General features: G+C 37.1%; 6 protein-coding genes and 1 long non-coding RNA gene across 8 annotated transcripts; 4 read left to right on the forward strand and 3 right to left on the reverse strand.

Moving 5' to 3' along the window:
- Nucleotides 1-15,514: 15,514 nt before the first annotated feature.
- On the forward strand, nt 15,515-16,557 carry LOC110883379. Its single transcript, XR_002560449.2, has 3 exons — nt 15,515-15,736; nt 16,205-16,278; nt 16,447-16,557. It is a non-coding gene; the product is annotated as an uncharacterized LOC110883379 (long non-coding RNA).
- Nucleotides 16,558-20,940: 4,383 nt separating this feature from the next.
- On the forward strand, nt 20,941-23,089 carry LOC110886447 (exocyst complex component EXO70A1). The gene has a single exon (XM_022134240.2). The coding sequence runs from the start codon at nt 21,079-21,081 to the stop codon at nt 22,915-22,917; it is 1,839 nt and encodes a 612-aa protein (XP_021989932.1). The 5' UTR covers nt 20,941-21,078; the 3' UTR covers nt 22,918-23,089.
- Nucleotides 23,090-23,277: 188 nt separating this feature from the next.
- Nucleotides 23,278-29,803, reverse strand: LOC110886448. The gene is made up of 13 exons (XM_022134241.2): nt 29,369-29,803; nt 28,346-28,501; nt 27,967-28,179; nt 26,982-27,071; nt 26,602-26,718; nt 26,235-26,504; nt 25,139-25,295; nt 24,979-25,056; nt 24,798-24,898; nt 24,544-24,714; nt 24,323-24,397; nt 23,775-23,882; nt 23,278-23,676 (listed from the first exon to the last, which is right to left on the reverse strand). The coding sequence occupies exons 1-13, from the start codon at nt 29,801-29,803 to the stop codon at nt 23,344-23,346; spliced, it is 2,304 nt and encodes a 767-aa protein (XP_021989933.2). The 3' UTR covers nt 23,278-23,343.
- Nucleotides 29,804-40,463: 10,660 nt separating this feature from the next.
- Nucleotides 40,464-42,523, forward strand: LOC110886446 (exocyst complex component EXO70B1-like). Its single transcript, XM_022134239.2, has one exon. It carries the CDS (start codon nt 40,741-40,743, stop codon nt 42,364-42,366), a length of 1,626 nt encoding a protein of 541 aa, XP_021989931.1. The 5' UTR covers nt 40,464-40,740; the 3' UTR covers nt 42,367-42,523.
- A 7,537-nt stretch (nt 42,524-50,060) lies between these two features.
- LOC110883237 (exocyst complex component EXO70B1) lies at nt 50,061-50,729 on the forward strand. The gene has a single exon (XM_022131045.1). It carries the CDS (start codon nt 50,061-50,063, stop codon nt 50,727-50,729), a length of 669 nt encoding a protein of 222 aa, XP_021986737.1.
- A 4,397-nt stretch (nt 50,730-55,126) lies between these two features.
- On the reverse strand, nt 55,127-62,369 carry LOC110886445. 2 transcript variants are annotated; one of them, XM_022134238.2, is made up of 9 exons: nt 62,121-62,369; nt 61,883-62,015; nt 59,827-60,004; nt 59,003-59,100; nt 57,615-58,394; nt 56,525-56,653; nt 56,167-56,457; nt 55,496-55,552; nt 55,127-55,410 (listed from the first exon to the last, which is right to left on the reverse strand). In XM_022134238.2, exons 2-9 carry the CDS (start codon nt 61,979-61,981, stop codon nt 55,243-55,245), a joined length of 1,800 nt encoding a protein of 599 aa, XP_021989930.1. In that variant the 5' UTR covers nt 61,982-62,015; nt 62,121-62,369; the 3' UTR covers nt 55,127-55,242. The 2 variants fall into 2 exon arrangements, with proteins under 2 accessions (XP_021989930.1, XP_021989929.1); XM_022134237.2 differs by having other exon boundaries at nt 56,525-56,662; nt 62,121-62,367.
- Nucleotides 62,370-73,000: 10,631 nt separating this feature from the next.
- LOC110883374 (transcription factor MYB3) lies at nt 73,001-74,073 on the reverse strand. Its single transcript, XM_022131147.2, has 3 exons — nt 73,760-74,073; nt 73,553-73,682; nt 73,001-73,471 (listed from the first exon to the last, which is right to left on the reverse strand). The coding sequence occupies exons 1-3, from the start codon at nt 73,920-73,922 to the stop codon at nt 73,135-73,137; spliced, it is 630 nt and encodes a 209-aa protein (XP_021986839.1). The 5' UTR covers nt 73,923-74,073; the 3' UTR covers nt 73,001-73,134.
- Between the last annotated feature and the right edge of the window lie 65,311 nt (nt 74,074-139,384).

Below are 139,384 nucleotides of genomic sequence, written 5' to 3' on the forward strand. Positions count from 1 at the left end.
AAGGGCTTTCCTCGTATATCTCTGGTCAACCTTTACATTTTTGCTCATTGTTTGATTATAGATACAGCTCGATATCCTGAGCCGTATCCTGATAACGGTTTTTGCAAACAACTTAATCAGCATATTTTCAACACATTCTTTAGCACACTACCTCACAAAACTAATATGATCACTTAATTGCTTTGGTAATTTTTTACCAAAACGGTAATTTTTGACCAAAACAACAACCACACTCTAATATTAGACACAAAAAAGTTAATAAATTATAAAACAAATACATTTAGAAGTGAATTCTTTTTTAGTTTTAGCAACAACATTACCACCACAATCATAAACCGACCTTCTAGAATTATTATAAGAGGATACCCAAATTCTTGGCCTTCTCTTTCAGCACTTTCTTGGCCTGCTCAATTTCAACCGTCAATATAAAAAATAAGAAAAGAATATAACAAAATCAGAATCATGTCCAGACTTTTCACCAATAATACGATTTCATATAAACCTAAAAGAACCCTAAATCATGTCCAGACCTTTCACCAATGATATGATTTCATGAAGTTAACCTGACTAACTCACTAAAGCTCTGCTGATATGTATAAGGATTAACCAATATGATCAATAACAATATAAACTCATTAACAAACCAAAACTGAACAATCGGAATCACTGAAACCGATGAAGTAATTTTTCGAATCCTAAAAAAACTTATTGATTTTGATAAATCCCAATAATTCTATCATAATCAAACCTGGAGATTCACAATCGAGCAATTGATTACTCAGATCCTTTAATTATTGAAGATGCATCCTCAGATCCATTGAAGAGAAGATCGAAAAGAAACTTAAGAGAGCATCAAAAACATTTGTTTCTTGAAATCGTGAGAAGCTGAATCGGCGAATGGATTTTTTGAACAGATTAAAAAGAAATATACCTGATTGAATCACCAAAAAAATATACTTGATCCATTGAACGGGGATTTGAACAAAAAGAAGCGATCTGAAAGAAGAAGATATCGGCGATGGTATTGAGAGAGAGAGAAAGGCAGAGGAATATTTTGTTTAGGGTATGTTGAGAGGAACGGTTATGAGAGAATGAGAGAGAGAGAGAGTATAGAAGAAGCTTACACAAGAAGCTAATTCAATCCAGCCTATGAGCTATGCCACATGTCCCCTATGATCTATGCCACATGTCTGCTTAGATGTATGCTGATTTGGCTTAAACCAATGGGTGACATGTGTCCCCCATGGTTTCTTTTATTAGAGATATAGATAGATATAGATTTATGAGGTTGAAGGAGAGAATGACATGTGACATTCTTTGGAGTCTTTTATAAGTTAGATTATTCATCATTAAATTTGTTAGGTACTTTCTAGTTGCTTTATAATCCTCTTTCGTGTTCTTTTTCCCTTCTTATCTTAGGTACTTTCTAGTTGCTTTATAGTCCTTTTTCGTGTTCTTTTTTCCCTTCATATATTACTATCATACACTTTTAAGTTATTTGTATTTATATTGTAGAAAACATAAAAGGCTTGCTAAGCCGATGGTATCGTTAGAAGCAACATTTTTATCCATAAATGTAGATGTAAGGTTTACTTGTAAAACTTGGTGTAATACCAACATCAAGGTTCCAAACGGTTAATCTTGAAAATATAAGGGTGGTCCAATTTGGTCTGATAGGGTGACTTGAGGGAGGACATGGATATTAATAATAATTTATTATTATTATTATTATTATTATTATTATTATTATTATTATTATTATTATTATTAATTTAAAGTTTATATTTATCTTTTAGTGATTTATTTACTTGTTTTGTTATGTTTATTTATAAGTTGAGTCCGCCGAAGCATTGAATTAGTTGCTTAAAATCATGTCTCGTTTTTTATTGTATTGGTTCTCCTCATTTATTAATTAAACGTGTCAGCATAGTTTATGCAACAAATTTGTGTTTGTTTTGATGGTGTCGAGTTGGGAGTTTTTGTTTTCGTCATTTCACGCATCAATTTAGTTAACAACAAAAAGAAGTTGTTTTAAGGTTTAAAAGCAAATTAACAACAAAAAGAAGTTGTTTTAAGGTTTAAAAGCAAATATAGGGTTTAAAAGCTGTTCACATAGGTTAAGTTTAAATTGTGTGTTGCTGTATACCCTATCCTTGATTCATTTGTGTAAACCAAGTTTAATATTTGCACCTCACGCTTCATAGTCCCTACCTCCCGAGTGGGATATTACTACATACATTGGTTTGGTTTACACACATATGTTCCAATCATGCTAAAAAGCCTTTAATGTGAAAAGCTACCAAAAGGTGACAAATAGGGGTGTTAATCGGTTCGGTTTATGGTTTATTTGGTTTATTCGGTTCGGTTTTTTCGGTTTTCAAAATTTTTTACCCCAAACCAAAAACCAAACCAAACCAAACTAAATAAGGAATATGCAAACCAATCCAAACCAAACCAAATTCAATTCGGTTTGGTTTCGGTTAGAAACCAAATCTAACCAAATTGTACCTAAGTACTTTTTTTCCTAATTTATATTTATGTTTGTGTTCCAACTTCCGAACATCGCAACTAATTTACACCTAACAACATATGAATACAAGAAAGTTTCATTGCGAAATAAAAAACACATCCATAAAGTAGTCGTAGACACAACCGCAAAGTTAAAGCTTCAAAACATCATAGAAACTATAAATAAGTTTAATGACACAAAATATAAATAATCTTCAAACATGTAGTAACCCTAATTTCTATTATGAAGGTTTGAAGAAGTTCTATTATTTTAGAAATGAGTGTGTTTGAGTTAGGCTTTTAGATTTACATTTGGTATTTTGGGCTGCATAAAAAATAACTATTTTTGGGCTAATAAATTGTATAAGATTTATAAAATATTATTATTTTTGTTTAATAATTAATAATTTAAATGGTTTATTCGGTTATCCAAATAAACCGAATAGACCAAATAAATTAAAATGTGGATCCATAAACCGAACCAAAAACCATATTCACAATTCGGTTTCGGTTAGAAACCAAACCAAAAACCGAATTCGTTATTCGAATCGGTTTACTTGGTTACAGTTACAATTCAGTTTACAATTTTTATTTGGTTACGGTTTTTTCTTAATACCCCTAGTGACAAACATCCTACGAGGGGAGGGGGCACAAAAATAAAATTATAGATGAGAAGAACACATAATCTTGACTTGACAGTTGATACACCAATTGAAAATTTTGTGTTGCTCCAACGAAAGATTAAAAATGTTCGGTTGTATAGTAGAACTTTTTAAAAATGTATGTATTGTTTTAAATTAAGTTGAGTTGTAATCGTTTTTATTTTACTTTAATAAAGCATTTTATTTTTAAATATTGATATTTATTTTTTTATATAATGTTTATTAATTTAAAAATCTAAATTACAATAAAACAGTAATAATAATTAAGTAATGAAGAGAGAAGCTTTTATATCATTATATGGCTTTATCCCACTATAGGTAAATTAACAATGAAGTCCCCTATCCAGTTGCCATTGACGTGAAACCTACATGACCTAATAAAGCCTTAGGGGTTTTATCTAGGGTTGTAATCGAATCGAACGAACACGAACAAGGCCATGTTCGTGTTCGTGTTCGTTCGTTAAGGAAATTAACATGTTCGCGAACTGTTCACGAACACATACCGAACATAAGTTTATGTTCGTGTTCGTTCTTTAAGGAATTCAATTGTTCGTGAACTATTCGTGAACATTGGCCTCGAACGCAGACGAATAAAAACAAACATAAACAAATCACTTGAAAATAAAAAATAAAAACATTCTTAACCTTAAATATTGGACTTAAGTAGTTAAATACAACCATCAAATGATATATCAAAACAGAAGAAGTCTACTACAACCAACAAACGATGAATCAAGTTTAACTAACTTAGATATACTTAAACATAATTATTGAAAGTTTAACTAACTTAGACATAATTATCTCAAAAACTGTCTTGAATGTCCAAATTTTAGCTTACTTAGAAAAAATAGTGGTTCAAGTTTTCAATATGTTTAGATAAAAGGTTTATTATTTATTATTTTTTTAATATAACCGAACAAACATGAACGAACGTAACCGAACATATTACCAAACGTTCATGAACGCAGTCGAACGAACGAAACCTTTGTTCGTGTTCGTTCGCTAAGTTAACCGAACGAAATTTTTTGTTCGTGTTCGTTCGTTAAGCTAATCGAACGAACATAAACAAACTTCCCGCCAAACGATTCACGAACTGTTCGCTGAACGTTTGGTTTGTTTACATCCCTAGTTTTATCACATATCATTTAGCCTAAGAATTAAATGAAACAATACCCTTAATTAATTTGAACAATTGATCAAGAATGATCTATGGTTGATAAATGTTTTTGAACTTTTTTTTTTTTCATATAAGTGAGTTTTCGAAAAGAATCTTACTATATACATAGATATATACACACATAACAAATTTAAATCATACGCAACTAAAATGAGTATTACGCTTTATTCGGAAAACTCTTCAAAAGGAATAATAAAAGTTTATATTCTTAAGTAGATAAGTCACGTGCTTTAAAACACATCCAAATAATCAAATGCTTACAATTATTGTTGAAACAATCATGAGATACCGGATACACTTTATGCTTTTCGAGATGTTATCAAATACTCGAATGGTCCAAACAATCGTTCTTTTTTCATATGGAAAACCCAGAACTAAGTGTTTTGTTAAATAAAAACGTCTCGATTGCATGATTGTTCGAAGAGATTAAGGGGGTGTTTGGGATTACTTATTAGCTTATTGACTGTTTGAAAAATAAAAATGTTTTGCATGAAATAATTATGTGAGGGGAAAAGTCAATAAGTCAGTCCATTGTGACTTATTAACTTTTACAAAAAGTCATAAGTTGTTTTAAAAAGCTAAGCAAAACATGGTTTAAGAATATTGTTTTTTTTTTTTTTTTGTTAAAAAATTGATCCAAAGTTCAATCACTAAAATGGTCTAAGTGGGTTAGTTTTGATTTTTAATATATAATTTTCTTTTCTTTCTTTTTAAAAAAAAATAGTAGTCGGGCTTTAGTTTATTCAAGTTAAACTTTTATCGAGTTTAGGCTAACCTCGAGCATATTTTAAGCTTGAAATATATGAAATAAGTTGAGTTCAAACTCGTATCAAACTTTTGTGTAATAAATATAAGTGTATATAAATGGAAATACCAATGATGTTATTAACGGATTTTTGTTATTACCGTTAGATATAAAAGGTAAGGTATTCACTTCCCTTGAACTATTCAATTATTCTAAGAGTATCTCCATCAAGAAGTCCGGTGAGCTGGTTTGGATTTCGAGTTTGGATTTCGGATTAGCACAAACGGACCAAGAAGCAATGGAGATGGTGAGATGGCGTGGTTCGGCCATCCCAGGGATAGCCTGAGTCCATTTCAACTGATTTTGAGAACTCGAGCGGACTAATCCGGTGATGGATTGGTGGCCCCCTTAGGTGGGGTATAGGTTAAATAAATAAAAAAACCTTTTCTTTATGCTAAAAAAAGAGTTCTTATGTTTTTTTAAATAAACTAATTCTTATGTTAAAAAAAACCTAATAAATTATCGATAAAAAATATTAAACAAATTACATAAACTTAATTAAATTATTAAACAAACCTAAATTATTAATATTACACACATCAAAACCCTAATACATGTCATCCCAATCAAATAAGCCGGTCTTTAGAGATAACACGCTACGAGCGCTATCACAATCGTCTGAACTCGCATCTTGATGTAAGCGTCCGAAGTCAGGAGTTGAAGGGGATGGTTTATCGTGCACTGGTGATAGGTATTCCTCACCCGGTTTGGTATCGTACCCTTCAGCCCAGCTGGGTACGACTTATGTTGGACGGAGGTTTGTGGGTGGAGGATTTGTGTTGAAGTTTGTTTGAAATCCCCTAAGTCGTAAACAGTCAAATTGCAATCGAGCCATGGTCTAGTCATACATCCAGTTCAACTCCTCATATGTTAGAGGATTTGGATCATCAAACTCCTCGGGAGGTGGTGAGTTAGAAGGTCAATGAGGGTAGATTGCAACAGGTGGAGGGTTTGCGGGATAAGGATTTAAACGGAGTGATCGCCTAGGTCTTTGTGCCTGTGGTTGGTAGACTCTTATAAGTGGAGGGTAGATTGCTGCATGCAGAAGCTTTGAGTTTGACGGAGCAGTGTTAGAACGTCGACGAGACGATTGGCTGATGTTCGACGGTTCGGCTGCACCACTTTGATTAAAACCGCCACCCATAACTTTGAATTAGTTTGGTATTTACAGTGAATTGTGAAGTGAGATATTCAAATATGAGAAAGAGATGTATTTATAGGGAGTGGAAAATAGCCGTTGGAAAAAAGTCGTTGGAACAATAACCATTTGAAAATATAGCCGTTGGAACAGCAATCGTTTGAAATATAGTCATTGGAATAGTAACTGTTTGAAAATATAGTCGTTGAAACAATAACCGTATGAGAATAATAATTATTATTTTTTATTATCAATATTTAAACTTTAATAAATAGTTAATATATTTATATAATTTGTAAATGATAAAAATATTTTATTAATATAAAGAACTCCACTACTTTTAAATATGATTTATAAATTAAACATATAAATTATAAATAGTTTAAATAAAAGGAAAAGTAGATGATGATATAGATAATGAGGTTGTGGTTTGAAATGATTTATTGTTGTGGGAAAGAATGGGGTTTGAAATGGTGATGGTTTAGAATGATATGACATGCTGAGTAGGTAGTCTGAATTTTGAATCAAGTTCATTGTCGTTAATGCTCTAAAGAGTGTTCGAGTGTACTAAAGACTACCTTCATCAAATTGGTGAGGGTTCAAATATTGAGAGCCCAATTCAAAAAGAAAAAAAAAAGAAAAAAAACTAATTGTTTAGTAAGTTTTATTTTGGGTTATTAAATTTTAATAATCCTAAGTTTCACATGTTGGTCGATAATAATCTCAACTTTATAAATTCTCTCAAATGATTCCAACTTGTAAGAATTTGGCCCTCATTGATCATTTTCCAACATAAGTGCACTTAAATCATTTAAGGAGTCTGTAGGTGCATTTAAATCTATTGAGGAGACCGAATTCTTATATGTTAGAAAATGTTTAATGGGGGGCTAAATTCTTACAAATTAAGATCATTAGAGGAAATATTTAAAGTTGTGATTATTATGGGACAACATTTGAAATTTAGGATTATTAAAATCCAATTACCTTTTTATTTTTTTACTTACCAATAGTTTTGTTTTTATCTATAATCTTTAACCCATGACTTACCAATAGTTTTGTTTTTATGTATAATCTTTAACCCATGATCTAGTAGTTGAGTGCTTGTCATTCTCAGACCATCTCCATTCACAACCTTCTTTAACTCAACCTTTTAATAAAAAACTAATTTCTCTCTTTTCCACCTACATAACCCAACCTACCTCAACCTTTTACTCACATTCACAACCCAACCTTTAAAACGTTTTTTATTAAATATATATTTTTATGCTGATTATTTATTCATAAATGTGTTAAAAATAATTACAATTAATATTTTCATTTGAAACCGATTTTTTTAAAGCAAAATAAATAACAACAATATAAGAATTTTTTTAATAAAAAAATACATACATTCATCAAACACAGTTAATAAAAATGACACTGTGTTTTTTATAAAAAAATAATTAAAAATATATTTTTTAATGAACTCGGTTTTTGATAAAATTTATATCGATATGTACACAAAAAAAAAGTTAAACAACACTGTGTTTTCAATTTTTTTTAATAATTAAATACTAAAAAGTTATTAAAGAAAATCATGTTTTAGCTAGAATTAATTGTTATAAAACTAAAATGAAAAACATAATTATAAAAGAACCAATCATAAGCCAACATGTGGCATTGTTAAAATAATAAAAAAATCAACAACCAAGGTTGTTGGCTCAACTTGGTCGTGGCTGAATATGCTTTTTTTTTATTTATTTTTTTCACTTTTTGGCAACCAACCCATCTTAAAAGTCACCAATGGGTGTAGCCTTAGCGGTGTGACTTTAAACTTTTCAAAATGCAAAATTACGCGGTATAAAACTATTGTTAAAAAATATTGTCTTTGAAATATTCCTGATATTTAAAATAACTGTTACATGAGTGTTACAGAATGTAATGGATTCTTAATGAAATTAGAACGTAGTATTCGTTTAACATAATGAAATTAATTTTTAATGAAATTGAAATGTAGATTTCATTCATTATGTTTTACATTTCAACAAAAGAACGAATTTGAATTGAATCTAAACTGTTTTTTTCTCCTTCAACTTTTTGGATACAAGGTAGATATGTCATTTTACATATTTTACATTTCGATATATTGATAATTATATCAACCAAACATATTATGACATGTTAAAAGAATTCTTTAAAATTCAATTTCAATTCCATTTCTAATTTAAGTTACATTATATAACATAAAATGAACACTACTTTAGTATCGACTCAATGTATCAGTTGTAACCATAATCTTCCACTGAAGGTTTTTTTTTCTTCTTTATTTTTATAAAGTTCGTGTATTCACAAACCAAAAATGAAAAGATTTATGTGAAACTAATTAAAAAAATATCCACTGAATTTGCAATGTTCTTTCTAATCACCCCTCAAATGCTTTTTGTATAAAAGTTGACCAAAATGGTCGTATTTTCATAGAAACTCCAGTTAAGGTATAGAAGCATTTATTCACTCGGGACCAAAGTTTCAAAACTTTTTTCATATGGGGTAATGTGACTCGATTAGTAGCTATATCAATTATATTCATATGGGGTAATGTGACTCGATTAGTAGCTATATCAATTATAAGGTTCATATGGATGTGATGTAATGCTAACGTAGCAATTACATAACATAATGATTTTGATTTAGAAAAAAAAAAAACACGGCGGTTTTCGCCATATAGTGGAAACATATAGTGTCAAAACAATGAAACCAAAGACCATAAAAATAAATACAGGTAATGATTGTTCGATCCGTCTATCTCTCTATAATCTTTGGTTTGTTGATAACCCGTTACAATATATCATGTAAAGACATGTAGCATACATTCAAATGTTTTTGAGTAACGACCATGATCCATCGTTGTCAACCAACAATAATCTTAAAATCATTTTCATCCCACCACCATTCATCCTAGAGATGAATACCGAACCGGTTTTTAAAACCCGAAATGAAATCGGTTGGAACCAAAAATCTCCGAACTGGTTCAGTTTAGTATCCAAACCAGCGTTCCCCATTGGTTCTACCTCCTCGTATCAAAAAACTGACCCAAATTGATTTGGAGAGAAACCAGTGGCCAAACTGACCTGAAAAAAACTGGTTCCAAACCGGTTTGTGCCGTTGGAACGTTTATGACTGCTGGACCAGTTTTTGAGTTTTTGGAACCAGTTTATGACTGGTTCCAAACCGGTTTGAGTTTTTTTACATTTCAACAAAAGAACGAATTTGAATTGAATCTAAACTGTTTTTTTCTCCTTCAACTTTTTGGATACAAGGTAGATATGTCATTTTACATATTTTACATTTCGATATATTGATAATTATATCAACCAAACATATTATGACATGTTAAAAGAATTCTTTAAAATTCAATTTCAATTCCATTTCTAATTTAAGTTACATTATATAACATAAAATGAACACTACCTTAGTATCGACTCAATGTATCAGTTGTAACCATAATCTTCCACTGAAGGTTTTTTTTTTCTTCTTTATTTTTATAAAGTTCGTGTATTCACAAACCAAAAATGAAAAGATTTATGTGAAACTAATTAAAAAAATATCCACTGAATTTGCAATGTTCTTTCTAATCACCCCTCAAATGCTTTTTGTATAAAAGTTGACCAAAATGGTCGTATTTTCATAGAAACTCCAGTTAAGGTATAGAAGCATTTATTCACTCGGGACCAAAGTTTCAAAACTTTTTTCATATGGGGTAATGTGACTCGATTAGTAGCTATATCAATTATATTCATATGAGGTAATGTGACTCGATTAGTAGCTATATCAATTATAAGGTTCATATGGATGTGATGTAATGCTAACGTAGCAATTACATAACATAATGATTTTGATTTAGAAAAAAAAAAACACGGCGGTTTTCGCCATATAGTGGAAACATATAGTGTCAAAACAATGAAACCAAAGACCATAAAAATAAATACAGGTAATGATTGTTCGATCCGTCTATCTCTCTATAATCTTTGGTTTGTTGATAACCCGTTACAATATATCATGTAAAGACATGTAGCATACATTCAAATGTTTTTGAGTAACGACCATGATCCATCGTTGTCAACCAACAATAATCTTAAAATCATTTTCATCCCACCACCATTCATCCTAGAGATGAATACCGAACCGGTTTTTAAAACCCGAAATGAAATCGGTTGGAACCAAAAATCTCCGAACTGGTTCAGTTTAGTATCCAAACCAGCGTTCCCCATTGGTTCTACCTCCTCGTATCAAAAAACTGACCCAAATTGATTTGGAGAGAAACCAGTGGCCAAACTGACCTGAAAAAAACTGGTTCCAAACCGGTTTGTGCCGTTGGAACGTTTATGACTGCTGGACCAGTTTTTGAGTTTTTTTTCACACCTAATTCATCCCCCCCCCCCCCCCCCCGCGGTTAGTGTAAATAGGTATTTGATGTTTTGGGTTTATCACGACACTCGGAAATGCAAAAAGCAAACCGAAAACACAAAAACTGCTCACCTATACACTCATTTTTTCTTGTCCGCTTTACTTGTTTACTAGTTCTTTAGTTCACTCACTACTTCACTTTATGGCTTCATCCTAACCATCCGTTAATGCCCTAGGTTCCACAAGCGAACCAGTAATTTCGAAATTCTCGAAACAACACGAAACAAAGAGCTTTTTGGTGAAGAAAATGGGTGGTGCGACTTATGTCTACTACGAATAGTCATCAAAAGGCACATTGTAGTAGTGTGGTGGTTTTCTTCAACCAAACTCAAATTCCACCATGAGAAATCATATGACGAAGTATTGTAAGTCGATAAAAGACAATAAAAGTCGTATTTTTTGTATTTTTTTGGTAGTCAAAATTTTTTTTTAAACGTGTGCACAAAAACCGGTTTAGAACGGAAACCCAAACCGTCCAAACTAGGGTAGAACCAAACCAAAACCGGTTTGACCAAAACCCGATTTGGAACCAGTTTTGGTTCCTAAAAAAACCGATATGTTCATCTCCAAATTTGATCCACTTCAATCAACCATCAACAATAAAATCACCACTTTTTGGTCGAAGGATCATGGAACTTGGGCCCAAACCGTGAATGAAGCTAAAGCCCATCATCAAGATCCATGAATCTTAGCCCGCTAAATGATGATTCAATCAATTATTGGATAAAGGTTTGGGTTTAATTTCGAGAGTTAAAAAGTATTGCGTAACAAATCATAAAATACGGATTTCTAATTTTTTTTATATGTTTTTCTGTTACATAAAATAAGATACATTTTCTGTTACTGATAATGTGATAGGATATTTGGATACAATTTAATTACCCGAACCCGTTTACCTAAAGTCCTAAACTGTAACTAATATATCACTATATATTAGATATTAAAAGTATAATAAGTGGGGATCTAGAAAATCCTTATAGGGGCAATGTTTAAAACAAGGAGTAATGAAACAAAAAAAAAAAGGTCAAATTTTTCCAAAATTTATACTACCGCCAGAGCGTCCAGGGTAGCGGAGGCTACCCCTATTTACAAGCTATATCCGCCCCTGAGTATAATGCATATATGTTGAAGTTGTAAGAAATAAAAAGATATTATTAGTCATTATTAATTTTTAGAAGTTAGTTGAGAATTTTATATATCAAGTCGTTTTTTATGTGAATTTAAGCTCGGAATTCATGTAAAGGACATAAAAGAGCATAAATGGTTATAGAACTTACCACTCGATGGATAATATGTAACGGGTAGCCGATAAGTATTGAGACACACTAAGATTACCAAAGTTGACCCCTCTTATCCAACCCATTACCATCATAACATTGTTATGAGAAATTAATGATCATTCAATTATAAAACTTAATTTTTATATAGTTACGAACTTATTTAAATTTATTTTTTGATTTGAGTGATATATAAAATTGAAATTTGCAGCTGTACATCACACGTGCACAGCGGATTGAGAGAGATATAAAGGCTCGTGGAGGAGGAGTAGCAGAATCTAAACTGCACCCTAATTAATTTGACAACTAATCCACTCGTTACTCCCCATAAACCTATGTTTACATTCATTTGGGACCACTATTATACTATCAATACAATTTTTTTTATGATAAACTAATGATGAATTTTATCACAATTATACACATACACATAGGATTTTTTAAAAGGTAAATGTTGGTGTTGACTTATTAAAACTGATTTTATTTTAGCTGCCATGTCAGTTTAAATATGAATTTTGATCATTTTTAACAAACTAGTAACTATTTTTAATTTGTTATAAAGTTTTCACTGATAAAATCTTGGAAACAAACTTGATCAAGATAATTATTACCAATATTAAAAAGTTATTTAGTATAATACGCCTCTCGAATCATGTCAGTAATTAGTGTAATCCACTTTAAACTGTGTAATTGTGTATCCCTTTTTTATACGTGAAACTCTTGCTTAACATCCCATCGTACGTAAAACGACTGTTGTGTATCATCTTCCCATCGCGTATCAACAATAATTGTACTTTTGGATAATGAAATTAATTCAAACACGAATTTGACTCGCATTTTCAATGTAATATTTATGCACGTTATAAGTATTCTCATTGAATATATGAAGCTCCGACACATCTATGAACCGATTCTATAAATTATATAAACCATACAAGCATAGAGATCAATATGAATACGTGGTATTTTTATACACGACGATGATCCAAGCATATCATATATCTTCAAAGTCACAAGACCAATCGTTGCTTGTAGATGGCTTGTAAGCTCAATCGTGCGAGTGGTGGTGTGCACGTTGTAAAGTTATAAAAACGCCAGAGCATGAGTGATAGCACTTCATGCTCGCTTTCATAACCACTTTGCGGTAGAGAGTGGCTTTAGTGAAGGAGATCAAAAGTAATAAGTTTACAATGGGATTGTACATTGTCAACTTATGCTAGTACAAACCCCTAGTAAATTATTACATGGTCTTCTTCTCTTAAAAAAAAATCTTGCTTTTAGTATAACTTGCAATATATTTGAGCCATCACATTATTTTATTAATACTTGTCATATTTTAATAAAATGAGAACAACTTATAGGTGTTATCGACCTAATATAAGACGGATTTTGCTAGTTATACATGACCCCAAAGTTGATACGTGAATGGTGGTGCGGTGGATGGTGGAAAAGTGACAATGGTGGTGGAGGCACAACAATAGTAGTGTGGGTGGTGGTTGCGGTGATAAATTCTATTTCCTTCGTAATTGTTAAATACATCAAAGATTATAATTCCTACCATATATTTTAGCTCCTTTAAATTCATAAACATTTGACAAATTTGACAAATCTCCATTTCATATCCATATATTTAAAATCTAAGTTCATTGGACACATTCAAATTTATTTAAAATCATATAAACCAAAACACACAAGAAATGAAGATATTCTTGAGCTAATGGCCAGTGAATGTTAATAACTATAACAAGTATAGAGATATACATTAAGATAAAGTTATTTAATCAATATCATATTCACTATAACAATTTAAGTATCATATTTAATTAGTATTTCATTAAAATACATGTTCGATATCAGGTTTAGTATTACATTTAGTACCAAGTTCGGTACCACGTCTAGCAACATGACAATAATAACGAATATCCGATACTACGTGGTAGTGGAAATATAAATACACATAAATAAAGTTGTCAGAATACGTACCTTTAACCACTGTTATGAAAGGTTAGTGAGGCACTGGATTTGCAGAAAAAAAAAATATTATATGTTTTTCTACCCTATTTCATCAAGGTCCACAAGCATGCACCGGGTTCTATGGCGGATTGCCTGGACGCGACAGGAATGGAGGCGACTAGAGACAAATATAGAATCAATCCACATATCTAGGTTCGAGACTTCAAGAGACGTATCAAGAGAGGGATAACTACTTACGACCTTCAAGGTTCTTTTCTCGATGTTTGCTATGAACCAATATGTAGCGGTGAAAGAGATTGACAACAATGAGTTAGAGAGGGACTAGTCTTAACTTCTTTGTAATGTATCGTCCGGTCATAATAAAAGAAGAGACTATGACCTTAGGCTGGTGGTGTGGTATGGCGCCCCTTGCCACCCTACTCTTTTTGGCGTCCCATGGCGCCCCTTCCCATTTCCTGGGCGCTATGTGTGTGTGTGTGGGGGGGGGGGGGGGTTATGAGCAATGTCGTTACCTCAATGGCGAGCGCTATTAAGTATGCATGTGAGACTCATTTCTTTTCCACCAATCAGATTTCCATTTTTCTTGGTTTTCTTTTTTTTCTTTTTTTATATTGTTTAAAAAGGACTTTAAACCATTGCAAAGATGTTAAAAGAAGATTCTTTAAAGCCTCCATATGAGATGGCGTCTAGGTGGCGTGATAAACCCCTAAGGCCAGAGAGTGTGGAGGCGCCACCCATGCCACCTCACATTCTATAGCGCCACCACCCCACACCGCCGAGTTTAAGGAGGGGGCGCCATGGGTTGTCCGCTACCATGGTAACGAGGAAGAAGGAGATGTTCAGATGGGGCCTACATGATTTAATCCAATAAATTTTTTTTTTAAATTTTGTTTAATAGGGGGCTTTATCGCACACCCTGCAAGTTAAGGGAGGGCGTGATAAAGCCCCCTGGGTGACGTGAATCCTACGTGGCGCTGACGTGTTCTGATAAAACTCTTAGGGGCTTTATCTCACACCCCATAACCTAAGGGCTTTATACCACACCCACCAACCTTACAAATAGTGAAACACTTAGATTGTTGTAACTAATATCATATAGGAAGGAACGCTAATGGGGCAAATAATACCCAACTTTGAGACAAGGGCTTAATAGTTGGGGACAAGGAATTGGGCAGATGTTTATTTATTTTTTTTTTAAATTATTTTGATGTTATTTTGCTTTTGAGTTTGGTCCAAAACCCATTCCATTGCCATCCGTATAGAACTCAAAACCAAACATTACCATTGCTAAATACCAACGTAGTGATAAAAAAATCTTTAAGAAGTTGAATTATTAGAATAGTCAATTTAAATGTGTTCATTTTTCGAATTGAATCCAAAAAACATGAAATTTGATTTTAATAGAATTCAGAGAGTGCAGTAGGATTCGGGTTATCCGAATTTTAAGTGTATCCTTATTATCTATTATCTATATTAAAACAAAACACTTTGGTGCCACTTGGCATTATTTTAATCCTATTATTGCCACCTGTCAACTTAATATTCCTCACAATTCTTATTTGAGCGGCAATATACATCGATTGGAGAAGCTTCTCACATACGCTTCTTTTATAGTCTCTCTCTCTCATTCTCTCATACTGGGATTAGGGTTTTTTTGTTTCCATTGTTCCTCTTCATCACATAATCCCTCATTCGCATTCTGTTTGGAGAAAACCTAGCCGCAGACCATGGATTCTCATCTTCATCTTTAAGGTATTCGATTTAGGGTTCCGATTGGGATTATGACGGTGACTCAGTTTATACTTAATATTATGACGGTGATCTCTCGATCTAAATCGACTGATATGGTAAATCAAATTTGTTTTTTTGTAGATTTATATCTTAAATTTGTTTTTTGTAGATGTTTTTTTCAACAACCATCAGGTTTGTGTTTTTGAATCTGAGTATCCATGAGTTTTGGAACAATAATTACGATTTTTGAGGTCTAGGGTTTCAATATCCATAAGTTTTGTTGAATGTAATTAAAATACTACAGAATTATCCATGAGTTATGGTTACTGATTTGTAATTTACTATTTTGTTATTGATTTTTATCATCTGAATCTGATTTGTATTTGAATATCTTGCTGGAAAATTGATTATTTGCCGGATGAAATATTGAATCTGTATTCGTGATGTTTTTACTTTTGTATTCATGTTTAAGCTTTCATTTATGTGCAGTAAACTGAAAGAAAGGGGAACTCGCCAAATTTGAAGCCATCGACTGTGGAAAACCACTCGATGAAGCAACATAGGTAATGTTTTTACTTTTGTATTCATGTTTAAGCTTTCATTCAGTTTTTGCTTTTCAATTTGCTTTTAGATTTTTTTTATTTCAGGTAAATTTTATTTTGGTTTTTGCTTTCGATTTGTTTATTATTTTGCAATGTGTAGAGACTTATTTGTTACTGGAAAATGGGTAGTTTTGGAGCGTTTTGGGCTTTTGTCAAACGTGTCAAGGCCGGTTAAGCCAGTCAGCACGTTAATTGAGGAGTTGCTTGTGCTGAAAATATACAAAATGGAGATTGCTGAAGGTATAAAAGATAACCCGATATATTTAGTTATTTTTTACCTTTATATTAATTTTATAGATAACGTGTGACACGGGTCGGATCAAGCGGGCCGAAACAAACCAACCCAAAGAATTTGGTATTCATGGAAAAGAGGTTTTCGTTATCACTAAAAATCAGTTATTTCGTTTCGAAACCATTACGGGTGCACTAAATTGTGAGTTTTTGGCTTAATAAACATTCTTTAGGTATTGTTTTGGGACATAATTGATAAAGTTTATCTAGGGGAACATATTAAAAGAGTAACACTTTGGTCTGCTTAACTTTTTGTTGGGTTTTGATGTAACAAGTGGATGCACATGAGTAAACCTATTATCATGTGCTGCTTATATTTATTTGATGCAAATCATATTCTTATGCAAAACACTCACTTTATGGAAATGAATTGGTAGTCTGGCGAGCATCTTTGACTTCAGTTTTTTATAAAAAGTAATCATTTGGAGTTTTTGGTAAAAGTTTTTTCTTTGCAAATGAATCCTTAGTTTTTTATCTTCTTTGATGCAAAAACTATGCTAGAAAGACTGAGCAACAGAAGATTAGCATTTGTTGGTGATTCAATTGGAAGAAACCAATGGGAATCCCTTTTGTGTTTGTTATCAACTGCTGTAACAAACAAATCTTCAATATATGAAGTTAACAGGAGACTAATAACTAAACATACTGGTTTCTAGGTGTTTAAATTCGCTGAGTTTAATTGCACGATCGAGTATTACCGGGCCCCATACCTGGTCCTGCAGAGTCGACCGCCAGCTGGCTCACCAAAACAAGTGAGGACCACTTTGAAACTCGATAAAATGGATTGGGGCTCTGTGAAATGGAAAGGCGCTTATCGTGTTCAATAGCGGGCTTAGAAGTTATTTCACATGTGACTTTGCCCCATGCCAGTTCTTCTGTAGGAACCGTAACATATGATCTTAGGAACTTAATTTGAATAATTTATGAAATTATTTCATTTAACGGAAATATATGGTTTGTTGTAGGGAAGATTTGAAATTATTTCGTTATCTGGATCTTTCACACCATGCTACAGAACGGACAATCGAAGGTAAGATATGTTTTAGCGGCAAAACGTTTTACAATCATATTCTTCTCTTCTCAGTTTCTTACTCTTGTGACACCAAATCAAATCAATCTTTGATTTAGTTAGATAGTAAGTCAGTTCTAAATCGTACATTAAAATCACATAATGCTATTTTAGGGAAACCAAATTCAAGTACTACAGAATATGTCAATGGAGAAGCAATCAGTGAACCAACGGAAAACGTAATCTCTGAACAACAACGGTCGGCAAAGATTCGTGATTTTTGTTTCGGTCTTCCATATGGTAAGTTTCTCTTTCTGTTGGTTCATTTTATAATTTTATAATATCGCGTGATGCTGTAATCAATATGATTTTTGTTTCGGTCTTCCATATGGTAAGACTTGATGGTTCTTTTAAGATCAAGCCGCTACAATTGTTTCTTCAAAGATCCAGCCACTATAATCAATCTTGTATGTATTTTCCTTTTGTTGATTCATATTCTGATTGTTAATTTGATATATCTTAGATCGTTCTTTCCGATTTCAAACCACAAATCGCTTCTTCACCTCTATACTCGCCAGTGTTGATTCTTCGTTTTGGATTCTCATGTCGTCGGTTTGATATCAAATTACTGATCTTTTCTATCTTTTTAGGTATGACTTTCGTCAATTATGTTTAGGCAGTGTTGCCGACCTTGGGCTCAGGTTGCTTCGGTGGTGGGTTACAAAATTCATCCCGTTTTGGATATAAGAGATTAACGACATTGTGTAAGCAAGATATCTGAATCGTTAATATAATCAGGTGGACAATTCTCTTGATTTCCCTTTTAATACCGGATTATAACATCTTTTATTGTAGCTTTAAAGAAGTATATTTTGATGAATTAATCAAGATTACCAAGAGCATTTTGAATCTTTTCTGAGTTTGTATATCTGTGATTATATAAAGAATGTTTGGAGTCATTTTAATAATGCAAAATGATAAAAAAAAAAAAAAACTAAATGTGGTGGTGTTCTACACTAAAATTAGTGGTGGGAATAAGCCTTGATAGTGATCTTATGGAATAGTAAGTTATCGGGTCACTTTTCGCTTTGAATTTAATGCTTTTTATTGGGATTTTTAAGATAAGATAAATCTGAACATTGTTGTTTTAGGATCCATACCATGGACTGGGTCGCACTATGGGGCTTCTTTCAAAATAATCATTGTTTATTTAACAAATTGCTTTGAAAGCAAACTAACCACAATGACTTCTTATGAAGGCGCTTCATATTTGGAGGTCTACACTCTACAACGAAGAATTTATTAAGTTTGATGTATCTTTGAAGCAAGGTGATTGTCTACACTCTACAAAATTTATTAAGTAATAAGTTTCTATTTGTAAGAATTTTTATCGGCTTTTGGTAAAGTATAATATATATTTTTGTACAGCAAGCTTCCACTCTCTATCGTATTACTTGAGGATAGTGATGGGCCGTGGGACATAATGAAAGAATTTGACGATAATATCCCTGATCGCAACTGAGATAACTTCTAATGTTATTTTTTAGTATCTATAGTGTGCTACTAAGATATTGTAACTTCTGATGTTATTCTATTTGTTGTCTTAGTTTGTCAATTTCACAGAAATCATGTCAAATAATGTAGCTGCAATACTACGAAAAGAGACCGAATTTGCTCTTTTAGCATTTATGGAAATCCCTTCTAATATAAAGCAACAATTGACAACGAGGTACACATTTGACAGTCAGAATATTTACCGTTTTGGCTCAAGTCCATTCTAACCCGTTACTCATTGGCCCATTTTACTGCACGTAAAAAAAATTTCTAATTCATACAGTTCTTTCAAAGTACTTTGCATTAACACGGTTCTTGGTTAAATTCGAGGTGTGATGATTTTTTTTCTTTTTTTTTTGGATCTTATTCAGCAATGCCCAATTTTGGTTACTAATATCAAAGACATGGCCTTTGGTTGTTGACATCAGGTACTGTTCTTTTGTCGTATTTTACTTCAAACAAACCTCAAATTTTGCCGCGTGTGGTAGTTAAGTTTGTTGGTTTTTTGGTATCTTGCAGACATGTTACGTGTGCGGAGAAACACTTAATCGGAGTTCAATCCAAACTATAATATAGCTTTACTAAGCATTGATTGGTTCTCTTTCAGTTAAACAAATTCATTTTTATTTGTGTTAATTCTTCTTATATAAACCTTGGTTGTGCAACTAATGCTTTAGGGGACCATTATGTGACAATAGAACAAATAACACCTGCTGTAGTTTCTTCTAAACCACTTTTCCCGCTTGATGTTTGTATATACTGTTTCCATTTCATGTCTTTTTTAGTAATTTTGTCCATATGTATTTTAGTAATTTTGTTTGTGAAACTTTTTTTTTTCTTTTCTGATTTTCCCATTAAAGGAGTTGTAACCCACCATAAGCAAACAAAAACCAATATGTAAACGATACCAAACATGTAGAGTTCAATTATCTTCTTTCGACTACAGAAATATTCTTCTTTTGACTTTATAATAGATTCGATTAAAGCAAGTCATTTACATATAATATTAATGACCGTAAAAATAGTGTGTTTTATTTTACCTTTCAGATACGTTGGGACGTGTGTGTAAGAGCCGAACGGTATTTGTATTGTTTGTTTAATTAGATCGTAAAAATAGTGCGTTGGTTTTCTAACTTCGTTTGACATTACGTACCCGTTGGTAGAGGGATGGATTTCGTTACTTGAACGTTTATTTCTTTCAAAGAATTATTTCAACAATTTTAAGTTATGTATTTGTGTGTTAGTCCACCCGCGAAATTCGCGGGATCTTAAACTAGTTTATTTTAAAAAAATACATATGTTTTTAAGTCTGGTTTTTTACTTAATTCTGGTTATTCGAATCAACAAAAGTTCATATCTGGATTTCAAATTGGTTCAAATTCGAATTTTGTTTCATAATTATCATATTCGAAATAATCCAATTCGAACAATTCGAAAACCAACCTGACGAACATCCCTATAAGATTTATTTTATTTAATGAAAAGAAAATGCTAATTTTAAGTATTTAAAAATGATTAGCTGTAATTTACTACCATTCCACATGGTAATCGGGTTTTAAGGCGGAATATATTCGGGATCATCTTATCCTTTTCACTTCCATTATCCTCTTCCCTGTATTTTAATTTTTACCATAACCTAATTTCATCATCATTACAAAATCGTACTGTTATGAGTAACTTTCTAAACTTTAATATTATTAAACAAATATATTACAATGTTTTAAGTTGATATTATTTAAATAATATATCTTAACTTATTAATTTCAGAACCATTTGTATGTTAGTTATTTTATTAAGTCCCTCACATCAAACTCATCTGTCATCTTCTTCACCTCCATTCACCAACTGCAGAAATCTGAGACAAATTACACATTTGCCACTCAATCGTTTTTTCATTCATCACCGTCATGGGATCGCCGGAGAACAACATCACTGCCGAACAAATTATCCTCCGGTGGGACTCCACGGCGTCAGAAGACGCCAGAACACGTATGATCTTCGAACAACACGATCGTCAAGAAATTATCCGTTACTTACAAGCCGTCGATCAAATCCAAACCTCCATGAACTCCACAACACTTTCCGATGGCGAGTCGAAGAAACTCAACAACGCAATCCAGATCGCCATGGCTCGATTAGAAGACGAGTTTCGCAACATCCTGATTACAAACTCGACTCCAATCGAAACCGAACCGATAACCGAATCGATTTCTCTCACTCCGAGAACGACTCCGAGAAACAGTAGTTTTCATGCGTCACCGGAAAATGAGAATTCCGGCAACAGGAGAGATGAATCGATTTCCAGAATCAGTTCCGCTTCGTTTACAGATCGTAACGAGCGGAGTGTAACGTTCGCGAGTTGCAGATCTATGAACAGCATTCGCGAACAAGATCTGTTACCGCCGGAAAGCATTTCAGATCTCCGTTCAATCGCCGAACGCATGATCGCCGCCGGTTATTTCAGAGAGTGTGTTCAGGTCTACGGAAGCGTACGGAAATCCGTCGTTGACGGAAGCTTCAAGAAGCTCGGTGTTGAGAAACTCAGCATCGGCGATATTCAGCGGTTAGATTGGGAGGCGATGAACGCGAAAATCGGCCGGTGGATTCGAGCTGCGAAAGTGTGTATCAGAGTGTTGTTCGCTAGCGAGAAGAAGTTATGCAGACAGATCTTCGAAGATCTCGGATCAATGGCTGCAGATGATGCGTGTTTCATTGAAACGGTTAAAGCTCCGGCGAATCAGCTGTTCAATTTCGTTGAAGCGATTAGCATTAGCCGGAGATCGCCGGAGAAGCTGTTTAAGATCTTAGATTTGCACGATTCGTTACTCGATTTGTTGCCTGATATTGATGACGTTTTCGATTCGAAACCGGCTGAATCGATTAGAATTCAGGCACCGGAGATACTCTCCAGGTTAGCTGAGGCTGCTAGAGGAATGTTATCGGAGTTCGAAAATGCAGTTCTTCGAGAACCTTCTAAGGTTCCTGTTCCAGGAGGTACTATTCATCCGCTAACTAGATATGTAATGAATTATATAAGTTTGATTTCCGATTACAAGCAAACATTAGGTGAAATAATAATATCTAGACCTACAACCGGATCTAGACACTGTGATGTAACCGCTCCCGAAATGGATTTTGATGAGCTCGATGAGCAACCGCCGTTGGCTCTCCATTTGATCTGGATAATCGCGATATTGCAGTTTAATTTAGAAGGCAAATCTAAGCACTATAAAGACAATTCTCTGGCTCATTTGTTCATTATGAATAATGTTCATTACATTGTTCAAAAGATCAAGGGGTCATTAGAGTTAAGGGAGATGATTGGTGATCAGTATTTAAGAACTCTCACCAGGATTTTCAGGCAGGCCGCCACAAATCACCAGCGCGCGACGTGGATTGGTGTCCTGCATTGTTTGAGAGATCAAGGATTACACTCGACTGGAAGCTTTTCGTCTGGTGTTTCAAAGAGTGCGTTGCGAGAGCGATTCAAGTCGTTCAATGCGATATTTGATGAAGTTCATAGGACACAAGCGTTATGGTTGGTACCCGATGAACAGCTTCGTGAGGAGTTAAGGATTTCGATACTGGAGAAACTAATCCCGGCTTATAGATCGTTTCTTGGGAGATTCAGGAATCATATTTCGGATAATTATATAAAGTACTCTGTTGAAGATCTTGAGAATGGTGTCTTGGATTTGTTTGAAGGATTAGCAGTTTCTCAGCATTCTCGGAGAAGATCACAGTGAAGGGATGATCAGGTTACTACTGTAGGATAGCATTCTTTGATTAATTTTTGCTCACTTCTCCCTTGTTGTTTGTTCATCTATTTATTCAGATTTTTCTTTCTGATTGCCTTGTTAATCTACATGCATACTGATGATAACTTCATTTACACGTAACATAACTTGTTTTTCTCAACTTTAAAATGTTACTTGCTTCTCGCATAAGTAATCCAGCAATGCTGTTTTATGTGTACTTTGCTTTTTGTATCGCGCTGTTGCAAATCACTGATCATGTGATGTGGGTCTCACAGTGATGGAACTCGAACTTTTCAACCGAAGGGGTACAATAGTTTACATGTTTTATAGTGTTACAAGTGCATCATTATTCATTATTATACAAATATAACCATTTATGATAATACAGCATGTATAGTGTTTAGCATATAGTTTCTACTGGCATAAATCAATACACGAATCGCACAAATCACAACAACAATCAAGAAACTCAAGACAGGCAAGAGCGGTGCAAAGTTGGGCGATAGCAAGAGCACATTGATCGTTTTTGACCTGAGACCAAGTCTGCAACAAGCACCTCCAACAGCCCCAACTAGCCATGAACCCATAACACGATGTTGCAGCCTTCATCACCATTTTTACAGCTTCATTCAACTTTACATCTTCAATTCCTGGAGGTAAATTTTCAGTCGTGGCCTTCAAGTTACCAAATCCAACACATATATTCCTCAAGCATATCGTCTTCTGGTTCATCGGTTTTGACCGCTTCTGCACAAATATTTACAGTTATTGAAGTTCAAAACATCATATCTTTGACTTTTAGTTTGATAATTAATTAGTTAACTCATCCTCAGATGAAAGTATACCTCATCTAGCAGAAGTGATTTTAGGGTCCGTTTTACTTTGCTGTTCTGAACTAGAATCATGCAGGTGTATTCGGAAGGAACTCCTCTTTGTAAGCTCATTTTTGCAATCTAAAAGTGAGCTAATCAAAGTTAACATAGTTGAAGAGTTATATCCCGGCCTTGTTTGATACCATGTCAAGAATCCAATGCGCAAAAAAGAGGAGTAACTCATGGATCGTGTGCATACGTGGGTTGGGTAACATGTCAAAATAGATAATTTTATATACATGTCAAATGGGCCAGATAGATTGAGCCAACTCACCATCACTATTTGTCAATTTTCTTATTTTGTATTATATAAATGATTAGTGCATATTATATGATTACAAAAAAACTATATTACTTGTATTAAAATAATAAGATTATTTCGTTTGCACAAACAAATATAGGACAAATCATAATTCATACATGTTAGGCGATTGTTGGACCCGATTTTGGACTCATTAAACCTGTCTGACTCATTTGACCCGTTATCAGTTAAATCGGAGATCTAGAAAGAAGAACAAAACCTTCTTTTCCATATGTGTGTTTTGGTCTAACCAAGCATGTGCTGTGAGTATATCCACTTCCATCCTAGCACATACCTGGAAATGGAAACAAAATGCAACACCTCAAAATAATTGAACAATTATTGAGCTTTATGTTGGTTTGGATTAAAATGCAAAATATCTGAAAGGCTCAACTAAAAAGTATAAACAAGTGATTAAAATGCTCAAGTTATAACTTGTACCCTTTCCAAGTGTGTGTCTGTTATCTTTCTCACTTTAACATCAATCACATAAGTACTTAGATCGGCCCGTAAACCTCTAGCTTTCACAAATACAGGGAATTTCCCTTGGTATCGACCCGATACAATTAATGGGCTTCCAGTTAACAAATCTGGAATACGAGACGGGTACAACTGTATCAAAAGGAGCTAAACGTAAGTAAGAAGATGTAAAACTGTAAAAGCCCCAATTTAAGTGAAAAAAGTTATAAATGCACCTCATATGATTCAAGATTTTCTAATGTATCAAGGGTTACATTTGCAAGCAGAGGAGATAACGCATTATCTAACAGCCGTTGCATGCGATCACCAACTGAATCTGTCACAAACAATATTGTATAAGCTTAGATCATGGGATTAACATAGTACTAAAACCATGGTAATTTGTTGAAAACTGACCTACATCATGTGCAGCATCATAGTAACCCCTTCCAAGATATGCAAGCATTTGCAGGAAATAATAATTACAGTATGAACCTAGAAATGGAAAACTCACTTTTAAAACAAAAGGTGTGTGTATATTTGCAAAGAATATTAATCAAAAGATTTAAGACTTGACCTATGCCAAATGTGCAAATTCTGGGAGAATTCATGCCTCCGTCCACGAGGCTGCATTTGATCATATTACAGATATCTCTTTCGTCTTCAACGGTGCCATCAGTAATGAGAAAGATAAGAGGAACAGATTCACTAGTTTTACCAACCATGTCAATTGCCTGAATATTAATCAAGATCATCAAAAGATTAATCTTGCAGATCTATAAACACATTAAACATGACTGTATGACCATAGTTAGAAGTAGGTTTTGTTTATACAAACATTATAACCTGATTAAAACTGTAACACGCCAGACAAATCCCACATCAGCCATGGACAGAAGAGATGTTGGGTTCATAAGATATGTCGCTAGGGGTGGCAATTGAACCTGAACCCGACACATTTGGGACGTTTTTTGGGTTGGTTAATCGGGTTCGGGACTAGTTTTTTTTCCGGGTTGGGATTTGGTGATATGCCCGTTTACCCGACTCGATTACCCGATAAAGTGTACCCATTTACCTGATTGTATACCCAATATATAATTTCTTTTATATTTTTCAAATATGTATATATATGGTACATCCATTTTTTTAATACATATAGGTATCTTATTTTGTACACCTTGTAGTTATTTTATATATATTTTTATAGTGAAAGTGCCAAATGTAATTGATTAGTAGTTACCCGATGGATTTTGGGCCGGGTATATCCAACGGGTATTTTTTTTTAAATTAACGGGGTTACCCGAAACCCACAGGTATACTTGATACCCAATGGGTATCTACCCGCTAGAAACCCGACGGGTTTTGATACGGGTTCAGGACAAGCTTATCTAATCGAGTTTGGGTCTGGGATTACCTAAACCCGTCCCATTGCCATCCCTAATGTCGCACATGACGCACAACCAATGCGTTTTGGGTGCATTCGTTGTGGATGATACAATAAGTCCATAGTTAAGAGTGCTTGGGTGAGGGTAAACCGAAGATGGTCTCTTAGTGGGCAAAACGGACAAATTATTGTTCGGTATGTGGGACTTGATATTACAAAAATATCATCTATTCTAAAAAACATAATCAAGCAAACAATATTGGGGGACATTGGTTTGTAACTTGAGTACCTGTTTTAATGGGGACATAAGGTTAGTACCTCCTTTAGCAACCAAGTTGTCCCACATCCATTCAGTTGCATTTGTGATTGTTTCTTCTGTTGCCAACTCTAATGAAGACGAAAACGATTGAATATCTCCATTAAACGCGATGATATTAAACAAATCTCCATGGTTAAGCTTTGAGAGGGACGCTGTGATCGCGTATTTTGATTGCTCAAGAGGGGCATCGCGCATGCTCCCACTTATGTCTAGTAAAAATATCATTTCCTTTTTGTAAACCTATTACATTTGATCATAAACAATCATACCGATCGCAAATCAAGGTTATGTATGAGAATTGTTATGAGTTAATGATGTCCTAAAGTTTATAACTGACCTTGTTATCCTTGTTAGTCCCGGGAAAAAGATAAAAGCAAAACATGTCTCTTTGATCGGAATCATATAGAGATGGTCGCTGCAGGAGCAGGCCACCTATGATCTCATTCGAGCATACCTCCATGGACGTAAGCAAACTCGTTAGATTTATTGCAGGTGGAAGTTTTGACATATTTACTTATGTATGGGTCGGTTTTGGATGTGTTTTTAATCTAGAACGGTTCAAATGGGCTAAATAATAAATTAACTAAAAACGAAGGAACTGGTCAAATGGGTTAAGAAAGTCATCCAAAGTTAATGTATGAGTCGATTTTGGTTGTGTTTTATCAAAAATGGTTTGCGGGCCCGTACAAGAAAAGGACATACGATCGAAGGTCTTACAGAATAAGCAAAATAGAAGTCTTGAGTGGACCATTTAAGAACTTCAGCCTCATATAAGAAGCTTGCTTCCCCAGCTTGTTGTTGCACCTCCTTACAAATGATAAAAAGAGATGTTTAAAATTACGAGAAAAAAATATTTTTTATTTTTAAATTATTTATAACGTCATCTAGTTATTGAAACTTGCCCGACCAATGAAGTTGCCGGTTCAGTGGTGACATGTATGGTTTTGAAAACATTGATATGGGTAACACACCTTGCACTTACATAAACGTTCAAATTAACTTTTAAAAACTTTTAACTTGCTCATTATTAAAAATTAACCACTTTTTAGCCTTTAGCCGGTGAAAAATAAAGAATGCTACTGAAGCGACCCCACCCTCGTTAGTGAACAACAACCTACTTGTCACATCATATGAACTGTATGGGTCATACAAGACGCAAAATGTCATACATGCCATATGAGTTTGTCAATGATCACATCAGTCATTTCTTTGTCAGTAAAAAGAAAATGATTTGGCCTATAGTCCCCATACGACCCATATGACTATTTTTTGTTGTATCATATGGCATGTATGACATGTAAGTGGTGTCTGGATAATGTTTCATCGGTGTTTATATAGCAGCGGCCAAAATAAATCATCATGGGCAAAGTTACCGACATGTCAACTATCACATCTCTTTGATCACGTAACAAATGCGTGTTACCCTAAATAGATATAAGAACTAAAATTGGATTTTAATAATCCGAACTGGCTCTTTTTGGTAGATAATAATCCCAACTCAGTTAATTACCCACAATAATCCGAACTCTTCCGTTTTGTTTGTAAAATAGTCTGCCGTTAAAAAAAACATAACAGAGTTAAGTTTTTTTCCAAATTACAAACCGATGTTTTCGGGCTTTTGAAAAAGAGCCAGTTCGAACTATTAAAATCCAATTTGCCAAAATAAATACATGAATTAAACCTATTTAAAATAATTACATACCTTCAAGGGATGGCTTGCAAATCTACATGTGATCATGGTCTCAGTACCAGAGTTCACATTTAGCGACACTTTTTCTATTTTTGTAATCGTCTTGTCCACAGGTAAAACATACGAGGGGAAAGTGAACGGCACACTGAGGCAGAATTCGTCACCTTCATATAAAAGTTTCTGTGACCATCTAACTTTAACATGGATAATCGATCCACCCTCGACCTGATGGAGCAAGTAAATATATATTGTCACGCTTAATTGAATGAATGTTCCCACTTATAAACGTGTAAGACATTTGTTTACACGTTTATGAGTGGGAACAAAGCAGAATAAAGTGTTTGCAAGTTGCATACTTGTCGTGTGACAATGCAACAAAGTTTAGGTGAACCTGGGGAATTTTTAAGGTGTATGTGTTGCGTTTCATCATGAACCCGTCTTTTGCCTTGGTTACTCGATCTGAATCTTTTTCATCGTTAGGTGGAGTAATCAATTTGGTAAAATATGATCTCTTGGTGGTCTCAACATTAATGTCTAGAAGTGAACCCTGTTAACCAAACCATAATTCTTTTGAGTGCTTAATTAGGAAACTTTCATACTTTAGAACACATGAAATTACTCCAAATAGTAATAGGCTAATAGCACATATGTCTTGCAAATTGAAAACCGGTTATCTTTAAACACAAACGATATGTGGGTTAGATGAATGTTTACATATGATCAAAGGCGTTTTTTTAATCGGCTCTCTTTCTTTCTCCCACTGCATTTGGTTATTTCTCAATCCATTGCGTATAAATGTTTATGCAGTTCTCAAGGCATAGGCGGCTCGATTATAAAAGAAAGTAAGTTGAACATTGAGCCCCATACTTAAGGGCCCTAGTCTTTTTAGGGTTTGACTACGTTCGATTTGCATGAGATTCTTTCTTTCCGATCACAACTCTCTTAGCTCTCAACTTCAAATTTTCAATTGGAATTATGTGACTTTGTGTCTTTTAGACATCATATGTAAAAAAGTTGTATCGTCATATTCTCACGTGTTTCGATTATAAGCAAGAAAATAAAAAAAATAAAAAATAATTGTGCGACTTTGTGTCTTTTAGACTACGTGCGGTTCGCATGGGATTTTCACTTAAGATTGGTTCTCATTTTAGTTTACATCATTCTGTATTAAACGTGTCACTAAATTTTATCGGTAGTGTAACAAACCTCATTAATACCAAAATAAATCTTATAAAAGAAAGCCATACGTTTAGTTATGTTTCAAAACTCAAAAAATAATTTTCTTAAATTTTGAACTTTCGAAAAAAATAATTCTTTTACTTCAAAATACAATCTAATTTTTTTTAGTTCGTGTTTTTTGGATGACAATCACCAATGCCACTTGACCATAATGCGAAACGAAAAATTAATATACCTTCTCTCCCATGGGGATCGCGATACGGCAATCGCAGCAAGCGCTTGCCGTAACGCAATGCACCCGCCAAGCGCCCCCCACCTCAACAAACGCGGTGTCCAAAAAACAATCCACATTCATCGAAATCCGATGCATATAAAGCGGAATCAACGCGGGCGGATTACATCGACCGTACACATGCGGCTGGTAGCTCCGAATATCCGGATTATCTACAACATCAGGGTCACTAATCATGGCATATACCATCGGAGCCGTAGGATGATGCTTATCTGATAACCGGAATGATGAGGTGGATGAAGTTGAAGACTGTGATTGTAACGTTCGACACTTTGTCATTATGTTTGGTTTTGGAGCATGGTCTTTTCCGTAGTATATACGTTGGGATAACCTGAGTCCCATATCAACTGATTTTGAGAACTCGTTGGCTGTCGTCATTTTTTTAATCAGCAAGTTTTTTTTTTTTTTTGAGTGTTTGCCCCTTGGCTTGTTAGAATACAAAGGCTGGTTGCAACCCCAAGTGGATTTATATACTTTTTGAACTTGTGTTGATATAATATGTGTTTATTGATAATAACAATTAATGTGTTCATATATTCATATACCCAATCATCTACAAGGGTATTATTTTTTATATTTCTCATTCCAGACAACGTTGTGCTAACATGTCAATCAGTCACACGTATATGCCATGTATAGGGCCTATATGTGGCGTATATATGATGACTGATTAACATGTGTGTACGATGTTGTTTGGCATTGGGAATTCAAATTTAAAAAGTGATACGTCTTGTATTGGCCAATGCTCATACAATTCCAACTTTAACGTCCACCATGATTCTAACTGACGATTAACCTAATACACCTCGTAGAGGCCCTCCGACGATTTATCGCCAGTCTCGACGTCCATCCATCATCCACCTTTCATTCGCTTTCTTGCATCCTCATACGATTCCAACTTCAACGTCCACCATGACAATCATACGATTCATTCATTAGTGATGGCATATTAGGATGCCAACTATTTCTTTGACTAATATTCTAACAAGTCATGCGTGCCTGAAAGCAATCTGGTATAACATTTATTAATTGTTTATCAAATACTTATTATATCGTTATTTGAGGAAGGGCCTAACATTCATTCTTCTTACGAGACAGGGGTCCTTACTCTACACGGGGAGAAGTTCGTGTCCGGCGTTTGTTCTCACCAAAAGATACTATTGCCAGATTTGAACGAGCCTGTCCCTGATGATGAACCTTCAGACTACGTATACAAGGATTAAGCTTTATATGCCCAACAGCCCTATCCAGAATACGGATACAGGGGTGAATCACTTTACTTACAACAAGACTATCCGGACCACAGATACGGGAGTGAACATTCATACGTACAACAAAACCATGATTAGCAATCCCCTAAGCCCTAACCCGAAAGTTTCGTATGAAACTAACGAGGTATGACATTCATTTTGTTACGTTGTTTTTTATAAATGTAAGTTAACCATATCATTGTTTCAGGATTTCATATCCCTACAACAACTGAAGCATTTGGCATAAAGAAGGGCACGTAAGAATGGTAACGTCATTGTGACCTAACGATCGGGATGGCTTGAATGCGACCGTGGTGGTTGGCACCAGACTACAGCCACCATAAGAAGCACCGACAACAAAAAAATTGGTTGCCCTTTTCTACTCATAGGGTTGTGCGACGCAACGCTTGACGTTTGAAAATTAGACGTGTGGCATCCGGAACAAAACTACGAACCTGCTGAGCATCTTAAAGGCCACGCGTTTACTAGAATACTTTCTCCGAACGAATACAAGTTGGTGGAGCAGCTGAAAACGCAAAACATGGAGCCACTCAACATTTATCAAACCGTAAGGAAACAAAAACCCAAGAGCGTGTGTGTTCCGACAAACATACAAAATGTGATGCAGAAGATTAAAACCGCAAAGAAAGTTGTTACGACTCCCATGCAAGTATTATTTTTAGAAAGACTAGTACAGATCTGCAAAATTTTAGGCTATAGGGTGTAGTCATAACCCTCAAGACCACCATTACCCTCTATGTCTGCAAGGACTGCAAAAATGTCCCTAAACGACCCGTAAGTGAAAATCCGGACCCCTGAAACCCTAACGTACATGAAAAACCAAGAAACAAGAAATTTGACCTTCAGGCGGGCTGCATAAAGGTTAAACATGGCCTTACGCGGGCCGTGTCAACTTAAGGTTGACCGGATAAGCATTTCCAGACCACGTGTTGACCATCTAGCACACCTACTCGTGACACCCCATCCCTACACGTAGACTAGGTGGCCACGCGGGCCGCGTAAAACCTTATTAAATTTTACGCGGGCCGCGTAAGACTCAAAATTTGGCTATAAGTAGCTTGTGCATGGGACTTTCACCTGTGCTCGAGAAATTCAGTCAAAAACGAAGGATACTGCTTAATTTCGAAATTTTAAGGTATTGAAACGCTGCCACGATACCGGGTATTAACTCGATCGCTATTACGATTCAATGTCCGATCGATTGAAACTATCCAATGGATGTTTAAGTGCTGCCCACATTAGGGTTATACTTTGTCATTCGTCGTGAATCCGATGGATGTTTAAGTATCGCACTTTGTTATTCGGTGTGAGGGTTTGTATCTCGTGAGTTATCGTAAATGATGTATTAGTTACTAACCTAGTTCGTGTGCATTGTTGTTTAAACTAGGTTATCGGGCTTATCAGTAGGCTAAACTCTGCCCGTATAAACTTACAATGTGAGTCATTCTCTTTTTATCAACAGTGTTTTACAATACTCCAAATTATTTTTAAAAGTTATAATTACAGGGATTAAGTCATGGTTATCTTGAATCACTGGCTAGTGGGGGTATTATGCACATTACTAATTTCTCACAGTTAGGATAATAAATCCTAACAGTGATAATCATTACTACTTGGGTGAAAGGACCCAATAGTGGTATGACCATCGTCACCAGGGTGTGACACGGCGCCAGATAAAAATAAGATAAAAGCCATTATAATCGCTCTTATGCTGTAATTGATAGCTAGGTGTCATTTTGTGAACTTTGAGTGACTCACCAGTATTTCCCCGCTGACAAAAATATTTTAAAACGTGTTTCAGGCGACCTCATGTGAATCAAGGAAAAGTGCTACGGAGCACTAATCAAGCTTGAAGAGTGGCTCAGTTAAATAAATAAACATGTTTTGTAAACCAGGAAATTCCTCGGGAAATTTCTCTATTGTAAATTACGGGATTCGTCCCAAGTTATGAAATAAAATAATCGGGCATTTTCAAGTTTAAAGATCCTGCTAAAATCTTCCGCTGCCAAATCAAATAAATACCACGGGTTTTTCTGCCCGCGGCTCCTGGACCGGGTAAAACCGGGACGGGGGTCGTGACAATGTCAGCGCTATGTCACCCCACTTTTATCCACCATCCTATATGGTGTGGTCATGACCCAAACCAGCATCCCTATTTTTTTTAAATTAATTTTGTGTAAAACTAATTAAGGAAAGAGAAGTGTATGGTTGTCATGGTTTAATCCATTTCCCTAGGAGGGGGGGGTAGTACATTATCCACCATCCTAGATAGCAATCTATGACTCATCTCATACCCCATACCCTTTAGCCTTATTATTTTTATCTTACTGGGGTCATTTCAGAAACTTAAAGAACAATTAACTTTTAGTATTAAATTTTATGTCAAGTTACTTATTTTAGTTTAAGTCGTAAAGGGACATTTTGGTGATTATGGGGCTGTTTAGCAACTTTTGAATGGTTAAATGCTGAATCAGTATGAGGTTTGAACCATTAAATGCTGAATCAGTAAGAGATCTGAACCATTAAGAACCAGTATAATGCTTAACCGTTCAGAGGTAAATGTCTGATCAATTCAGATTATAGGTCTTAACCATTTAGGCTTGGTATAATGGTTAACCATTCGGAGGCAAATGTCTGAACCATTAAGACATATGCTCGTGAAACAAACAATCTGAATCATTAAGGTGGTGTTTGTTTTTTGGCCAGAAGCACTTCTGGCCACTTATGTCTGCGCCGGGCAGAGGCGGGCAGACGTTTGGATGTTGCAGCTTGTTTGTTTTCTCGCAGACCTTTCATTAAAAAAGGTCTGCGAGGCCTCTTCACCACACAGACAATGACCCATGTCTTCTTGGAACCTCTTCACCATGCAGACCTCTTCTTCCCTGCCACTACCTCCACCACCACATCCCTGCCACCACCGCCACCACCTCCACCTCCGACACCCCTGCTCCGCCACCACCTCCACCGATGGCAAACAAAACCCCCAAATCCCCAAATCGATCTGTTATCAAAACCCCCAAATCGATCTGTTATCAAAACACCATCATCGTCATCATCTGCGAGAAAAGGCTGGCCGGCGAAGGAGATGGCGGTGGTGGTGACAGATTGTAGAGAGAAAGAGAGTTTGTAGAGAGAGAGAGTTCAAGGCTAGGGTTTGCGGTGGTGGTGAAGGCAGAGAGAGAGAGATCGAGGGAGGAGAGAGAGAGACGGTGAAGGGCGGTGGTGTAGTGGTGACGACGGTGGTTGTGTAAGGCGGTGGTGCTTGGTGGTGGTGAGGAAGGCAGAGAGAGAGAGCAGATCTGTGTGTGTGTTTGTGTGTGTAGGGTGTGTGAAGATCTTTTTATATAAAAAAAACAAACCCTCTTCTCCTTGCAGACTGCAGACATTTGGTCCACCTCTTCTCCTGCAGATGCCTGCAGATGTGGTCCGCAGACTGCAGACATTTTCCCGCAGAAAAAACAAACAGCACCTAAGTGTTGAACCAGTAAAAGGTTTAAACTATTAAGAGAGTAATTAAGAGCTAAACAAATAACCTCTAAGTGGGTGCAAATTGTGGTTTATTTATCTTTAAAAAATGGCTCTAAAAAACTTACAAAACTTTAAAATTAAGAAAATATATATATTATTACCATGTTAAAAGTTCAAAAGCATTTAATAATACTCATATGATTACCATTTAGAAGTTCAAAAGCATTTAATAATATTCATATGATAGGATATTTTAGTTATTTTTGCTCAAAATTTCATCACATGTGGTTACTAACTATGCTTTCCATAAGTACCTAATAAAAGACATGAGATTCGGCATGGTGTATTTGGACAGATGTTAGCTTAAATTAACATGAACTCATATAATGTGTATATGAGTTAATCCGACCGTTAATTGGAATGACAAGTTTGCCGGTAAAATGAAATTTCCTAATATCTAGTCCGTTTTTAGTTGTGCTTGTTTAAATTAAATGGTTACGATTCGTTCATGTACACTACACAATAGTTATTATCATCGATATGTGGTTTACGGGTATGCTATACGAGAACATGACATTTATTCCGAACCAAATTTGGTGTTGTATTGAGATAAGAATCATTGAATACGTTTGGTGACATGATCATGTAGAAGAAGGAACAATGTAAAATTAATGTTATAAGAAGGATAGGTGTCATTTGGTTTGTTATTGAAAATGACTTTGGATGATATATGATGAGGCAGCGGAACACAATTGAGTTGTTATTTTATTTTAATTATGATTCATAAAGTATGAGTTGATATTCTTGTCACATTTTTTTGTATCATTTTCTCTTCCCATAGTTATACCTTATTACCTTATGATATCATATTACACACTATACAGTTATATTTCGTTTCATTAAGCTATATTTTAATTACTTGAATTTACTTAACCACAAAAAGGAAATAAGAAAAAATTGATACGAATTTAGAAGCTTAAAGTACATGTTTGTTTAAGGCTATTTTAATCTTTGGGACCTACAAATCTCGGGCGGGGCCAACATGAAAACTGGTCATCTAGCAGTAACTATGACCAACAAAAACTTTTAGAATCAATAGTAACACTAAGCCAGTATATGGTTAATAGTAATTTGATGATAATCAGCAACTTGGTTGATCGGTAGTAATGAAGTTATTGTGATAGGCCGATAATCAGCAACAACTACACATTTTCACACCATTATACTCATACTTGTACTTGTTTTTCTTTAAATTATTTGAATGAGATTTCAATAATTTTAGTGAAATACTTTAAACTGATTATACACGATTTAGATTAGAAAAGACATACACGGGATTTACAAATCATGAAACATCATACATTAGCTTATTTTGGAGTTTTTTAATGAAATTAACGCTAAGTCACAAGGGCTGCTTATTAATATTATATATATATATATATATTTTTGAACGTGTGCATTGTGGCAGAATTGTCTAATCAAACCAGAAATCGACGTAAAAACACTGAAATCACGCATGCGTGTTGTGGGATGTTAACTTACCATATTAAGTCCGAAACGTAAAATATTATCGTAAAAAAAAAATAACTAAGTTGAAACAACACCAAAATCATGTAAAAAATTGACGTCAAAAGGACAATAAGAAGAAATTTTTAACACGTCTAAATAAAAAAGCCACACGGTCAAATAAACACGTCTAAATGTAAAAGTTAGATTTAGTTATAAATAAAAATAAATAAAAAGAATTAACTGAATAAAAATAAGAGAAAAATTATATAAAAACAATAAGAAAAAATGACTGTAGTATAGACTATAGAGGCCAATGATCTCTAGATCAAGTGGTGGATGGCTTGCATTTCTCTTGAGAGATGCAGGTTCGACTCCCACTTGGTGCAAAGTGAGGCACTGGTGAGCAATGATAGGAGACCCAGGGAAATATGGGTTGTATCCTTGAGCCAAACGGGTTTTACCGGTAATTTCACTGTCGTGCCTACGGGCGGGTGGGTTACCGGGTTTTTCCCGGAATTTGTGGTGGACTCGGGTTACTCTCGGAGTACTCCGTTTGTCCAGTGGGTGCCCCGAGAGTGCTTGGGATTGAGTTTGTTGGCCGTTCAAAAAAAAAGTATAGACTATAGAGGATGAAGTTACTTTATTAAAGTTTATAGGGTTGTAGCGTAAATTAGTAAAAATAAATCTAGTTAAACTTTAGGGCTCTCTCCTAACTTTATTAAACTCAAACGGAATAAAGTGTAATATGATTAATGAAAAAGAAAAAAAATAAATGATTAAGCTTGAAATGGGTGTAAGTGTAAAAACCGAACTAGTAAGTGTAAAAACCGAACTAAAAGACAAAAAAATTCTAACAATAAAGTTACATTTTATAATAAATCCAAATCCAAATGATAATAAATGATTCTAAAAAATACACGTGTTAAGCATTGTATCATTTCTTCAAATTTTAATATTATATATAAATCTCTTCTCCCAATTTTAATAGTATATGATATAATAAATTTTCATTTTAAAAATATCAGATTTCCTAATAATATTAACTATTAAATAATAAACTTAATTTTAATCATTTTAACTAACTTATCACCATTCTAAACGAAAAACGTTATATAATATTATAGAACCTTAATTTGAATATACAAATGCTGACCTAAAAAATAGGTTGTCTTGAATTTCAATGTTATAGTTTTAAAACTTTAGCCCTGTTTATAAGCACATATTTTATTTATAGTATGACTTTTTTTAACATGTAATATCATCTATATTATATTATAATTGTATTGGTATCTTTTTCTCGGTATCCTTATTTTTTAAAATTGTATTTATATCAAAGTATTTATTATAACACTGATATACATAATAGAACTTAACTAAAATGTTTATATTATTAATATACATTGTAGAACTTAATTACAATTTATTTACTACAAGCTTATAACTTATAATTTATTTTCAAAAATACTTATAGTTTTATCATCAGTATTTTTATTCCCTTAGTGTTATTTTTTTAAACTGTATATAATAAGATGGATTATAGTGGCTCAAAAAGAGGTGAAAATGTAGAAAATTATATTTATATAGCTAAAAATGTAACTTTTCTGTTTCATTATTTTGTTTAATTAGACATTTCACTAATAAGTAATATATATAAATTTATAATTTACATTTTCATGATTTTCAGCCCGTGTAATATATATAAATTTATAATTTACATTTTCATGATTTTTAGCTCGTGTATCACATTGGGTTGTTAGCAAATTGTATAATAATAAAATAAATTACGAACCTGGTATGAATGTAGAGGTGCACAAAGGACCTGAACCCGGACTTGAACCCGAATAAAAATCCCGGACCCGAGTATTATAAAAACCGGGCATTGACAACCCGAACCTACCATATAGGTATGGACCAGGTACGGTATTCAAGCTGAGAACTCGAACCTGAACCCGGGTTTTTTTAGACCCGCTTCATACCCGGGTTTTTCCAATCCTCGTAACAGGGTTTAATAATACTTGTACCCGGGTTTTCGGAATATATGCAATTTGATTATTCTAGTTCCCACTTACACTGGGTTTTAGGAATACTCGTTCGGTTTTTTTTTTAAATTAGTTCGGATTTTTTTAATACCCGTCCAGGTTTCTTTTCATACCCGAACCATACTCGAACCTGGAAATATGGTATTAATATACCTGGGTATAGAAAACCTGAACCCGGGTACACAGGGTATGGATTTCTAGGCCAATACACGAACTCGACTGAGTATTGGTAATACCCGAAAATTCAAAACCCGTTCACACCCGCACCTGGGTATATACCCGAACCCGAGAATTAAAGAAACCTGGTTTTGTGCACCTCTATATGAATGCAGAGGTGGACAAACCAGTTATTTTCAACAACCGGTTATATCGGTTAATTTGACTTTGTGACTTTAACTGGTTTTCGCTTTAATCGGTTATTACTTAAACCGGTTATTTTTTTAACTGGTCCGGTTAAAAATACCTCACAAACTGGTTATTCCTAAATCGGTTATTAATCGGTTACACGGCTTTGTGCACCTCTATATGAATGTATGATTGTCATGCCGAATATTTATGGGCTTGTGTTGAATTGGTTAATTAAAAGGTTATTTTGCGCACTCCATATTATATGAATGTATGACTGTCATGCCGAATATTTATGGGCTTGTGTTAAAACTTTACCTCAGTAGCCCAATGAAACAACTTAAACTTCATTTGACTATGATGTGCTTGGGGCTTAATACATGTGCACATAATCCCAGTGGTCCAAGTTGCTTCACTGGCCCAAAACTTCGTGCTAGGCGCTAGCAGCCTAGCACTGATCAATCAAGTTGTCGCTGAATGTCGAAATCGGTTACCCATTACACCACCCGTAGAGGGGTTTTTTTTGACGTTTTTTCCCAAAAAAACGCCCAAACACACCATCTAACCACTCCTGGGGGCGTTTTTTTCGAAAAAATTGCCAGAACGTGTTTTTTTAACGCCTTCAAAATTTTCTTTGGCTAATAGCATTTTTTTAATGTTTTTTTTTATTTAATTCTGTTACATCCTTTTTAACATAATAATATAACGTCTCACGATACACACATCTCACTAGGGTAAAATGGCCAAGATTAACCTAGGGAAGTCCAGTTTGTTCGGTATTGGGGTTGGTAACGTTGAAGTTGGGGCGATGGCTAATGAGGTCGGGTGTAGTCCAGACGCTCTTCCGTTCAAGTATCTTGGTCTAAAAGTTGGGGCTAATATGAATAGAGTCAATAACTGGAGGCCGGTTTTCGATATTTTTGAGTCTAGACTTGCATTATGGAAATCATCCCTTTTGTCGATGGGTGGGAGAGTCACGCTTATTCGGTCGGTGCTCGAGAGCCTCCCGACCTATTATTTCTCTCTTTACAAGGCTCCGCTTCGGATTTAGAAAAGATTATTAAAAAGTTTCTATGGGGAGGTTCTAGCGAGGTGAACAAGATCAATTGGGTCGCGTGGGATAGAGTTGCTTCGCCCAAGAAAGCTGGAGGTCTGGGTATAAGTAAGTTGATTAATGTTAATCGTGCCTTGTTATGTAAATGGGGGTGGAGGTACAAGCGTGAGAAAGACAACTTGTGGGTCAAAGTGGTGGATGCTATTCACCTAAGCGGTTCGGGTTGGTCTTTTCTCCCGGTTAAAAAATCTTTCGGTGGTGTTTGGCAGAGCTTGGTGTCCGTTTTTGATAAACCTTTGCCTGGTAACATAAGTCTTCGGAAATTGTTTAGGGCCGAGGTGGGTAGAGGTGACACGATCCTCTTCTGGCTTGATCCCTGTCTCTTTGACGAACCGCTTAGCATCCTTTTCCCAAACTTGTTTGCTTTGGAAGTGGTGAAGACCTGCTCGGTTCAGGATCGTTCTCACGGGGAGTGGCTTTGGAGACATGACCCTGAGACGGCTGATGAAACTAAGGAATTGTCGGACATCCTTTCGGCCTTATCTACCTTCTCGTTGGGGAATTCGAATGACGTTTGGAAGTGGTTAGGGGATCAGTCTGGTACCTTTTCGGTGAAGTCGGCTAAAAATTTTATGCTAGGCTCGGGGGATGTCAATGCTAGGTTCGTCTTGAATTGGTGTAAATGGACCCCGAGTAAGTGTAACTTGTTGGTATGGAGAGCAGAAATGGACAGGATCCCTACTTATGACGCGTTAAACATAAGGGGTGTGACGATAGGTGACGGGTTATGTGCGTTGTGCAGATCTGAAGTCGAAACGGTGGAGCACGTTTTCACTTCGTGCTGATTCTCTTCGGTGCTTTGGCAAAAGGTTAGTCTGTGGTGTCGCATCCCTCCTATATTCGCTTTCAGTCTTAGAGATCTTTTGGAGGTGCACAAAGGGAGGCATATCAGACCCGGGTTGAGGTTGATTGTTCACGGCATTATCATAGTCTCGTGTTGGTGCTTGTGGATCGCTCGGAACAGGGCTGTTTTTTCATCGATAGAAGCCAAGGTGGACGATGTTTTTTCTGAAGTCAAGTCTTTAGGTTTTTTATGGTTTAGAAATAGAGCGAGAACCAATCATATCTCATGGTTGGATTGGTGTAATTTGAACATGTTGTAAGGTTTTGTTGTGGGTCCCCGCTCGGTTTTCGGGCTTGGGGTGCGTTTTAATGAAGTTCTCGTTTCAAAAAAAAAAAAAAAAAAAAAAAAAAAAAAAAAAAAAAAAAAAAAAAAAAAAAAGGGTAAAATGGCCAAGGATCTTCCCTCCCACTACACATGTCTTAGTGAGTTAGTGTCTTAGTTTCGTATACGCGTCATTTGTGGAAGACGTCAAATTTCCCAAAGGAAACGACATTTCGACTCATCTTCCTGCACGCCTCGTGCTCTCAGTTTTTCAATCTTTATTCTATCAGCAAAAACTCAGATGTTATATCATTCATCACTCTTAATTAAATCTTAACACGGAACCAAACTGTTGATTGATTCTCACTCCTTACTTCCATCTTCACAAGCTTTCGAGCTCAAATTTACACATACATTTACTTCCATCACCATTGTTGTACCACAGCCGCTGAAACTGAACTTCAATGACAACTGATTCCGCAACCGCCATCATCCACCGGTGGCGATCTACAACCGACCACAACCTCTTCATATTCCACAACCATCGTGAACAAATTGCTCCATTTTTACAAGCAGTAGACGAAATTCAGCGAACGATTGACTTTACCGCTTCAGAAGATGAACGAAAACACGCGAAATCAGTAATACAGATCGCTGTATCTCGTCTCACCGATGAGTTTCGCAATATCTTAAAAGTCAACGCCAAGTCAACCTCATCTCTAAACCCTAATTCTCACACCGATTCGACCACAATGACGGACAGTGCTTCCAGCAATTACCAAGTATATGAAGATGATTATATAAACCATAATAAATTGAGTACTGATGCGGTTAATGATCTTAGAACCATCGTAGTGAGGATGAACTCGTCTGGATTTGTTAACGAATGTTTGAAAGTGTACGTTAGCGAACGAAAAAAAGTGATCGGTGCTTGTTTGCAGCATTTGAATGTTGAGAAATTGAGTAAAAGTAGTTGTAGGAGTTTGGAGTGGGGAGTGTTGGAAGTGAGGATAAGAATTTGGATTAAGGCGGTAAAGGTTTGTTTTAAGTATTACTTCGAAAACGAGAAGCGATTGTGTGAGCAAGTTTTCTGTGATCTGGGAGACGAAACGGTTGGTTCTTGTTTAGTGGATACGATAACAGAGTATACGGTTCAGCTGTTGGACACTGCAGAAGCACTTAGCTCCATTCGTCCTGCTTCTGAAAGGCTTTTTAAGATGTTAGACGTCCATGATACGTTGTCTGATCTCATACCGTCGATTAATGGTCTATTTCGTTCAGAATTATCAGAGTTTATAAGAACTAAAGCTAAAAATGAGGTTTTACCCAAACTCGGTGATAAAGCAAACGAAATTCTGCTGAGGTTTGAGAATGATTTGGTTAATGAGCAATCTCCAGTGGTTCATGCTGAACCGATCCACCGGTTGTCGAAGTATGTGATGCATTACGTTTACAAGTTATGCGATCACAAGCAAAGTTTGATGAGATTGTCTCTACCTGATCCTCCATCCATGGAGGCTGCTGGAACGATATCTGGAAGTTTTTCACTTCATGTGGTTTGGATTATAATGAGATTGTTGTCGAATCTAGAGGCTAAATCAAAGCTAGGTAAAGATACGGCTGCTGGTCGGTTCTTTGCTATGAACAACTTTCATTACATCATTCAGAAGATCCAAGCACGTCCGGAGTTGCTAGAAATTGTAGCAGACGATAATTTTAACAAGTTGATTGACAAATTTGAACAGGCGAGACTGGATTACCTGAAGTTAACTTTTGATGTGGTTTCGAGGAATTTAAGTGATAAGGGATTGAGCAGGATTAAGATTTTACCTTTTAGGGTTGCGAAATTGGCAGATAGATTGAAGAGATTCAATTATGAGTTTGAGAAACTTGAAAAGGAACTTGGGAAAGTAGTTGTCCCAGATTTCGGACTTGTGTTGGAGCTTCGTAAATTGATTGTTGAAATGGTGGTGACCGCTTATACCTCCTTTCTTGTTCATACGAAGAAAGTAGCTCGCTTGGAGACGTATGTGAAATACTCAGTTGAGGAGATTGAGTCTGCCATTCAAGGATTCTATGACTGCAGATAAGCACCACTGTTTCTAATTTCCAGTCACCAAAGAAGTACATTTCTTTGATGTATTTATTAATTTCCTCAGGGTTATATAATATAGTTTTGTGCCCTTGTATCATTCTGTGTTCTATATCCATTTCATAAATAAAGCCAGCACTTGTAGCAGGTTATCATATGGTTTTTGTGTTGGTTTTGTAAAGAGAAAGAAAAACTAAATTATATCTAAATCTAAGGGGGAAAGTATATTTTGAAACATGTTTTATATTTATCATTTCTTAAAACTGCGTAAATAAGTTTATGAAACCATATACTGTATACTAACTATATCGTGTCTAGAACTCTACAGTGGTGGAGCTTGACCAAAAGTTTCGAGAGGCGGAAAGTCATGGGACCCAATTTATATATTGTATAAATATTTAGGCCAATGGGGACAATCCTATGTAATTTTAAAATTTTCGGACGAAAAATAGGAAATTTTACACTTCTAACCGAAACATTTGGGGGACGGGTGCACCCCCCACTTTACACTAAGCTCCGCCATTGGAACTCTATATGAACTCCCCAGTCCCCATTAACTGGAAAACTGGTCTAATACTCTTATTAACATGAAGAGACATAGAACATTCTATACCGAGGCAATAAAGTTGTGTAAAAAACTTGTTTATGCCTAGATATAGCTACTTGATGTACAATATATGGCTTGCTATAAATAGACATTCGCTAGACAAGACTTACAAGGTGCAATTTGACAAGAGTTGTTTCTTGTACTACCAGTACCAAAGTGGTCTGTAACTTTGTTATTTCGCGTTAGTGTGCAGGGGAATTTCACTAGTCTTATGTCTAATTTGAGATGATGCGAGTCTTGCTTTCCTATTTTAAATAATGACCTTTAAAAAAGGTTCGAGGAACTGTTGATTACAATGGTGCGTTTAACCCTAACATATTGATGTGTGCCACTATATTATATATTAACTACGTATGAGTGTCATGCCAAATACTTGCGGCAAACTTTGCTTCAGTGGCCCAATGAAATAACTTAAATTTCATTTCGAATAAGACGTGCTTCGGGCTTCATGTATTATACCAAACCCTCGATGGCCCAAATTAGTTCATTGTCTCAAACCCGTTTTAAAGTGTTAACTATAGGAAGTGGACCGACTACTATACCCACACCCACTTGTACAGGGCCTATTGTATGGGAGACTAGAAGGGGTGTTGCCGTGTTGGTTTTTCTTGAGGGTTTATCTTGAGCAATTATATTATATTATATTATACTAACTATAAAAAGGGTATGTCGATGGGTTTTTGTTTTCTTTTTTTTTTTTAGTAAACTTCCGGTTTGCTTCCTGTGGTTTGTTCACTTTAACGGTTTTGCCCCAAACCTTTAAAAATAGCCATTTTACTTCCTGATGTTTTGGTTTTGTTGCCAGTTTGCTCCATGCGGGGAGCAAAATGGAAAAACAAACAATTTGAATGGAGTTAGAGGCGGGGAGCAAACTGGCAAAAAAACCGAAACATCAGGGAGTAAAATGGCTATTTTTAAAGGTCTGGAGCAAAACCGTTAAAGTGACCAAACGACAGGGAGCAAAACGGAAGTTTACTCTTTTTTTTTTTCTTTTTTTGTCTTTTCCTAGCAACTTTTGGTTTTCTTTTCTTTTTTTTTGTCTTTTCCTGACAACTTTTGAGGTTTTTTTTTAATTTACGTTTTCAGTCCTTATGTTTTGTGTGTTGTTTCTTAAATATCAACTTCTTTTGCAATTTACGGTTTTCATCAACTTTTTAACTTTACGTTTTTACCTATTGCACTAATTTTTTGTGATTTTGTTTTTTTAAGTATTTTTTCCCATCTCTTGTAATGTACGTTTTCGACCCTTATTGGGATGAATTAATAGCAATTTAAGGCTCCATGCCTTTTGTAGTTAACTTCACATGCACTCAGGTCATTTCCTTTTCTTTTTGAACGACAAATTATAATCTTATTCAATCACCTAAAAAAAATTCAGCAAAGCTATTAAGCCAACCACCCAATGCTTGCTTTTGACTCACCATATTACAAAACAAAAATTGGACAAAACAAAAAGTGAGAAAAAAATCTGCATTTTTTAGTTCATCATATCAAACCGCTTTTCAAATTTTAAATCCTAGACATCTAGCCTAGCCAACTCAGCCAATGAGAGCCGGTCACGAAAGACTGCTAGCCCCACCCAACGCCCTGGCTGAAACCCCCGCCCAAGGGTCCACGCCGAAACCCAAGCCCACCCGGGGTGGTGACTTGGGCGTGTACCCAACCCACACCCCAACCCCGCCCCATACCCCATAGTCTGATTGATTTATAAACATTAGATGGAAATTATTATTTATTATTTATTGTGAGTTATGAACATTTGATGGAAAATACTATTTATTATTTATTGTTATTGTGATGTTCTATTGTCTGATTAAGTTTTTCTTGTAATTATTTATTAGTTAATTAATAAGAGTAAATTGCCATTTTAGTCCCTGAGTTTTGTCCAAATTTGCCATTTTAGTCCAAATAGTTTTTTTTTTGCCTCTGAGTCCCTGACTTTTGCATTTTGTTGCCATTTTGATCATTTTGTTTAATTCCATCCAAAAACTCAGTTTGTAACAGGGGTATTTTGGGGATTTCCTTAAAAAATGTTTTCAGTTGCCATTTTGATCCAATTCCAAAAAATCAAAAAAAAAAAAAAATCCAAAAATTCAAAAAAAATCAAAAAAACTAAACAAATTCTAAAAATAAAAAAATTCTAAAAAATCGTAAAAATTCTTAAAAATTCAAAAAAAATCTAAAAATCATAAAACTTCTTAAAAATCATAAAAAATCTAAAAAATCCAAAAATCATTAAATGTTTCGGCACGAACCGTTTCGACCCGTACCGTTTCGAACCCGAACCGTTTCGACGCGAAGCGTTTCGACCCGTACCGTTTCGAACCGTACCGTTTCGACGCGAACCCGAATCGAACCGTTTCAACGCGAACCGTTTCGAGCCCGTACCGTATCGAAATGGTTCGCTTCGAAACGGTTCGGTTCGATACGGTACGGGTCGAAACGGTTCGGTTCGATACGGTACGGGTCGAAACGGTTCGGTTCGAAACGGTTCGCGTCGAAACGGTACGGTTCGAAACGGTTCGTGTCGAAACGGTTCGGCTCGAAACGGTTCGCCTTGAAACGGTTCGGTTTGATACGGTACGGATCGAAACGGTACGGTACGGTTCGAAACGGTTCGCGTCGAAACGGTTCGGTTCGATACGGTACGGGTCGAAACGGTTCGGTTCGAAACGGTACGGGTTCGAAACAGTTCGCGTCGAAACGGTTCGGTTCGATACGGTACGGGTCGAAACAGTTCGGTTCGAAACGGTACGGGTCAAAACGGTTCGTGCCGAAACATTTAATGATTTTTGGATTTTTTAGAATTTTTTTGATTTTTTGGAATTTTTATGATTTTTTAGAAATTTTTTTTATTTTTAGATTTTTTAGAATTTTTTAGAATTTTTTAGAATTTTTATGATTTTTTATATTTTTTTTTATTTTTAGATTTTTTTTTATTTTTTTGATTTTTTGGATTTTTTTTGGTTTTTTGGAATTGGATCAAAATGGCAACTGAAAACATTTTTTAAAGAAATCCCCAAAATACCTCTGTTACAAACTGGGATTTTGGATGGAGTTAGACAAAATGATCAAAATGGCAACAAAATGTAAAAGTCAGGGACTCAGAGGCAAAAAAAACTATTTGGACTAAAATGGCAAATTTGGACAAAACTCAGGGACTAAAATGGCAATTTACTCAATTAATAATATGGAGAATATTATTTATTATTTATGGTTATTGTCATCATCGTTATATGGTCGGATTAAGTTTTTCATGTAATTATCTATTAGTTGATTAATAGTAACTAGTATTAAGGCCTACGTTGCGGCTGAGGCATAGATAGTACCAAGTGCCACGTGTACGTCCTTGTGTACCTTTTTGTTTCATGTATGATTGTTCATCGTGCAACATGATCGGATACAGGTTGTTGGACGCTCATTGGCCCATTGCTCTGCCACTTGTACCTTTGGTACTTATCCTAGGTTAACCTGCGCTTCTCTCCTCCGCACGACCCCCGGATATATCCCGTGTAGCCGGCGCAAGGTCCAGAAAGTAAAGGTTTTCATTCAAGGAGCTAAGTGTCAAATCTGGTCTTGTGTTAACCCTGACCTCGCGCGCGACCTAGGTTATACCTGATTAGTCGGCGCGAGGTTGGGAAGGCTCCTGAATTAGTCTGGTAAGAGTATGGTCCCACACACGACTTGAATAGTCGGCGCAGAATTTAAACCATACCCCATCAATTATATATACGTAATATCTTAAAAACTTTCATTATACTATATAATATAAAAGTGATAAAAGTCTCGAGAGTTCTTGGCTTATTCTTTTTCTTCTTGCATTTCTCCTATTTTCTATATAATATTAGAATGATAAAGTCATAAAGAGTTTTTGGCTTATTCTTTTCCTCACTTGCATCTCTCTTGCGATGCACAGTCACTAGATTTTGATTGGTTGTCAGACCTCTTGACCTTAAGAGGTAGGGGCGTTATACCACCATCATCATGAGTTATAGCAAGTGATACACCACCGTCACTTCTTCTCATCACTCGTTAGCTTTTCAACGCTTTATCTTCTTCACGCGTGATAAGGAGACGCGTGATAACTTTTTCAATGCAATTCAGTTTTTTTTAATGATTTTGATAATGTGTGGTGGGTGATGGGTATTTCCACTAAAAACCATCACTAGTGATGGAATAAATCTCGATGACATGACGGAAATTGATTGGATGGTGTGAGTGATGAGTGATGGGCGTCCTACTCACCTAGTCACCTTATATGTGAAGACTTTCTTTTTACCTTCTCTTTACCTTCTCTTTGTGATGTGGTCAGAATGGTAGCTCTTGCGGGCGTCTGTAATGTTTAACGCCCCTAAGATCATCTGTAGTGAGGCTTGATATAGGTTTTTTTGCTCCAAAACACCCCTTCATGCCTCTCCCTCCACCCCCGGGGCGTTTTTTCGTCAAAATGGGCTTGGGCGTGGGCACTAAAACGCCCGATGAAGAGAGAATAAGAGAGAATGGCCAACGGAATGTTTTGATGGTTTTTTTTTTATTTAATTCAATTTCAATATTTAATCATTGCACGAACATTATACCACTACATCTTGTTTTAACTTCAAACCCCTTTCCTGACCAGGAGTCACATGTCGGATAATGCCCAAGGGAGGGGCTTGAAGTTCAAGCTACACTATATATGGTCTAATGGACATTTTCCGCCACATCAACATCATAACCCCCTTAAAAAATTGTATAATGGTTAACGTCTCTTAATTCTTTCACTCCATTATTACTTTCAAATTTTGTTTTACTCATTGGGCATTATACTAGAAATGTCCCTCCTTTTTTCATGCCCCTATAAAGCCTATCGGGTGATATTGGGGACATTATCAAACCACTTTACGCTCCTAGAATACCCATTACTTATGGTCTTATAGCTATCATGACCGAAAATACGACTTCTTTGGTAAAGTGTAAAATGACATATAATTCTCTTTTTACTAACAAGTTTGTAAGTGTACCCAACGGTATCTAGGGTTTCTAATGGTATCATTCCAAGACGGTGAGAATTCAAGTCTTGTTAGATTTAGAAGCAGATATAATGGGTGTATGTGTTTGACAAAAAAGATATATATTATATAGTTGTCTCTCTCCATAAATATTATTATGGATAAAAGTCATTCATAAGTAGTATGGATACAAGTCACAATTATTATTAGGAAATTGGAATTAAATATCATAAACGCGGCATTTGTAGGGAAGGCAAAATACCCAAAGGTCTACCGAGTACTGATCTTTCTTCTAGTCAACCATCCCGTCAAACACGTCTCTCTTTCTCAGTTTTTCCATCTTCATATGACCATCCCTGGTTCATTTCTTACCTTATTGTTTATAAATTAGCTTTGATGGTATATAAATAACTGGTATTTGATGACCCTATAGATGCTAATCACTTTTTGGTAAGGGGTGTTTATAAGTCATTACAATTTTTTTTTTTTTTTTTTTTGAACGGCAAATTTGGATCACTGACGGACCACTGGAGTATCATCGTGCCACCAGCAGAACCACCCGATCATATCCATCTCCACTAGGCAATAATGCCTATACACCAATTCAGGAGTAAACCCAATAAATCCGGGAAAAACCCCCTTTGTGGGAATCGAACCCATGACCTAATAGTCATAAGCCTTATCCCACCACCAAGATACCACTAGGCTATAATGCCATGGGTAAGTCATTACAATTGATCATATAAATCTAAATTGAAATAAATTGACTGGCTTAAGATTTTAGTAAATCTAGCAATATATACTTGTAGGGATTGAAGTTGGTTGTTTAAGTCATAGATCTAGGCATCCGGAGGGTTGCACGTGGTAGCATGAGGGAGGATACTTGAGAACCTTGAGACTTCGTGTAGTGTGATCACACCCCCTCACATGGCGTGATTGCATTGGCGAAAAGCATGGGGTCAGCACACATATCCACCCTTTTTAGATTCATGTATATTACCACATTCACGTCGTCCCCTTTTTTAAGTTAAAGAATATGTTACCATACTTAAAAAGGCACGTAAGAATATATTGTTTTTTTAAGTTAAAGAATGTTACCGAGGCGTTGAAGTTGAAAAGTAAAGTAACTCGAATTTATACCGTCTACTGAAAACGTATTATATTTTACCCGACTCGTTTTTGAACAAAATTTATGACAAAATGTAGAGCTACCGAAAACACACAATAAAATAACAAAAACGTATCATTTTTGACACATGTACATAAAAATAGACGCGTAAAACTCAACGGTGATCAAAATTACATTTTACAATGTATTTACAAAGCTATAGGGCAAACAATTTCCACAAATGTTAGCTATATTGATAGACCCAAAAGGAAAGTAGAGAATCCCATTTCCACTTATCTTCTTTCTAGTCAACCAACTCGTCAACCACAGCTAGCTTTCTCACTTTTTCCATCTTTTTATATAACCAAACTAAGGATATATAATCCATTGTATTAGCTTCTAACCACACAAACAAACTTCTAGTTCTCACTCCTTAATCCCATGTTCACAAACTCTATAGCTAATAATACATTTACTTCCATATATATTCTTGTTTGCAATGACGACTGGTTCGGCAACCGCGATCATCTACCTGTGGGGTTCTTCTGCAGACCGGAAACTCTTCCTGTTCCGCGACCATCGCTGGGAGATTGTTTCGTATTTACACGCAGTAGATAAAGTTCAGCTAACCATAAGCTCTGCGGACTCAGAAGATGAGCGAAAAGAGGCGGAATCTGTGATACAGATTGCCGTGTCGCGGCTAGCCAAGGAGTTTCGCAATATCTTGATAGTCCACGACAGGCCGAATTTATCTTCCACTAATTCGACGACAATGACGGACAGTGCTTCCAGTAATTATGAAATATATGAAGATGATTACGTGCATCGTAATACTTTGAGAGCAGATGCGGTTAATGATCTATTTCATTCAGAATCATCAGATTTTCTTAAGAACTAGAGCGATAAATCAGATTATACCCAAACTTGCTGATAAAGCAAATGAAATACGGCTAAAGTTTGCGAATGATTTGGATTATGAGACATCTCCAATGGTTCATGCTGAACCGATCCACCGATTGTCAAGGTATGTGATGCATTATGTTTCTAAATTATGCGATCACAAGCAAACTTTGATGAGATTGTCCGGAACCGGAACTATATCCGGAAGCTTTTCACTTCATGTAGTTTGGATCATAATGAGATTGTTGTCCAAATTAGATGTTAAACTAAAGCAGTGTAGAGATCCTCCCGCTAATCGGTTCTTCGCTATGAACAACTTCCATTTCATCATGCAGAACATCCAAGCGTGTCCGGAGTTGCTAGAAATTGTAGCGGACGACAATCTTAACAAGCTGAATGCGAAGTTTCAAAAGGCGAGATTTGATTACCTTAAGTTAACTTTTGATGTGGTTTTGAGGAATTTGAGAGATGAGGGAGTGAATAAGATTAAGATCTTATCTTTTCGGGTTGTGAAATTGAAAGATAGATTGAAGAGATTCAATTATGAGTTTGAGAAACATGAAAAGGAACTTGGGAAAGTAGTTGTCCCAGATTTCGGACTTGTGTTGGAGCTTCGTAAATTGATTGTTGAAATGGTGGTGACTGCTTATGCCTCCTTTCTTGTTCATACAAAGAAGGTAGCTCGCTTGGAGACGTATGTGAAGTACTCAGTTGAGGAGATTGAGTCTGCCATTCAAGGATTCTATGATTGCAGATAAGCACCAATGTTTCTAATTTCCAGTCACCAAAGAAGTACATTTCTTTGATTTATTTATTAATTTCCTCAGGGTTATTTAATATAGTTTTGTGCCCTTGTATCATTCTGTGTTCTATATCCATTTCAAAATGTAGCAAAAACTTTGCAACTTGTCTTATGTTTCTAGATCTAGATTAAAGCTAAATCAAGGGAAGTAAGTAGATTTTGAAATGTGTGATATTTTGCGTTTCTTGAAAACTGCACACATAAGTTTACATAGAAAACAAGATAAAAGATGAAATCATAATACATGAAGAGAAGTGTAACATGCTATAACGAACTACCCGCTGCTAGAAAACTGCTATAATACATGAAGAGAAGTGTTACATGCTATAAGGGGGGCGGGGTGGGGAAATTGTTCCGTGATAAAACATGTTCCACGCGTGATGAACTGCACAAGACCACCGCCACTCAAGTTTTCAACGAGTGATGGTTTATGTCTGTGATGTTTTCCACGCGTTATGGAATTGCGAGTGATGGAACATGTGAGGGGGTGTGAGGGTTTATTGTTGTGAGTGATGACCATTGCCACTAAAAAAGGTTGTGAGTGATGGAAAAATGGTTGATGACATGGCGGAACTTGATTGGGTGTTGTGAGTGATGAGTGATGACCACCCCCACCCCTAAAAAAGCTATAAATTCATGTAACAAAAAATAGTTTATGGCTAGATATTAGCTACTTGATGTACAATATTAGACTTGCTACAAATAGATAAGACAGTCCCCATGCAAGAGCTACAAGGTGCATTTTGACAAGATTTGTGTGTATCCAAGCTTTTAAGGGGCGGGAGGGGGCGGCCGACCCCCCAAACTTTTCGCTCAGTAGTGGAGAGTATGTAGTTTTCGTATAGAAATTTTTGGGTATATACGTTTTCGGCCCCCCGGCTTTATAGAAATTTTTAGATCCAGTGATCCCCCTCCTCCGGTCGGAAATCTCAAGCTTCGCCACTGTGTGTATCAGTATCTTTGGGGACTTAAAGTTCTCTCATTGTAATAAACAAACAGGATTCCATGCGTCTAAACTCTAATGTGTTACTTGCATCTCAACTTCAATAGGGTGTCATGGAGAATCACACATTTTCATCAAAGTTTGTTGTGTTATATCATCCGCCGTTCATTTCTTACCTTGTTTATAAAGCAAACTCGTAATTGATGACCTTATAGATGCTAATCACTTTTTGATTAAAGGGTGGTTATAACTTATAATAAGCCATTACAATGAATCGAACTGTCTAAACCGATATAAATCGATTGACTCAGCCAATTTGACAATTCGGCTGATGGTTGGAAACTTGAAATCAATCAGCCATGTAAATCCTTCAGGCCGTTTAACAATTATCATTTATCTTTTATTTTCGAAACACACATCGGCATAACATCTAACATCATTATACTCTTATACATTTACCAACCAAATAACCGTTTCAAATGCAACGCCACTGCTTCAAAATTTGCATTAATCCCACCATGGCGCCAACATAAATAAACCGTCACATAACCATGCAACGCCACCGTTCCAAATGCTTGGAATTATCCCACCGATTCATTAAATGCTATCATCTTTCCCCTAACCCCAAGTATATTTGAAAGTTATTATTTTTTATACTCCACCGGTAAGGAACTGACACAAACATTCATCCACCGACGTGTCTCCCCCAACCATCGTTTCACCGCCGTCAGAACACTATCATATCGTTTCACATAAAGGCACCTGTTGATAGCTGGGGTTTGTACCCGTTCGTTAAAAGTCGCGACCGGTAGAAACTATTAAAGTTATATTGAAGGGTTTTACACATACAATGGTGTCGGTTAGGTTTTGACCGAAAATGGTGTCGGTTAGGTTTTGACCGAAAATAACATTGCTGTATAATGTATGGACACTTCTGCCAACTATCCGACGCAACTGTAAAGAATAAAAATCGATGCAACCGTTAAAAAGTTCAAATTTATTCTTCTATTCTCAAACCGTACCGGCGTTAATGAAACCGACAACAATATTCAAAAGCGTCATGACTAAACTTGATCACCAAACCCACGCACCGTTCACTCATCTCCTGCAACCACCCTTCCCCTTTCACTCCCTATATAAGCCCCACCGTCACCAAATCTCCGGCCATGGAGGTTACAGAGAAATCGGGGAGAGATCGTTGGAGGCGATGCGATGGTTGTGGCAGTGATGGAGGATGAATAGTTTAGGATTTACAAAAATTGAACGGCGATGGTAGAGATGAATCACTGGCGGTGCTGTTGAGACGGCAGTTCGGTTGTGTGAGTTGGTTTTGATCGATCGGTGTTTGGTACTCAACCACGATTTACCATCCCTCAACTATTGTATATTGGAAAATTTTAAAGGGCATCTGTTAAAAAAAGGCTCATTCTATACGCACCCCCCTCTTCCTGATTACACCCCCCTTTGTGAGAGGAAAACTGTCGGTCCCACGCAGGCCCCACCTGTAAGTATGTGAGAGGAGGGGGGTGAAAAAAGTAAATAGGGGGGTGTAGAAAGTAGCACCCTAAAAAAATTGGAGAAGATGAATTTATTTTGCCTATTAAATTGAAGATGGTGCATTGGGAATTATGTAAAAGATCAGAAATGACATTCACAACCAATTAATTTTTAACCAATTTAGTTTATTTGATTTTATTATAAACATTAGACCATGCGTAGTCGTTAGGGTGAATAATGCCCCACCCTTGGGCGTTGTCCGTCACGTGTCGTCCGAGTCAGCAAAGAGGCGTAGTGATGATAACGCCCAATAATGCTCTGTCAATCATTACACAAATATTTAATTAAATAAAACAAAAACCATCAAAAGATCTTACTGGATAAAGGATATGAAGATGAAGGCTGATTGGATAAGCAAATGGAGGCAAGGGCATGGAATATACAAAGCCAAACACCAAAAACTCGAAAAAAAAAAAAGAAAACCAGGGGGTCCATATGGGGGGCGTGATTGGGGCGTTTTCCTCTCAAAACACGTCCAAAATTACACGACTACGCATGGTCTTAGAGTTTGTTTCATTTATTAGGAACAATTGTGTATTTTACTTTTAAAAAACTTCTTAATTACGTATTTACCCAACTTAAACATTAAAATTGCATATATGTTCTTTCTTAACTAATAAAATTACAAATTTATTTATTTTATCTATTTCATTAAAAACAAGTTATATAATAATTTTTTAACCTTATTTTTACTTAGAACTTTAAAAAAATGCAAATATGTATCCTTTTATTAGGCAGTTTGTTTTATTTACTTTATGACTTTATTGATTTATCCTATTATTAGGATCTAAATTTACTTTAGGGCTTCACTTCTAGCAATATACAGTAAGTTTTCAGTTTTTTTAATACATAGTAAGTTTTCAGTTTTGTTCATTCTAAGATATTTTAATTAAAAACTAGATATTTTTAATACATAGTAAGTTTTCAGTTTTGTTCTCGAGGGTGTGTTATATCGGGAAATTATAATTTAAGTTTTAAATGTAAATACAAAATTTTATTTGGACTTTATATTCAGATGATTTTAATTAGGTAACTCTATTAGAAAGTAACACTTAATTGGAGATTATGGATTATAGAATTTGATTATCAATTTTGCTTTCAAAAATGTTTTGATAAACTCACAAATGGTTTAGCTACGTAAAATAGATTATTTTGCTGAATTTTGTTTTGTTTATTGTTATTACAGTTACGTTGTATTAATATAGTTATGTTTTTAAAGACCCATTTTTAATTGTCGCACAACATCCCTAGGCGCCTCTTGATTTCTCAGGAGATGACCCTAAATTTTAACATTGGCGTTTATTTATACTTTGACACTTCAAGTATCCTCCAAAATGAAAGAAATAACCTCTCTCCGGCAAGGTATTGCGGTTGTAAGGGGTTGGTGCTGATATCTATGTAAATACTTTTGGGCATTTGGGGTTTTTTTTTTCTTCTCATGTAGCGATTTTCCGTTGCATAGTAACCAATGTTATCGTTTCAACTTAATTATTCTTTTCATATATAACAAGTTCTATGTAACGGTTCGCATGGCGCGTGAGTGATTTTAACGTTTATTTTTTATTCGGTTACTAAAGGCATTCATAAACAATATCCCGCCGCAACGCGCGGGTTAGCGTCAACTCGTTCTTGACAAATATTCAATACAGCAAACATCAAATATAATAACAAAAAAAGGTTAACTCACAACAGATGATAGTTGTAAATTTTGCAATGTAGATTATGAAAAAAGATGATTACTTTTTAAGAATGTTAGGCTCAAGATTGAAGTATATTTTGCAATATATACTTGAAGAGATTGAAGTTGGTTGATTTAAGTGATAGATATGTGCATCTGTTGGAAAACCCATAAATTATGTACAAAATACTTTAAATAAGAAGCAAAGCAACCATCATCAATCAGTACAACCAACCAACCATTCTTATTCCTAATATTAGTCATCCCAACTTTAACAAGCAATTTACACAATTACAAAAACCCAGACCTTATATCATTTACATTTCTACTACTATGTCCATCAAATTTCACTGCTTTCAAATCCGGGCTCACCTGTGATTGCATCTCCGCAAGCTCTCTCACTCTTAACAGAATCGGTGCAGGTATCGGGATTGACGAGTGCTTCTTCGAATTTTGAACCTGCATCACCAAAATAACTATGTGACGCCAACATTCGACCACCCAAACCGAATATTAGCAAAGCAGATGAAAGACCGTTACTTACCCCTTTGTCAGCTGGTAACTGTGCGAAACTAGCTCTCAAAAGATTCCTCCACTTGTCCTGCAAAAATTAATAGTTGGCTATCTTGTTCATCTTAAGAGATGATGATGATGTGTCTGTGTATGATCAAGATTAAGAGAAAACCCCCTTGAGTTGTGAGAACTTAGAGAACTCCGACTTCCCGTGCGAGTTTTGCCCCCATTTTTTGCACACACGTAGATTAAAATGTTACAAACACAATAGTAAAAAAAACGAAGTGGTGCTTTCAGCCTTTTTCAGCTGCTGTAAGCATGAATCAGCATTTACAGCAACTGTAACGGGTGGTGTAAATCAAGAAAAAAGTGGATTTTTTTAGGATTTTTGGTTAAAAAAAATAGAAAAAAAACTTTTGCAAGGCTGAGTTCTCTAAGTTCTCTGAACCACACATTTCCCTAAGTTTTTCGTAATATACACAGATGTATAGTTTAAAATTGACTACATACATATATGTATATTGTCAAATCTTGAATTATACACATATGTATATAGTCAAATTTAAACTATACAAGTGTGTATATTACAAAAAGCTTAGGGAAAATGTGTGGTCCAGAATGCTTCTCAAGTTTCTCAATTAGCCTAGTATTTCTCACATACGAATCCAAGTGTCCTTCATCTCTATATATATAAGAACATACCTTGAGATCAACAGATGTGCGATGTGAGCATGTTGCAAAAGCAATCCTCTTAATCTCAGACCACCTGCCAGCACCATGCCTAGAAACACCTTCAACTAACTTAACAACTTCACTAAGAGTCCATGGTCTATGGTGTTTCCTCCTCATCCCACCTTTTGCAGTTGGCACCGTTAATATATTTTCATCTGAATCAACGTCTGCATACGAATCCAAGTGTCCTTCATCTGAGTTAGTGTCTATGTCTGCTGATTGCTCCGAGTACTGTTCATTTTCTCTTGGTTCCTTAATTAGCTATACAGATTGACGATAACAGTCACAACGCGATAAGAGTACTGAAAATATATGATATTATGCTTACAGGCTGCAGAGGCCATCCAGTGGCTGGTGTAGCTTTGAGTTCTTGGTTCTCTACGTCATTATCGGACTGAGGATCGTGTCCATCCTGAGCCTTCTTTACCAGTCTTGCCGACATTCCCATTCCGTGGGGCTGAAATTTCTACAATTAAATTCAACAAATGAGCAACAGTACCACACTCTGCTTTCAGTAAGTAGCGATTCATACTTCATAGTTCATACCGTACTCGTATTTTACTAATCTGTCTAACTTTTATCATGATATGGTATTTAAATTTTCATTTGCAACACATACATGAATTACATTACGCCACCCCCCAAAAGAACCTATTAGTATACAATATAAAAAGTAATGCATCAAACTAGAAGTATTAATACAACCCAATAAATCCTTGAGGAAACCTTAACAAACAAATGAGTAAATAACAAAAAGGAAAGCAGCTAGGGGCTAGGGCTGTCAATTTTTATCTGAAACCTGAAACCCGACCCGAATTCAAAGCCACCCAAACCCAAAATCGAGAATACCCGAAAAACCTTAACCCGATCAACCCGAACCTTCTATGGGTCGGTTATCGGGCCACTTTTTCCCAGCCATAAACCCGAACAACCCGACCTGAAAAACCCGAAAAAAACCCGAACATTTATTGTCGTTTTTATATATGTGATGTAGTTTGAACTTTGAAGTCTCTAGTATTTGGAACATTAAGTTTTGGGACTTTTGAACATTATAATATATTAAATGATGTTTGAATTTTGATGACATTTCTTGGTAGGAATATGAATTATGATGATATTTTGTAAAAATAAAAACATTTATTTTCATTTTACTTTTAAACCCAAAATCCGGACAACCCGACTTAAACTAACCCGAACCTTAAATGGGTAGGTTATCGGGTCACTTTTTCTCATCCAAAAACCCGAACAACCCGACCCGAAACCCGAAGAACACCCTTACAAGCAGCTACATAGGTAGAGAAGCTACCGCATAATCAAATGAACAAATTAAGCAAGCAAGAAAAATATCAAATCTAAGTCTGACTACGAACAAGATTTAAATCATCATGCACAATTTCTATTTATTAATATAACGTTACCATAAGAGCCATGAAGTTTTCTCTTGGGCGTCCTCTACGGATCCTAGAAACGTATGGAACTTTAACCCCGGAACCTCCGAGAGAATCCTGACGGGTAACAAGTGGTCTTCTAACAGGCTGGATATTATGAACAGGCCGGACCCGAGTTCTCGGCCCATTTCCAGAACTTCTAACAGAAGAAACCGTTCGTCCACTATAATCCCGGGAATCTGATTCCGAAACTTCTTCAATATACCGCCTTGTGGGCTTCCTAACTCTTTTATTTCCCTGATTATCATCTTCAAAAGCAATATGACGCTGAGGTGCAGCATCACTTTGCACATTCTTGTTGCTTCCACTGAAATGATCTTCCATTTGAATAGTTTGACTTTGACCAACCGAAATTTTATCATCACCACTAAAAGAATCCTTGTTATGATTCTCATCTTGATTAATACACTCTTCTGATTTGTCTTTCTTTTTTACTTCATTATTTTCGATATTAAAAGTGGTAACAGAAGCGTCACAAGAGTTAGACAAACCCATGGAAATCCTTCGCTTGAGCCATTGTTTGTCCTTAACGGAAGTCTCCCTGCCGAATGTAGCTTTAAAAGTTGCATGAAGTTCTTTAACGGAAAGATCGTCCAGACATATCTCCCCTTTCAGCTTAGAGAAATCCGGTTTCCAACTAGCACATATGGTTGATATTGACGGTTCACTCTCGGCTGATCCTGCTACATGGTCTGCTTGCTTTACATCTCCAGATTGGTCAATGGGAGTTGACTCTGATCGAGTAATTTCCTACAGTTCAATATACATGCAGAATTAGTAGAAAATAAGTTGCACTTATAAAAGAGTACTACAATATTATCAGGCCATGATGAAAACAAAAAAAAGAGTAAAATGCCATTTTCGTCCCTGAGGTTTGGCCAGTTTTGCGAGTTTCGTCCGAAGGTTTGTTTTTCCGCATCTGGATCGAAAAAAGTTTGAGATCTTGTCATTTTCATTCGACTCGTTAACTCCATCCATTTTCTCCGTTACGTCAGGGGTATTACCGTCTTTTTAGACATTTTTTATCAAACTAAAAACACTAAGAAATAAAGATCCGCCTCTGTTGACTTTAATTCTTGTAGTGTTTTTAGTTTAATAAAAAAGATGTCTAAAAAGACGGTAATACCCCTGACTTGATGGAGAAAAATGAATGGAGTTAACAAGTCGGATGAAAATGGAGAGATTTCAAACCTTTTGGATCCAGATGCGAAAAAAAACCTTTGGACGAAACTTGCATAACTGGCCAAACCTCAGGGACAAAAATGGCATTTTACTCCAAAAAAATTTTAAACTAACTGGATTTAACAAACGCTAATGAGTGAAAACAAGCTTACATGATGTTCAGAACAAAACAGTACCTCAAATTGCGGATTCAATTTCCCGAGGTCAACTCTTGTGTCTACTACTGCATCTGATATTTCTCCTTGAGTAGAAGGGTCATCGAATTTCAAGAGGTCTGTGAAGTTTTTTTTTTTCATTTAGAAGAACAATAAGCATGAATGTAGAACCAAAGGTAATCAGAAGCCTATATACAGAGCTATCCGGAACAGTATTATATAGCTTAGAAGAAAATGGATACACATACGGTGAAGAAACTGCTAGATTGTTACTGTTAATAGCATGCTCAAGAAGACAAAAAGAAATTTACGAGAATTATGCATCACTTCTTACAAGTAGAAGAAAATTCCAACATTTAAGAACCTGGGGGTGAGCAAAAATCCGATTAAATTAATCGAAACAGCCGACAAAACCAAACCTAAATAACCAACTCAAACTAATAACCGACTTTTCAGCTTTGTATTTGTTTTTAAACCGAGAATTATGGTGCGGTTTCATTTATTCCTCCTTCCAAAACCTAATCGAAATTGTTTGAATGCTTGTTATTGGAATTATGGCCCAAATTAATTAATAAGTGGTTAACAAATACTTCTGGCCAAAAGTTTTAAACCCAAATTCATTGCTTTGAGCCAACGTCTTTCAGGCCCAAACATTTAATGCCAAAATGTAAAACCGAAAACCGAAATTTCAGTTTCTGTTCGGTTTAAGCCCCAAACCAACCCATGCACACCCCTATAAGAACCCCAATAGAGGTTACCTAGCAAATCATGACAGCGTCCAACGAGAAATAAAGGAGTCCTGAGAAGAAGAAATTAGATTAAATTTAAAGGCGAACTAGAGAGACCTTCAAGTTCGCAGTCGATGGCCATGAACTCCTGACCAAAAGTGTCATCGTTTGAAGTGCAAACTGCAGTCTGACTGTCGCCCAGAACGTAATGCAGTTCACTCTTATGATCAATCAAGTCTTCAGCTTTCATCACTTCATCATCAGTTGCAGGTATATACCTCCCATCACCTACAACCTGTTATGTACACAACACATCAAATCAAATCAACCCCTGCTGATATTAGCTGTGAGAAAAAGATATACAGCTGATAACAACTTGGAGAAAAAGTTAGCAAATACATGAGGGTGCTAGGGGTAACAATGATGATTAGTGATTCTGTTACTATCATGTAGGTGTGTAACATTATAAAGAAGGACAGCGGAAAATAATGTATCTTTTATCGGAAAATAACAACAAATAAGGTCTAAAGCCAACTAGGCTGTAGTAGTACCACGGTTCTTGTAAGTGCTCTGCTTAACAACCTTAAGTGAAATTTCTTTGACCTGCTCTTAAATTCCTGATCTTTGAACAGGACCTCGAACATGAATCTTCACTCCATGTTATTATAAAACCCCACCTCTCTAAATATTTAAATATGTGTCTTCCCATTTTTCATACAAATACAAGCCGTTCAATTCGGTGCCTTTTGTAATGAAAACCACAAAAACCATAAGGGTGGAAGGGGCGCACGCGGGGAGCGGGGTGTGTAGTCCCTGCACGGGCACACCACCGCCACTACTTGTTTAAGTAGGGTGGTTGAGTGGGATTCGGGGAATAGTCACCGATGTGGGGAAGAGGAGAGAGAGGGTTAATGGTGGGCCCCACTCTCTTCCAGCCAATCACACTTATCCTTTTTTTAAGAAAAAATTGTTTACCACTCCCCATGTGGGGAGCGCACCCCTAGTGTTTGAGTACAAAATGGGGAGTGGAGAGGGGAGTTGACATGGCATGAGCTGATTGGCTAGGGGGAGAGTTTACCACTCCCCATGTGGGGAGCACCCCTTCCACCCTAAGAAACAAGTCAACAACCATTACAGAAAACACGAAATCTTACATGGGAATCCTTGCAGAGAAGAATCAGGGGTAAGGGAGCCAAAATAAAATCCATTAAAAGAAAACCGGAGAAGTAATATAATCATTCTTGGTAACAACTTAAACACTCTAAAAGTCTAATCATCTGGTAATAATGATATCATCAGATATCAATGGCCTAGACAGTTAATTGTCCTCAAATTTAAAAAGAAAGATTTAAGTAATTTATCATTCCATGTATGCTAAGATGAGTTGTCATATCCCAAAGAACTAACATCCTTTCAATGCTACTCACACGATGTGCCGTCAGTATCACAATACAATTATATTAACCTTAGCATCCATTTTGCCATTATAGGATCAAACTGCCATATCCACCATACCTTCCAGCAGCTAATTAGATTCTTATTGAAATCTAACATTCTAACTACATGTGAATTGAAAAAAAAAAAAAAACTGACCACGGGCAGAAGCCCTTTGTAGGTATAAACTTTAAAGAGTCCCAACCTACAAATTCAGATGCTACGAACTTCTATTCTCCGTAAGTCTACATAAAAACTTTAAGCACAAAACAGATAACAACAAAGACCATAACACTCATCATGCATAATATACCACTTATCAGACAATAGTCAGATGAGAACAACCCTGCAGCAGAGTTCCAGTGCCTTATATTTCCTTAATCTTCTTATCTTTTAAACAAAACCAACAGCAAACAAATTACAAAGAAGGCAAGCCTGCACCTCATGCAGTCATGCTCATAGTCATCAGGCAATCAACAAAGCCTTAATCTTTTCAGCTCAAACTGTAAAAACATTATAACTAATATTGAAAGCATGCTCAAACTTCTTAATGTGACTAGCTAGACCGATCACTCTAAACCTATACTATAAGTCAATTCTTTAATACTATCTTCAAATTTTAACTTACTAACACCAAAAACAACATAAAGTGACTTTCCTTATCACCATCCAATAACACATTTCACTCACACAATCAAATTATAACCACACAACCCTAACAAATGAAAACACAAATTACCCGAGCAAGCTTGTAAACAACAGGATCAGCAATCTGAATTGCAGAACCACTCTCTTGCTTCTTTCCCTCACCTTCTTCCACTGCTACCACAGTTTCCATGTAACATTCCACCACATGCACCTCAATTCCAAACCTAAAACAAACAAATCGATCAAATTAGATCTTCACATTGCACCATTACTCCCAAATCTTCCATACAAAACCCTAATCGACTCAATCACCACTATTAGTCAATTACCTGTTCAAATTGGTACCAATTCACCGTAAAATGTGTAAATACGGATCGATTTGTGCAGCGTAACAGGTGATTCAGGCGAATTTTGGATTTAAATGAAAGGAATTGAAGGAATTTGATGGAATTTTGAGTATCGAACGCGGTTTTCGAGTACGCCGTGTTTATCAAGAAAATACAGTTTCGGAATTGAAAGTGATTATAAATTGGGTTGGATATGTGGGGTTGACGTCCGGATGGCTTTCTTACAGTAGTGGGTAATACGGGATACTGTGTGTGTACTCGTGGCGTGTAGGTACATGTACTGCACAAAATTGGGTGATGAATTGACGTAATTGCCCCCCACATGTGACATGTGCATAGAAAAAGGGGAATTACAAAAATGACGTCATTTATATGTTTATATTGTGAACAAGTAAATTTCTTCGTGCGTTGTGACGGTATCAAAATGTTAAATAACTCGAATTTATTTCGTCTATTGAAAATTTGTTATATTTCACAGACTCATTTTCGAACAAAATTTACTTTAAAACGTAAACCCAACTGAAAACGTATATATAAACAAGCACGAAAACGTATTATATTTGACTCGACTTATTTACGAAAGAAACTTACGTTGAAACGTAAAACAACTTGAATTTATACCAACATGTATATAAAAATAAAACACGTAAGAATATAAAGTTAAAGAATGATATGACGCGTTGTGGCGGCGTTGAAACTTAAACTAACTTGAATTTACGTCGAATCGAATCTAGGTACCGATACCGATGTTCGGTACGATAACGATACAATGTCAGTTTATCGAAAGAGAAAACAATAAAATAAATATCGGCACCGAAAGCGTGGTTGTTAGTTCGGTTCACTACAACAACGACACAGTATCCGCTATCAAACACTAAACCAGTATCATTTGAACAACATCAATGTTGTTCGGATCAATTTGGTACGATATGGTAGTGATTGGTGTGAGGTTATTGAAAGCAAAAACACTAAAAATAGACACCATTGATACAAATGTTGTTCACGGTTCGGTTTGGTATGATACAACAGATTACTCTTTTTCAATAAAAGATAGAACGCAAACAAACTAAACCAGTATCATTTGAACAACATCAATATCAGTATTGATAATTGTTTTTGTTGTTTTCAATCGATGTAAGGATTTCTTTTTCGATTCGAATAGCGAGTGATGGTACTGTAACGAACCGAACCGAACTGATACTGACGATTTCCCGCCGCGAAGCGCGGGGAAGTATCACTAGTTATAATTATAATTAGCTTGTTACTTTGATTGTGCATAAGCGTCGTGGTTAAGTAAATTAATGTGTGTTTATTTATGCACACTTGTAACACGTGCATAATATACGAGTACATATCTAAAATAACACAATTTTTAGGGATCCTTTGTTTTAAATTGTTAAACAACGCATTATATGCTAAGACGAGTGCAAATTACTAAGAGAATGTACACAAATTTTGTTTGTCACATGGTAATCATTTACTTTACTTATAGATAATATGCGTGCAATGTATAGTGAATGCATAAAAAGAGGGCAAACTCTATGCACAAGAATATTCATAGGGTCCGGGATGTCAGGCCAACTTAGGTATGATGTACACATCCTTGCATTTATACGAGAGGTTGTTTTCGCAACTTGAACTTGTGACCTACAACAACCTTATCGTTGCACCAACGGTAAACAACACTCCGTCTTTTGCTTCTCATCCAAGAAGGGAAAGGTCGAAAACTGGGTTTCTTCGACGTGATTCTTCACTATATCGAACGTATCATTTATGCATTTTGTGTAGGTTTCAATGATGAATTGGCTGTAATATTGTCGTTATAAATGATTTGATTAATCAAGAAATTACTTGGTTTACATATCAATGTTAGTTTGGTTAGGAATCTGTTAATTAGTAGAATAATTAGGGCATTTGTTTGATTTTGTTATTTTTTGTTCTTTTGTTTTTGTAATAATATCTAGCAGTTCTACTTGTGAAATTGAAACCACATTACATCACGATCAGTAATTTGACTCCAACTTTTTGGTGAAATTATAGTTGTTTTAGTCGTGCTTATAACGCATTATAAATTTAAGTTTAAAGATAACAAATCTGGCACCAGTGCGGAACACGCAAAATTATGTCAAGGGTCAAAATGGGTAGTCATAATGTGTTGTTTTAGAAGAAAAAATAGAAATCAGAGAAGGGGGACTAATTCCAATCCAAACATACCTACTGATCTCATTTCCTAAGATTGTATCATGTATAAGGCCAGGCGGTATGGGAAACGTCCCCCTTGTTCGTCCCCCCGGCACCGACACAAACACCATCCCCCCCCCCCCCGTCTCCGTCGTCTCCGTCGAGTAGGAGACGTTGGAGACGAAGCACTACAGGACAAAAATGTTTGCCTTCCCCATGCCATTTGACCGTTTAAAAAATATATTAATTTCCAATTTCAAATACAAACGGCTATAATTATAAAATATACCAAAATTCAACCAAAATTTATATATATTCACTACTTTTGTTAAATGTTAAAAAAAGTGGAAGATTTAAAAAAAAATTAATAAACTAGTGTGGTAGGGGGTTGAGATTCTGTACAAACAGTGCTAACTGTAAGAACCGTAAGACAGATCTGAACCACTTATATTTTAAATCAAGGGTTTTGGTTGATTATAAATAAAACCCTTATAATTAAAAATTAGTACTAACAAGTTAGGGGTAATTATGTAAAATTGCTAGTCATTTGACATTTTCAATTAAATACAGATTCCACCAAGGTTTTTTAAACTAAAATAACTTTTATATACTTCATTATTTTTTTTTTTTTTTAAATATACCATAAAATCAAGTATTTTTTTTATCTTTAATATGAGTACTATATTGCTATACTTTTTTTATTTATAAAAGTAACTTTTAAAAAAGTTACCAAAAGTTGTTTTATAATTGTGCTGATTATGTGTTAATTACAATATAATTGCCCATCGAGATATTTCATAAAATTTGTTAAATATTCTTCCCATAAGATTTTATCCTGCTTGAAGGTGATTTAAATCGGCACTTTGAAAACTAACCAACACGTGTATTAACAACACTTTAAAAACATACCAGCACATATGCTAACAACACTTTAAAAACATATCAGCACATGTGCTAACAGTACTTTAGAAACATACCAGCACATGTGTAAACAACACATTAAAAACATACTGAAAAAAATAAGTAGCACATGATTTAACAGCACTTGAAAAACAAGCATAACAGAGAATTAAATTTGTTTTTTGCTGCACTTGAAAAACAAGCACAACAGGAAACTAAATTTATGTAAATACACATGCTAAGTGCGTAATGGAAAATTAATTTCAAGTTTTTATTTTAGTTTATCTGTTAATTTCTTTATTTGAATTCTTGGTACTTATCTTTATTGACTTTTATCTTAGTCTAAAACAATCATATAGTTGTAATAATTTGTTACAAAGTGCTGATTAACAAATTGCCTGTTGTTGGCGGAGATTGTGCTGATTAACAAAGTGCCTATTGTTGCGATTTGTGAAGATTGTGCTGATTTACAAAGTGTCTGTTGTTGGAAATTTTCAAAATTTGATTTGAAATAGTGCATGAATATAGGGGATAATTAAAATTTGGAATTAATTAAATTCAAAAAATAGAGTGATAAAGTCTAAAATACCCTTGTCTAGTTTTTTTAATGAAGGACACATGTCTAATAGTGGTTGGTTCTTATAGTTCTTACACATATTGAGGTTTGTATTTGATCCCATCTCGTGGGGTAGGATCATCCTCCCATTTTCATTGTTTTTGTGGGATGTATCATCCTCAAGAGGACTATGATGTGGCGCCTATGTGGCGGCTTGGAGGATGATCACCATACCATGTAGCCTAATTGAGACAAACCAACTTGACAGTTAAGTTGTTAAGTATTTACAAAACAACCCTTAGCTACTGCTATTTATTGACATGTAACAAAACGGGTCATATCTGTGTCCTTAGTTTATCATGTTTTTTGTTGGCACGAGCAGTAACTTTATTGGACGTACGTTTGAACAAAAAAATAGGTTTGGATGGGGCTTAGTATCTTTCCCGATCCTTACATGTTGGCTCCATCGTTGTGTGGCGCTGGATAATGCTAAAGAGGTTGTAACTAAATAATGCGGCTGTAAAATTTGAAACGAGTATTAAGGAGTAACAATTTATGAAATTATCGTGGACTCATGGTATAGCAATAGCTAAAAGGAGATGATTTGTGTGTCACCAATGCACTTGATGCACCACCAAGTACATTTTACAAAAGTAGGAGATGCAACACTTTTAAAACATACTTGTGGTGTAACAAGTAACTTTGGTCGTGCACAAATATTCACCTCTCGTGTCTAAAAGGTTTGAAGGAGCATTAAGGTTTCAAGAGTGAAATAGTTTGTATATAGATCACTAAATATGGTTTAACGATAACTTATAAGAGCATTCGCAATTGATCTTCTATCTATATTTTTATACTTGTACTAAAAATCACTATCTTTTCGCTCTCATTTTCGATTAAATAATAATTTTTTATAGCTTTATCATCACTATTTCTCTCTCTTTCACTCACAACCACTTATAAAAATATTTAAAAAAAAGATAGAGGGTGAACAATGTTTTTTTCCAAGTTTACTGATGAACAGTAACATTTCTCTCTCCTCTGCTCACAACCACTTACAATCATTCTATATAATATAGAGATCACACTCACATATATTTAAAGGCTCCAATGTGAATGCTCTAAGTTTAACTAATCTGTTACTGTTGGGGAAATTCAGTTTGCCGGATGATCAGAGAGGCGTGTAATCATTCTCAGATCAAATTATTTCGGTGGTTCACCCGAATAATTCAATCGGATACAACTCTGATTTTGAGAAAAATGAACCAGTGTATGTGTTTGCTGAATTGTCTGAACCAGAGGATTGTGACCAAGAAAACTGTCTACGAAAATTGGGATTTTTGGGGGTGTAACTGTCTTGTGGCAGTTATCTCAATTTTCAGACAAAATTGCCAAAAACTGTCAATTTTTTACCATTTCGAAAATGTGCCAAATTCCAGAAAGTAAAATTTTCTGATGCAGTTTCATTAAGGCAATTTAATGAAAATAAAATTTTTCCAAGCTGACCTGGCAGCTCGACCCCAGCCAGGGGCTCTGGCCCTTGGACCCCGCCAGGGGCTGCCCCCCCTTGGACCCTGCTCCCAGAGGCGCTGCCCCCTTGGAATCCCCGTAAAGTACGGGCTCCGCCCGTACACTTCGAATTATAATAACTCAAACAAGCGTGCACTCCCGCACCTCCTAACTTGCTTGATGTGTATTATTATTCGCTTTGATCACCAAGTCAATCCCCGATTACACTAAAATATCTAACAGTTACTCTAGGCACTTGGTTGTTTTTGAAAGGGAACCGTGTAGTTAAAGTTGGATCGATCACATGGGCTTGAACCATAGCTTATATAGTCTATAACCTTGAATATTTGACTGTTTGGTATGGCTGGGGCAAGGGCGGAGCTTTTAAGGGTAAGGCGGTACACTCGTCCCCACCAATGTTTCCGTTAGTAGTGTAATTCTTTTTATTTTTTGTCCGAAATTTTTTAAACTATACAAGTCCGCCCCCGTCAATTATTTTGCCTAAAAATTCCCTGCCCCTACCAAGTTTATTGTCCAAAAAATTTATACATATTTTCATACTGAGTTAAAAAAACGTGAAGAATGTGACTATTAGTGTTTTTTTTACAATTGTTTTTAAACTTGAAGTGAATTTAAATCAAGTCTGAACTAGTTTTTATATAAATGAAACTTGAGTGTTCAAATTTAGGTTTTTTTTTTCATATGTAAGAACCACGGTTGTAAATATTAGATAATATTATCAGACTAGGGTTACGAGCCCACGGGCTCATTAGGTTAGTTAGGGTTTTGTTACGGCGTCTATATATTGTAACTCAACCATTCAATAATATCATTCAGTCTTTCATATTCTTACATGGTATCAGAGCCAGCCTAGGCTCTATACCGTTTCCGCTGTGCCACACACAAAACAAAACCCTAACTAACCTAATGAGCCCGTCGGCTCGTAACCCTAGTCTGATAATATTATCTAATAGTAAAAATCCCGACTAGTCTCCGATTAGTCGCCAATTAATCATTAACCGGATGTTCACAGATTAATGGCCGATTAATCACTAGGCAGTCAATGGCGGTCCTATTCTGGCCAAATTTTGGCCAGACGCCGGCCAAATTTCGACCAAACCTTACAAATTTCTTCCAATTACTTAAATAAATGTGTCAATGAGTGGTTAAAAAATATCTGCTTTAGAAAACTACATATAAAAATGTGTGTGTATATATAACTAAAAATTACATGTAAAAATCTCGATTCGATTAATTCCGATTAATCCCTATTAATCCCGATTAATCGCTAGTCGGTACTCAACTGCCCGACTAGCGCCTAGCGATTCTTACAACACTGGTAAGAACGGATCCTTTTGAATGAATGAAGATTATTTAGCTTTATTTGGAGTCATTATTGTTTGACTTAACCCGAAACATAACGATAGGAAAACTTCCTGTTGGGTTCGTAGGCTTTAGGGTAGCCGGCCCTAATTAGGGTTAGCCGGCCCTAGTTAGGGTTAGCCGGCCCTAGTTATTAGGCCCACTTAGTTAACTTGTTGACCAAGTAGGAAACCCTAATCTTGTTCTATAAATACCTATTATGTAACTGTGGTCTGTATCATTCTGAAAACAGTTGTGAGCATCTAATAAAAGTGAAACCCTAGTTGCAACCCGTGGACGTAGGTCACCTTGACCGAACCACGTAAATTCTCGTGTTCTTTATTTTCTGCTAGTGTGTGTGTGTTTGTTCCGCTTCCGCTCGAGCCTACTCTGATCCGATACCCCTAACAAGTGGTATCAGAGCCAAAGGTTCAGTAAAATACACGGTTCACACGGTTATCGCAGGAGAAGGAGAGAGCTGGACGAGAGATCTTGATCTGCTGTTGCTGCCGTCGCCGCTGACTTGTTTACGGCCCGTGCCTATTCTCTGGTTACCGCTTGTAAGGTCTAGGGTTTGCGCCGTAGGGTTTACTGTTGCAGATCTGGTGGTTTTGGGGTGTTTGGCGATTAGGGTTTCGGTTCTTGAACCCTGGTTATTCGCTGATTTTACGCTCGGGTTTGCAAGAGAAGTCGCTGGTTCGGGTACTTCGGGTTTCTGGTTTATTGAAAGTTGCTCGGGTTTCGGTTGCTTGGTTCCTTGTGGTTTTTTCTGGTTTTTCTCGTTTGCTATGGCTGAAGACGGGAAGTTCCGAATCGAGAAGTTCAACGGTACTGATTTTGCTTGGTGGAGAATGCAAATAGAGGCGTTGCTTGGTGAATGCGATTTGGATGTGGTACTGGAAGAAAAACCTGCTGGAATGGATAAAGTTGGCGAGGCAATTTGGAACTCAAAGGACAAAAAGGCAAGAGGTAAAATTACATTGGCTTTGACGAGGAGTGTTGCATTTAATATCATGAAAGAAACAACTGCTCGTGATATGTTAGCAGCTCTGTCAAATATGTATGAGAAGCCGTCTGCCGGTAATAGGGTGTTCTTGATGAGGGAACTGTTTAATATGAGGATGAGCGAGGGCAGTTCAGTTGCTGGTCACATTAACGAAGTCAATTCAATTTTGTCCAGGTTAGCAACTGTGGGCATGAAGTTGGATGATGACACTCAGGCTGTGGTTTTGCTATCTTCCTTACCTGATAGCTGGTCAGGATTTGTGACAACGGTCACTGAAACTGCTGGAACCGGAAATTTGAAGTTTGATCGGGTCCGGGATAGTGTTTTGGGTGAAGATGTTCGCCGGAGGAACACTAGTGGAGGATCTACTTCTGGTATGCTCAGTGTTAGCAGGGGAAGAGGTAAAAACAGAAGCAGTGGGAGTCGTGGGAAAAGCTTGTCTAAAGCTGGGAAGAATGTGAGGTGCTGGAACTGTGGTGAAAAGGGGCATGTTAAAAACGAGTGTCCTGATCCTAAGAAAGAGGATGGTAAGCAGCATGTAAACAGTGTTGTGTCAGATGAATCTGACGGTGACGTACTGGTTTGCTGTGAAGAGTCTATAGATTCTTGGGCTATGGATTCTGGTTCTTCGTTTCACGCCATGCACAGCGGGGAGACGATGGTGAATTTGAAAAAATGAGACTTTGGAAAGGTACGATTAGCTAACGGTCATGTTCTTAATGTTACGGGTATGGGAGATGTCAATCTGAAGACTCCACTGGGCACTACATGGAATTTAAAGAACGTCAGGGTAATTCCAGGTTTAACGAAGAAACTTATTTCTGTTAGTCAACTGGATAAACAGGGACTAGATGTTAAGTTTGGTGGTGGGAAGTGGAAGGTGATTGATGGAAATCTTGTTGTTGCCTGTGGGAGGAGACGAGGATCGTTATATCTAGTTGAGATACCTGCTGAGGGAGTAGCCGTCCCTGTACAACATAAAGTCTGGTTCACTGAATCTAGTAAGCGGAAGGGGGTTCAAATTGCAAACTTGAATCCTGGTGCTTTGGGGATGTCAGTTGAATGTGGTCGGGGGTCTAAGTTTAAGCCAGTCAGGGGATTTGGTGATAGTGGGAGCACGGGTCGTGTTCCGGGTACAATCACAAAGAACCGTTGGGTTTTGAAGACGAAGGTTCCGACTGAAGAAAAAAGCTCTCCTGGAAATAGTTTGCAAAATGTGGAGAGTGGTATTAATTCTCGGTGTATCTCTGGTGGAGCTGGTGGATCGTGCAAGCCGGTTGAGATAGAGAATGGGTCTAATAAGACTGTTGGGTTGGAGCTTGTGGGAGCTTCAACTGGTCTCTCAGTTACTTGATGAGAGGTGTGGTTGCAACTAGGTGGCTTGGATGTGACTGAAGTCTTAGCTTGTTCTTGGAACTGGAGGCTGGGAAGACTTGAACGTAAAGATTACTGAAGTTACTGGTGATGGGTTTCTTGGATGCACTTTGTGGACTATGCAAAGCCTCCGAGTGGGAGATTGTTGGGTTCGTAGGCTTTAGGGTAGCCGGCCCTAATTAGGGTTAGCCGGCCCTAGTTAGGGTTAGCCGCCCCTAGTTATTAGGCCCACTTAGTTAACTTGTTGACCAAGTAGGAAACCCTAATCTTGTTCTATAAATACCTATTATGTAACTGTAGTCTGTATCATTCTGAAAACAGTTGTGAGCATCTAATAAAAGTGAAACCCTAGTTGCAACCCGTGGACGTAGTTCACCTTGACCGAACCACGTAAATTCTCGTGTTCTTTATTTTCTGCTAGTGTGTGTGTGTTTGTTCCGCTTCCGCTCGAGCCTACTCTGATCCGATACCCCTAACACTTCCCGCACCGCGGAACTTTTGGTCAAGCTCCGCCGCTTATTAGAGACCCAAATTAAGTTGAGGGAATGGTATGAATCCGATTTTAATTTTTGTTTGCCCTTGACTTATGAGCATTGACGTAGGTTGAATGTAAAATGTCATGCATGTTTATTTGCAGAAAGGTTTTCTACTTTAAAGGGGGTACAACATGTAGTTATATTATCTCAGGTGTTCTTTATCTATTCGTCATATGTAGCAGTTTCAACTCTGGTTGAAAGTCATCCGAATTGTCGTCTTATCTTTAGTTACAACCTCCTAAATACTTTTCCTCAAATATTTAGATTATTCCGGTAATATTGCTGTTTTTATAATCATAATTGACCATAACAATCTATACTATGTCCCTTTACATCCTATACTTGTTAGTTGTTACCCAACCTGCCCGATCTACCCATATAAGATTTGTTAGATATGATATTTAACATTGTCTGTTTAGGCCACCCGTAATCAGGCTTGATACGGCGCCATACACCAACACCACCATAGCGCCGGGGTACACCCCCCTGGGCACCATGGGGTGAAAAATTTGAGTCCCGCGATGTGTATAACATTGCCAAACAAGAAAGATCTCTAACACACACATATATATATAGGGTAAAGTTCTTGTACAAATAATCTTAACATACTAAACATACAAATTGAAGGAAAACTCAAAAAGACAAGGTGGCATTTTTGTAATTATCAATAACTATCAAAGTTACTCTACAAATATACCTAAAAAAACCTAACCCCCAAAAACCTAAAAAAAACCTACCCCCCCACCCCCCAAAAACCTAAAAAAACCTAACCCCCCCCCCCCACCCCCCAAAAACCTAAAAAAAACCTAACCCCCCCCCCCACCCCCAAAAACCTAAAAAAACCTAACCCCCCCCCCCCCACCCCCAAAAACCTAAAAAAAACCTACCCCCCCCCCCCCACCCAAGCTAAAATGCTAAAAACTAAACCCCCAAAAAACCTAAAAAAATCTAAAAAAATAAAAAAAAACACACAAATTATTTTATTTTATTTTTTTAACATTTTTTATTAAAAATTCGCTACTTTTAGTAGCAGCCAAAAAAAAAATTTTTTTTTTTTTTTTTTTTGCTAACGAAATGTAGCGATTTTTTAATAAAAAAATGTTAAAAAAAATTGTGTTTTTTTAGGTATTTTTAGTTGTAACTTTGATAGTTGGTGGTAATTACAAAAATGTCACCTTGTCTTTTTGGGTTTTCCTTCAATTTGTATGTTTAGTATGTTAAGATTATTTGTATTTGATCTTTTGCCTATATATATAACCCCACATCTACATAACCACCACTACACACTCAAGTTATATAACCCCCTTTCTTACACATTTTGTCACTTGTCACATGGCCATGGGGGCTGCATGGGGTTTTACCACTACACATGGTCGTATAAAGGAAGTAGTGGTGTTCAAGCAATCATGAATAGTAATGCAATAAACCTTGTAGAAAATATACTAACATGGAATGCATGCCATCATTTAGTTTTTTATTACATTGTAATCAGTAGAAATACACTAGCATATAATTTATAATTATTTTCTGAACTAGATGATGCATACAAAGTAAGAAGTAAAAGTTTCTTATTTACAGAAACACACAACTTGTACCTGCAAGGTAACTGTTAACCCAATCCAAAGTTAAAGGGTCTTCATTTGAGAAATCAAAAAACTCATCAACATTAAACTTAACCTTTGAACTTTCAACTCCATGTTCATCTATGCCCGCGATACCATCCTCTTCTTTCACCTCCGTTCCGCCTATCTCTACCCCCCTCCTCGCCCTTGATTTCAAACAGTTTCTTGTTGAATAATTACCAGTTTGTTTTTCCATCATCTCCTTCTTCTTGCTTAAATGAGAATTCCAATAGTTCTTTATCTCATTATCCGTTCGGCCCGGTAGTCTTCCAGCAATTAGTGACCACCTAACCATTTTTTTAGCACACAAGAAGAGTTAATTAAGTATAATACATATAAATTTATTTAATATTAATATTTGATTAAACCTGTTTCCTAAAAGTTTATGCAGCCTAATAATCAAGTCCTCTTCTTGATCAGATATATTTCCTCTCTTGATATTTGGTCTCAAATAGTTTAGCCATCTTAGCCTACAACTCTTGCCACACCTCTGCAAGCCTGCAAACCATACGCGCTTCATGCATATTAAACTTCATATTTACCCGCCTTTATGTGTTTTAGTTTGATATTCGTACCTGATTTAGCTGCAACGACGGTCCACTTTTTAGGACCGTGTATCTCGATAGCTTCGGCTAGCTTTTCATCTTCTTCAGCTGTCCATGCTCCCCTGTTGATTTCTTTACTTGTGGATTTGTTTGTCTTTGAATCCATTGGCTTCTTGGTGAGCATGTCACACATATATTATTTATATGCTATACATGAATGATTGCATATGATTTCTCTGCTTACTGGTTGTTTAGATGTAATCTTAAGGGTAGATTTCAGATAGATGTTCTAGAAGAAAGCACTTCAAACCAGTGACATGTATCTATTGTAAAAGTTATGGGCTGATATATACATACACAAAGGGGGGTGTTCATTATTACACTATTTTAAGTTGAGAACCGCATAATATATTTGTAAGCAATGCTTGATAAATTTATTTGGAGAGAGAGAAAGGGAGTGAGCGAAGTAGTTACGTAACTGCTTTATGTATCATTGTTAAAGCAAACGGTAAACATGTTCAAGGGCGCAACATAGTGGGGGCGGCCGACCCCCCAAACTTTTCGCTTAGTAGTGGATAGTATGTAGTTTTCATATAGAAATTTTTGCGTATATACGTTAGAGGTCAGTTTGGAAGAATGCTGTTCTTATTATTGCATGTAGCAACCATTTGGTGATGTACATTTGTTTTATCTCATCAAAGTGCAAACAAGAGTATGCCACCAAATGGTTAGGTTGGGGTTATGTTTTATATATAGGTTAGGTGAAATGATGACGATATAAAGATTAATCATAAATTTTATAGTACCTGAATGCTTGATCTCATCAATAGCACTAAATACTCTTAGCAATGTATAATTTTGTATAAACATGCTTTGCATATAAATTATTATGTGTTTTATCTTAAAAGGGTCCTACAATCTTACATTCCTTAGGTTTTCGTCTCTATTTATATATCATTGCATCTTATTCATTCACAGACCTAAGGTTTTCTTTTATGGGATCGGAAAATTACGAGAGACAGTTGTCTATCACTAAATATCAAATTTTTTAGTTTGGGTCTGGTCGAGTTACATGATAAAAAGATAAAACCAAATTTTTCAATCCAAATTTTAATTTGAGAAACCATTCCATCACTTTCATACTTCCTAAATTTACAAATTTAAGAGTGAATTTCACTTTTTGTCCTTTATGTATTATCTGAATTTTGAAACGTGCCCTTTAAGAGTTTTAGTTTCAGTTTATGTCCAAAAAATACATGTTTTATATCACTTTATGTCCTTTACACCAAACTGAGTTAAATTACTCAGTTAAGTTTATTTAAGACAAGGGGGGCAAAAATGGTATTTTATAAATAAATGTCATTAGATCCCCTTGTCCCCTTATCTTCTTCAATTTCTTAGAAACCCTAGCACACAACCCAAATCCCCTGCCTTCTCCCCTTCAAGTCCGGCAGCCGGACTCGGTTCTCCGGCGATGTCCGACACCGAACCCCTCATTCCTATCAAACCATACTGGTATGTACAGGTCATGGGATCAAGATAATAACTACGTATATGGAGCTGCAATTGGGTTGACACTTCTTTATAATAATCCGATCATGTAAACTACTGAAACGCCCAGTTATACCGCTCCTGAGACAGTTTATCAAACCCAGAAGAGGCAAAATGTTTGACAAGTACAATCTAACTTGGATACAACCTGTTGATTTTGGGTTTTATTACATGCTCCGGCTACATTTTTGCAACATCATACCACAATACACCAAACGCGGTTAGGTTGTTTTTAAGATCTTCGTTAACAATAAAACGGCTGAGGAGGCTGATCTATTCTACTGGACTCGAGGGAGCGGGTATCCTGAATTCAAAGATTACATTGTGTTTATCAACGACCCAGATGGCAAACGAAGGAAGCAACATTTGTGGTTAGCGATGCATCCTAATCGCAACTCTGAACTATACCTTGATGCTTATTTAAACGGTTTGGAAGTCTTCAAGTTGAGCATGGATAAAAATCTTGCTAGCCCAAACCCGGAACCTAGTTCCACAACCACACCAATAACACCAATCATACAAAACAACAAGAAAAAGAACATCGTATGCTATGATAATTGGAGGAATTGGAGGAGTGTTAGTCTTGTTCTCTATTTTAGTTCTTATAGTTTTCCTGCAACGAAGGCGATCCAAACACTATGGTGCTATCTACGACTGGTTGTCATACGGCCCAGCTTATAGTGAATCAAAATTTACAAAGTCTTCACATTCAACGCTGCCGTCAGATGAGGATGATGATAATGTGTTTGCAGCAAAACCGAGTCCGGCTGCCGGACTTGAAGGGGAGAAGGCAGGGGATTTGGATTGTGTGCTAGGGTTTCTCAGAAATTGAAGAAGATAAGGGTACAAGGGGATCTAATGACATTTAGTTATAAAATACCATTTTTGCCCTTGTCTTAAATAAACCTAACTGAGTAATTTAACTCAGTTTGGTGTAAAGGACATAAAGTGATATAAAACATGTGTTTTTCGGACATAAACTGAAACTAAAACTTTTAAAGGGCGCGTTTCAAAATTCAGATAATACATAAAGGACAAAAAGTGAAATTTATTCTTTCTCATTTTTTAATAGTGCGCGTTTCAAAATTCAGATAATACTTAAATCAATGAATAAGTTTCAAGCTAACATTAATAACGTCGCATTGAGTTTTTAGTTTGAAAAGTGGGTGAGGTGGTTAGTAAAAAATATGCTAGTTTCAAAAAAAAAAGTAAAAAATGATGCTCTCTCATTTTTTAATAGGTTAAATTTGTAATTATTAAAAATAGGTGAGCTAAATTGTGTTCGGCTCAATTGTTTAAATTAACGGTTTACTAGTGTTGCGACGGCACGTGGTGGGTGGAAACGTGTAGTAAGACAACACATAATTCATAAACACAATGTGAAAAAGACAATTACAAAAAGTGTAAAACACAATGCGTAAAAAACTATTACAAAAAAGTGTAAACACACAAAGGTAGACACGAAGCGTAAAACACAATGCAATATGTGACGGGTGGAAACGTGTAGTAAGACAACACACGATTTGTAAACACAATGTGAAAAGACAATTACAAAGAGTGTAAAACACAAATGCGTAAAAGACTATTACAAAAAAAAAGTGTAAGCACACAAAGGTAGACACGAAGTGTAAAACACAATGCAACATGTGGCGGGTGGAAACGTGTAGTAAGACAACGCACGGTTCGTAAAACGTAATGTGTAAAAGACAATTACAACAAAGTGTAAAGCACAATGCGTAAAAGACAATTATAAAAAATGCAAAACACAAAGGTAGACACGAAGTGTAAAAACACAATGCCTAAGACATTTTGTTATATACAATGCATTGCATTTGAAAAAGTAGGAGTAGTAATCCAGGGTTAAAATTGAATTTTTTTAAGTTAAGTGTGCGTTAAAAATGGGGTAATATTGTAAGGGGTAGAAACACAAAGTCTAAAACTTGAGGAAAAAAACGTAGGGTAAAAAACAGAATGTATAACAGTATATAAAGCGAAGTGTAAAAGTAGATGGTGGTGGCGAAAATGTGTAAAAGATGAAGGGTGGTAGTGGAAACATAAAAGTAAATGGGTGGTAGCGTAAATGTGTAAAAGCTGAGGAGAGATGATAGAAAAGCAAAGTAGAGGGGTGGTGATGACAAAGTTTAAAAGATGAGAATATGATTGTGAAAATTCAAAGTAAAAGCGTGGTAGTGACAAAGTTTAAAAGATAAGGGTGTGGTGGCATAAAGGCCACCGACACTTCTTCTTAAGATATATAGAATGGTTTTAGTTTGATATGTGCTTATTTGTTTTGTTTAATTGTATAAAATGGGTCTAGTTGTTTTATATTTCTTAATTATGTTATAATAGGTTTATATAATTATATGTGTACAATTTTAAAATCTTTAATCATTTTTTCATACGAGTGAGTCTCAAAATTTTAGGGGGTCGGTTTCAAATTTAATGTTGTTATTATTAAAATTTTTCAGGGTCGCTCAGGATTAAACCACATGTATTTAAAAAAAAAAACTAAATAGATTTCATGGTGTCCGGCTGCACCCCATCCGTGATCCGCCCCTCATAGCCAAGGTGCGCCACTGATCTTTATTTTATTCTCGATGTACCTGCGGTTCCACTCACGTCTTCAAGTTATATGATGCAACATAATTGAGGCCCATAGTTCTAACCACACTATAATACTAATTTTTAGATTTTAACCAAGGGCGTACCCATCCTTAGGCATGGGTAGGCGAGCACACCTCTTGAAAAAAAAAAGTTTTTAGTGTTTATTTCTTTGGAAAATCTCGACCGCATCCTTTGAAATTTTCAACAGCCCCCATTAGGAAAAAAATCTTATGAATTTATAAAAAAAAGTTGTAAACACTGATTTTATTAAAATATAACCTAATTTATATAATTATTCTTTAACCACTTTCACTTAACAATTTAACCCAATCACTTTCACTTAACACTTTAACCAAATAAAGAATTCACTGTAATTAACCCAAGCCCAAACCCAACCCAATCAAATTTGAAGTAATTAAAATAGCTTAACCACACCGCCCTTTTCCCAATTCTCAGCTCCCGCTCTCACTCTGATCCCCAGCGACGCAAACAACATCGATGGCGTCCCTTTTCTCGTCGAAAAACCGAAATTCCAGCCACCAAACCACCTGCAATCACTGGAATCTGAAACCACACTAGTATGCTTCGTTTATTTATCTTGTTTTTGTTGTTTTATGTGGATTTTTAAGAGAATATATATGTTAAAAGGGTTTGAAATTTTATGTGTTTTGATGTTTTTTTGTTGTTGTTGTAGACTTTAGTAGGGTGATTTTGTTGTTTTAGTAAAAGTTTTGTTTGTTTAAATGTTTAGTTACAAGTAATCAACAATTAAAACTAGGGCTTGAAAATTAAAACTGAAAATTATGAAGTAGGATTGATGATTGTTTAAGACTCTAAGTGTTTAGTGTTGTTTTAAATAGTTTTGTTGTTTTATATTTGATAGGAAGTTAGGAACCATGAGTAGGGAAGTTATGACGCGATTTCTCAAGAGTAAAGGGGTTGGATCATCTTCCGACCTGATTATATAAATTTTATGATTATATAAAATTTAGTTTGATGTTCTTTTGTTTTACATGACCCGACCTGATCCGGCTTTGCTATGAACCAATTTTTCTTTTCATATAGTTTGGGGCCTAAAATCTTTAAAAAAAATTCTGCACCCCCATGAAAAATTCTTAGGTCCGCCACTGATTTTAGCAGTTAATTTATAATATTTAAGGCCTAGTGGGATACTTTAACATTTCTTAACTTCACCTAAATGTTACATCATCTATTTTCCCCCATTTCACTTTGCCTAACTCCAAGGAAATAGTTTAATCACGTTAACTCTATCTAACTCTATTTTTAGTGATTTTTGGTTTAAAAAACAAAAAAATAATTAATTTTATCTTAACATCTGGTTAACATGTTAACAAGTCGAGTTTTTTCCCAACTGGGTGTTGTTGAAAAACTTATTTACCAAAATGGGTACTTTAAAAAATATTTACCAAAATGGGGTTTTTTTTTTAAAAGTTACTTTTCCTCACTCCAAATTTTATTGGATAAAAAGAGTTTCATTTTATAAATATATTGTTTAACAAAAGTTAAAGGAAAATTATCTTTTAAGTGGTTTATTTAATAATTTTAAAAAACATTATCTTTTAGTTTTTTTCAGTAATTTTCTTAAATGGAAAAACATTAAAAACATTTTCTTGGCTCATATGTAGATATGTAAAGAAGTTTAAAATAATTTACAAATATTCATTCTTTTATGTAACTCATCTATAATACAATAAATTACAAAGACGAAAGTCGTCGATAGTAATATCAAACTCATATTTTTATTTTTTTTAACGGCAAATAATATCACATTCATGTTAAACCACCATTCTATAACATCATCAAGCTAAGTTTTATATAATCCGCATATATGTTTTTTCGCTCGTATACATACATTCATTCGTTTATTTTAGCTTGGTTGTGTTTCGCTCATATACATATATTCATTCGTTTATTTTAGCTTGGTTTAAAATAATATTGTTTACTTTTAAACTATATGCCAAATTTTCCCATTTTCCATTCTGATTAATAAAAACGATGTAGAATTTTATAACTGACATTGAATTTTGTAATTAACATATAACTTTTTATATAAACTTGTATTTTGTTTTATTGTAAAAGTGTAAAATTAGAGATTTAATATGCAAAAAAATAAACAAATTCGGGTCAAAATGGGTTATGACCATGTCAGCTCTCGAATATCCATGTTGCTTCCGGGTTCGTATGTCTGAAAAGATTTTTGGATTCGGGTTGTGTTGGGTTGAACTTGCTAATCCACAAACACGCCTATTTAGCACCCCTAATAAAGATACATGTAACTTAGACAACAAAAAATAAAAAAAAACAAAAAATCTTTATAAAATTAACATAGTCATGGAAGTTGAAAAATGTTTGTGAAAGAAGTAAGATTTTTAAACTTTAAAGTATGTTTTAAAAAAATATGAAGAAGAATGTTAATAAAAGAATTAAAAAAAAAATCATTTAAAAAACTTTTATACAATCTAACGACCATTTTTTAAGTTTACCTTAATCTTTTCTTTTAACTCTTGTAAAATAATATATTTATAAAGAAAATTCTTTTTATCCAATAACATTAGGAGTGAGAAAATGTAACTTTTCAAAAAATATTCATTTTAGTAAATATTTTTCAAAGTACCCATTTTAGTAAATAAGTTTTCCACCTACACCTATTTAGGAAAAAACTCTTAACAAGTAACCCTTTTAACACTCCTAAACACAAGCAAGGATCCAAATATTAAGATACACCCCATCACTTAATAATGCAGTTACGCCTATAATTAACGTCTTTGACTCTTTGTCAAGCACATGTAGTGTTGTAAATGACAAGATTGTTGTGCAAGAAAACGTGCATGTCCTCCAAATATTCTACTTAGGGTGTAGGGAGTGGTTAAACACTTTGGAGTGGCAAACCAAAAAACCGACCAATCAGGGCGCGCCATGTCAATCAGTCAAAAGTGTTTAAACTTTGGTGAAAAGTGTTGGCAATGGTTTAAACACTTGGTGAAGTGGTAAACTATTTTTTTTAAAAAAAAAGGAAAAAGGTGTGATTGGTTGAGATAGGAATGGACCCCACCCACAATACCCTCTCTCTCTCTCCTTCCTCCCCTCACCGAATCGTCAAACCATCACCGATTTGGTAAACTTTGAGTGGCAAACTAGTGTTGGCGGCGGTGTTTGCCGAGTGGTAAACTAGTTTGCCACTCTTTGTCGATCACCACACCGTATACCCTTACCCTTGTAAAACTATGATGGGAAACATCGAACAGTTAAGACTTAAGAATCATGTTTTTGACGACAAATTCCTGTCACTTCTAACTACTGGTCGCTAAAGGAGGACAGTTAGATATACTATGATCGATCTTGTTAAAATTAGTTTCTATCTTAATTTTCCGTACAAGCTAGAACTTTTCGCAAGTCATAGATTCCCAATAGTCCACAAAGATATGAGCTGGGAGAGGATTGACCAATGGAGTCATGATGTCGGTGAAAGTAGCTCTTAAAAGTCAAAAGTAGCAATCACTCATGTTTTTACTTATATGGAGTGATCGATTATGTATTTTATTTTAATCTAGAATAAAAGATAAGAACTTATTAATAATGCCCTGACAAGTTGGTCAAGTAGTTAGTCATTATTTGGTTTCTCTCCTTTAGGTTCTAAGTTCAACTCCTACTAGCATCACTTTGAAGGACATTAGTGGTGACAATGAAGTTTAGAACTAGGTCTCTCTAGAGGTCGTCAGTTCGAAACCGAGCCGAACCGGGTTTTACCGCAGGGGGCCTTCTGGCGGCGGGTTTTTCCCGTAACTGGTGGCTTGGTGGCTCGGGTATGCATCCAACTCTGTCCATTATGGAGGAGGGGATGTATTTGCTCGATTGAGGGCATCCCAGAATGCTTATCCAATGATTTAGTTGGCCGTTAAAAAAAGAACTTATCAATAATAATAAATATACTTTGTTTGTTAAAAGTAATTAATTTATGAGACCAAACCCATGTAATGTATTTGTGACTTACATGATGAGTTTGAGGAGGAAGAGGGTATAAAAGTTCTTGACTGAGTGCATGTGTTGGTGAAGAAAGAATGATGTTTGTAAATAGTGAGGAGTTAAATAAAGAACGAGAAAGAAGAAACAAAGTGAACAATGAGATGACCCGGCAAATTCTTTTAGAAAAATTTTAACCTTGCATGACATCCATAAGAGTGTGTGTTGTCGATTAACGGGGTGCTACATCACCCCGTTGTTGGGTTGGCGGTCGGTGTTGAATGTAGCCGGGGGTTGGGGGGGGGTATTTAATAAATAATAATAATTATTTTTAATATTATACCACAAACCACTTCTATATATATCACATTTCTCATCCAATTTTCAAACAAACCACTTCTAAATTTCATCCACAATTCACTTTCTGCCATATTCTCATCATGGATCTCCAACTCGATTCTCCACCAAATCGAAGTACAGAAGAAGATTTAATTATTGATGCGGTTTGAGCGGGCGTGCATCTTTTAATTGATGATCATGAAACGTCTGAACCACTAACAAGATGTGCTCCGTTGCAAAGAGATCGTGAAGCCATTCATAGCCGACTCGTATACGATTATATTTTTGAGAATCCGCTATATGATGACGAAACTTTTCGGCGTCGTATACGCATGGGTCGCCGCCTATTTTTTACGAATCGTAAGCTATTTAGAACACATTTATACATTTTTCCAATAAAAGGAAGATGCATGATGTAAACTAGGTTTTTCCCCATTATAGAAGTGCACGGCTGGCATTTGTCAAATGACGTGAGACAGTGCGAATGACTCATGGGACAAGTACTTGAAAATGTTAGATAAAGTGTGTCGCAATCGTCTTCATTTTTTTGTGAAGGTATATTTTTAAATGTTATATTTTTTTTTGTTGTTGTTCTATATTTAATTGTTTATTTTTTATTATTTCTATCTATTTACTTGTCTAAGATGTTATTTAATGTTTATTTAGGGTTTATTATTATACTTATTATAATTGTAGATGTTATAGTGCTATATGCCAAGCGTTATTTGAGACGACCGACCTTTAGTGATATCCAAAGGATATTCCAAGTCCATGAAGAAGTACATGTTTTTCTGGGGATGCTTGGTAGCGTTGATTCTATAAATGGGGCTGTGTAGCATGTCCAACCGATTGACGAGGATCACACCATCGTGATGATCATGATGGCCTAACTTTGATACTAGAAGCGGTGACATCATATGATCTGGATTTGGCATGCGTATTTTGGTATGGTTGGGGCACACAATGATATCAATGTTATTGAACAGTCACATTTATTTGACGACATTATAAACGACGTTGCACCTGGGACTTCATTTTATGCTAGTGTTGTGGAGTATTAGTACGGGTATTATCTAACCAATGGTATTTTTTGGAGTGGTCTGTGTTTGTGAAAGCATACCCAAGTCAACTTGACGAGAAATGAGTATATTTCACAAAAAAACAAGAATATGCAGGAAAAGATATTGAACGTACGTGTGGGGTATAGTTGTCTAACCTGCTAGAATTTGGGATAAAGAAAAGTTATAGAATGTTATGTATGCTTGCATTATTTTACATAACATGATTTTAGAGGACTCGGGTATAACGGTTTGTCAAGATTATGATCAAGACAACATGGAACTATCGTCTTCAACATTAAACGCGAAAGAAAGACTACCTATCCTTATGAAATTACGTCAACGCAATACACATAATGCACCACGTGCCGATTTGACAAACCATATATGGGTTAATAGCTCGGATGACGATGATGATGAGGAAGATGAGTAATTTGTTTGGTTCGTAATACCAAAGTTTTATGTTTTTTGAAATGTATCTTGTTATTAATCTTTTATTAAATATATAAATAAAAATAAATAATTGAGTAATGGTTGTTAAATGATTGCAGTTTAGTTATTTCACAATACCTAATTATTGGACAGTTTAGTTATTGGTCCTCTACCTACGTGGCGCTGAATTTGTTAGTTTTTGGGGTGAATAGTTATTCCACAACACACAACCTAATATAAGGATGTGTTTGTTTTGCGAAAGTAATGGAATTGAAATCTGAACTCCATATCTTAATGTGATTGGTTAGCGGAATTTGTAGGAATTGGAATTTGAATTCCATTTTTAACATGTTTGGTAGCGGAAAGAATTCAAATGTAATTTAATTCCCTTAAATTCCTTCATGTAAAATAATTCATAAACCAATCAAACCACCACCGCATTGGCTAATGTAATACTTTTGGAAAATTTTTATTTGTGTGATCATAAAACGTGTTTATAAATACATATATTTATTTTTTTTAACTTTTATGTATTTATAGATGATTATTATTATTATTTTTTTTTTTTTGACGTACTTCCTTCAACTCTACAGATTTGTATACATTTTCTGCACAAGGAAAAATTGATGACTTTAATAAGTTGATTTACATTTCAATAAACTGTCCACTCATCAATTAGGTTGACCTAAGACGAATCGGGCTGACTAGGAAGTAAAACTTGTGCCTTGTGGACTTTCCTAATGTGGCTCATCAAAATATCAAATGTCTTTTCGAACTCTATTACTCAGAACTCAGAAGTAGTTTTGCCAAAAGAGATCTAAAAACATTAAGTAAGTTGAGTCTTTTCGAACTCTATTACTCAGAACTCAGAAGTTGGTGTTAATGAAATCTAACAGGTACATATGGTATCACAAAAGTGGTACTTGTTTAGATTTCCTTATGTATAAATATATAATACTAACACCAACTTCTCAATTAAGTAAGTTGAGTTTTTTAGCAACTTGAAACTTAGACCAAGTCTAGCTCTAACAACTTCGAACCCAAGTTATATGACTAACCAAACAACAGTCTGTAAAAGGTATATTTTAGGTAGTGTTCAGTTCAGTTCATGGATTGTAATTGTAATATATTTGGAATTGGATTTAACGTATGAATTAAAATTTGATTTGGAATTCTTTTGTGGAAACAAACAGAACAAGGAATGAAATCTACATTCCAGTTTCATCTAAATTTCATTTCATTCCATTATGTGAAACAAACACTACTTAATCTCTTGTCAACTTTTACTAGTCCTATGTAATAGACATTTAGATCTTGAAAAATCCAAATCCAACCATCTAGCAACATTCCAAGACTTAATAGACATTATACACTCACCAAACGAATGCACCATCAATTCCACATCGTCGTCACAAAGTGGACATAAAGAATATAGAATGTTCATACCTTCATTTACCATATTTACTTGAGTAGGTAATCGATCCCCAAAAAAAAAATCACTAATCGAAAATATTAAACTTCCTTGGGACGAGCCAATTCCAATTCCATCTTGTTGGCAACATACCATTCGGAAACAAAAAAACGCTCAATGTGATTTCTAACCAACTTCATAGTAAACTCCTACTCACCATCCATATCCCAAACACATTTATCACGACACTCGTACCTGTTCACCTCTCAATTGAGCTTAGAAAGATCCAACAATTGTTGCAATTGTTGGGTATGTGATTTCTAACTAACCTCACAGTAAACTCTTACTCATCATCCATATCCAAACACACTCGTGCCAGTTCACATCTCAATTGAGCTTACAAAGATCCAACAATTGTTGCCCCCCCCCCCCCCCAAAAAAAAGGGCTACCGAGGTGAGTTTATAGTTTAATTAAGAGTAAATTGCAATTTTACCCCCTGGGGTTTAAGCCAATTGGCACTCTGACCTCCTCTAACGAAATAATTGTAATTTTACCCCCCAACGTTGGTTTTATGTCGCACATTTACACCCCCCCCCCCCGGTGTCAAATTCCATGGTTATCTTTAAACGGTCAAAGGGAGTCAAAGGCCAAAAATGTAATTTTACCTTAATAATTACCTTATATATACTATTACCCCTGTACCTTAATATTATACTACAATCTTACACCCTAAGCTTGTCGACCACACTCCCCCCACACCTTTCCTCCTCATTAACGGCGGCCACACCACCGGAGTAACTTCATGTCCGTCCACCGGAGAGAATGAGCCAATCAGAGGAGACATTGCTTCCACCTCCACCACCGGCGATCCCCTATCCACACCATCGGCGATCCCCCGTCCACCGGCGATCCACCTGTCCACCGCCGATCCTCCCTGTTCTCGCACTTGTCAGGTAAAATCGAACAAGTATTGTGATTGTAGTTAATGAACAAGTAATCTCAGGTTACAGAACAAGTAATGTCAGGTTAAAAAAACAGGGGTTATTGAACTTGGGTTTTTGAAAAAAAAACAGGGGTTATTGAACATGGATATTTCTGTGTTTGCAGTGGACATGAGGATTCGTGTTTCACTAGGATCGATTGTGGTGTCCTTGGTTGTCAAAATGCGAGGCCGCCATTTCCTGCACTTTCAGTTTCCCCCTCAGCAGGAAATGGTTGCGTAGTTGAACTGTAATATATTAGGATGTTTTGTGTAATATGTAGGTTAAGTTAAGTTAAACATGTATTTTGTGTATATATCATGATCCTTGGTTATGACAATGTAGTATGCAACAATGTAGTGGGACTAATGATCTTTAACAATGATCCTTATTTAACTATGCTTACTGTTGAATGCCTATTGCATGATATGCTTGTTTTTGAATGTGTATTGTTTTTTACTGTTGAATGTCTATTGGAATGAATGTCTATTGTGAGTTAGTTATATATAGAAGAGTTATGCATAAGTCAAGGCTGTGATTAGCATAAGTCAAGGCTGTGATTAGTATAAGTCAAAGCTGTGATTAGCATAAGTCAAAGCTGTGATTAGCTAAGTACTGTATGTATATGTGCCTATAAAGTGCCTTAGCAGATTGATGTGCCTATAATGTGCCTCAGCAGGTATGTTTGGATAGATGCAGCCAAACAACTGCATACAGGGGTTATAAGGGGTTATAAGGGTCTGTTATTAGTTTGTTAATCAGTTGTTAGGGGTTATAAGTGTCATTTTTGTAATAAGTTTGTTAATCAGTTGTTAGGGCAGTTGTTTGCTAATCAGCAGGTATGTGCAGGAGTTATAAGTGTCATTTTTGTAATAAGTTTGTTAATCAGTTGTTAGGGCAGTTGTTTGCTAATCAGCAGGGATGTGCAGGGGTTATAAGTGTCATTTTTGTAATAATTTTGTGAATCAGTTATGTCACACCCTGGCTTTGCGGAAGCGTGGTTAATTTGGTGTGACTTCTTAATACCATAGCTTAATCATAACAAGCTATATGAATTAAAAATATGCAAGATCATCCATTAAAATAAAATAGTAAAACATTGTCTTAACGGGTTAACACCCAACAACCATAATCTTGTCTAAACATTACAAATGCAAACTTAACATAAACACGATTCAAGGACTGTGACTTGTCCAGGAAAGAGTCACAAGCCTCGAACCATGGATGACCTCGGGCCTAATGCAGCGGAAAACAAGCCATACCGCGCCAGATCGTTAGTTTCCTGAAATACATGTAAGTTGAAAAATCAACAATAATGTTGAGCGAGTTCATGCGAAAGTGCGTAAACAAACCTTTATCTTTATCAAAAACCTGGTATGTAGCAAATAAGGAAAAAGAGATCACCAATGGTTTGCAAGGCCATTGATATGTGTGAAGTGCAAGTAGGGATGACTCAAACCTAGCGAATTTATGCGTCGGGCACTAAGTCACCCCGAGGTCCGTTATGCTGGACCTGGGGCTGGGCTCGCTACACCCAGATAGATCTACCGCTCCTGTCCCTCGGTCCTACTACGAGGATTAATGGCCTCAAGTTGTGCCTACCCACTCACATGATCTGAGTAACAAACCTCCTTACGCTAACCATACCGTGTATAAACATATTCATAATCATTGTAACATGTATTTCACCCCCGCAGTTTATAAAACTGAAAACAGTTAAGAGAAAAGGGGGACATGAACTCACAGTGAGTGCGTCACAATACCAAGTAATCCCAATATCCCACTGCTGCGCAACGACCTACATGTGCTAATTCTATTAGACGGATGGCCGTGCCTTAGCTTTATAGTTTAATTTTTCGGGAAACAGTTAGACAACCGTTCCGTGTATATACTTGGTAGATAATTTCCTTCCCAAGGATGGGGGAATTAATACATGTGCGTTTCTAATATTAAGTCTCACTTAATATATTTTATTTCTCATTCCAAAATATAATTATTTTTCTCAAAAACAATATATTTTCTCTTCGTATAATACTTTCCAAAATAATACGTTGACAATATCCGCATTTATGAATATTTCCGTATAAAGCGTAAGTTACGTTTTGGCGATTTAGTGGTAATAATATTTACCGTTGTAACTTATATGTTTGTCGTGTAGGCGTTGGTATTATTTTGGGTTCGACAAAGTTAGTAAATATTATTTTTACTCTAAAAATAATATTTATACATTTTCACAAAATAATCATAAACAGTGTTGTGAAAAATATATTTATCGAATAAATATTTATCACGTTTAGTTTTTGTGAAAATCCCACCTCCGATTATTTAATAAATAAAGTCATGGCGAAATATATTTTGTAAACATTTCAAAAATAACTCTAACACTTGTAAATAATTCTAAGTGTTAGATTTTTAGAAAAATTTCGCCAGAGTTTCCCCTGTAACTGGAGGTGGCCACGCTTTCAAGCGTATCATTTTCTTTTACAAAATCATTCCAACAATTTCTTCAAATCAACCAATCAATTTCCAACACATTAAACAAGTTTCAACACTTCAAACTTGTAGACTAGTATGTAAAATCACAATATTACATGAACTTGTAGTTTTTCTAAGACTATTGTGTAGATCTCGTTATATTTAGTGGATCTATGTATATAATAGTTTAGTCTTGTAAAAACCCCGTTTTTAGAACAAATCTCTCTTTACAACTTCCCGACAATTTTTATAAAAATTGTTATTTTGTCGAATCTTTCGTTTCACAAGTGTTTATACACTTGTAGTTTATAAAAATCATCTTGTTAACATGTTATCCAACTTTTATAAAACATGATTTTCTCGACACTTGGTTCTACGAATGTACCACTTGTACATACGTAGATCGGCTCGTTTTAAATACTATTTTTCATGTCAAAACACTTTTACACAAGTTCATGTTTCCCGTGTGTGGAGTTTCACCTTTTAACCCTTGTACAAAAGAAACAAGTGTATGTCAAGATTCGGGATCTTAACAAAGTCGGGTTAAACGATGATAAGAGCCAGCACATCGTAGATCGGGCCTCAACAATCAACATATTCAAATACTTCGACATTTACACAAGACATGACCTTTTATCCAACGATTTTCATGTTTTAGTAGACTTTTTAGATTCAAAAGGTGGGTTACCGACTTTTAACCGTTAAAAATCCTTTTAACCACTTTAGATACGTTCAAGAGTGAGTTTTAAACAATATACCTCTAGCTCGGGGCTAGGGAAGAATCTAGTCGAAAATGGCGTGGATAAAAGCAACGTAGCGAGGTCCTTCCACTTCCGTTTGCTCCAAGCTCCGTTGTAGGTGACCCTTAAGACTTGTATGGACTTGGAATTGCAAGATGGAAGCTCGAAAATATGGTGGGTGCTAAGGGGGTGTTCGGCCGAAGGTGGGGGAGCAAGAGGGAGGATAGTGTGTTGGTGTTTTGAGTGTGTAATCTCTTGTGTGCATTGTGAGGGTTTTATAGACAAAATTAGGATTATCGTCCAACGGATTTCATGCTTTCTAGATATTAGGCAAAAGCAATAAAATATTAAAAAGAATTCGGGCCTTGTCTCCCCTTTAGGTGGCCGATTGTAATGGGGGGGGGTACCCGGTTCAATTCCAACTAAACAGTTAGTGTTTAGTTACGTTCACCAAGTTAGTTTAGAGTTTAACTCCGTTAGTTAAGTGTTGCGTTATAAAGCGGGTGTTAGGGTAATCAGGGACCCTAACTGGCTCAGAAAAATACTAATAATATTTCTGGCAATATTTTTATGTTCCGGGTATAGTCCGGTTGTTCAGTTGGATAGTAATCCGTTAAAGTGCTTAAGTAATCCTTTAAGCGTCGTAAATAATATTTTTAGCGACACAATTTATTCTGCAAAGTGTCAGGAATATTTTCCTCATGTTTTGGCACTTTATTAATTAGCTAGAAGCTAGTATGTTGACAGAAGTGCTGTGTTTTGTGCTTAGAATACGTTTTAGGCACATCCAATCTCTGTATCTTATTCCTAGAGACGTAATTATACAACCCTTGTATCCTTACACACACTTTGGGTGTAGTGAAATATTTCTGGCTCGTACAGGCCTTTAGAGGCAGTGTTTACCTGATGCTGGCTATATCAGCATGTCAAATAGGTTATCCGTTCAAATGCTACTGTGCTTTTGTGCATCATGTTTGTCACTAAAGTTCAGTAAATAAGTAATGTAGTGACAGGAAAAATCAAAGTATGATGCAGACATGTACATGTATCAACAATCAAGTAGCAGTTTATCAGAAATCTCAGTTAAGCACAGTAATTAGGCAACAATTAATAGTTAATTAAGTCGTACGGATACCTGGTTTTGTGAGGGTTGTCACATTCTCCCCCCGTTAAATAAATTTCGTCCCGAAATTTTAAATTCTGCTTGTAGAAGCAGGGTTCTCAGGAAATAAGTGGGGGTATTTCTCCTTCATTCGGTCTTCACGCTCCCAGGTGAACTCAGGACCATGTCTAGCATTCCAGCGTACTTTGACGAGCTTGACACTGCTCCGGCGGGTCTTGTTAACTTTCCAATCTGTGACCTCGACAGGTTCTTCAACGAAGTGGAGCGTGTCATCAACATGAATTTCGTCGGTAGGAATGGCAACGTTAACTTGAGTTGGACTTCTCTTCAAATTGGATACATGAAATGTATCGTGAACATTATTCAGTTCGGCAGGTAGATCCAACTTGTATGCTACGGTCTCAATTCTTTCCAAAACCTTGAAAGGACCAATGTAGCGCGGATTCAACTTCCCACGTTTCCCAAATCGTGCCACACCCTTCCAGGGTGATACCTTCAACAAAACCATATCCCCAACCTCAAACTCCTGAGGTTTCCTTTTCAGATCTGCGTAGGTCTTCTAACGGTCGCGAGCCGCACTAATGCGATCTCGGATTTGCGCGATCTTATCTGTAGTTTCCTGAACTACATCGGGACCTACTAATTGTCTATCACCTGCGTCTGCCCAACAAAGCGGTGATCTGCACTTGCGTCCATATAAAGCTTCGAATGGCGCAGCACCAATACTGGTGTGGTAGCTGTTGTTGTACGAAAATTCAACCAGGGGTAAATGCTTATCCCAGCTACCGCCTAAATCCATCACACATGCTCTCAGCATGTCCTCCAACGTCTGAATCGTCCGCTCACTTTGACCGTCGGTCTGCGGGTGAAAAGCTGTGCTCATATTCAGCTTTGAGCCAAAAGCTTCCTGGAAGGATTGCCATATCCTCGATACGAACCTCCCGTCTCTATCAGAAATAATCGAGAGAGGTACTCCATGGCGTGTAACAATCTCTCTCATGTAGATTTCAGCCAATTTGCTTGTATGATCCTTCTCGCGGATAGGTAAGAAGTGTGCTGACTTTGTTAAGCGATCCACTATCACCCAGATAGTGTCATGGCCTTTTGGCGTTCTTGGCAACTTCGTAATAAAATCCATGGAGATTTCTTCCCACTTCCACTGGGGAATTTTTGGTTGCTGCAGAAGTCCCGAAGGCTTCTGGTTTTCCGCCTTAACTTTGGCGCAAGTTAAACATTTGCTCACGTAAATAGCAACTTCGCCTTTCATCCTAAGCCACCAGTAATAATCTTTAAGATCCTGGTACATCTTATCCGCTCCAGGGTGGATAGAGTACCGTGACTTGTGAGCTTCTTCAAAGATAACCTCTCTTAAACCACCAAACAGAGGAACCCAAATCCTTTTCCCAAAACACAATGTTCCTTCCCTGTTTGGCACCAATATCTTCTCCATCCCACGGAGATATTCTTCCTCAAGGTTTCCCTCCTTGAGAGCTTCCTTCTGTGCTGCACGAATGCGCGAGGAAAGGTCGGTCTGAATTATCATTTCCATAGCCCTAACCCTTATGGGCTTGATTCTCTCTTTACGACTTAGGGCATCAGCGACCACATTCGCCTTCCCTGGATGATACTTGATCTCGCAGTCGTAATCGTTCAACAACTCGACCCATCGCCTTTGCCTCATATTCAACTCCTTCTGATTGAATATATGCTGGAGGCTCTTGTGATCTGTGAAAATTGTACACTTTGTACCGTAAAGGTAGTGTCTCCAGATCTTCAAAGCAAAAACCACTGCGCCTAGCTCCAGATCATGAGTGGTATAGTTCTTTTCATGCACCTTCAGTTGGCGTGATGCGTAGGCGATAACCTTCTGGCGTTGCATCAACACACAACCCAAACCTTGACGCGATGCGTCGCAATATACCACGAAATCATCAGTACCTTCTGGTAGAGCTAAGATTGGCGCGTTACAAAGCTTATCCTTCAGTGTCTGAAATGCCTCATCCTGTTTGATTCCCCAATCAAACTTCTTATCTTTCTGCGTGAGGAGTGTCAACGGTTGAGCGATCTTTGAAAAGTTCTCGATGAACCTTCGATAATAGCCAGCCAAACCCAAGAATTGCCGAATCTCGGTTGGCGTCTTTGGCGTTTCCCAATCTTTGATCGCCTCGATTTTGGTTGGATCCACGTGGATTCCATCTCCATTCACCATGTGCCCAAGGAATTGCACCTCACGTAGCCAAAACTCACACTTAGAGAACTTGGCGTACAATTGTTCTTTCTTTAGCAACTCTAGAATAGCTCTAAGATGCTGCTCGTGCTCAGCCTTTGTCTTCGAATAAATCAAGATGTCGTCGATGAATACAATCACAAACTTATCCAAGTACGGCTTACAAACTCGGTTCATCAAATCCATGAACACTGCAGGTGCGTTTGTCAAACCAAACGGCATAACTAGAAACTCGTAGTGTCCATATCGAGTCCTGAAGGCTGTCTTCGGGATACTCTCCTCCTGTATCCGTAGCTGATGGTATCCAGATCGAAGATCGATCTTTGAATAGAAGCTTGAACCTTGAAGCTGGTCGAACAGATCATCGATTCTTGGCAGGGGATACCTATTCTTGATTGTCAGCTTGTTCAACTCTCTGTAGTCGATGCACATACGGAAACTACCGTCCTTCTTCTTCACAAACAAAACTGGAGCTCCCCAAGGCGAGAAGCTTGGTCGGATAAATCCCTTGTCTAACAACTCTTGAAGTTGTGTCGACAGTTCTTGCATCTCAGACGGAGCAAGTCTGTAGGGTGCCTTAGCCACAGGTGCAGCGCCTGGAACTAAGTCGATGCGAAACTCCACTTGCCTTTGAGGCGGCAAGCCAGGCAAGTCTTCTGGAAAGACTTCTGGGTACTCCCTCACGACAGGGATGTCTTCGATCTTTGGCTCAGCAGCCTTCTTATCCACAATGTGTGCTAGGAAAGAAACACATCCTTTCCTCAAACACTTTCTTGCTTTCAGGCAGCTAATCATCCTTAACGGCGTCTCTCGCTTTTCCCCATGAACAACAATGGTCTCACCATCATCGGTCGGGATACGAATAATCTTCTCGTGACAAACTATCTCTGCCTTGTTACTCGATAACCAATCCATCCCTACTACCACGTCGAAGCTTCCCAACTGGACTGGTAGTAGATCGAGAGCAAACTCACGCTCTCCCAGCTCGATTACGCAACCTCGAATCACCTCGTTAGCTTCTACTAACTTCCCATTCGCTAATTCGATCGAGTATGGAATATCTAACTTACTGGCGGCTAAATCAAGCATGTTTCTAAATTCTAGCGATACGAAGCTATAATCGGCACCAGTATCAAACAAAACGGATGCATAGCGTTGGTTTACAGGGAACGTACCAGTGACAACGTTGGGATCCTGGCGCGCTTCCCTGGCTTCCATGTTAAACACTCTTCCGCGTGCCTGGTTCAATTCTGGGCAATTCCTCTTATAATGCCCTTGATCTCCACAATTGAAACATCCGGGCCTCTGCCCGTTTCCACCATTGTTCCCAGCTTGGTGGTTTCCCTGGTTCCGATTCATGGCGCCTGCTTGGTTAGCATTATTGGCACGGTTTCCATCACCTCCCAGGTTTCCTTGTGGGCGGTTCCCATTACCACCACGGTTGTTCCTATTCCCATTTCCTCCTTGGCCTCCCCGGCCAGCATTTGCCCAACAAAAATCCTTCGTATGACCAGTCTTCCCACATGATTCACAAACTCTCAGGCTGCAACGACCAGAGTGATGTTTTTGGCATGTGTTGCACTTGGGGTGTGCACCCATGTATCCCTTCCCTTTCTTTCTACCACCAGTCGTATCTTGAGCTGGCGCATTCGATTCTCCTTTCTTAACCACCATCCCGGTGCTCTGCTTGAAACTCGAAAACTTTCGCTTATTACCACCAGATGACTCCACATGAGTCTCCTTTTTCTTGGGCTCAACCCCATCAAACTTGTTCAACCGAATCGCCTCTTCGGTGAGAGCCACACTCAGATCAATGGCTTCTGTGATGGTTGCAGGTTTGGAAGAAGTCACCATGCTGATTATCTGAGGAGCCAATCCCCAGATGAAGCGTTCAATCCTCTTGAACTCCGGTGTAACCATGTAGGGTACCACGTGCGACAAATCGTGGAACCTCTGAAAATACTCAGCTATCTTGGAACCTTCCATCTTTAGGTGCCAGAATTCGGTCTCTAACCTCTGAATTTCAGCACGAGAACAGTACTTCTTGCGCATGAGTTCTTTCAACTCTGTCCAGGTCAGTGCGTAAGCTGCGGCTTCGCCAAGGGTCTGGACCTGTAGATTCCACCAGGATAGGGCTCCATCCACAAATAGCCCTGAAATGTAGGTGACTTGCTGATCCACAGCGCACTTGCTCATGCGAAGTACGGACTCTGTCTTCTCTGCCCAGCGGACGAAAGCAACAGCACCACCTGTGCCGTCGAAGTTTATGGGCTTACAGTCCAAAAATTGTTTGTAGGTGCACCCATGAGGAGGATTTTGGTTGCCGTTGATGTTCGAGCTACTTCCGCTTGGTCCTCCTTGCGAGGCAGCATATTGAGCAATGGCGGCAGCAATAACTTGCTGTAGTTCTTCAGGAGTAGTGGGCATCGGCTGCGGTTGACGTCTTGGTGCCATCTTCTAAAGACGCGTACGTCGATTAGGCCATAATAAACATACGTATATAGTAATAATAGTAGCATATAACATCTCATGTTATCTATATATCACACACAACATCCCATGTCCCAACATCCCATGTCGCAAATATCATACACACAACATCCCATGTCCCAACATCCCATGTTGCAAATATCATACATACAACATCCCATGTCCCAACATCCCATGTTGCAAATATCATACATACAACATCCCATGTCCCAACATCCCATGTTGCAAATATCATACATACAACATCCCATGTCCCAACATCCCATGTTGCAACATCATACATACAACATCCCATGTCCCAAAACATAAATAAGCAATCAAGTGAATCAGATATGGTGAGAATACGGCGATTGTTATATATATCGAGACCATAATGTGGTGAGGGTATCAGTACGTCACTGTATCATACAATCACAAATCAAATAGGGGCTACATCACCCCTGTCAAAAACAATATCACATCAGTGTCACATACATCCAGTACATCAACAAATATCAACAAAAATCAGTATCGTCAGATGGTCTCCAAAAGGCTGTGCAGTCACAATCGCGGTCGTCTCACCATCGCCTACCACTATGGTACCAATGAGCCCTATGCGGATGGGGGTGGAGGAGGGGGAAAGTGAGTGTAGAGTAAGCGGCGTAAATGAAGCCAATCCTCCTCCATCGCCTGCTGAGTACGAATAACAGATGCAATCTGCTGCTCCAAGTTCGCAAGTCGGGCAACATAGTCAGGAGGTAATGATCGAAAAGGCTGAAAAGATGAAGATGTCTGACCAAGATATGGACCAAAAGATAGCTGAGCTCTCTCGAGCTCCTGGAGTCGCTGTGTATGGGAATCATGCTGATGGACAAAGGACATCAAGACGTCCTCAATGGTATGTCCCATATGGAATGGATGATATGGATCAGTGGGTGGCATCGGTGAGGAAGATGACCAAAGCAGTGGCGTGCTGGTGGGATCGAATGGTGCTACATGAACAGAAGATGGAACAGGTGTCATCTGAGGCATGAAGGGCATAGGCATCGGGATGTGCCCAAAGGGGTGGGCTGAAGAGCCCTCTCCAGGCCCTGCTGGAGGTACAAACGGTGGGATCTGAAACGAAAAATCAGTATGATGTGCCTCAGTGTGGTGTGGTGGAAGCGGTGGAACATCCTCGTCAGCCGGTATCCAACCGTGCTGAGCCTCCTCATCAGGCGGATCCATATGCTCTGCAAATAGAGCGTGCTCAGGCTCAATGGGTACAAGATCAAAAGGAGCAATGACAGGATCAACATGATCAACATGGTGGTCAACAGGGACGTCAGCAATCAAAGGTGGGTCAACAAAAGGATCAACAGCATGATCAGCAACTAACAAAGGGACATCATCAACAGGAAGATCGCCAACAGGCGGGTCAGCTAAAATGGGCTCAACAGGAACGTCAGCATGTACCAAGTCATGCTCATGTACAGGATCGAGAGCAGCTGCCTGCTCTGGGGCTACGGCAGGCTCCTGGTCGTCAAAAGCCATGTCAAAATCAAAATCTGGATCAAAGGGATCGATAGGATCGACGGGATCAACAGGGTCCTCCATATGATGGTCCATAGGAATATACTCAATGTCGCGGTCAGGATCAAATCCTGGAGGAAAAACGGGATCGGAGTCCTCAATATCGTCGTGCTCAAATACAAGGCTCAGAATGGGGGCGGCAGAAGATGCCTGATCAGGGTCCGAGTCATGAACAAAATGCTGAATGCTCACCTCGTGAGACGGAGCAGAAGCCACAGACTCAAAAGAGTCTGGGACTGGTGAGTGGACGGGCGAGTCTCCAGCTGGGGCATCAGCAATCATCAAGAGACCGCCAGCGGGTAAAGGGGCTGCATCAGGATCCTCGTCCTCAAAAGGCTCGTCCTCGTAGAGATCAATGTCGCCGTCAGCCTCGGCGTCTAGTAATAGCTCGTGTGCTGGATAAGAAGCAAGAGGAATCGGAGCTGGAATCACAACAAGGGGAAGATACTCAGCAGGATCGCCATCAATAGGCTCGTAGGCACCCTCGGGTAACGCGAAGGGCAAGGAGTCATCAGTATGCTCGTCAATGCCGTCGGGTAGAGCGAACGGCTGGAAGTCATCATCATCCGTGCTCGTGTAGTCTGAGGTATGCACCTCACGCTCCGATGACACAATGTCATCCGACACTATGGGTAGAGGTCCAGTGGTATCTGAGTCTCCGGTGTCTGATGTATCCATGTGTCTGTAACACAATCACAAGTATGCACAAATAATCAGTAATTCAGGTAATCACATAAGTTACCAAATAATAGTCACATAATTCTCCTAGTCCCACTAGCCTCCCAGCCTCCCAGACTGTCCTTCCTAGTCCCACTAGCCAACTTTCCCAGCCTCCCAGACTGACTCCCTAGTCCCACTAGCAAACTTTCCCAGCCTCCCAGACTGACTCCCTAGTCCCACTAGCAAATTCTCCCAGCCTCCCAGACTGACTCCCTAGTCCCACTAGCCAACTACCTCGATCCATTAGATCGAGCCTCGGCCTCCCAGACCGAGCCTCAGTCTCCCAGACCGAGCCTCAGCCTCCCAGACTGAGCCTAAAAATAATAAATAAAATATGCTCAACATTTGTTTATAAAAACGTTTTGGATCTGGACTTAAGTGGTATGCAGAAAAATATTTTCGTGAGAGCCCTAGTGATCATAGTCTAGACTCGAGAAAGAATCCTAGTTCGCTATGATCAGAGCTCTGATACCAAGCTGTCACACCCTGGCTTTGCGGAAGCGTGGTTAATTTGGTGTGACTTCTTAATACCATAGCTTAATCATAACAAGCTATATGAATTAAAAATATGCAAGATCATCCATTAAAATAAAATAGTAAAACATTGTCTTAACGGGTTAACACCCAACAACCATAATCTTGTCTAAACATTACAAATGCAAACTTAACATAAACATGATTCAAGGACTGTGACTTGTCCAGGAAAGAGTCACAAGCCTCGAACCCTGGATGACCTCGGGCCTAATGCAGCGGAAAACAAGCCATACCGCGCCAGATCGTTAGTTTCCTGAAATACATGTAAGTTGAAAAATCAACAATAATGTTGAGCGAGTTCATGCGAAAGTGCGTAAACAAACCTTTATCTTTATCAAAAACCTGGTATGTAGCAAATAAGGAAAAAGAGATCACCAATGGTTTGCAAGGCCATTGATATGTGTGAAGTGCAAGTAGGGATGACTCAAACCTAGCGAATTTATGCGTCGGGCACTAAGTCACCCCGGGGTCCGTTATGCTGGACCTGGGGCTGGGCTCGCTACACCCAGATAGATCTACCGCTCCTGTCCCTCGGTCCTACTACGAGGATTAATGGCCTCAAGTTGTGCCTACCCACTCACATGATCTGAGTAACAAACCTCCTTACGCTAACCATACCGTGTATAAACATATTCATAATCATTGTAACATGTATTTCACCCCCGCAGTTTATAAAACTGAAAACAGTTAAGAGAAAAGGGGGACATGAACTCACAGTGAGTGCGTCACAATACCAAGTAATCCCAATATCCCACTGCTGCGCAACGACCTACATGTGCTAATTCTATTAGACGGATGGCCGTGCCTTAGCTTTATAGTTTAATTTTTCGGGAAACAGTTAGACAACCGTTCCGTGTATATACTTGGTAGATAATTTCCTTCCCAAGGATGGGGGAATTAATACATGTGCGTTTCTAATATTAAGTCTCACTTAATATATTTTATTTCTCATTCCAAAATATAATTATTTTTCTCAAAAACAATATATTTTCTCTTCGTATAATACTTTCCAAAATAATACGTTGACAATATCCGCATTTATGAATATTTCCGTATAAAGCGTAAGTTACGTTTTGGCGATTTAGTGGTAATAATATTTACCGTTGTAACTTATATGTTTGTCGTGTAGGCGTTGGTATTATTTTGGGTTCGACAAAGTTAGTAAATATTATTTTTACTCTAAAAATAATATTTATACATTTTCACAAAATAATCATAAACAGTGTTGTGAAAAATATATTTATCGAATAAATATTTATCACGTTTAGTTTTTGTGAAAATCCCACCTCCGATTATTTAATAAATAAAGTCATGGCGAAATATATTTGGTAAACATTTCAAAAATAACTCTAACACTTGTAAATAATTCTAAGTGTTAGATTTTTAGAAAAATTTCGCCAGAGTTTCCCCTGTAACTGGAGGTGGCCACGCTTTCAAGCGTATCATTTTCTTTTACAAAATCATTCCAACAATTTCTTCAAATCAACCAATCAATTTCCAACACATTAAACAAGTTTCAACACTTCAAACTTGTAGACTAGTATGTAAAATCACAATATTACATGAACTTGTAGTTTTTCTAAGACTATTGTGTAGATCTCGTTATATTTAGTGGATCTATGTATATAATAGTTTAGTCTTGTAAAAACCCCGTTTTTAGAACAAATCTCTCTTTACAACTTCCCGACAATTTTTATAAAAATTGTTATTTTGTCGAATCTTTCGTTTCACAAGTGTTTATACACTTGTAGTTTATAAAAATCATCTTGTTAACATGTTATCCAACTTTTATAAAACATGATTTTCTCGACACTTGGTTCTACGAATGTACCACTTGTACATACGTAGATCGGCTCGTTTTAAATACTATTTTTCATGTCAAAACACTTTTACACAAGTTCATGTTTCCCGTGTGGTGGAGTTTCACCTTTTAACCCTTGTACAAAAGAAACAAGTGTATGTCAAGATTCGGGATCTTAACAAAGTCGGGTTAAACGATGATAAGAGCCACCACATCGTAGATCGGGCCTCAACAATCAACATATTCAAATACTACGACATTTACACAAGACATGACCTTTTATCCAACGATTTTCATGTTTTAGTAGACTTTTTAGATTCAAAAGGTGGGTTACCGACTTTTAACCGTTAAAAATCCTTTTAACCACTTTAGATACGTTCAAGAGTGAGTTTTAAACAATATACCTCTAGCTCGGGGCTAGGGAAGAATCTAGTCGAAAATGGCGTGGATAAAAGCAACGTAGCGAGGTCCTTCCACTTCCGTTTGCTCCAAGCTCCGTTGTAGGTGACCCTTAAGACTTGTATGGACTTGGAATTGCAAGATGGAAGCTCGAAAATATGGTGGGTGCTAAGGGGGTGTTCGGCCGAAGGTGGGGGAGCAAGAGGGAGGATAGTGTGTTGGTGTTTTGAGTGTGTAATCTCTTGTGTGCATTGTGAGGGTTTTATAGACAAAATTAGGATTATCGTCCAACGGATTTCATGCTTTCTAGATATTAGGCAAAAGCAATAAAATATTAAAAAGAATTCGGGCCTTGTCTCCCCTTTAGGTGGCCGATTGTAATGGGGGGGGGGGGTACCCGGTTCAATTCCAACTAAACAGTTAGTGTTTAGTTACGTTCACCAAGTTAGTTTAGAGTTTAACTCCGTTAGTTAAGTGTTGCGTTATAAAGCGGGTGTTAGGGTAATCAGGGACCCTAACTGGCTCAGAAAAATACTAATAATATTTCTGGCAATATTTTTATGTTCCGGGTATAGTCCGGTTGTTCAGTTGGATAGTAATCCGTTAAAGTGCTTAAGTAATCCTTTAAGCGTCGTAAATAATATTTTTAGCGACACAATTTATTCTGCAAAGTGTCAGGAATATTTTCCTCATGTTTTGGCACTTTATTAATTAGCTAGAAGCTAGTATGTTGACAGAAGTGCTGTGTTTTGTGCTTAGAATACGTTTTAGGCACATCCAATCTCTGTATCTTATTCCTAGAGACGTAATTATACAACCCTTGTATCCTTACACACACTTTGGGTGTAGTGAAATATTTCTGGCTCGTACAGGCCTTTAGAGGCAGTGTTTGCCTGATGCTGGCTATATCAGCATGTCAAATAGGTTATCCGTTCAAATGCTACTGTGCTTTTGTGCATCATGTTTGTCACTAAAGTTCAGTAAATAAGTAATGTAGTGACAGGAAAAATCAAAGTATGATGCAGACATGTACATGTATCAACAATCAAGTAGCAGTTTATCAGAATTCTCAGTTAAGCACAGTAATTAGGCAACAATTAATAGTTAATTAAGTCGTACGGATACCTGGTTTTGTGAGGGTTGTCACAAGTTATTAGGGCAGTTGTTTGCTGTTATTAGCTGCTGCTAATCAGTATATAAGGAGAGCTTGGGCAGTTGTTTGCTGTCAACAACCTGTTTAAACTTATTTTGTTTCATAACCTGTTTCAACAGATTGTAAAATTACATAATTGTAATAGAAGGGACTGATAGGTGGTTATAAATGATAAGCAGGTATGAAACTGATTGTTAGCATAAGGAATTAGTTGAGGGGTATAATTGTAATAGTCATAACAGCCCCAAACTAACAGCAGCAACCATAAGAGAAGGGACTGATAGGTGTGTTTAAACTGATTTTGATCATGCATACAGGTATATATTTAATCAGATTTTGAGTGTGCAGCCAAATGTCAGTTTCATACCTGCTGATCATTTATAATCGAAACACATTTTGAGTGTGCTTAATCAAATGTCTGAATGTGAGTGTGCTTAATCAGATTTCTTGTTAATTACAATTTTGGCAGCCAAACATTACAATTTTGAGTGTGCAGCCAAATGTCAGTTTCATACAGGGATTTTGAGTGTGCAACCAAATCTCTGAATGCTGCAGCCAAACATGGAGCCAAATGCCAAATGTTTGAGTGTACAATTTTGATTTTGTGAAGTGTTTAATCAGATTTCTTGTTAATTACCATGTGTAGTTCACTTTGGCTGGTCAAACTTTTTTGGCGGGAAGGGTTTTGGAAGTTGCAGGGGGTAATATTGTTTCTTACAACAAAGTATAAGGGGGTAATAAGAAAGGACAATTTAGTAATTTACCAGTGGGGGGTAATTATGCGACATAACAAGAACGTTGAGGGGTAATATTAAAGGGTAAAATAATCATTTCACATTAAAGTTAACATATCTGTTAACATAATTGACGCCAGGGGGTAAATGTGCGACATAACACCAACGTTGGGGGGTAAAATTGCAATTATTTCGTTAGAGGGGGTCAGAGTGCCAATTGGCCTAAACCTCAGGGGGTAAAATTGCAGTTTACTCTTTAATTAATGAGAACTAGTGGGATTAGCCATGCTTTGCTACGGGCTATTGGTCAGTATCAGTTTATAGCAACCGAAAGTGATATACCTAATATGATATCGATACGCGTTTTATATTGATTGAAAACAGTAAAAAATACATGTACCCAATGTTATTCGACCTATATCTAGTCAGTCGTCACGATACCGTTACCATATTGGCACTCGCTATAGCTTACGATACCAACAAATTCTCTATTGCAAATAAAACTCCAATTTCAATGACTTTTATACCATCAAGTCGAGAAAAAAATATAAAAATAAATACGGTACCAACATTAAGGTTGTTCAGACGACGGTTATGTTGCTCATGGTAAAGAAAAAAAACTAACTATACTTGACCTGTATATATAAAATTTTTATCATATCGTATATAAAAATAGTCACATCGCAACGGTTTATTTGAAATTTTTTCTTATTAAAATAACAAAAAAGGTAAACGATGTCACTTTATATAGAAAGCTAAACCGTGAGGGAGTGTTGATTAGTGGCGACCATTCTTGACACAACCCCAAATCCAGCTTGAACCTGACACGAATAAAAAGGTTTGGGTTGCCTAACACGACCCGCTTAAAAACGAGTCGGGTTCAGGTTGGCCGTATTAAAAACAAGCCGGGTTTGGGTTGACCCGTATAAAAAACGGGTTTACCCTTTAACTTAAACCGTTTAAGTATTTAGAAGAAAAAACTTTTCAAATCAATAACAAAATTCCAATTTATGTGGGACTACTATGGGGCTTTGCCCCCTACTAATAACGTGGATGCGCCGCTGAGTTGGTCCATAATCACATACCAGTTCACATGATCATGGATTATATGTTATTTTTAATTACGTATCACATAACAAGTCATATAATAAGGCTATATTACCATGTATTAGGGTATATTATCATATATAATCACATACTAGTTCATATAATCATGTTACATGTGTTTTGTAATTACGTGTCACGTGCAAAGTAATATAATTAAGGTTATCTTATCACGTACCAGGTTATATAATCAAGTATAATCATGTACTAGATTGTATACAGTGGCAGTATGTAATTCACATGGTGGTAACCACTTAGTGCTACGTGATTTCGTAATGGTGGTAACCACTTAGTATATACAAAATCAAATAACATTATAATTGTTCTGAAAAATAAGGCATACTAAAAATAACATAGCATTAATTTTTTTAAGAAATTAAAAAAGCTATAATAATACCCTACTCAGATTAAAGATAAATAAATGTAATGTTGCATTATTTTTAAAAAAGGTGCTAACGTATGAAAAAAATTATGAATGTTTAAAATTCATGAGAGAATTTGGTTTGAATGTCAACAATTGCGACTATTTATATACTATTAATTTGAAATATGTTTGTGCATAGTGAGTTTGTACATGATGCTTAATGAGTTTTTTGTGCATAGTTGTGTTGTACATGATGCTTAGTGGTGTTGTACCCCATGTTTGGGGGTTTTCAAAAAAAAAAAATGATGTTTCACTTTAAACCCAAAACTACTTGATTTTGTAGTTTTAACCCAAAAGATTATAGTTTTTCCAATTTAACCTCACAACCTTTTTACTTTCAACTTTGATCCCCTATGTTTTTTATATTTTGCAAAATTTTTCGTTTTACGTTTAGATATAAATTTTGTGAATTAACACGGCACAATGTGTGTGGTTCAACGATTTTACGTTTTGTTATATGCTTCGTTCTAAATTTTGCGAATTAACATGGGGCAAGGTACGTGTGTGGCTCAGTGTGTTTACGTCGTCTGTTTTTTTCCCGTTTAATAAGTTCGTCACAACGTGCGAGTCCTAAATCGAGTTAGTTATTATTTTCTATTTTTATATGTCGGTCTAATTTTTCCACGTTAAGACGCCGCAACTTCAATGTTGGTGGTCGTTGGCTATAGTGTGACATTGGTGCTATTTGTCACGGTTTTACACCCCCGTCGCAACGTGGGGTGTTTAATACGATAGGTTATTTATATGGATACAAGTCATGTAACGTAGTAATTATGATTCCATTAATTGTATTGAGATTATTTGGTGAATTACTTGTTCCATTTTAATTTCTTTCCCTTTTAGCACTTGTTTTTTTTTTCCTAGGTGATTTTTAAATTTTTGGATGAATTAATCTCCACTGTTGGATTACAAGATTAATGCTTCACAATCTATTATATTCTTCACACCATTTTCCCTTTGTATATGATCCGAGCCCTCTATATATAGATATATATTCATCAGATAACTACAATTTCCTCAAAAATATTATGAATTTAATAAGCTGATTTCACGTAATAGATTTGTCCCACTCATCAACTAGGTAAAGCAAAAGACAAATTGTTCTTGGTAAGAGTTAGACCCTCTGAAATCATATATAACATCATCAACCATGTTTTGATTAGTTTACTTGACCCGTGTATTATACGGTATTATATAATAAAAACCGTTTAATTATATAATCCGTAAAAAAACAACATATAACTGAAGTATTTTTATTATCATACAACAATTCATACAACCAACCTAAATCTATTACAAAAACCAGCCTATGTTAATTGGTAACACCGAAATACCATAATAATTCGTGTATTATACGGGTTGAATACTGAAAAATAAGTAATACACACACACACACACATATATATAGGTTGGTTAACGTACAATATTCCTTAACGTATGATGTGTACAAGATGAAATTACGCACGTTATAAAACTCAAAAACCATAATCACGCATGTTGAAAACCATAATCACGCATGTTGAAACCCATAATCACACATGTACAAAATCAGAAATCACGCATGGGGTAAAAAACCTAATCACGCATGTTATATTTTCACAGCGTACATTAAGCAAAATTGTACAATACACTTTCACTATATATATATTCTTCATATGAATGAAATTATGTATTACATTACATGTAATATTGTATATAAATTATATTATCTTTTCTTATTATTATGTATCTTTTAAATATGACTTTTACTTAAAGTAAATGAAAATATATCTATGGGTATGTCATAAACTAGATTTGTTATTTTTATTCATAATTGTTATGCGGATTTAATTAATAATTAGTTATTATGAAAATATGATCTAAGTTAACGGTTTGTATATGCTGAACAAAATATTTCCATAACTAATGATTAATTTTGTCACACCCCAACCGATGGCGGAATCATCGGGGCGTGGTACTGAGCGAAACAGATTGTTCAATAGAATCCATAACAACTATTAAATGACAATATTTTATAAGGTTTAATATCCCATACTATTAAACAAATAATTCAAAATAGTCATTACAGATATTCAGTCTCAAAAACAAATTTCATTCCGGCAACTCAGATTTTATTTGGTGAGTTTCTAGACTTCCTAACTTGTTTGCAGCGTAACATCCAATCAACCTGTCACATACGTTAAAATAAAAGTCAATACTTAAAGAAAAGGTGAGTACACAAGTTTGCATAGATATAGTATAAAAAGCGTTTACGCATAAACAGCATGTAATACGTAACGGGCGAAGCATGTAACTACCAACAATGATACAACCTAACCACGTGACTGCGATGTAGAGTATGCGCGACACATGTTCATCGAAGTAAACACGTGAAGTAAAGTAATGTGATCCTTAGCAACCCCTGTCACAACAGGTGATGAGTCCAAACTATAGCACTATCGTTGCTAAAGGTGGTCTAGTGTAACACTGTATAAGCATAGTAACAAGCATTCAACAAATCATGTATAGCATGCGGGAGCGGTTAGCGTTTATAAAGTGTTTGCGTTGTGTGTTGTGTTTTGATAGAGAACGTACGTAACACCCAAAAGTGCGTTAAACGAAAATGGGTTCGAGTATACTCACAGTGCGTGTCCTAATCAAGAAACACGATCTGCTTGGATTGAAGGGAGCGTCGGATCAGCCTGCGTACGGAGACAGATGCATAAGTCTTCCTCAGGGCTGAACGGTCGTAAACGGGGTGTCGAGCGGATTAAGTATTTGGCAGTGCATCCGAACGGATGGATGCCATCCGGATGGATGGATTCCATTCGGATGGGCATAGTTCCATCCGGACAGATGGTTCATCTGGATGTCTTAGTCCATTCGGCCGGGTGGCTGCCTTGCTTAGAACGATAAAATCTAGTGTATAACTTGGTACTTTAAAACAAAATGAAAAGTTTGGAGTGGTGCAAAGTCGATCCGGTCGGATGGACATGGTCCATTCGGACGGATGGAATGTGTTTGAGGTTTTGTAAAATTTCAAAAAATGTTTTAACTAGCGGAGACGGTTGTGATGACGGAATTAAACAACGGAAAGCATCAGGCCCAGTCTATTCGGACGGATGAGCATAGCCCCGCCGGACGGATGTTCTGTTCTTGACGGCCATCATGTTTAACCCGTTAATCGGTCCATCTCTTTGGTGGAAATCAGCCCTCGAGCCGGCTCTCGACTATGGAAGGAGTTAGGAGTCTGACGAGTTCCCGATTCCACCAGTGTTGCATAAAAATCAAAGAAAATTCATAAACAAGTTGTGAAACGTTGAAATCTTTCATAACTTGATCCCATCTCGATTGAATGATGCTCCACAACAGTTTGCTTAAGCAAAACGAGTGGAAACCATCTTTGAGGTGGCTGGAATCAAGGGTTTTTGGAGAACAAGTTAAAGTGTGTGTGTGTGTGTGTGTGTGTGAGAGAGACAGAGAGAGTGTGTGATTATGATGAAGAAGATGGAGTAGAAGTGAAATAGAGGTGAATATTGAAGACGTTTGAAGGAAAAAGCTTACAAAAGTCTTGATTCACGTCTGAAAGCTTGGGAGTGGATGGGAGAGCTTAAAAGGTTGAAATGGAGACACAAGTCCCTTATTTATAGGTGAGGGTGAGGTTGAGGCGGTGTGCGCATGGTTGTATCTGGATGGCTCCATCCGAACAGATGAGCTCCATCCGGGCGGATGGGCCATTCGGACGACCGAGTTCGTGTTTGTCAGTTTTCTAACTTTGGTTCGTTGGTTAGGTGTTGCGTTGCGTTTTATTGTGATAAATCAAGTTGTGCGAGTAGCGTTGAGTTTTCGTTGCGATAGCGTTTGCGAGAAATCAATCCACATAATAAGCACACACAAGTAAAGCATATAGAAACACACAACATAACATTACTACTACTAATAACAGCGTTTGTGATTTAGCGTGTTAGTCGCGATAAGCGAATGCGGAGGCGTATGATAACCAAACAAACAAACACGGCAATTAAATAACATATTTCTCTGTGATTCGTGTTGCGTAAGCATTGCGAATGTAAACCGTTTAAACGTGTAGCGGTGCGGTGTGATGAAAAAGTATTTAGTTTAACATAAATATTTGATAAAACCATCTTTAATATCATTGGCAATAACATTATTTTAAATATTACTCAAGTACAATTATTATGTATTTTTTCTAGGGTGTTACAACTATACTGCCGTAAAAGAAAATTTTATATTCGAAATTACTAAATAAAGAAAGAACTTGAAGGATAAGTGAATAAGGGATTAACGGTGACACAAAACCTAAGTCAATGAGGACTGATGCATAGTTCAAAATATCATACGTCTATAATGGATGAATATAAAAACTATTCATAGCTATAACCTAACTTGTTCACATATCCTAACCCGATATTTACCAATTACCTCACATGTTTTGTTTTACAAAAAAAAAATCGACATGAAAGAAAGAGAGCTCTGATATCATGATTGTAACATTTCAACTCAGCTAGGGCTTATATTATTTGTTGGTATATTTCACCTCATCATTTTTTTCCCATCCAACTTTCTTTATGATTATAAATAAACAACTGTTTTTTATAAGAAAGAGTAACTTGATTGACCCCTAATAAAGAAATTTTAATAAAGTAGGAAAAATTATCTTAATAGTATTTTAATATTATTAATTTTTTACTACAAATTTGTGACATAACAAATTTGCAACAACCCGACTTTTCGAATCGTCACCTGTTTGCTTTTGCTTCGATTTGTGACCTTCTTGTATTCCGGGATTCGATATAAACAAAGGGTCACTACTAGAAAATACACATTTCATGACTCTGTAATTCACTTTGTTAATTTTGGCCATCGCTGATTCATATGTCGAGCAAAGTAACTTCCCTTTTTCCATTTCATACCCATCCAACCCCAATTTTAAGCAACAAATGAATTAGAAATCGAATGCTCAAGACTCTAGAGAAAATAATAATTCATTGGGAGGGTACACAAATTTTAGGGGAATTTTTAATAGGGTTTGAAAGTGGGAAAGAGGGAAAAATTTAGAAAAGTGCTTTAAAATTTTAGGAGGGAAAGATAGAAAAGTGTTTGAAAATTTTTGTGACAATTGTAAAGTGCCATTAAGGACCTACCGAATTTTAGTGGCACATGTATAGTGCCATAAAAACTTAAATTAGTGGCACAAAAAACTAAATGTCACTAAAAATATATACTAAACAAATATAACATAAATAAAGGGGAAAATCACCATAATAGCCACGACTACGCCGGAATTTCAATACTAGCCAACTGACACCTCTCCACGAGCCGGTACCGTTCCTGACACGACTTAAGGAGTTCTTTCAACGCAAACCAATTGGAACACGACACGTGTCCGACAAACTTTTGAAACGGCTTGCGTCATCTCAGACATCTCGAACAGTACCTGTGACGGCTTGAGTACTTGCCGGAAACGGCTCGGCTTGAGCACCACCGTAAATCACCACCACCCTCCACCCACCACAACCACCACCCGAATTAGTATAGATGCGGCGGAGGTTGTTGAGTTGCTGAACAATGATAAAGACTTGAACTTCGATCTGCACATATGCTTCAAGGAGGTGAGGGTTGTGGTGGGTGAAGGGTGGTGGTGTTCGGTGAGGGTGGTGGTGCTCGGTGAGGGTGGTGGTTGGTTGCAGGGTGATGGTGTTCGGTGAGGGTGGTGGGAGGTGAGGGTGGTGGTTGGTTGTAGGGTGGTGGTGTTCGTTGAGGGTGGTGGGAGGTTGCAGGGTGGTGGTGGGAGGTGAGGGTGGTGGTGGTGCTCGGTGAAGTTTGAAGAGATATGGAGACATGGAGGAGGAGGAAGGTGAAGTTCTTTTCCCTCTACTGTCTTGACAGACTACAAAGGTGACAAAAGGTGATGGGAGATGATAGTGAAGAGAGAAACAGGAGAGAGAAAGGTGATAAAAGGTGATAGGAGATGTTTGACAGTAAATACGTGGCAAAATGTGATTGGCCTTTAAAGAAAGTTCTTACCCTATGTCTTGAGCCGAGTTGAATTCGTGAAACGACATTTTATGGGGTGTCAATGGGCTGTTTTTGAAATTTTGACCAAATGTTGGCTAAATTCGTGATTTTCCCTAAATAAAGTGCTACGAAAAACCCGAATTAGTGACACAAAAGCTAAATGCCATTAAAGACGTGTGCCACAATAACAATGCTCCGAAGCAAGTACAATCTTGAGTTTGTTCGGGAATCAGGAGAAACACAGAGGGAGGAGGCAAAATCTGTTTGTGAAGGAGGGTTTGAAAGGATATGAATCCGATTGATTCTTATAATCGAGTAGATATCCATAACGGGGTAGTAGCAACAGTTCTTCCTTTTGCGGCATACGACACGGAGATCTAACCTCTCAGTTGAAGCAGCAGGGAAGTTTGAGATCGATAGGGAAGGATGTGTACTTTGAATTTTCAAATTAGGTTTTGAAGAAGAGGAGGATTTGGATTTTTGAGGAAGAGGGGAAAAATGAGCGGGGAACTTAAATGACTTTAATTGATTAAATTTTAGGAGGATTTTTTTTTTGAAATGTGTGAGTTATTCGCGAATGTCGGGAGGTCTAGCATGCGTTGTCTTAATCGGGTCTCTAGAGAGCCCCCTCGCATAATAGATCCCCAATTTAAACCCCTCAATGAGAAACCCCTATCACCTAGACTCGAACTTGAGACCTGGAGGGGAAAACTCACCCGGGTCCACCATAAGTGGAACTTAAATACCCGTGGCCACCACTAGAGCACTAGTGATGGTTAAATTTTAGGAGGAACTAGGGATGGCAATCAAACCTGAATTTGGTGGGTAAACCCGAAACTCGAAATATTTGGGACGGGTTTGAGGTCGATTAATCGGGTTTGGGAATAGTTTTTATTTTTATTTGCGAGTTTGGGATTTAGTTATATACCCGTTTACCTGACCCGGTAATGTCTTAATTAATCATGAATGACCTTAAATAACCATCAACAACCATAACTCCATAACTGGCTATCAGTGACTCCAAGGCTAAAGGGTGTGGGGGCATGAGTTGATCATCAATCGCCACGTAGGACCATTAATAGATTGTTACACCACCCCCTTGCTTCATTCACTATGGTTCTCATGGATTAAACCATGGGTCTCCTTTCCTTTTTCAATGTTTCATTTTTCTTTTCACAAAAATAAATTAAAATAAAAGAATAGTGGTTTGGGTCATGACCACACCCTTAGGGTAATGGTTTTGGACGATAAATTAGAAGTGGGTGGCATGACCCTGATGTGGAGGGTCATGGTGACCATGAGAGTGATGACCACACCCTATATCCTAATTGATAATGATGACCATAGTTAACCATCAAGCGAACCTAATTAACCATTGATTACTCTAATGCTATTGGGTATACTTTCACGCCCTTTAACTACATGTAGGCACCACATCACCTACTTGACTCTCTTTCACCTTCACCACACACCAAGGAAATGGTTTAACCCCATTAACTCCCCTTAAAATTTATTAAAATACATATATATATAGCATGTTGTTGTGTGTGTACAAATTTTGCAATGCTTGATTCTCTCCCTCTCTCTCCTAGTTAACATCTTAACATGCGAAGTTTTTAATGCCTCTTAACACCTTTCAGGAGCGGTTTAACAAGTGTTAACGGATGCCAACAAGGATTAACACCAATAGATGTTAGAGTATACCAGATGGCCTAACTAGCACAATGAACCTAATTGAATATTAGTGATCATAATTGATCTAATTTAACCTTATTCTACCATTAGTGTCAAATATATTCTAATGAAATGGTAGAATATGTATTAATTATTAAAGACTAATTAATACATATTTTTGGTACCTTTTATTCATTTGTTTAATTTTTTTTGCTACTTTTTATCCACTTGTTTAATTTTTTGGTACCTTTTTTCCATTTTTTTTTCTAAGTAGTGCATAAATTAAATGGGATTAGAGATTAACAAAAAGGTTTTTTTTTTGTTACATTTTATCCATTTGTTTGTTTCATAAATTTATTAAATTTTGTATAACCATGACATTTTTTTCTTGATACGCATTTAAATGTCATAAAATAAACGTGTGTCATTATTCGCGTGTCAAGATATATCTTGTTTTTTTATGACGCTAAAAGGATGACACACAAAAAAGTGTGTCATCAATATATTGAATTTTGTAAAACCATTACATTATTTTTCTTAACAGTCACTTTTGAATGTCATAAAATGAGCTTGTGTCATTGTTTTCGTGTCAAGATGAATCTTGTTTTTTTATGACGCTAAAAACATGACACACAAAAACGAATGTCATGGATTTATTAAATTTTGTAAACCATGACATTTTTTTTTCTTGACATACGCTTTTGAACGTCATAAACTATGTGCGTGTCATTGTTCGCGTGTCAAGAGAAGTGTATTTTCTAGTAGTGAATATGAAAAATAGAATTAGTTATATCAAAAAGAAATATAAAAAACAGAATTAATTACATTGAAAGGAAAAAAAGTTCTAAACAGGATAAACGAAAGTTTTTGGTTTTCATACATGATTGTTATATATGATGTTGCGGTTAAGCATTTACATGTTAATATATATCAGATATTATCAAATTATTCTTTTAATTAAATTAAATAATATTAATATTATTATTACTAAATTAATAGAGAGAATGTCATATGGTATTAATTGGAGTCTTTTATTATAATATATAAGTTAGATTAGATTTTTAAAACCTCGTGAGTTTTACTATAAACCGATACTCATTTATTACGAATTATGAAGTCATTGGCGAAGCATAGTGGGGGCGGGAGGGGGCGGCCGACCCCCCGAACTTTTCGCTCAGTAGTGCAGAGTATGTAGTTTTAGTATAGAAATTTTTGGGTATATACGTTTTCGACCCCCCGTTTTATAGAAATTTTTGGGTATATACGTTTTCGACCCCTCGGTCGGAAATCTCAAGCTTCGCCACTGTATGAAGTTATGCTTAAGGGGGTGTTTGTTTTTGCTTAAAACATCTGCAAGGGGCCAATGTCTTCAGGCGGGCAGACAAAAGACAATGAAGACTGTTTGTTTTTTTTTATAAAATAAGATCTGAAAAGTGCTTTAATTAGCTTAAAAAAAAGCTTATGTCTTACATCTTCACACACAATCAGATCTTCAAAACATCTTTCTCATCTCTCTCATTTCTCTACACAATCAGATCTTACCCACCACCACCACCTCCACCTTCAACCCACCTCCACCGCCACGACCACCTCTACCTCCACCTCTTTCTCTCCGGCTTCTCTCTCTCGCTATCCAGCAACCACACCCAATTTCAGAAAGATCATAAAAGGAACGAGTTACCAGGAAGCTTATCGGATAGGGGAGGTGGTCGTCGGCTGAAGCGTCGCCGTCGTCGGAGACGGTCCGGCCACTGTCGTCTCCCTCTCATTTCTCGATTCTCTCCTCGCCGTGACTTTTTCTCTCTACAGGCCTCTCTCTCTCTTCGATCCCTCTATCTTCGTCGTCTCCAGTCCGGTGTGGGTGTGAGGGGGGGGGTGTAAGAGGTGAGGGTTGGGTGTGGGTGAGAAGAGGAGGAGGAGGTCAGACGAGAGAAGAGGAGGAGGAGGATGGATAGATCGATTGGGTGTGGTTGCTGGATAGCGAGAGAGAAGCAAGACAAATTTATGTGATGGCGGTGGTTGCTGGATAGAGAGAGAGGCGGTGGTGTGATGGCGGAGGTGGTGGCGGAGGTGGTGCGGTGGTGGTGCGGTGGTGATGGTGGTTGTAGAGAGAGAGAGAGAGAGCAGACCTGTGTGTGAAGTTGTTTTTGAAGGAAAAAAACAAACCCTCTTCTCGTTGCAGACTGTAGACATTTGGTCCACATCTTCTCTTGCAGATGCCTGCAAATGTGGTTCGCAAACTACAGACATTTTACATCTGAAAAAACAAACAGCACCTAAGTTGTCAACTTTTTTAGATCTATCAAATAAACTTTTAAATAAAAAATAAGTTATTCAAACATCCCTTACCATTGGGGTGGTGGTCCATTAACAAATATAAAATCTTTAAACATCTCGGTTGAGAAGGGGAAAGTCTTGGGTTTATGTCCCATAGACGACATATTTTAAAAGAAATTAGCCATTAAAACGATTTATTGATATCATCGTGATTCCACAATAAAACGATTTCGACTTTCACCATTATGATTTTAAAGATATATAATGTTTTCACCAAGTGAGATTTATGGATTCACATCGTTATAAGACGTTAATTATTATTGCAAGAACAAATCTAATTAGTTTTTTTCCCAATCGTTTATTTAAAAAAATGTACTTAATATATACAAGTGTATATTACGTACATGAAAACTAATTAAACTACTTTTTTCGTATTTGTTTTAAGGGCGAGGATCAAATAGGAATTTTATTTTGACTAGAAAGTATAGAAAGCAATAGAAAGCAATAGAATTAAGCAAATAATTTAGTTATTTGTTTGTATTTTTTATCCAAAACTTTCAGAGAGAGAAGTAAGAAAAAATGATTATTATATTTATATAATCTTCTTCAACTTTTAAATTGTTTAAGACTAGAAAATTAAATAATTTGTTCATTTAGTCTCTTTATTTCTTAGCGGACTTATTAATCCCTTTGAAAAGAAGATAGTTGAAATTGACTTTAACGGCCAATGGCCTTTTGTTCTTGTAAATGTTTATCCGTATTATTCTCACAAAATAAACATTAGCTAGATTTTAAAGTAGATTAAACAAGTGTGTGTTCGTTTAATAAAAGGATCTTAATCTTCCTATACTAATAAACAAAAATCTTTTTTACACGTGTCACTTACTTTCTGGTGCCTCCTCCCTTTTAATAATAATATTACATATTAATTTTTATATACAAAATATAATATAATATTAATTGATTTTCTTTTTAACTATAAAGTTTCAATCTTTTTGTGAATTTAATTCTAAAGTTTCAATCTTTGGTATTTTAACCTCTTTGGTTAATTTGATTTTTTTACTTCTAATTCAAAAGTTTTCATCTTTTACAATTTAACCCCTTTAATTTTTTTTACTTTCAACCCAAAGCTTTTCATCTTTTGCAATTTAACCTCAACACTTTTTTTAATTTCAACCCTTGTACTTTTCATCTTTTACAAGTTCTCCGTTTAATGTGTCGTTCTAAATTTTCCAAGTTAATACGCCGCAAATCATCTAATATTTCATTAGTTCTATCACATGTAATACACATGTTTCTAACCTAATAATAAATAAAAACACAAATTAAAATTTTAATAAGTAAATAGTACAACGAATTTATCATTTAAATACATATCTTGACATCGTACGTGTTAATTGATTACAATATGTTTATTTAACCCCTGCAATATATGGGACATTTTAAAGATATAACTATATTGCTTATTATATAAAACTAAATTTATGCAACCCGTGTATTACACGGGGTTATAAGCTAATTATTAATAAGATATAAAAGGCCGCCATGAATAAGAAGATAAAAAATGTTAGATGAAGTTAGATTCATGTGACAAATGATACAAGTTAGAAGGTTGGTGCGTTGGAGAACAAGCTGACCATATTTGAGCGGCGCACGAGGGGGGGGGGGGTGATTCATTACAACACAACTTATTTGGTGTGAAATGTGAAAATTCAACTCCTCCTACGTGAGACTTTTTGTTTCACATTTTACACCTCCTACAACACATAGTCTTATAAACAAATTGTATTACCAATAAGAATCGCACGTATAAACTATAATGGTGTTTTATATATTTAAGAATTACATATTTGATTTGTTAGAAATTAGGCCCTTATCAAATACATAAACACGAAACTAAACGAACTTGTTCGACTCTTTTATTATTTATCAATCAAAGCAAATAAATACAATAACCCTAACCATCTATTTATACTAAACTTGTTCTAGTCCTAACCCGACTTAAACTCTATTAAATAAATAAGTAATCAACTAGATAAACCTATCTAATTAAATATAACAATTATCCCTATAAAGACTCAATATACAATTCACCATAATTATCTATAACTTGTGTTTATCTTTATCTCTTTAATTCAAGATTAATCTTTTAATGATTGTCAATGTCAAAATTGTTACGTTACACACTCTACAAATCAAGATTATAATATTAGTAGGGCATTCAAACTTGTCGTTTATTTGTAGTTTGAACTCCAAATCGATCATCGCGCTTAGAGATGATGCCACGAGACGTCCTGTGTCGACAAATGACTTTGTTTGTATAGATTCGTGCTAACCGTTCTACCTTGAAGTCTTCTTGTATCGGTATAAAGTGTGCGGACTTCGTAAGACGATCAACGAAAACCCAAATGCTATCGTGACCAGAAGGCGTACGAGGGAGTTTCGTAATGAAGTCCATAGCTATACTCTCCCATTTCCATACCGGGATTTCGGGTTGTTCGAGTAAGCCAGAGGGTCGTTGGTGTTCGGCTTTAACTTTCTAGCAAGTTAGGCACTTCGAAACGTACAACGCGATATCCTTTTTCATTCCTTCGTTCTAAATTTTGCGAGTTAATACAGCGCAATGTACGTGTGTGGTTCAACGTTTTTACGTCGTCTATTTTTCCCACCTGATAGGTTTGCCGCAACACGCAAGTCCTAAATGGACTTAGTTATTATTTTCTATATTTTAAGTTTCAGTCGAATTTATTCGCATTAAAACACCACAACTTTAATTTTTTTTTGAACGACAAATTTGGATCACTGACGGACCACTGGAGTATCATCGTGCCACCAGCAGAACCACCCGATCATATCCATCTCCACTAGGCAATAATGCCTATACACCAATTCAGGAGGAAACTCAATAAATCTAGGAAAAACCCCCTTTGTGGGAATCGAACCCATGACCTAATGGTCATAAGCCTTATCCCACAACCAATATACCACTAGGCTATAATGCCATGGGTTCACCACAACTTTAATGTTGGTGGTTGTTGACGGTGGTGTGACATTGGTGCTATTTGTTACGGTTTTACGCCCCCGTCGCAACACGAAAGGCCTTAATACTAGTTATGAGTCAATTTATATTAAAGTGTTGTTAAAATATAGATAATAAATGCAACACTTAATTTAATTTAGCACCATTTACAAAGTTAATATTAATAAGATTTAGACAAAAATTATTTGTCGTTCCAGCAATAGTTACACCTATACCTTGGTGGTAGTGGCTCTTGTCTTTTGAATAAAAGACTAGGATTCAAATCCTAACATAGGGTGTAATTTAGTATTTATTGGTGTAGTTTAGCAGTAAGATTAATTGAACCTTTGTCATTAAAAAAGTTCAATTTTATTTTAAAAATATATAGCTATTTGGTAAACTAACTTATTATATAATTCATATGTATATTTATATTAGAGGTTGAAAGGTTCGTTTCAAAAAAAAAAAAAAAGAAGAAGAAAAAGAGAGAGAAAGGTTACAACATTCACATCCAGCCCCTAAAATTATACATACATTCCACTAAAAAACAACTCTTATATCAATATATTTCCACTAAAAACAAATACTTTTTTTCTCTCATTTTCAATTAAATAATATTTTTATACCTTTATCATTACATTTTTTTCTCTCCTTCACTCACAACCACTTTCAATATATATTAAAAAATTATAGTGGGTGAACAGTGTCCCCTCAAATATACAGATGAACAGTAACATTTTCTCTCCTCCACTCATAACCATATTTTATACTCTTTATATTTTAAAAATTCAAACTCACAATTTAGTTATTTGGATGTGAATGCCCTTAGAGAAAACAAATGCAATAATTAGTATTATCACCGTTTACCAACTTACTATCATTTAAGTTTAGATCAAATATTGTCAAATAAAAGAAAACAAATGCTATATTTATTGAGAATTAGAAACGTTTACCAACTTAATTTGATTTTGACTTTACATTAAATGTTGTTGAGTTAAAGAAAATAATTGCAACATTTAATTTCAAAGGCAACATTTTTTTTAATGGCAAATCACTTTATTTATATATATATATATATATATATATATATATATATATATATATATATATATAGGGGAGGTTTTTTTGAGAAGAATGTTCTTGCAAGAAGAAAAATAAATTAATCTAAGTCCTACATTTTTGTGATCAATGGTTGTGAATCAAGATATCAATTTTGTCCTCTTTTAATTAATGCTTTAATTAATAAGAGTATGATAGACAATTTGATGTAGAATACTAATAAATATTATCAAGAGTTACTCAAGTCTCATTAATGACACAATAATTTCTTCTTCACCACCATTAATGTGTTAGGTCATACACCAATTTTGTTAGGAGTGACAAAAGTATTTAAAAGTATTAATGTCCTACATATATTTTATTATGTGTCGCAAATTTATGAAAAATGTTGTGGTCCTACACATTCTGTTGCCTACACCCAAACATTTTTTTATGGTGTAGGAAATGTTGTGTTTATGGTGTAAGAAAAGTTGAATATGTAGGATCATGTGCATGATTGTTTTTATTGTGTAAGATGCACATTTTTTTTTACTAGGATAGACTCATTAAATGACTAGACATTCATTAATTTGAATAACAAAAATAAAGGATAGACTCATTAAATGATTTGTTCAAATTACCTTTGTACCCTTTATTCTTTTTATTCTTAATTTGTAATTTCTTCTCATTTGAACTCTCCACTATATATATATATATATATATATATATATATATATATATATATATATATATATATATATATATATATATATATATATATATATATACAGAGAGAGAGAGAGAAAGTATAATGTACTTCACGCCTTAACGTACATTAACGTACTTCACGAAATATATAACATGCGTAATTATTTTTTTGACCAAAATAACGTGCGTGATTTTGGATCCCATGCGTGATTATGTGGTCCCATGCTTGATTATATGTTCCATGCGTGATTATACCCCTGATCCAACGGTTACCATTGTCTCCTACGTGAATTATGATAAGCCGTGAAGTATGTTAACCTTTCTTGTGACAACTGGCACAAAACCGGTAACTTTCGTACACCTTAATTATTATCTAATGACTGCAATTATGTGCCTAAATGCTAACACTGACTGATTAGATGCTAAACAAGTGAATTCATGCACATTGTATACTACAAAATATTGCTTTATGCAAAAACGAGAGCGTTGCGTCAGAAATATTAGTAAACTCACCGGTAAGACACACTGTGTCAACAGAACTGCAGAGAGCAGTCAGACATTAGAATTGAGGCCTAGGTGTAGGTCCTACGACAAAAGTACATTAAAACCCAAGAGTACATACAAGGGTTAATATATATACATTACGGAAGCTAAAATACGCACTAAAAAGCACCCGAAACACACTTTAAGTGCAGAATTTTATTAAATTCAGCTCATATCAGCTTTTAAACATGTAAATATCATGCATAATTTACGTTTTATTATCCAGAATACTTCCCTAAGGGTCGGGAATTGAAAGGGTTACAAAAGAATACTTAAAGGACACTAAACGGTTCAATTTAGCACTTTAACGGAACGGTATCTAACCAAATAACCGGACAGTACCCGGAACACTAAATTTTTGCCAAACACATTGTTTATTTATTTCTTGGCTAGTCGTGATTCCCGAACACCCTAACACCCACTAAATGTCAAATAAATATCATGTGCAAGCTTATACTTAGAAATCTATCTATCCATTACAATCTAGTTACAAAATGTTACAACCAACCCCCCCTAACCGAACTCGGTCACAAGGACCCACAAAAATCACCCTACCATACTCTCAATCTTGCCTTAGATTATATTCCAATTGTTTATTTGATTGTTGCTTGATCATGTGCACAAAATATGTGAAAGTATCTATAAAAGCATGGCCAAAGATCATACTTGATCTCATAAGATTGCAAATGATCTTGCTTAGATTTCATGTAGATATTACAAGATATCATAAGATTATGTAAGATATGAATTGTACTTTAGAGATCCTATGAAGATATGGCCTTATATATACACCATCATCTCTCATTCATCCTCACAACACCAACCAACCTTCTCCTCTTCCCCTCTCCTACTTTCGGCCGACCACACCCCCACATTCCACCATTTTTGTTGTTGAAAGCTCAAGCAATCCAAGCTTCTATCAAGGAGTAAGGTGCCATATTAGAAGGATTGGTGGACTCGGATCTTGAAGGACCTCTCTCGTGTGCTTTTATCCATTCAATCTTCTTCATAGTTCTTCCCTAGCTTCGAGCTAGTTGTAAGTGCCTCTAAACACCTTCTTGATCTTGTCTAAGGTGGTTAATAAGAGATTTGTCGGTTGAAAATCATAAGAATGTAAAAACAAGATTAAAAGTCTACTAAAAGTGATGAACTTGGTGGTTAATAAGTAAATATTAGTGTAAAACTCTTGGATCTTGTTTTGTGATGATTATTTTGTGTTGATTTATGCTAGTAGTAGTTCGGCTAGTCATCTAGTCCGGCTAAGTCATGTTCATAGAACATGAACTAGTGTATGTCAAAGTATTACCAAGGTTTCCCTAATTTTTGGTGATAAGAAATGAGGATTTCTTCAAGAATAAAAATGGATATAAGTATGTACATTTTTGAGAGAAAAATATATATATTATTTTATCACCGACTTTTGTGCTAAGCGTATATAATATGTGTTATACGTGCTAGTGTATTAAGACTTAAAAATACACCAAATACTCATGAGGAGTAGAAACACAAAAAATACACAAACAACATACAAGATACATAAATCGGGTGCAAAGTGCAAAACACGAGATACTTACATTAATTTTAGAGAAAATAATATAAGTAAGATACTTAGTTAAAAATATAAAATATTTTTAACACAAGATATCACACCAAAGAGAGTGACTGTACTTGTGCGATACAAGTCTAGTGACTAACGTTAAAAAAACACATATAGGTTACGACGTTAATTAAGCAAACCCGGTGAAGTTTACGACGCACAGGAACGCAAAGTTGTGAGTTCATGCTCCCCCTTTTCTTTAACTGTTTTTGTTTTACACTTCGGGGGTGAAATACATGTCACAAATTTTATATTGATTGCATATGTTATGATGGGTACAAAAACATTCAAGTGAAACATTCTAGACCATGTCTCGAATAGGGTATCATAAGCACCATTAATCAACGTATACATTCAGACCACGGAACAAAAGGTTAGATCTAATGGGTTTCAGGCAACCCCACTCTTGGCCTACTTCTACCAATGAGTGCTTCTGTGTCTCAGTCAAGTCGACAAAAATGCCTAGGTTTGGTGGCTTCCTATGTCGTGACATATGTTAGTGGCCTTGCAAACCACTAGCAATCTCACACATTCAAACAGTCATAGTACCCAGTTACATATACGTTTTACAAGTTACATTCAAACATTCATACATTCTACAAGTTTCATACTATGTTCATTCAAGGATATTAAACATTCAAAACAATCACTGCATGAATTCACACCAACATTATGTTGACGTTTTTTCCAAAACTCACATGTATTTCAGGTAATTAAAGGTGGATGTGCGCGCGGTCCTACTCATGCTTATGGATGTCGTCTATGTTTTGTTTAAATAAAGTTGTAAACTTTTAAGACAATGTTTTAAGCTATCGTCGAGACGTAGACGCTAAACTTGTGTTTTCAAATTATGAATGGTTGGTATTTGAAGTTATTTTGTGAGCATATAGCATGTTTACCTTTCATATGCAATGAGAACCTTTCATGATCACACCTCGTGCTTCCGCCGCAGAAAGGGGTGTGACAGATTGGTATCAGAGCTGCGATTGTAGTGAACCAAGATTCCTTCCCGAGTCTAGACTACAATCTCTAGGATCCTATCACGAAAACAATTTTTCAAAAAGTTTTCATTGCATAAAACGTCCCGCGACATCCACTGCCTGAAACTGTTTACATGAGTCTAGAAAAGACACTACGAGACTTAGGGTGCACTGGGGTAGCACTTGTCTATGATTAAGGATTACTTGCAAATATGTGTGATAATTAGCATATACATGTACTAGATGTAGAACACCACAAGTATGCATGACTTTGCCTAAAAACAATGACTTAACTGAAGGAAGAAATACGAGGATGAAACGAACTGTGCGGACTGTGCAAGGAGTTACGTAATTATGGATGCATACATAATTATGGAATTCAGTGCACAGAAACCATAGCAAGTCTTGTCACGTGTAGATTCCCTCAGTGCAAGCCTACTAAGTACTCTGCTGGAGTAACAATTGTTTGATGTCACTTGTGTGGTATATATACCTGTGAATATATATGCTACTAATGTCTAGGGTGACGATGTCAAACAAATGTTTAACCCTGTTGTGTTATGTTCTGCCAGAAGCCCAGAACATGGCACCCAGGAAAGCTGTGAATGCTCGTAATGATGACCAACCTCCTCCTCCCCCACTGCCAAAGACTGCTGAGGAGCTGAACGCTCTACTGGAAGAGAGGATCTCTGCTGCTATCGCCCAGTACGAGGCGAACCGTACCCAAGATAGTGGAGGGCCAAGCAATGCCAGGCGTAACGGACATGGAGATTCGTCAGGAGGAAACGCAGCTCAAGGTAACCTTAAAACAATTTGCTAAGCATGAAGAAATTTATGAACGGACCTTGTTTCATTATTTCTTCGACTGCTCATAAGTGAATTGGTTGGGTTAATTACAGGCTGCACCTTCAAGCAGTTCCTCGACTGCAAACCGATAAACTACGATGGCACTGGAGGAGCGGTAGCATTTGTGCGTTGGACGGAGAAGACTGAGGCCACTATCCGCATGAGCAAGTGTACCACGGATCAGCAAGTCACTTTCGCCACTGGGTTATTTGTCGATGAAGCTTTGACTTGGTGGAACCTACAAGTCCGAACCCTGGGCGATGATGCCGCGTATGGCATGACTTGGGATGAACTGAAAGAGAAAATGCGAGAGAAGTATTGCTGTCGTGCCGAACTCCAAAGGTTGGAGACAGAGTTCTGGCACTTGACGATCGTAGGTGCTGACATCACGGGGTATACTCGAAGGTTCCATGATTTGTCCAGGGTGATTCCCTATATGGTGACTCCGGAATTTAAGCGCGTAGAACGCTACATTTGGGGACTGGCCCCGGAATTTCGCGACATGGTGACTTCAGCCAAACCCCAGACAATCACTGAGGCTGTAACTCTGGCTGTTAGCCTTACTGAAGACTGCGTTCGCATGGAGAAGCTATCTCTGAACCCGACAGAAAACACCGTGACGCATGCTGAGTCGTCCGGTGACAAGAAAAGAAAGCATTCAAATCTGAGCCAAGCAACCCGCAGCAACAACAGGGTTCAAACAACAAGAAGCGTGACACTAACCCACCTAGGGAGACAAAAACCTTCGCAGCTGCAAATGAGTCTGGAGCTAAGAAGTATCAGGGCACTCTGCCCAAGTGTAACCACTGTGGTTTTCATCATGTGGGAAATTGTCGTGTTGGGAAGTGCGGGAACTGCGGAAAGTCAGGCCATCGTACCGAAGATTGTTGGGGTAAAGGTATTGGAGGTCGCAATGGCAATGATAACGGGAAGGGGCGGAACCAAGGATGCTTCCGTTGTGGAAGCAATGATCATTTCATGAGAGACTGCCCAAAGAAAGACAATGCTCAGGCTCGAGCATTTGTGATCGGAGCAAAGGACGCACGCGAGGACCCTAACGTGGTCACCGGTACGTTTCTCGTTAACAATCACTTTGCATCCATATTATTTGACACTGGAGCCGATTATAGTTTCATGTCCGTGGAATTCAAACGTACGCTTGGGATAGAGTCTAGTAGATTGGATATTCCATACTCCATAGAATTAGCCAATGGTAAACTCGTTGAGTCGAGTGAAGTTGTTAGAGGATGCACACTAGAACTTGGTGAACGAAAATTTAGCATCGACCTCTTACCTATCCAATTAGGTAGCTTCGATGTAGTAGTCGGCATGGAGTGGTTGTCCACAAACCGAGCTGAAGTTATTTGTCATGAGAAAATCATTCGCATCCCTTTGGCGAATGATGAAACTCTCATCGTACATGGAGAGAAACGAGACGCGCCTCTTCGAATCATCAGTTGCATGAAGGCACAGAAATGCTTAAGGAAAGGATGTGTTGCCTTCCTAGCACACGTGATAGATAAGAAGGCTGAGGAGCCGAAACTCGAAGATATTCCTGTAGTGAAAGAATTCCCTGATGTCTTTCCCGAAGATCTGCCAGGACTACCTCCGCAACGACAAGTCGAATTCCGTATCGACTTGGTTCCAGGAGCCGCTCCTGTAGCCAAGGCACCCTATCGACTTGCACCATCCGAAATGCAAGAATTATCTGCACAACTCCAGGAGTTGTTGGATAAAGGATTCATAAGGCCAAGCTTCTCGCCCTGGGGAGCTCCAGTATTGTTCGTGAAGAAGAAGGATGGAACACTGCGGATGTGTATTGATTACAGAGAACTGAACAAGCTCACTATCAAGAATCGGTACCCACTACCGAGGATTGATGACTTATTTGATCAGTTGCAAGGATCAAGCTACTATTCCAAGATCGACCTTCGATCTGGATATCATCAGTTAAGGATACAAGAAGAAAGCGTACCAAAGACTGCATTCAGAACACGCTATGGACATTACGAGTTTCTTGTGATGCAATTCGGGCTGACGAATGCACCAGCAGTCTTTATGGATCTGATGAACCGCGTATGCAAACCATATCTCGATAAATTCGTGATTGTATTTATCGACGATATCTTGATCTACTCACGGACGAAAGAAGAGCACGAGCAACACCTCAAAACCATTTTAGGGCTACTGAAGAAAGAGAAACTGTATGCAAAATTCTCACAGTGCGAATTCTGGATTCGCGAAGTACAATTTCTTGGTCACGTGGTGAATGAGAAGGGCATTCATGTAGACCCGTCCAAGATAGAAGCAATAAAGAATTGGGAAGCTCCCAAAACCCCAACTGAAGTTCGCCAATTTTTGGGCTTAGCGGGCTACTATAGGCGATTCATCGAGAATTTCTCAAAAATAGCTCAGCCGCTAACTGCCCTTACGCAGAAAGACAAGAAGTATGACTGGGGTGTTAAGCAAGAAGAAGCTTTTCAGCTACTCAAAAACAAGCTATGCGATGCACCAATATTGTCACTACCCGAAGGCACGAAAGACTTCGTGGTATACTGCGACGCCTCGCGACAAGGACTGGGGTGCGTGCTCATGCAACGCCAAAAGGTCATCGCTTACGCTTCAAGGCAACTGAAGGTGCACGAAAGAAACTATACCACTCATGACCTGGAGCTGGGCGCAGTGGTATTCGCCTTGAAGATCTGGCGACACTATCTATATGGTACTCGATGTACAATCTTCACAGACCACAAAAGCCTGCAACACATACTTGATCAGAAGGAACTGAACATGCGACAGCGACGATGGGTCGAGCTGCTAAATGATTATGACTGTGAGATTAAGTACCACCCAGGAAAGGCAAACGTTGTAGCGGACGCGTTGAGCCGAAAAGAAAGGGTTAAGACCCTAAAGGTTCGAGCATTGGAAATGACTATTCGAACGAACCTCACTTCACGCATTTGTGACGCACAACAAGAAGCCCTCAAGGTGGAAAACCGCAAAGCTGAATACCTCCGGGGTGCATTAAAGTACATGGCGCCAAATGAAGAGGGAGCCTTATACTTTAAAAAGCGCATTTGGGTTCCGCTCTATGGTGGCCTACGAGAAGTCATCCTTGATGAAGCGCACAAGTCAAGATACTCGATCCATCCAGGATCGGAAAAGATGTATCAAGACTTAAAAGAATATTATTGGTGGCCAAGACTCAAAAGCGACGTTGCTGTCTATGTTGGAAAGTGCCTGACCTGTGCTAAGGTTAAGGCTGAATATCAGAAACCATCTGGCCTACTACAACAACCAGAGATTCCCGTATGAAAGTGGGAACAGATCTCGATGGACTTCATAACAAAGTTACCTAGGACCCCTAGAGGGCATGATATGATATGGGTGATAGTCGATCGACTAACGAAATCTGCGCATTTCCTACCAATCCGAGAAAAGGATAGCACTGGAAAACTGGCAGAGATATATTTGAAGGAAATTGTGGCACGTCATGGAGTGCCAACCTCCATTATTTCAGACAGAGATGGACGCTTTGTCTCAAGAATCTGGCAATCATTTCAGGAAGCCTTTGGATCTCAGCTAGATCTAAGCACGACATTCCATCCACAAACAGACGGCCAGAGCGAACGAACCATACAAACATTGGAAGATATGCTTCGCGCATGCGTCATGGATCTAGGCGGCAGCTGGGATACTCACCTACCCTTAGTTGAGTTTTCCTACAATAACAGTTATCATACAAGCATAAAGGCCGCGCCGTTCGAAGCTCTGTATGGCCGCAAGTGCCGATCGCCCCTATGTTGGGCAGACGCTGGTGACAAGCGTATGGTTGGCCCTGAACTGGTACAAGAGACAACCGACAAGATTGCGCAGATCCGAGAGCGCATTAAGGCAGCTCGAGATCGACAGAAGAGCTACGCTGATCAAAGACGAAAACCCTTAGAATTCGAGGTGGGAGACAAAGTGTTGTTAAAAGTCTCACCTTGGAAGGGAGTAGCCAGATTCGGAAAACGTGGGAAGCTGAATCCACGATACATCGGACCATTCAGAATCTTGGAGAGAATTGGTACCGTGGCATACAAGTTGGAGTTACCGGAAGAACTTAATGGAGTACATGATACGTTTCATGTGTCCAACCTCAAGAAGAGTCCAACACAAGAGAACGTGATCATCCCCGCGGATGAAGTGCACATTGATGACGCCCTCCGATTTACAGAACAACCCGTTGAGGTTACTGACTGGAAAGTCAACAAGACCAGGAGGAGCAGTGTGAAACTTGTCAAAGTACGTTGGAACTCTAAGCATGGACCCGAATACACATGGGAACGCGAAGACCAGTTCAAGGAAAAGTATCCCCACCTATTCAAGAAGACTCCTGCGAGAGTTAGTTCAGTCTGAATGTCGGGACAAAATTCTTTTAACGGGGGGAGACTGTGACAACTGGCACAAAACCGGTAACTTCCGTACACCTTAATTATTATCTAATGGCTGCAATTATGTGCCTAAATGCTAACACTGACTGATTAGATGCTAAACAAGTGAATTCATGCACATTGTATACTACAAAATATTGCTTTATGCAAAAACGAGAGTGTTGCGTCAGAAATATTAGTAAACTCACCGGTAAGACACACTGTGTCAACAGAACTGCAGAGAGCAGTCAGACATTAGAATTGAGGCCTAGGTGTAGGTCCTACGACAAAAGTACATTAAAACCCAAGAGTACATACAAGGGTTAATATATATACATTACGGAAGCTAAAATACGCACTAAAAAGCACCCGAAACACACTTTAAGTGCAGAATTTTATTAAATTCAGCTCATATCAGCTTTTAAACATGTAAATATCATGCATAATTTACGTTTTATTATCCAGAATACTTCCCTAAGGGTCGGGAATTGAAAGGGTTACAAAAGAATACTTAAAGGACACTAAACGGTGCAATTTAGCACTTTAACGGAACGGTATCTAACCAAATAACCGGACAGTACCCGGAACACTAAATTTTTGCCAAACACATTGTTTATTTATTTCTTGGCTAGTCGTGATCCCCGAACACCCTAACACCCTCTAAATGTCAAATAAATAACATGTGCAAGCTTATACTTAGAAATCTATCTATCCATTACAATCTAGTTACAAAATGTTACAACCAACCCCCCCCCCCCTTAACCGAACTCGGTCACAAGGACCCACAAAAATCACCCTACCATACTCTCAATCTTGCCTTAGATTATATTCCAATTGTTTATTTGATTGTTGCTTGATCATGTGCACAAAATATGTGAAAGTATCTATAAAAGCATGGCCAAAGATCATACTTGATCTCATAAGATTGCAAAAGATCTTGCTTAGATTTCATGTAGATATTACAAGATATCATAAGATTATGTAAGATATGAATTGTACTTTAGAGATCCTATGAAGATATGGCCTTATATATACACTATCATCTCTCATTCATCCTCACAACACCAACCAACCTTCTCCTCTTCCCCTCTCCTACTTTCGGCCGACCACACCCCCACACTCCACCATTTTTGTTGTTGAAAGCTCAAGCAATCCAAGCTTCTATCAAGGAGTAAGGTGCCATATTAGAAGGATTGGTGGACTCGGATCTTGAAGGACCTCTCCCGTGTGCTTTTATCCATTCAATCTTCTTCATAGTTCTTCCCTAGCTTCGAGCTAGTTGTAAGTGCCTCTAAACACCTTCTTGATCTTGTCTAAGGTGGTTAATAAGAGATTTGTCGGTTGAAAATCATAAGAATGTAAAAACAAGATTAAAAGTCTACTAAAAGTGATGAACTTGGTGGTTAATAAGTAAATATTAGTGTAAAACTCTTGGATCTTGTTTTGTGATGATTATTTTGTGTTGATTTATGCTAGTAGTAGTTCGGCTCGTCATCTAGCCCGGCTAAGTCATGTTCATAGAACATGAACTAGTGTATGTCAAAGTATGAAAATGACTAGATGATGAACACTACTACATAATAACATGAACTTGTGTAAAAATAAATTTTCTTGTAAAATGAAGTTCTAGACTAGTAGATCTAAAGATCTACAAGTGGTATTTTCGGAAAACCAACTGTAAGACAAAACCATGTTTTAAAACCGGATCTTTCATGAACTAGAGGTGTTTTTATGAGCAAACAAGTGTGTGAACACTTGTGTAACAAAAGTTTTAACAAAGAAATAATTTTCGTAAAAACCGACTAGAAGTTGTGAAACTTCATATTCCTTAAAAACAAAGTTTTTAAGAAATTAAGCTTATTTTTAAAGATAACAAGACTTACTAAATGTGCTAGTAAGTTACTACACATTTTTGTAAATATTCAAGTTCATGGAATTGAGAAATTAGTATATATTGTTGGTGATTATTGTTGAAAATTTATTGTTGATGAATTAAAAGAAAATAAACACATGTTTTGAAAACATGGGAAACCTCCATTTTTAGGGGAAACTCTGTCAAAATTTTTATAAATTTTGACACTTAGAAAAATATAAGTTTTTGAGAAACTTATTGCCTAAAAATATATTTAAGAGTATTACCAAGGTTTCCCTAATTTTTGGTGATAAGAAATGAGGATTTCTTCAAGAATAAAAATGGATATAAGTATGTATATTTTTGAGAGAAAAATATATATATTATTTTATCACCGACTTTTGTGCTAAGCGTATATAATATGTGTTATACGTGCTAGTGTATTAAGACTTAAAAATACACCAAATACTCATGAGGAGTATAAACACAAAAAATACACAAACAACATACAAGATACATAAATTCGGGTGCAAAGTGCAAAACACGAGATACTTACATTAATTTTAGAGAAAATAATATAAGTAAGATACTTAGTTAAAAATATAAAATATTTTTAACACAAGAATATCTACACCAAAGAGAGTGACTGTACTTGTGCGATACAAGTCTAGTGACTAACGTTAAGAAAACACGTATAGGTTACGACGTTAATTAAGCAAACCCGGTGAAGTTTACGACGCACAGGAATGCAAAGTTGTGAGTTCATGCTCCCCCTTTTCTTTAACTGTTTTTGTTTTACACTTCGGGGGTGAAATACATGTCACAAATTTTATATTGATTGCATATGTTATGATGGGTACAAAAACATTCAAGTGAAACATTCTAGACCATGTCTCGAATAGGGTATCATAAGCACCATTAATCAACGTATACATTCAGACCGCGGAACAAAAGGTTAGATCTAATGGGTTTCAGGCAACCCCACTCTTGGCCTACTTCTACCAATGAGTGTTTCTGTGTCTCAGTCAAGTCGACAAAAATGCCTAGGTTTGGTGGCTTCCTATGTCGTGACATATGTTAGTGGCCTTGCAAACCACTAGCAATCTCACACATTCAAACAGTCATAGTACCCAGTTACATCTACGTTTTACAAGTTACATTCAAACATTCATACATTCTACAAGTTTCATACTATGTTCATTCAAGGATATTAAACATTCAAAACAATCACTGCATGAATTCACACCAACATTATGTTGACGTTTTTTCCAAAACTCACATGTATTTCAGGTAATTAAAGGTGGATGTGCGCGCGGTCCTACTCATGCTTATGGATGTCGTCTATGTTTTGTTTAAATAAAGTTGTAAACTTTTAAGATGATGTTTAAGCTATCGTCGAGACGTAGACGCTAAACTTGTGTTTTCAAATTATGAATGGTTGGTATTTGAAGTTATTTTGTGAGCATATAGCATGTTTACCTTTCGTATGCAATGAGAACCTTTCATGATCACACCTCGTGCTTCCGCCGCAGAAAGGGGTGTGACATTTCTCTCTCTCTCTCTCTCTCTCTATATATAGGGCCAAGATAAATTAAAAACCCACTTGAGTTGTATAAACCCTAAAAACCCAATGTAACACCTCGAAAATTTACGTCCAATAATGTATTGACACGTGTCATAGGCTTCGCATATGCAAAAACAAACTTTAGAGGGACTAAAGTTGACAAAAGGTGAAAACTATGGAACGTAAGGATCCAAAGTGTCAACAATGGCTAAATAGACTCCATAATAACCCTACATAATGTTTATAACCTTAAACGGATGGATCATGGATCATACGAAGCGGAAATTGCACAAAAGTGAGGAATTACAAACTATAGGGGCTAAAAGTGTCAATATGTTGAATTTATACCTCTGAGTGAACTTTTGGCAGACCCGAAGCTTTGTAATGCTAAAATATACTCACTAGAATATGTGGTAAAAATTTCATGAAGTTTCGTTATCGTATGAGAAAGTTATGGCCAAAACCGTACTTGAGGGGTTAAAAGCGTCAACGTCGAATTTCATGACTTTTCGGGTGAGCGCAAAGTTATCCGAGGACATTACCATGTTGGTAAATGTCCCAAGGTTCTTAAAAACCAGATTTGAGGGTTTACGAGTCAAGATTCATAGCCAAAACCTCGCGTGCAAGGACAGGGACCAAAACTGCCAATAATTAACAAAGTTTGGCAGCTGCCAATAAACCCAGGTGCAGCAGATTGCGAGCAGGGGCTGTTTAGTCCATTTTTTTGAGTGGGAAACAGCTGGGATCACCTCCAATTCTCACCAATAGATGGCCATGCATGTCTAGGACACCTGGTGCACTCTTACAACTCCTGAATTCACCATAAATCAGATCAATCTTTCATTTTTGAGGCACTTGTGATAGTAACAAGAACACCCACAAGCTTGCAAGAACTCTCAAGACTTTTCCAGGAGCAATCTGATCGACAAGGCCACTTCCTAGTGTTATCTAAGCTTCATTAGGACCTTTGTAAGCCTTCATATCATTCTCTAATTCGTTCTAGCTTTGATTATTAGCCAAAAGTCAAACCGTGGTTCATATAGTTTGACTTTTCGATTAAACGAATTTGGCTCTGTCATTTCTCAAATTGAAACCACTTATAAGTTGGTATTTATGTGGGAAACAAACCCTCAAAAGGGTATTCTCTGATTCCCACTCTAAGCATGCTATTTGTCGAGTCAAAGATGTTCTTAAAAAGTCAACAGAAATCGTTTTTGCGAAATATAGCATAAATAGTAATGTAGATGGCATGCAATCAGTTTGATCATCAAAAATAACTTTATAATGAATATAAGAATGTGTTTCATCATAATCAACTCGACAATCTTTAGTATAAACTCGGATCGGAACCGAAAGTCTTATAAAACGACTTTTTCGTTGACTCTCGATTCGGATCCATGCATGCATGTTTGAGATCTGTATTGGAGTTTATTTTGACCATTTTTATTTATGTATAACTTTCTGGAATTTTTACAACTTGAGTCTATGCTTAACCGATTCATATGTATGTTTCCGATTATGCTTAAAAGTCGACTATTTTGCCCTTTTTGATATAAAACGTGATTTTTGGAAAAGTGAAAGAGTAGAAATCTTTATTATTAATTTATAAACTTGCAATGAAAATTTGAGATCAGTTGGTGGTCCAGATTTTGAGTTATGGCCGATAGCGTAAAACTATATCTTTATGTTAAATAAACGGCGCATTTAGCATATAACCTATTTAAGGCCACTTTTTGATATAAAACTTTTTACCCACTGATGTTATATAATATTCTGGGATTTTTGAAGATTTTTATTTAATTTTTGGCTGATCGGATCATACGTCGCTAAGTCGATTCGGTTAATGCCGGTTTTGACCGTTTAAGCCATAAAATGAGTTTTATAAATCCTTTTGACCCCAAACCTTTTTCTACTGATTTTATTTGTTAAATAAATTATTTTGAGCATTCTGGAAATATAAAAATCTCATCTTTCTTTTGAAAACCCGGAAACGGCTCTAAATCGCATTTTTAAGCGTTTTTAGCGCATAGTAAGCGTTATACTCATATTAAACATATAGGATTCATACCTACTGATGTATTTAGCATATTTTCATATAATAACAGTAAGTATAAATGTTTGAACTCAGATTTCCAGTTTTGGCATTTTTAGCCCTTGTGAAATTACTAAAATACCCCTACGGTGCATAGTTTGATTTTAAATGATAAGTTTTGTCTATGGGTCATACCCTACTGTTTTAACATGTCAAATTAAGTATATTTACTGTATAAATCAGACCCGTAACTCAGATTTCCGATTTAACTCTTTTATAATCTTTTAAATGACCAAAATGCCCTTCTAAGGCATAAATTGAGTTTAAAATTATTCGGGGCATAATAGAACGTAACTTGCTGATATTATATCATATTTAAAGCATATTATCTCAGGGAACTTGCATATGACTCTTTTGGCTACCCGTAACACTCTTTAGCGCTCGGTTCGGTTTACGTAACTAGTTTGCGTAAATTGACCGAAACGGGTCAAACGTTATCATTTTTGTCTCAAAATCCAGAATGTATTTAGTATACCCATATTATACAAGTATTCAAACTTGTCGGGTCTAAATCACATTCTATCCGGTCTTTCGCTTAATCGTGCGCTTGTACCGTATCGTCCTTAAAACTAACCGGTCTAAGCTTAGGCTTAAATAAAGACCCGTTAGGAATCTAATAGGTTATTATAAACCTTTGTTCCAGAATAGGAGGCCCAGTAAAAGCTATCTACACTTACCAATTGTGATTCATACTTACTCAGGTAAATACATTTTGACTTATTTTCCCTATACGGGCTTGGGGTACGGTATATAGAATACCGCTTGATCGAGCGTACAAATCTTGCACCCTTGGGTATGCAATTGGAATAATTTGATCGGCTCGTTTAAACAGTCTTGTTTTACTTAAAGCCTTTGGGGGGTTAATGACCGTGTCCCGGATATCCTTGGCATTATCTTACGAGATGGCCACGACCAGAGCACGGGGTGTAGGCGTACACCCGTCGTGTATAACTCTTTAATGTGGTGTGTCTATTAATCTTTAACCCGGACAAGATCCCGGGCTACCAAACGTACGAGTAACATGTAATTCGTTCACAAGTTATATTGCATAATTATCCCAAGTTAATAAAAATATTTATGCCATGTGCATTTAAATAAATTTTCAATCATTTTCAAAATGAGTCGGTTAACTTGTATTTACCAGTGTAAACTGACGTATTTTTCCCAAAAGGTTAAGTGCAGGTACTATACGTACTAGGCTGGCTGTTTCCTAAAGAGCGTCCACAATAGTCTCGCAAGCTCGGACGACAATAAACTGTTGAACAATATATCTTATTTTATTTGATCCGCCTGTGGATCCGTTTCAACTACTTGTGATATTTATTATTATATTTTAATTAAAGTTGAAATGAATCTATTTCTGCTTCCGCTGTGCATTATTTTATTGTGTTGTTTGTCTATGATGGTGCCAACTACGTCACTGTACCCCACACCGGGCCCACCGGTGACACGTGGAGATCGGGGTGTGACAGGTTGGTATCAGAGCCAACGCTGAGTGAATTAAACACTAGCCTTCTGTGTTTAATCTCTGTTACACAATTGCACATTCCTCGATTTTCGAGTCTAGACAAAGAACTTAGGAAATGTTCAAATTTCTTTTATTTTCTAACTTTGTCTTATATATATTTTGTTGTGCCACTTGTTTGATTTTGACAGGTTCAAGATGCCGCCACGTGTACGAGGAAGGGGACGAGGAGCATTCGCAACCTCGCATGACCATGAGGCAGGGCCTTCGCATAGGCGAGCCCCATCTGCATCCCATAACACTGATGCCCGAGATCTTTGGAGATCGTTCGCTGAACCCGCTAGGCACCCACTGAGTACCTCACCTTCCCTACCCCACTCTTTTGGGCCTCACTCTGAAAATGGGCCCCACAACTCCCATGGATCCTTCATTCCTCTGCCCCAGTCACCTTATGGCTACCCAGCACCCGTCTATCAGGGCCTGTACAACCCTGATGCCTACTTGGGAGAACCAGTGGGTCATAACCCACTTGGACCTGAAGACCACTTCTCTGGTGGCAATGAGATGGAGGTCGATGAGGACACCGATCCCTCCATGCCACCGTCCGGCACGCCGAACCACCCCATTGAGATATCTGATGGGTCACCGTTCAGGGGATCACCCTACAATGGTGTTGACAGCTACGAGGAGAGGTTTAAGCAGCACAACTGGGTTTTTACCCCTAGCTACCATAACTCCTCCATGCACCAGTCCTACCACAACTCTCCCGTGCACTCCCAGCATCACTCCCAGCAGCAGCTTCAGCAGCAACCTCAGCAGCAGCAGGATCCTTCTGAGGGATTCTGGCGCGACGTGGTCACTCCGCCGCCGCCACCACCTCCGGTTTTGACTCCTCCGCCTCAGAGGCAAAGGAGGAACGCCCGTATGTCTACGCGAGGAGGGATACACATTGGCACCCCTCGACATTCAGGTAGCCGCCGCTACTCGCCGCTTCACGAGGAGTCAGAGATGGGAGAATCTCAGCATCCCGTCTTAGAGGTTACTTATGCGCCTATTGCGCCACTGCCACCACAGAACTTTGGAGAGCCAATCCCTGCGTATGCTAGCGCAGCACAGTTCAACCCTTTCGAGCCGACTTTTCCCCCAGGATATGACTATACAGGAGATCCTTACTGGTTAGCTTCAGGCTACAACCCTCTCAACCAGGAGAGTACTTTTGGAGGTCCCTGGGCTACGGGACAATCAGCTTTTGGATACCCACCGCATGGATACCAGCAGCCGCAGCCTCCTCAACCACCGCAGTATCAGCCACCGCCGCCGGCGGTGATGATGTCGCCACCGCAAGTCCAAGAAATCCTGCAAGGGATAAACGACGTGCGACGTGAATTGCGACATGAAATGCGGGAAGATCGCCGACACAACCGCGGAATGTTCAAGAAGATGGTTGACTTGATCAAGGGTAAGGGTAAGAAGGATTATTAAATCCTTTGTTTGTTAGCTCATTTACTCATGTCCCTGCGAGGACATTTATTCCTGTATTCTACCCCTGCGTGGGTATATTTCTCTTGTTCTACCCCTGCGTGGGTATGTTGTTTCTGTTAACCCCTGCGTGGGTTTGTTTTGTTTGTTTGTTTTGTTTGTTATTTGCTTAGCTCCTGCGTGGGCATGTTATTTGAGTAAAAGTCCCGTTTAGGGCAAAGTTGTACTAGTCTACTTTTATTTAAAAATGGTTAATTTAAGTTTTTCATTTTATCTTTATGCATGAACATAATATACAAATAAATGAAAAATAACAATCATTATTTTAATTTACCATTTTAATAAGAATCTTAAAAAGGTAAAACCTAGCTTGAATGTCTTATTAAAAGGCCTGGCCAATATGGTAAAACCTGGTTAAAAAGATTCAAATCCCTGTTAACATCTGTAAACATGTTAACATTCTTGGCTAAGCGTGATCCGTAAAATCACACAAGCCACCCTTTTAATGAATTATCTACAGATTATATCTGTATACAGGTCTGATTATGACTTGATGCCTACGGGTTATGACTATGTCATATAAAACAAAAAGGCAGTTGTGGTTTATAACTCCCTGCCAAGCAAAGGATTACTTGTTTAATTATACAATTCTAATCCTATAAAATTCTAAATTTAAAATTTAGAAGTTGTCCGAAGTGACTAGGCCTATAGTTGCTAATAAAAGTACCGAATGAAATTAAATAAATTAACTATTATGGTTATTAATACCATGGTTAATAAATCGTCAAGAACGATAATACTGTTAGGTTTCTAAATAGACATTGTCTTTACTTTATTGTAGCTCTTAAAGCTACATGGAAAAATCGGAAGAAACAAACAGTCGTTCTGAGGAACACCCTGATAACACTAAGATTCATGTAACTGGTGCGGAACTGCAAGCACTAGTTGAAAACGCTGTTGCCAAAGCTATGGATAGGCAATTCAGAGAATCGAGCGGGACCCGAAGTAGGACCCGGACCGCATCGCACGCCAAGCCCAAGACTCATTCAGAGGCTCATAGCAAGCCGCCTTCTAAGAAAAATGAGCCGAAGAAGGATGATGAGGATAATCACTCCTCCAACCACAGCAGTGTACCGAAACAAGAAATCAAGCAGAAGCATGATACACACAGTAAGTCCTGTACGTACAAGTATTTCGTTTCATGCAAACCCAGAGATTTTACTGGGGAAAAAGGAGCAGTTGACTGCATGACGTGGTTAGATGAGATGGATACGGTTGTTGATATCAGCGGGTGTGCTGATAGGGACGTAGTGAAGTATGTGTCGCAGTCGTTCAAAGGAGACGCACTAGCATGGTGGAAATCTCTTCTACAAGCTGCCGGTAAGGCCACACTGTACGGTATGACATGGGATCAGTTTGTAGCTCTGATCAAAGAAAATTTCTGCCCACAACACGAAGTCGAGAGGATCGAATCAGATTTCGTATCTCTAGTGATGAAGAACCTCGACTGTCAGGCATATCTCACCACCTTTAACACTTTATCTCGATTAGTGCCATATTTGGTGACCCCAGAGCCGCGAAGGATCGCCCGTTTTATTGGGGGTTTGGCACCAGAGATCAAGGCAAGCGTTAAGGCATCAAGGCCTACGACATTCAGATCAGTAGCTGATCTATCCCTCTCCCTCACTCAAGATGTAGTCAGATTGAGAGCCCTTAAGAGCTCGGAGGAAAACAAGAGGAAACGTGAGGATGACACCTCACGGAGATCGGAGAAAAGACACAAAGGGAACAACGACCACAGGAAAGGGTCGGGATTCAAGAAGGGAGATCATCAGTCGGGTGAGAATCCCAGGTGCAAGGTTTGTAGGAAGCATCATTTTGGGAGATGCAGGCAGGAGTCTAGATCTCAATCTCAGCAGAAATTATGTGGGATTTGTAAGTCCCCGGATCATAAGGCTTTAGATTGTAAGAAACTTAAGGATGCAACTTGTTATGGTTGCAATGAGAAAGGGCACATCCGACCGAATTGCCCAAATAATGCTAAGAAAGCCGATGAGGGAAAGAAGACCAATGCGAGAGTCTTCAAAATGGACGCGAAGGAAGCAGTTCAGGACGACAACGTCATTACAGGTACTTTTCTTGTAAATGATGTTTTTGCTAGAGTCCTATTTGATTCAGGAGCTGATAAGTCCTTTGTAGATGATAAGTTCTGTAAATTGTTAAACCTACCTGTTAAAACCTTAAATGTGAAGTATGAGGTGGAATTAGCCGATGGAACCATAGAAACCGCCTCCACTGTCCTAGATGGGTGTGCTATATCCATTAGGAATCATTCTTTCCCGTTATCCTTGCTTCCCTTTAAGCTAGCCGGTTTCGATATAGTGATAGGCATGGATTGGTTATCGCATAACCAAGCCCAGATTCTGTGCAACAGAAAGCAAGTGATAGTTAAGACTCCGTCTGGTGAGTCACTTACTATCCAAGGAGATACCCAGCATGGATTGCCGGAGCAAGTGTCCATGCTCAAGGCATCCAGATGCCTGCAGAAAGGATGTGTCATTTATATGGCACAAGTTACTATTGATGAGCCAAAGCCAAGGATTGAAGACATCCCTGTCATCTCAGAATACCCTGAAGTATTTCCTGAAGAACTCCCCGGTTTGCCACCAGATAGGCAAGTGGAGTTTCGAATAGACATCATTCCAGGTGCAGCGCCAGTAGTAAGAGCACCATATAGGTTGGCACCAACGGAGATGAAGGAGTTGAGGACGCAATTGGATGATCTGTTAGCTAAGTGTTTTATTAGACCTAGCTCGTCTCCTTGGGGAGCGCCAATCTTGTTTGTTAAAAAGAAGGATGGATCGATGCGTCTGTGCATCGATTACCGTGAGCTTAACAAGGTCACTATCAAGAATAGATATCCGTTACCCAGGATCGACAATCTGTTCGATCAGTTGCAAGGGGCAAGTTACTTTTCGAAGATCGACTTGAGGTCAGGCTATCACCAGTTGAAGGTCAAGGAGGAAGATGTGCACAAGACAGCGTTTAGGACTCGTTATGGACATTACGAGTTCCTAGTGATGCCATTTGGGCTCACTAACGCACCAGCTGCATTCATGGATCTCATGAATCGTGTCTGCAAGCCTTATCTAGACAAATTCGTCATCGTCTTTATTGACGACATCCTTATCTACTCGAAGAACCAAGCTGACCACGAGAAACACCTTCGTTGTATTCTCAAACTTCTACATCGTGAGAAACTTTATGCCAAATTTTCGAAGTGTGAATTTTGGCTTCGAGAAGTCCAGTTCCTTGGACATGTGGTAAGCGAGCGTGGTATCCAAGTAGATCCCGCTAAAGTAGAAGCAGTCATGAACTGGCAGGAGCCGAAGACTCCTACTGAGATTCGCAGTTTCCTTGGATTGGCAGGATACTATAGGCGATTCATTGAAAACTTTTCGAGGATTGCTGCGCCCCTAACTTCGTTGACTCGTAAGAAGATTAAGTTTGATTGGGGCCCTAAGCAGCAAGAATCCTTCGACATTCTGAAGAAGAAGTTGAGCAATGCGCCAGTGTTGACATTGCCTGATGGTATAGAAGAATTCGTGGTATATTGCGATGCGTCGCACACTGGTATGGGCTGTGTACTCATGCAGAAAGGCAAGGTCATTGCCTACGCTTCTCGACAATTAAAGGTGCACGAAAAGAACTACACCACCCACGATTTGGAACTGGGTGCAGTTGTATTTGCATTGAAGCTATGGAGACATTACTTGTATGGAACCAAGTGTATAATTTATTCGGATCACAAGAGTCTTCAACACTTGTTCAATAAGAAGGAATTGAACATGCGACAAAGGCGTTGGATGGAAACTCTCAATGATTACGACTGCGAGATACGATACCATCCAGGCAAGGCAAATGTAGTTGCCGACGCCTTAAGCAGAAAAGAAAGAGTGAAACCGATCAGAATCAATGCCAAGCGCATTGAAATAAGGAATAATTTGAATGAAAGGGTGTTAGCTGCACAGAAGGAAGCTGTGTTGGGAGCTAACTATCCTGAAGAGAAGTTAGGAGTAACTGAGGAGCAGTTATCCTACGACAAGGATGGAATGCTACGACTAAACGGACGAATATGGGTTCCAGTTTATGGAGGACTTCGGAATGTTATCCTCCAGGAAGCCCACAGCTCTAAATATTCCGTTCATCCTGGAGCTGATAAGATGTACCAGGACCTAAAAGCAAACTACTGGTGG

The sequence above is a fragment of the Helianthus annuus genome, chromosome 10 (assembly GCF_002127325.2).
Source record: "Helianthus annuus cultivar XRQ/B chromosome 10, HanXRQr2.0-SUNRISE, whole genome shotgun sequence".
NCBI classification, from domain to species: Eukaryota; Viridiplantae; Streptophyta; class Magnoliopsida; order Asterales; family Asteraceae; genus Helianthus; species Helianthus annuus.

What these genes read in the sequence shown, in the direction of transcription:
- LOC110886447 (XM_022134240.2), top strand. Translation starts at nt 21,079, where the DNA reads ATGGGATCGCCGGAGAACAACATCACTGCCGAACAAATTATCCTCCGG.
- LOC110886448 (XM_022134241.2), bottom strand. Translation starts at nt 29,803, where the DNA reads ATGACGACAGCCAACGAGTTCTCAAAATCAGTTGATATGGGACTCAGG. An exon ending in ACACCTTAAAAATTCCCCAG is followed by an intron (nt 28,180 to 28,345) that starts GTTCACCTAAAC and finishes TTGCTCCATCAG; the next exon opens with GTCGAGGGTGGATCGATTAT. An exon ending in TGATGCTGCACATGATGTAG is followed by an intron (nt 24,899 to 24,978) that starts GTCAGTTTTCAA and finishes TGTTTGTGACAG; the next exon opens with ATTCAGTTGGTGATCGCATG.
- LOC110886446 (XM_022134239.2), top strand. Translation starts at nt 40,741, where the DNA reads ATGACAACTGATTCCGCAACCGCCATCATCCACCGGTGGCGATCTACA.
- LOC110883237 (XM_022131045.1), top strand. Translation starts at nt 50,061, where the DNA reads ATGGTTCATGCTGAACCGATCCACCGATTGTCAAGGTATGTGATGCAT.
- LOC110886445 (XM_022134237.2), bottom strand. Translation starts at nt 61,981, where the DNA reads ATGGAAACTGTGGTAGCAGTGGAAGAAGGTGAGGGAAAGAAGCAAGAG. An exon ending in AAAACTTCATGGCTCTTATG is followed by an intron (nt 56,663 to 57,614) that starts GTAACGTTATAT and finishes ATTTAATTGTAG; the next exon opens with AAATTTCAGCCCCACGGAAT. An exon ending in AGTTACCAGCTGACAAAGGG is followed by an intron (nt 55,411 to 55,495) that starts GTAAGTAACGGT and finishes TTGGTGATGCAG; the next exon opens with GTTCAAAATTCGAAGAAGCA.
- LOC110883374 (XM_022131147.2), bottom strand. Translation starts at nt 73,922, where the DNA reads ATGTGTGACATGCTCACCAAGAAGCCAATGGATTCAAAGACAAACAAA. An exon ending in CGTCGTTGCAGCTAAATCAG is followed by an intron (nt 73,683 to 73,759) that starts GTACGAATATCA and finishes TATGGTTTGCAG; the next exon opens with GCTTGCAGAGGTGTGGCAAG. An exon ending in CATAAACTTTTAGGAAACAG is followed by an intron (nt 73,472 to 73,552) that starts GTTTAATCAAAT and finishes AAAAATGGTTAG; the next exon opens with GTGGTCACTAATTGCTGGAA.